Below are 144,179 nucleotides of genomic sequence, written 5' to 3'. Positions count from 1 at the left end.
GGCGCCCTGTGTGCTCCACCCTCTCTCTCTCTTCTTCCCGACAATGCTGCTCGGCCCCGTTGCAAACCACCCGCTCGAGTTCGCGACCGCCGCAGCCCAGGAAGGATCAGTGCACTACCTGCCACCAGCCCGATTAGCTGAAGCACCGTTGACAGGAACCAGGCCCCGCTTCCGACAGTTTCTCCAGCAATCTTCAACTCCGCTAACACAGGGGCGGATGCCCACAGTCGATGCCCATTTCTACTGCCTCTTACTTTCTTTTCTTTCTGGCCTCGACCTCTGCTCACTTCGCTGTAGGAATGGATCCCAGGAGGTGGTGCAGACTGCAGGTAGGTTCGTATCTGCTCGTCGCCAGTATTACGTCCATGAATGATTGAGACACGGACAGCAGGAGTTGAACAAAACAAGTCTTTACTGATGGAAGTCAATAGTGAAACTGAAACAACAGAGGCTCACTAGCGCCTTTTATACAGGGGTGGTCACTGCTGGTACTGCAGTCTGAGACCAGTTATTCTCTTAAAGGTACATACACAACAAAAACCATCTCCTGAAATCTTCTCTCCAGAAGGAACTGAATCTGGCTGGGTGCAACTAGTTAACCTCTACATTTTGGTAGGAAGAACGTAAGAGAGGCAATATAAACTAAAGGGTACAATTCTATAGGAGGTGCCTGAACAGAGAGACCTGGGGGTATTTGTGCACAAATTGTTGAAGGTGGCAGGGCAGGTGGAGAAAGCGGTTAAAAAGCATACAGGATCCTGGGCTTCATAAATAAATGTATAGAATACAAATGCAAGGAAGTTATGATGACCTTTTATTAAACACTGGTCCGACCTCTCTGGAGTTTAGAAGAATGAGAGGTGATCTCTTTGAAACATACAAGATTCTGAAGGGGATTGACAGGGTAGATGCTGAGAGGTTGTTTCCCCTGGCTGGAGTGTCTAGAACTAGGGGGCATAGTCTCGGGATAAGGGGTCGGCCATTTAAGACAGAGATGAGGAGGAAGTTCTTCACTCAGCGGGTTGTGAATCTTTGGAATCCTCTGCCTCAGAGGGCTGTGAATGCTGAGTCTTTGAGTATATTCAAGGCTGAGATAGATAGATTTTTGGACTCTAGGGGAATCAAGGGATATGGAGATCGGGCGGGAAAGTGGAGTTGAGGTTAATGATCAGCCATGATCTTATGGAATGGTGGAGCAGGCTCGAGGGGCCATATGGCCTACTCCTGCTCTTATTTCTTATGTTCTTATGGCCTCAACTGGAGTATTGTGTCCAATTCTGGGCACCACACTTTAGGAATGATGTGAAGGCCTTCGAGATAATGTGGAAAAGATTTGTTGCAGAAAAATGATTCGAGGGAATAGAGAGACTTCAGTTACGTGGATAGACTAGAGAAGCTGGGGTTGTTCTCCTTGGAGCAGAGAAGGTTGAGAGGAGATTTGATAGAGGTGTTCAACATCATGAGGGGTCTGGACAGAGTAGATAGAGAGAAGCTGTTCCCATTGGCGGAAGGGTCGAGAACCAGAGGACACAGATTTAAGGTGATTGGCAGACGAACCAAAGGTGACATGAGGCAAAACTTTTTACGCAGCGAGTGGTTAGGATCTGGAATTCACTGCCTGAAAGGGTGGTGGGGGCAGATTCAACTGTGGCTTTCAAAAGGGAATTGGATAAGTACCTGAAGGTAAAATGTTGGCAGGGCTCCGAGGAACGGGCGGGGGGAGTGGGACTAGCTGAAGTGCTCTTGCAGAGAGCCGGCACGGGCTCGATGGGCCTCCAGCTGTGCTCTAACGAGTCTATGATTCTAGGGCCTCACCATCAGCCGACTCAGTGAGTGTCAGCAGTGACAGCAGTCCAATCCTGCCCTCAATGGACATCCACACACTTCCCAGTTGATGTCACTGGATCTCCATCAAGAGCAGGGGCAGTGGCTGATTCTTACTCTTAGTTAGCCCAGTGGGACTGAGGATAATTATAGCCCCTGAACTGCTGCCCATCAACTAACAGCACAGATCAAGGATTGAACTTGATACCTTCCTAGTCAGTAGTGCAGTGTTTCAAAGTGGAAGGGGGAGGGGGAGAACAGAATATTTAGAAAGAAATATCACTCCATCTTTAAACAAAACCTTTGTTACACTGCAAAATTCTGAAGACTTTCAACATTAAACAAGCAAGTCAAATGGATCATCAAAAATAGTGAGACATTTTAGAAAGGCTCAAGTCACCGAAACAGACAGGTTACAATCACTGCACAGTACAGAAGGGAGCGACTGTTAATGGGAGCTCTGTGAGTGAAGTCCGCCGACACTCCAAGATAAATGGGTCTGTCCCTTTAACTATAAATAGACAGAGGAAGGGGAGTCCCTGTCCCTTTAAATATCTGCCCCATTCCCCCAGGCAGTGGGAGGAGGAACAACGCACGGCCTCTTTATATCCAGGTCCAGCGGGAACTCGCTCTGTGTGGTGGCGGGGCCTGGTGAACCCCCTCTGTGTGGGGGCGGGGCCTGGGGAACCCACTCTATGAATGACTTCTTACACTGAAACACCAAATCCAGGGACCAGTTACACTGAGACACCAAATCCAGGGACCAGTTACACTGAGACACCAAATCCAGGGACAGCTTGTACTGAGACACCAAATCCAAGGACCACTTACACTGAGACAGCAAGTCCAGGGACCACTTACAGTGAGACATCAAATCCAGGGACCACTTATACTGAGACAGCAAGTCCAGGGACCACTTACAGTGAGACACCAAATCCAGGGACCACTTACACTGAGACACCAAATCCAGGGACCACTTACAATGTGACAGCAAGTCCAGGTGCCACTTACAATGTGACACCAAATCCAGGGACCACTTGCTCGGAGACACCAAATACAGGGACCACTTACACTGAGTCTATAAAATGTGAATCAGAAAGCCTCAGTATGGGGAATGGTCATGGAGGTGAAATCAGCTCCAGTGAGGGTGAAAGGCGGGTAATGGATGAAGCTATGATGGTGGAATCAGATGGCGACTGGTGGGGCCTGGTGACAGGTTATTGTCAGAAGCCCTTTTCAGGCAGGCCAATGATTGGATGTAACCAGAACAACACGTGGATCCGCCTGTTCTTGTGCCCAAGTCTAATAACCCTGATGTCTTTTTCTGTGGCAAATGTAGAGATGTGACAGAAGAGAGGGAATTAGGCTCGGGCCAGAAAGAAGGTTCCTTGAATGAACAATTCATGAGGCTGTTTTCTAACTCATCATGCATGAGGTTAAAACACCATGAAATGAAAGAGTACATGTTTAGTGACACTGGCATTGTCAAAAGTGGTTTAGAGTCATAGAGTTATAGAGTTATTCAGCACAGAAATAGGCCTTTCGGCCCATCGTGTCCGTGCCGGCCATTCTAATCCCATTTTCCAGCACTTGGTCCGTAGCCTTGTATGCTATGGCGTTTCAAGTGCTCATCTAAATGCTTCTTGAATGTTGTGATGGTTCCTGCCTCTACCACCCTTTCAGGCAGTGAGTTCCAGATTCCAACCACCCTCTGGGTGAAAAAGTTTTTCCTCAAATCCCCTCTAAACCTCCTGCCCCTTAACTTGAAACTATGCCCCCTGGTTATTGACCCCTCTACTAAGGGGAAAAGTTCCTTTCTATGCCCCTCATAATTTTGTACACCTCAATCAGTTCCTTCTCGGCTCTAAGGAAAGCAACCCCAGCCTGGCCAGTCTCTCTTCATTGCTGAAGCGCTCCAGCCCAGGTAACATCCTGGTGAATCTCCTCTGCACCCTCGCCAATGCAATCACATCCCTCCTATAATGTGGCGACCAGAAATGCACACAGTATTCCAGCTGTGGCTTAACTAGCATTTTGTACAGCCCCATCATAACCTCCCTGCTCTTATATTCTATGCCTCGGCTAATGAAGGCAAGTATCCCATATGCCTTTTTAACCACCTTATCTACCTGTCCTACTGGCTTCAGGGATTTATGTACATGCACACCAAGGTCCCTTTGATCATCTGTCCTTCCTAGGGTCCTACCATTCATTGTGTATTCCCTTGCTTTGTTAGTCCTCCCAAAATGCATCACCTCACACTTTTCAGGGTTAAGTTCCATTTGCCACTGTTCTGCCCATCTGACCAACCCGTCTATATCGTCCTGTAGCCTGAGGCTTCCCTCCTCGCTATTTACCACTCCACCAATTTTCGTGTCATCTGCGAACTTACTGCTCATACCTCCTACATTCATATCTATATCATTAACATACACGACAAACAGCAAAGGACCTAGCAATGATCCCTGCGGTACACCACTGGACACAGGCTTCCAGTCACAAAAACAACCTTCAAACATCACCCTCTGCCTTCCGCCACTAAGCCAATTTTGGATACAATGTGTCAAATTGCCCTGGATCCCATGGGCTCTTACCTTCATGACCAGTCTCCCATGCGGGACTTTGTCAAAAGCCTTACTAAAGTCCATGTAGAGTACATCAACTGCACTATCCTCATCCACACACCTAGTCACCCCCTCGAAAAATTCAATCAAATTGGTTAGACATGATCTCCCCCTGACAAAGCCAGGCTGACTATCCCTGATTAATCCCTGCCTCTCCAAGTGGAGACTAATTCTGTCCCTCAGAATTTTTTACAATAATTTCCCTACCACTGATGTTAGGCTCACTGGCCTGTAATTCCCTGGTTTATCCCTACTACCCTTATTGAACAATAGTACTACATTAGCTGTCCTCCAGTCCTCTGGCACCTCCCCTGTGGCCAGAGAGGTTCTGAAAAGTTGTGTCAGAGCCCCTGCAATCTCTTCCCCTGCCTCACACAGCAGCCTGGGATACATCTCATCTGGGCCTGGGGATTTATCCACTTTTAAGCCCACTAAAACTGCTAGTACCTCCTTCCTCTCAATACTAATTTGTTCAAGTATATCACAATCCCACTGCCTGATTTCTATGCCTACATTGTCCTTCTCCATAGTGAACACAGATGCAAAATATTCATTTAAAACCTCACCCACATCTTCCGGCTCTACACACAGATTGCCACTTTGGTCCCTAATGGGCCCTACTCTTTCCCTGGTTATCCTCTTGCCCTTAATATACTTACAAATCACCTTGGGATTTTCCTTTATTTTGCCTGCCAGTGTTTTTCATGCCCCCTCTTTGCTCTCCTAATTTCTTTTTTTAAGTACCCCGCTGCACTTTCTATACTCCGCCAGGGCTTCCAAAGTTTTTAGTCATTTGTATCTGCCAAAAGCCTCCCTTATTTTCCTAATCCATTCTTGTATATCCCTTGTACATCTGACATGATTCTCTGACTATATAAGCTGTGTCTTTATGCCTTTCTCCACTTCACCTGAAGAAGGAGCAGCGCTCCGAAAGCTTGTGATTTCAAATAAAGCTGTTGGACTATAACCTGGTGTTGTGTGACTTCTTACATTTGTCCACCCCAGTCCAACTCCGGCATCTCCACACCATGTATATCCCTTGACATCCAGGGTTCCCTGGGCTTGTTGGTACCACCCTTGGCCTTTACGGGAACATGTTGGTGTTGTACTCTCTCTACTTCCTTTCTGAAAGATTTCCACTGCTGTGATGTGGATTTTCCTACAAGTAGCTGATCCCAGTCCACTTGGGCCAGATCTTGCCTTATCATATTAAAATCGGCCTGCCCCCAATTTAGAACCTTTATTTCCGGTCCATCTTTGTCCTTTTCCATGACTACCTTAAATTTCACCGAATTATGGTCACTGTCACCAAAATGTTCTCCTACTGATAGTTCTACCACTTGCCCAGCCACATTCCCTAGAATTAGGTCCAGTACCAGCCCTCTCTTGTAGGACTTTCTACATGCTGGCTCAAAAAGCTCTCCTGGATGCACTTTAAGGATTCCGCACCCTCTAAGCCTTTCACACTCTGACTTTCCCAGTTAATATTGGGGAAGTTGAAATCCCCCACTATTATTACCTTTTATTCTACACTTCCCTGAGATTTGCCTACATATCTCTTCCTCTATCTCCCCCTGACTGTTTGGGGGCCTATAGTACACTCCCAGCAAAGTGCTTGCCTCCTTTTTGTTTTTAAGTTCTACCCATATGGCCTCATTAGAGGAACCTGCTAAGATATCATCCCTCCTTACAGCAGTATTTGACTCCTTGATTAATATTGCGATACCCCCTCCTCTTTTACACCCCACTCTGTCTCGTCTGAAGATTCTATACCCCGGAATATTGAGCTGCCAGTCCTGCCCCTCCCTCAACCATGTCTCTGTGATAGCAACAATATCATATTGTTCATCAACACCTTCAATTCATCTGCCTTACTCGCAAGACTCCTTGCATTAAAATAAATGCCATCCAGCCTTGCCATACTCCCTTGTGCCGTTACATATTTGCTCTGCCTTCCAGGCTGACTTGTTTTTTCCTCTATATTTGGCTGTGCATCACCCCCTACTATAGCTCCACTCCGTATCCCATCCCCCTGCCAAGTTAGTTAAACCGCCGCCCCCCCTCCCAACAACACTAGCAAACCTCCCCGCAAGGATGTTGGTTCCGATCCGGTTCAGGTGCAACCCGTCTGACTTGTACAGGTCCCACCTTCCACAGAAGCAGACCCAATGGTCCAGGAAACTAAAGCCCTCCCTCCTGCACCAACTCTTTAGCCACGCATTCATCTGCTCTATCCTCTTATTCCTATAGTCACTAGCACGTGGCACCAGGAGTAATCACTAATCACTATCTCATAAGCCTAACATCCTAACCCAAACCCCAGCCCCTAAACTCTAACCAAGGATTACTAACAGGGATCAATGGAGGAGCTAAAGACCTGATAAAGGAAGTATTTGAAACTATTATCTCGAATAAAGAATTAGTACAAGGTATGTTAATAACAAGAGATTAAATCAAAGAGACCATCAAAATCAGCAATGACAATTACAAAGATCAGAACATTTCAAAGGCGATCCCATGCAATATGTTTGAAAGAGTTTTTACTAAATCGGATCCAAAAGGGGTTAAATGATACAGATAATAACGGATTTCAAATCTTATGCAGGATAGTTCTATAAAGGAGTGGACACTGCAGTTCAGTCTATAACACCCACAAGCCATGTACTCAAATGGAACAAGCTTGGGGTTAGATGTGGTAGAAAGTGAACTAGGTGAGAATCGTTATAATCTAGAGTAAGAAATGCCCCAAAACGGAACAGTCGGTAACAGAACATCAATGTGTCTCCTCTTATCACAGAGAAATCAAATATTCAATACACTGTACAATAGCAAATACTGCAGATGCTGGAAATCTGAAATAACGACAGAAAATGCTGGAAATACTCAGTAGGTCAGGCAGCATCAGTGGAGAGAGAAACAGTGTTAACATTTCAGGTCTCTGACCCTTCGTCAGAACTGGAGAAAGTTAGAGATGTAACAGACTTTAAGCAGGTGCAGAGGCAGGGGAAGGGGGAGGGGAGGAAAGAATAAAAGGGACGGTCTGTGATTGGGTGGAAGGTAGGAGTGATGAAATGTTACAAATGGGGATGGCAGAATCATCAACACCTGCTGCCTGAAAAAATAGGGGCAGAGGTTATAGTCTGAAACTGTTTAACTCAATGTTGAGTCCAGAAGGCTGTAATGTGTCTAAACAAAAGATGAGGTGCTGTTCCTTGAGCTTACGTTGAGCTTCTTTGGAACAATGTAATAGGCCGAGGATGGAGAGGTCAGAGTGGGAGTGGAGCAGAGAGTTACAGTGACAGGCGACCGGACGCTCGGGGCCACACTTATGGACTGAACAGAAATGTTCCGCAAAGTGGTCACCCAATCTGCGTTTGGTCTCCCTAGTGTAGAGGAGATCACATCGTGAGCAGCGAATACAGTACACTAAATTGCAAGAAATACATGTAAATCGCTGTTTCACCTGGAAGGAGTGTTTGGGACCCTGGACAGTGGGAAAGGAGGTAGTAAAAGGTCAGGTGTTGCATCTCCTGCACTTGCATGGGAAGGTACCGTGGGGAGGGGAGGGGCTGTTGGGGGTGATTGAGGAGTGGACCAGGGTGCTGCAGAGGGAGCGGTCCCTTCGGAATGCTGAAAGGGGAGGTGAGGAGAAGACGATTTTGGTGGTGGGATCACGCTGGAGGTGGCGGAAATGGCGGAGGATGATCCGTTGAATGTGGAGGCTGGTGGGGTGAAACTGAGGACAAGGGGAACACTATCATGGTTCTGGGAGGGAGGGGATGGGGTGAGAGCAGAAGTGCTGGAAATGGAACAGACACAGCTGAGGGCCATGTCAACCACGGTAGAGGGGAATCTTCAGTTGAGGAAAAAGGAAGACTTGTCGGAAGCACAAGTATGGAAGGTGGCATCGGCAGAACAAATGCGGCGGAGATGGAGAAACTGTGAGAATGGAATAGAGTCCTTACAGAAAATGGGGTGGGAGGAAGTGTATTCAGTTAGCTGTGGGCTTATAGCAGGTGTTTGTCGCTAGCCTATCCTCAGAAATGGAGACAGTGAAGTCGAGGAATGGAAGGGAAGAGTCGGAGATGGACCATGTGAAAGCAAGGGAAGGGTGGAAATTGGAAGCAAAGTGAATGAAATTTTCTAGTTCAGGGCGAGTTCCAGAAATGGCACCAATACAGTCATCAATGTACCAGAAATAGAGGTGAGGGAGGGGACCTGAGTAGGACTGGAACAAAGAATGTTCCACTTATCCCATGAAAAGGCAGGCATAGCTAGGGCTCATGCGGGTTCCCATAGCAACACCTTTAATTTGGAGGAAGTAAGTGGAGTCAAAGGAGAAGTTGTTCAATGTGAGAACAAGTTCAGCCAGGTGGAGGAGGGTGGTGGTGGATGGGAACTGGTTGGGCCTCTGTTCAAGGAAGAAGCGGAGCGCCCTCGGCCATCCTGGTGGGGGATGGAGGTGTAGAGGGATTGGACATCCATAGTGAAAAGGAGACGGTTGGGGGCCAGGAAAGCAGAAACTGCTAAAGTGGCGGAGGGCCATCGGAAGAGTTGCAAATGTAGGTGGGAAGAGACTGGACAAGGGGAGCAAAAAGAGTCGAGATAGGAAGAAATCAGTTCCATGGGGCAAGAACAGGCTGAAACAATGGGTCTACCAGGGCAGCCCGGTTTGTGGATCTCAGGAAGGAGGTAGAAGCAGGCTGTGCGGGGTTGGGCGACTATGAGGTTTGATGGCCATGGAGGGAAGATTTCCAGAGGAGATGAGATCAGTGACAGTCTTGGAAACAATAGTTTGATCTTTGGTAGTGTGGTCATGGTCCAGGGGGAGGTAGGAGGAGATGCCAGAGTTGGCGTTCAGCCTCCACACAGTAGAGGTCAATTCGCCAAACAACAACAGTGCCACCCTTGTCAGCAGGTTTAATGACAATGTTAGGGTTGGATCAGTGAGAACGGAATGCTGCAAGTTCAGAGGGAGGTAGGTTGGAGTGAGTGAGGGTAGCAGAGAAATTGAGACGGCCGATGTCACGCCAGCAGCTCGCAATGAAAAGATCTAGAGAGGGTAAGAGGCCAGAGGGAGGGGTCCAGGTAGAGCAGGAATTCTGAAAGTGAAAGGGTCTGCTGTGCAGGTGGAAGACTCCTGGCCAAAGAAGTGGGCAGGGAGACAAAGGCAATGGAAAAAGAGCTCAGCGTCATGCCGAGCTCGAAGTTCATTGAGGTGGGGGCGTAAAGGGATGAAGCTCAGGCCTTTGCTGAGGACTTATCGTTCAGCGTCAGAGAGGGGAAGGTCAGAGCAGATAGTGAAAACACGGCAGGGGGTGAGATTGGAAGAAGGGATGGTGTCAGAAGAAAGTGAAGGGGAAGAAGGTTCCGGAGGGGTGTTGGTGTCCAAGAGTTGTTGAAGCTTGCGATCCTTGACAGCTGAAAGGAAGAAAAAAAGTTTTTTATTGAAGCACCAGGTGAGGCAAAGGATGAAATGGAACTGTGGACCAGGACAGCTCTGAGATAGAGCGAACCGGTGCTGCTGAAGAGAGAGGTTGAGAGTGTTCATGTGGCAACGCATGGCGTTGAGCGTGGATCTCAGGATGCGGCGAGAGCAGTGGTTCAACATTGAGTTCAACAGTTTCAGACTATAACCTCGGCCCCTATTTTTTCAGGCAGCAGGTGTTGATGATTCTGCCATCCCCAGTTGCAACATTGAACCACTCCTGCCTTCCACCCAATCACAGACCGTCCCTTTTATTCTCTCCTCCCCTCCCCCTTCCCCTGCCTCTGCACCTGCTTAAAATCTGTTACATCTCTAACTTTCTCCAGTTCTAACGAAGGGTCACAGACCTGAAACGTTCACTCTGTTTCTCTCTCCACGGATGCTGCCTGACCTGCTGAGTATTTCCAGCATTTTCTGTTGTTATTGAATGCACTGTGTTTGAAACAAAGTTGATTTATTCAATATTTATACAGAATATTAATCTCCAGCCCAAGTATAGGGGTCATTAAGATCAGCAGAAACACACTCTAACTACCAGAATGAACATGGTCCAGCATGATCCCACCACCAAACACATCTTCCCCTCACCTCCCCTTTCAGCATTCCGAATGGACCGCCCCCTCTGCGACACCCTGGACCACTCCTCAATCACCCCCAACAGGCCTGCTCCTTCACCTGGCACCTTCCCGTGCAAGCGCAGGAGGTGCAACACATGCCCTTTTACCTCCTCCCTTCCCACTGTCCAGGGCCCCAAACACCCCTTCCAGGTGAAACAGCGATTTACTTGTACTTCTTGCAATTTAATATACTGTATTCGCTGCTCACAATGCGGTCTCATCTACATTGGGGAGACCAAACGCAGATTGGGCGACCGCTTTGTGGAACACCTCCGTTCAGTCCGTACGGGGGACCCTGAGCTTCCGGTCGCCTGTCACTTTAATTCACCGCTTCACTCCCACTCTGATCTCTCTGTCCTCGGGCTATTGCATTGTTCCAATGGAGCTCAATGTAAGCTCGAGGAACAGCACCTCATCTTTCGATTGGGCACTTTGCAGCCTGCTGGACTCAACATTGAGTTCAACAATTTCAGATAATTATCCCTGCCCCCATTATTCATGGTGTGGAGATGCCGGAGTTGGACTGGGGTGGGCAAATGTAAAAAGTCACACAACACCAGGTTATAGTCCAACAGCTTTATTTGAAATCACAAGCTTTCGGAGCGCTGCTCCTTCTTCAGGTGAAGTGGAGAAATGCATAAAGACACAGCTTATATAGTCAGAGAATCATGTCAGATGTTTACAGGTAACCTTTCCAACTGCCATTAATCACACCTCGGCAGAGAGATAATCACAGCAGTCAAAGGTGTGAATGGTGTCCAAACAGGTCAGTCAGGGAAACATTACATCAAAGAACAATGAGGTGGGGTCACAAGGGGTCAAATATTGCAGATGCTGGGGTCTGTATGAAAAACAAAAAAAGACAAAAAACATTTATTTATTTTTTTGGCTGGAAATCACAGCAGGTCCGGCCGCATCATACCCATTATTCATGCAGTATGAATTTTGCCATTCCCATTTGCAACATTTTATCTTTCCTGCCTCTTACAAAAGTACAGGATGTTCTTTCTACTTCTTTCTCCCCTCCTAACCGCCCCCCTGTCTCTGCACCTGCTTAATATCTGTTACATCTCCAGCTTTTTCCAGTTCTGATGAAGAGTCCCAGACCTGAAACGTTAACTCTGTTTCTCTCTCCACGGATGCTGCCTGGCCTGCTGAGTACTTCCAGCATTTTCTGCTGTTATTTCAGATTTCCAGCATCCGCAGTATTTTGTAATTATATGGTTCAGTGCTCAATGCAATCCCAGTTCTATTTACGAATGCGGCCTTTAAATGGCGGGGAATTTACCCAGCATTCCCCGTGGGAGAGAATGTGCCGTACCCAGACTACAGGAGCCCAGTGCGCAGGCGCGGGACCGTCTGGGTTATGAGCATGCGCGGTGCGTCCAATCGCGGAAGTCGGTGGATGCGTAAGAAGGAGGCTGTGGACCAGGTGCTGATAAATTGGTGAGAAGCGGGCGGAGGGCCCGGAGTATTTGACCGGCAACCGGGCGGGGAGGCTTTATTCGTAACTGGCGCAGGCCGCAAGCCCTGAATAATAACCGGATGGTCCCGAGTTTGCAGCTTCGGGGCTTCTCCCTGTCACTGGCCCAGGCTAACGGCCGCCATCTTGATTCAGTGAGTAGCAAAGCGCATGCGCAGACATTTTGGTCGGAACAAAGAGTGGGCGGGGCTTCAGTGTCTGTTCCCAACCGGGTCCTAGTGCCCGGGAGAGTGAATCATTAACTCAGTTATTTGATTCAGACTCTCCACACTTCGGTTTTCTCACCATCTCTCCTGAAGCTGCTGGTAAAAGCAGAACATACAGTTAACATCCCACACAATTGTAACAGAAGAGCCCCAGAGCTGGAATCACCATATAACAACAGAAAATGCTGGAAAAACTCAGCAGGCCAGGCAACATCCGTGGAGAGAAAATAGAGTCAACGTTTCGGGTCTAACCCTTTTTCAAAACTGGAAAGGAAATGAAATAGATTGAAAGGCAGGGCTGAGAGAGAACAAAAGAAGTGAGGAGACATTAAGAGGTAGTCAAAACGAGACGAGATGGTGATAGGACTAGTGGAGACAAAAGACGGCTCTAGCAGAATGAGAGATAGCTGCCATGTGGGAGAGAAAAAAAAGCGGGGGGGGAAAGGGCCAAAACAAAGATGTGGATAAAATATAAGCAAAAATGTAATGGGGGCCGAGGTTATGATCTGAAATTGTTGAACTCGATGTTGAGTCCGGAAGGCTGTAAAGTGCCGAATCGGAAGATGAGGTGCTGTTCCTTGAGTTTACATTGAGCTTCCGTGGAACAATGCAAGAGCCCGAGTACAGTGAGCTCTGAGTGGGAATGGGGCGGTGAATTAAAGTGACAGGTGTCCGGAAGCTCGGGGTCCCCCTTACGGACTGAACGGAGGTGTTCTGCAAAGCGGTCACCCAATCTGTGTTTGGTCTCCCCAATGTAGAGGAGACCACATTATGGAATCCCCATGTACAGTCCCATAGTTAGAATCCCCATGTACAGTCCCAGGCTTAGAATCTCCATGTACAGTCCCAGGCTTAGAATCTCCATGTACAGTCCCAGGGTCGCAATGCCCATGTACAGTCCCAGGGTCGGAATCCCCATGTACAGTCCCAGGGTCGGAATCCCCATGTACAGTCCCAGGGTCGGAATCCCCATGTACAGTCCCAGGGTCGGAATCCCCATGTACAGTCCCAGGGTCGGAATCCCCATGTACATTCCCAGGGTCGGAATCCCCATGTACAGTCCCAGGGTCGGAATCCCCATGTACAGTCCCAGGGTCGGAATCCCCATGTACAGTCCCAGGGTCGGAATCCCCATGTACAGTCCCAGGGTCGGAATCCCCATGTACAGTCCCAGGGTCGGAATCCCCATGTACAGTCCCAGGGTCGGAATCCCCATGTACAGTCCCAGGGTCGGAATCCCCATGTACAGTCCCAGGGTCGGAATCCCCATGTACAGTCCCAGGGTCGGAATCCCCATGTACAGTCCCAGGGTCGGAATCCCCATGTACAGTCCCAGGGTCGGAATCCCCATGTACAGTCCCAGGGTCGGAATCCCCATGTACAGTCCCAGGGTCGGAATCCCCATGTACAGTCCCAGGGTCGGAATCCCCATGTACAGTCCCAGGGTCGGAATCCCCATGTACAGTCCCAGGGTCGGAATCCCCATGTACAGTCCCAGGGTCGGAATCCCCATGTACAGTCCCAGGGTCGGAATCCCCATGTACAGTCCCAGGGTCGGAATCCCCATGTACAGTCCCAGGGTCGGAATCCCCATGTACAGTCCCAGGGTCGGAATCCCCATGTACAGTCCCAGGGTCGGAATCCCCATGTACAGTCCCAGGGTCGGAATCCCCATGTACAGTCCCAGGGTCGGAATCCCCATGTACAGTCCCAGGGTCGGAATCCCCATGTACAGTCCCAGGGTCGGAATCCCCATGTACAGTCCCAGGGTCGGAATCCCCATGTACAGTCCCAGGGTCGGAATCCCCATGTACAGTCCCAGGGTCGGAATCCCCATGTACAGTCCCAGGGTCGGAATCCCCATGTACAGTCCCAGGGTCGGAATCCCCATGTACAGTCCCAGGGTCGGAATCCCCATGTACAGTCCCAGGGTCGGAATCCCCATGTACAGTCCCAGGGTCGGAATCCCCATGTACAGTCCCAGGGTCGGAATCCCATGTACAGTCCCAGGGTTAGAATCCCCATTTATAGTCCCAGGGCTGGAACCCTCAACATCACCGAGTGAACCAGTTGGGTTTTTACGACAATCCGGCAGCTTTCATGGTCACTTTTTTCTATTGCCGGCCCCACAAATTCCCAGATTCATTCAGCTCAATTTCGCAACCTGCCTTTGTGTTTTTCTGGGTTCTCTCTCGCCCTCCCTTTTTCCTGTTTTAAATTCATTTTGCAGGGTGTTCGAAAGGGAGGATTTGCAGACTGGAAACTCAAACCAAACAACACTTCAAGATCTGACAGAGTCACTCGATTCATCAGGACCTTTGAGCATGGAAGCAGAAAGCACCGTTCAGAGCGAGGAGAAACCATACATGTGTTCTGTTTGTGTATGAGGCTTCAGCCGATCCTCTGGCCTGTCGAGACACAAGTGCAGTCACACCGGGGAGAGGCCGTTCACCTGCACTGTGTGTGGGAAGGGATTCACTCAGTCATGCAATCTGCAGCAGCACTGGCGAGTTCACACTGACGAGAGACCTTTTGAATGTCAGGACTGCGGGAAGTGCTATAAAAGTTCAACGGAACTGACACATCAGCAATGTGCTCACACTGACGAGAGACCGTTCAGGTGCTCTTACTGCTGGACTGGGTTCAGGTGATCATCTAACCTCACTGTACACCGGCGCACTCACACTGGGGAGAGGCCGTTCACCTGTTCCAAGTGTGGGAAGGGATTCACGTGTTCATCCTACCTGTTGATACACCAGCAAGTTCACACTGGGGAGAGGCCATTCACCCGCTCTGAGTGTGGGAAGGGATTCACTCAGTCATCGACCCTGCTGAGACACCAGGTGTCAAACTGCGATCTGTTCCTGACTGAAAGTGAAACGGCAGGGTTAAGTTTCCAGTCTAAAAATGACTGGTAATTATTCTATGAAGGTTTAATGTGTTCGTAGAATCAAGGAATGGTTACAGCACAGAATGTGGCCATTCAGCCCATTGATCCCGTGCCGGCTCTCTGCAAGAGCACTTCAGCTAGTCCCACTCCCCCGCCCTTCCCTCGTAGCCCTGCAAACTTTTGTCCTTCAGGTACTCATCCAATTCCCTTTTGAAAGCCACGATTGAATCTGCCTCCACCACCCTTTCAGGCAGTGCATTCCAGATCCTAACCACTCACTGCGTAAAAAGTTTTTCCCCATGTCACCTTTGGTTCATCTGCCAATCACCTTAAATCTGTGTCCTCTGGTTCTCGACCCTTCCGCCAATGGGAACAGTTTCTATCTACTGTGTCCAGACCCCTCATGATTTTGAACACCTCTATCAAATCTACTCTCAATCTTCTCTGCTCCAAGGAGAACAACCCCAGCTTCTCCAGTCTATCCACGTAACTGAAGTCCCTCATCCCTGGAACCATTCTTGTAAATCTTTTCCGCACCTTCTCTAAACCTTCACATCCTTCTTAAAGTGTGGTTCCCAGAATTGGACACAATATTGCAGTTGAGGCCGAACCAGTGTTTTATAAAGGTTCATCATAACTTCCTTGCTTTTGTTCTCTCTGCCTCTACTTATGAAGCCCAGGATCCCGTAAGCTTTTTTAACCACTTTCTCAACCTGCCCTGCCACCATCAACGATTTGTGCACATAAACCCCCAGGTCTCTCTGTTCATGCACCCCCTTTAGGATTCGACCCTTTAGTTTATTTTGCCTCTCCTTGTTCTTCCTACCAAAATGTATCACTTCGCATTTTTCTGCGTTAAATTTCATCTGCCACGTGGCCGCCCATTTCACCAGCCTGTCTCTGTCCTCTTGAAGTCTATGTCTATCCTCCTCACTGTTCATTATACTTCCAAGTTTTGTGTCATCTGCAAATTTTGAAATTGTGCTCTGTACACCCATGTCCAAGTCATTAATATATATCAAGAAAAGCAGTGGTCCTAGAACTGACCCCTGGGGAACACCACTGTATACCTTCCTCCAGTCCGAAAAACAACCGTTCACCACTACTCTCTGTTTCCTGTCACTTAGCCAATTTCGTATCCACGCTGCCACTGTTCCTTTTATTCCATGGGCTTCAACTTTGTTGGCAAGTCTATTATGTGGCACTTTATCAAACGTCTTTTGGAAATCCATGTACACCACATCAACCACATTACCCTCATCAACTGTTTCTGTTACCTCATCAAACAACTCAATCAAGTTAGTTAAACACAATTTGCCTTTGACAAATCTGTGCTGGCTTTCCTTAATTAATCCACACTTGTCCAAGTGACTGTTAATTTTGTCCCAGATTATTATTTCTAAAAGATTCCCCACCATCGAGGTTAAACTGACTGGCCTATAGTTGCTGGGTTTATCCTTAGACCCTTTTTTGAACAATGGTGTAACATTTGCAATTCTCCAGTCTTCTGGCACCACCCCTGTATCCAAGGAGGATTGGAAGATTGTGGCCAGTACCTCTGTAATTTTCACCTTTACCTTCTTCAGCATCCTGGGATGCATCCCATCTGGTCCTGGTGACTGAGCTACTTTAAGTACAGCCAGCCTTTCTAGTACCTGCTCTTTATCAATTTTTCTCCCATCCAGAATCTCAACTACCTCCTCTTTCACTGTGACTTTGGCAGCATCTTCTTCCTTGGTAAAGACAGATGCAAAGTACTCATTTAGTACCTCAGCCATGTCATCTGCCTCCATGCATAGGTCGTCTTCTGGTCCCTAATCGGACCCATCCCTCCTCTTACTACCAGTTTATTATTTATATGCTATAGAAGACTTTTGGATTCCCTTTTATGTTAGCAGCCAGTCCATTCTCATATTCTCTCTCTGCCCCTCTTATTTCCTTTTTCACTTCCCCTCTGAACGTTCTATATTCAGCCTGATTCTTGTATTCTCAACCTGACATCTGACATACTCCCCCTTTTTCTGTTTCATCTTACTCCCTATCTCCTTCACCACCCACGGAGCTCTGGCTTTGATTGCCCTACCTTTCCCCCTCGTGGGAATGTACCTCGACTGTACCCGAACCATCTCTTTAAAGGCAGCCCATTGTTCCAGTACAGTTTTGCCTGCCAATCTTTGATTCCAATTTACCCGGGCCAGATCTGTTCTCAACCCACTGAAATTGGCCCTCCTCCAATTCAGTATTTTTCCTCTAGATTGCTCCTTGTGCTTTTCCATAACTAATCTAAACCTTATGATACTATGATCACTGTTTCCTAAATGCTCCCCTACTGACACTTGCTCCACTTGACCCACCTCATTCTCCAGAACCAGATCCAGCAATGCCTTGTTCCTCATTGGGCCGGAAACGTACTGATCAAGAAAGTTCTCCTGAACACACTTCAGAAATTCTTCCCCCACTCTGCCCTTTACACTATTACTATCCCAGTCTATATTAGGATAGTTGAAGTCCCCCATTATCACTACTCTATAGTTCTTGCACCTCTCTGTAATTTCCCTGCAAATCTGCTCCTCTATATCCTTCCCACTAGTTGGTGGTCTATAGAATACACCTAGTAGTGTAATGGCACCTCTATTGTTTCTTAACTCTAACCAAATAGATTCTGTCCTTGACCCCTCCAGGACATCCTCTCTCTTATATCTTATAGAATCATAGTCATAACGGCAAAGAATGAGGTCATTCGGCCCATCGAGTCCGTGCCGGCTCTCTGTAGAGCAATCCAGTCAGTCCCATTCCCCACTCTATCCCCGTAACCGTGCAAGTTTATTTCCCTCAAGTGCCTATCCAGTCTTCCCTTGAAAACATTGAGTGTCTCCACTTCCACCACTGCCATCGGCAGCGAATTCCAGGTCCTCACCACTCGCTGCGTAAAAAAAAGTTTTTCCTCACATTCCCCGGTATCTCTTGCCCAAAACCTTCAATCTGCGTCCCCTAGTCCTTGTACCATCAACTAGTGGGAACAGCCTTTCCCCATCTAGCCTATCCAAACCCATCATAATCTTGTACACCTCTAACAAGTCACCCCTGAACCTCCTTTTACTCTAATGAAAACAAATCCAGCTTCTCCAACCTGTCCTTGTAACTAAAATCCCCCATCTCCAGAAACATTCTGGTAAATCTCCATTTCACCCTCTCAAGGGCCTTCACATCCTTCCTAAAGTGTGGTGACTAGAACTGGACGCAATACTCCAGTTGTGGCCTAACCAGCGCTTTATAAAGGTTCAGCATAACTTCTCAACTTTTGTACTCAATACCTCTATTTATGAAACCCAAGATCCCATATGCTTTGCTAACCACTCTCTCACTATGTTCTGCCACCTTCAGGGACCTATGCACATTAATTCCCAGGTCCCTCTGTCCCTGCACACTCTTTAAAACTGTGCCATTAAGTATATATTGCCTCTCCCTGTTTGATGTAGAATATTTATTCAACACTCGACACAAGTCTGTCAGGTACAAATCAAAAGCCTTTAATACACCGGTGGGGAGACAATCTTTTACTGGCGCACCAGCAGACTTCTCCGAAATTATACAGTAAGTGTTACATATTTATGCATTCAAAAGTCGTGGTAACCTCGTGCATATTCCGTTACACTGTTTTAATTGGCTTAAAGCCCGCGTGCACAGTTGCTGATTGGCTAATTCCCTATCTCGTGTCACACAATCTTTCGCCTATATTTTATTGTCACATGATCTTCATGATCTCACCTGTTGTTATATTTTGTAACCTTTAGTAAATCCACATGTCTGCATTTCTGTCTTGCTGTGTCCCGTGTGGTTTCACTTCCATAGTTTGTGGTTGGTGCTTCTGAGCTCACTTCATCTAATCTTGCAAAAGCATCAAGACCTTGTGGTCAACACGTCTGAACTGTCTCCGCTGATCTCTGTAAAGTGTGCAAGCTGCATTGTTAACCCCTTCATTCCTGAAGGGCGGCACTGCTCCACTTCACTGTTCCTTCTGCCAAAATTCCATCTGCCACTTGTCTGCCCATTCTGCTAGCCTTTCTATGTCCTGTTGCAGTCGATTGATATCATCACTGTTTGCCACACCCCCCAAGTTTGGTGTCATCGGCAAACTTAGAAATTCTACTCTGTATTCCAATATCCAGGTCATTTTTATATATATATCAAAAAAAGCAGTGGCCCCAGCTCTGAACCTTGGGCAACACCACTGTCTACCATCCTCCAGTCTGAAAAACAGCCATTTACCACAACTTGCTGTTTTCTGTCCTTAAGCCAATTCCTTATCCAAGTTGCCACTGACCCACCTATTCCATGAGCCTCAATTTTGTTAACCAGCCTTCTATGTGGTACTTTGTCAAATGCCTTCCTGAAATCCATGTAGACAACATCCATTGCATTCCCTTCATCAATCCTCCCTGTAACTTCATCAAAAAATTCAATTAGATTAGTCAAACACGATCTGCATTTTACAAATCCGTGTTGGCTCTCAATGAGCTTAAACCTCTCCAAGTGCCCGTTATATCCAGGAATATTTAGTACCTAATTCTGCCCTTTTTTGAGCCAGGTCTCCGTTATCGCCACAACACCATATTTCCATGTGGCTATCTGCGCCTGCAACTCGCCAACCTTATTTACCACGCTTCGTGCATTTACACACATGCACTGTAAACCTATCTTTTTTTTTATTCATTGATGGGATGTGGGCGTTGCTGGCTAGGCCTGCATTTAGTGCCCATCCCTAATTGCCCTTGAGAAGATGGTGGTGAGCTGCCTTCTTGAACCGCTGCAGTCCATATGGTGTAGGTACACCCACAATGCTGTTAGGAAGGGTGTTCCAGGATTTTGGCCCAGTGACAGTGAAGGAACGGCAATACAGGTCCAAGTCAGGATGGTGTGTGGCTTGGAGGGGAACTTGTAGGTGGTGATGTTCCCATGCGTCTGCTGCCCATGTCCTTCTAAGTGGTAGAGGTCGTGGGTTTGGAAGGTGCTGTTGAAGGAGCTTTGGCGAGTTGCTGCAGTACATCTTGTAGATGGTACACACTGCAGCCACAGTGCGCCGGTGGTGGAGGGAGTGAATGTTGAAGGTGGCGGATGGAGTGCCAATCAAGTGGGCTGCTTTATCCTGAATGGTGTCGAGCTTCTTGAGTGTTGTTGGAGCTGCACTCATCCAGGCAAGTGGAGAGTATTCCATCACACTCCTGACTTGTGCCTTGTAGATGGTGGAAAGGCTTTGGGGAGTCAGGAGGTGAGACACTCGCCGCAGAATTCCCAGCTTCTGGCCTGCTCTTGTAGCCACAGTATTTATATGGCTGGTCCAGTTCAGTTTCTGATCAATGGTAACCCCCAGGATGTTGATAGTGGGGGATTCAGCGATGGTAATGCCATTGAATGTCAAGGGGAGATGGTTAGAGTCTCGCTTGTTGGAGATGGTCATTGCCTGGCACTTGTGTGGTGCGAATGTTACTTGCCACTTGTCAGCCCAAGTCTGAATGTTGTCCAGGTCTTGCTGCATATGGACACGGACTGCGTCAGTATATGACGAGTCTTGAATGGTGCTGAACAGTGTGCAATCATCAGCGAACATCCCCACTTCTGACCTTATGATGGAGGGAAGGTCATTGATGAAACAGCTGAAGATGGTTGGGCCTAGGACACTGCCCTGAGGAACTCCTGCAGTGATTGAGATGAATGACCTCCAACAACCACAGCCAACTTCCTTTGTGCTAGGTATGATTCCAACCAATGGAGAGTTTTCCCCTTGATTCCCATTGACTTCAGTTTTGCTAGGGCTCCTTGATGCCACACTCGATCAAATGCTGCCTTGATGTCAAGGGCAGTCACTCTCACCTCACCTCCTTGAGTTCAGCTCTCTTGTCCATGTTTGGATCAAGGCTGTAATGAGGTCTTAGACCTTCTTGTATTCTCTCTTAGTCTGATCCCATCTATTACCTTACTCTGTCTTACTATAATGCTATCTGTCTCTCCCAATCCTTTGTTTCTCCTTTCTGATGCTACATCCTGGTGCCCCTCCCCCTGCCAAATTAATTTAAACCCTCCCCAACAGCACTAACTTCTCGACTCTCCAGCCAAGGGAAAAAAAACACTCAATCCCCCCTCAGAATCTTATGTTTCAATGAGATCACCTCTCATTCTTCTAAATTCCAGAGAGTATAGGCCCAATCCACTCAATCTCTCCTCATAGGACAAGCCTCTCATCCCAGGGATCAATCTAGTGAACCTTCGTTGCACCGCCTCTAAGGCATGTATGTCCTTCCTCAGATAAGGAGACAGAAGCTCCAGGTGTGGTCTCACCAAGGCTCTGTTCCAATGTAGCAAGACTTCCTCACTCTTACACTCCAGCCCCCTTGCAATAAAGGCCAACTTGCCATTTGCATTCCTAATTACTTGCTGTACCTTCATACTATCTTTGTGTTTCCTGTACGAGGACACCTAAATCTCTCTGAACTCCAACATTTAAGTTTCTCACCGTATAAAAAAGATTCTGTTTTTCTATAGTTCCGACCAAAGTGAAGAACCTCACATTTCACCACATTATACTGCATCTGCCAGCTTCTTGCCCACTCACTTAACCTGTGCAGAGAACGCTTTACTCTGTATCTAGCCCGTGCTGTACCTGCCCTGGGAGTGTTTGATGGGACAGTGTAGAGGGAGCTTTACTCTGGATCTAACCTGTGCAGTACCTGCCCTGGGAGTGTTAGTTGGGACAGTGTAGAGGGAAATCTACTCTGTATCTAGCCCGTGCTGTACCTGCCCTGGCTGTGTTTGATGGGACAATGTAAAGGGAAATATACTCTCTATCTAACCCGTGCTGTACCTATCCTGGGAGTGGTGGATGGGACAGTGTAGAGGGTGCTTTACTCTGATCCTAACCCGTGCAGTACCTGCCCTGGCAGTGTTTGATGGGACAGGTTAGAGCGAGCTTTACTATGTATTTAACCCGTGCTGTACCTGCCCTGGGAGTGTTTGATGGGACAGTGTAGAGGGAGCTTTACTATGTATTTAACCCGTGCTGTACCTGCCCTGGGAGTGTTTGATGGGACAGTGTAGAGGGAGCTTTACTATGTATTTAACCCGTGCTGTACCTGCCCTGGGAGTGTTTGATGGGACAGTGTAGAGGGAGTTTACTCTGTATCTAACCCATGCTGTACCTGCCCTGCGAGTGTTTGATTGGACAGTGTAGAAGGAGCTTTACTCTGTATCTAACCTGTGCTGTACCTGCCCTGCGAGTGTTTGATTGGACAGTGTAGAGGGAGCTTTACTCTGTATCTAACCCGTGCTGTACCTGCCCTGGAAGTGTTTGATGGGACAGTGTAGAGGGAGCTTTAGTCTGTATCGAACCCGTGCTGTACCTGCCCTGGGAGTGTTTCATGGGACAGTGTAGAGGGAGATTTACTCTGTATCGAAACCATGATGTACCTGTCCTGGAAGTGTTTGATGGGACAGTGTCGAGGGCGCTTTACTATGTATCTAACCCATGCTGTACCTGCCCTGGGAGTGTTTGATGGGACCGTATAGAGGGTGCTTTACTCTAATCCTAACCAGTGCAGTACCTGACCTGGGACTGTTTGATGGGACAGTGTAGAGGGAGATTTACTCTGTATCAAACCCATGCTGTACCTGTCCTGGGAGTGTTTTTTGGGACAGTGTAGAGGGAGGTTTACTCTGTATCTAACCCGTGCTGTACCTGCCCTGGGAATGTTTGATGGGACAGTGTAGAGGGAGCTTTACTCTGTATCTAACCCGTGCTGTAGCTGCCCTGGGAGTGTTTGATGGGACAGTGTAGATGGTGCTTTACTCTGTATCTAGCCCGTGCTGTACCTGACCTGGAAATGTTTGATGGGACAGTGCAGAGAGATTTACTTGTATCTAACCCGTGCTGTACCTGCCCTGGGAGTGTTTGATGGGACAGTGTCGAGGGCGCGTTACTATGTATCTAACCCATGCTGTACCTGCCCTGGGAGTGTTTGATGGGACCGTATAGAGGGTGCTTTACTCTGTATCTAACCCGTGCTGTACCTGCCGTGGAAGTGTTTGATGGGCCAGTATAGTGGGCTCTTTACTCTGTATCTAACCCGTGCTGAACCTGCCCTAGGAGTGTTTAATGGGACAGTATAGAGGGAGTTTTACTCTGTATCTAACCCGTGCTGTACCTGCCCTGGTAGTGTTTGATGGGACAGTGTCGAGGGCGCGTTACTATGTATCTAACCCATGCTGTACCTGCCCTGGGAGTGTTTGATGGGACCGTATAGAGGGTGCTTTACTCTGTATCTAACCCGTGCTGTACCTGCCGTGGAAGTGTTTGATGGGCCAGTATAGTGGGCTCTTTACTCTGTATCTAACCCGTGCTGAACCTGCCCTAGGAGTGTTTAATGGGACAGTATAGAGGGAGTTTTACTCTGTATCTAACCCGTGCTGTACCTGCCCTGGTAGTGTTTGATGGGACAGTGTAGAGGGCGCTTTACTCTGTATCTAACCCGTGCTGAACCTGCCCTGGGAGTGTTTAATGGGACAGTATAGAGGGAGTTTTACTCTGTATCTAACCCGTGCTGTACCTGCCCTGGGAGTGTTTGATGGGTCAGTGTAGAGGGAAATTTACGCTGTATCGAACCCATGCTGTACCTGCCCTGGGAGTGTTTGATGGGACATTTTAGAGAGAGTTTTACTCTGTATCTAACCCATGCTGTACTTGCCCTGGAAGTGTGTACTTGCCCTGGAAGTGTTTGATGGGACAGGTTAGAGGGATCTTTACTATCTATCTTACCTGTGCTGTACCTGCCCTGGGAGTGTTTGATGGGACAGTGTAGAGGGTGCTTTACTCTGTATCTAACCCGTGCTGTACCTGTCCTGGGAATGTTTGATGGGACAGTTTAGAGAGAGATTTACTCTGTATCTAACCCGTGCTGTACCTGTCCTGGAAGTGTTTGATGGGACAGGTTAGAGCGAGCTTTATTATGTATCTAACCTGTGCGGTACCTGCCCTGGGAGTGTTTAATGGGACAGTGCAGAGGGAAATATACTCTGTATCTAACCCTTGCTGTACATACCCTGGGAGTGTTTGATGGGACAATGTAGACGGCGCTTTACTCTGTATCTAACCCGTGCTGTACCTGCCCTGCGGGTGTTTGATGGGACAGTGTAGAGGGAGCTTTACTCTGGATCTAATGCGTGCTGTATCTGCCCGGGATGTTTTACTAGAACAGTATGTCATGGAGCCAATCAGGGAGCAGCCTATCTTGGATCTGGTACTATGTAATGAGACAGAATTAATAAATGATCTCATAGTAAAGGATCCTCTAGGAAAGAGTGATCATAGCATGGTTGAATTTCAAATTCAGTTGGAGGGTGAGAAAGTTGTATCTCAAACCAGTGTCTTGATCTTAAACAAAGGCAATTATAAAGGCATGAGGGCAGAACTGGCTAAAGTGGACTGGAAAAACAAATTCAAGGGTAAGGAAGTTGAAATGCAGTGGCCGACATTTAAGGAGATATTTCATAACTCTCAACAAAAATATATTCCAGTGAGAAAGAAAGATTTTAAGAGAAGGGAGCACCATCCGTGGCTAACTAAGGAAGTAAAGGATGGTATCAAATTGAAAACAAAGCCATACAATGTTGCCAAGATTGGTGGGAGATCAGAGGATTGGGAAATTTTTAAAAACCAGCAAAGGATGACTAAAAAAATAATAGAGAGAAGATGAATTATGAGAGTCAGCTGGCAAGAAACATTAAAACAGATAGTAAGAGCTTCTACAGGTATATAAAAAGGAAGATGGTAGCTAAAGTAAACATTGGTCCCTTAGAGGATGAGACTGGGAAATTAATAATGGGGAAATGGCAGAGACTCTGAAGAAATATTTTGTATCTGTTTTCACTGTAGAAGACAAAAACAACATCCCAATAACGGATAATCAAGGGGCCACAGGGAGTGGGGAACTAAAGACAATCACTATCACTAAGGAAATAGTACTCGGTAAAATAATGGGACTAAAAGACGACACGTCCCCTAGACCAGATGGCCTGCATCCCAGGGTCTTAAAAGAAGTGGCTGCAGAGATAGTGGATGCATTGGTTGCAATATACCAAAATTCCCTGGACACTGGAGACCAGTTAGCCTAACATCTGTCATTGGAAAAATGCTGGAGTCCTTCATTAAGGAAGCAGTAGCAGGGCATTTAGAAAAACATACTGCAGTCAAACAGAGTCAGCATGGTTTTAGGAAAGGGAAATCATGTTTAACAAATTTGCTGAAGTTCTTTGAGGATGTAACAAGCAGGGTGGACAAGGTTGAGCCAGTGGATGTGGTGTATTTGGATTTCCAGAAGGCATTCGATAAGGTGCCACATAAAAGGTTACTGCATAAGATAAGAGCTCACAGAATTGGGGGTAATATATAAGCATGGATGGATAGAGAATTGGCTAACTAACAGAAAGCAGAGAGTCGGGATAAATGGGTCATTTTCCGGTTGGCAAACGGTAACTAGTGGGATGCCACAAAGATTGGTGCTGGGGCCCCAACTATTTACAATCTACATTAATGACTTGGATGAAGGGATCGAGTGTACTGTAGCCAAGTTTGCAGATGATACAAAGATGGGTGGGAAAGCAAGTTGTGCAGAGGACTCTAAGGATCTGCAAAGGGATATAGACAGGCTAGGTGAGTGGGCAAACATTTGGCAGATGGTGTATAATGTGGATAAATGCGAGGTTATCCACTTTGGTGGCAAAAACAGGAAGGCAGATTATTATCTGAACGGCAATAGATTGGGAGAAGGGGAAGTGCAACAAGACCTGGGTGTCCTTGTGCACCAGTCGCTGAAGGTAAGCATGCAGGCGGTTAAGAAGGCAAATGGTATGTTGGCCTTCGTAGCGAGAGGGTTTGAGTACAGGAACAAGGATGTCTTGCTGCAGTTGCACAGGGCCTTGGTGAGACCACACCTTGAGTATTGTTTGCAGTTTTGGTCACCTTATCTGAGGAAGGATGTTCTTGCCATGGAGGGAGTGCAGCGAAGATTCACCATACTGATACCTGGGATGGCAGGAATGACATATGAGGAGAGATTGGGTCGATTGGGCTTCTACTCGCTGGAGTTTAGAAGAATGTGAGGGGATCTCATTGAAACTTATAAAATTCTAACAGGCTCACCACAGAATACCTAGCCTCTGACCTGCTCTTGTTGTCACTGTATTTATGTGACTGGTCCAGTTAAGTTTCTGGTCAATGGTGACCCCCAGGATGTTGATGGTGGGGATTTGGCGATGGTAATGCCATTGAATGTCAAGGGGAGGTGGTTAGGCTCTCGCTTGTTGGAGATAGTCATTGCCTGGCACTTCTGTGGCACATATGTTACCTGCCACTTATCAGCCCAGGCCTGAACGTCGTCCAAGTCTTGTTGCATGCGGGCATGGACTGCTTCATTATCTGTGGAGTTGCGAATGGCACTGAAAACTGCGCAGTCATCAGTGAACATCCCCACTTCTGACCTTATGATGGAGGGAAGGTCATTGAAGATGGTTGGGCCTAGGACACTGCCCTGAGGAACTCCTGCAGCGACATCCTGGGGCTGTGATGATTGACCTTCAACCAGCACAACCATCTTCCTTTGTGCTAGGTATGACTCCAGCCAGTGGAGCATTTTCCCCCTGATTCCCATTTACTTCAGTTTTACTAGGGCTTGATGCCAGACTCGGTCAAATGCTGCCTTGATGTCAAGGGCAGTCACTTTCACTTCACCTCTGGAATTCAGCTCCTTTGTCCATGTTTGGACCAAGGCTGTAATGAGGTCGGGAGCCGAGTGCTCTTGGCAGAACCCAAACTGGGCATCAGTGAGCAGGTTACTGTTGAATAAGTACCGCTTGATAGCACTGTTGATGACACCTTCCATTCCTTTGCTGATGATTGAGAGTAGACTGATGGGGCGGTAATTGGCTGCGTTGGATTTGTCCTGCTTTTTGTGGACAGGACATACCTGGGCAGTTTTCCACATTGTCGGATAGATGCCAGTGTTGTAGCTGTACTGGAACAGCTTGGCTAGAGGCGCGGCTAGTTCTGGAGTACAAGTCTTCAGCACGATAGCCGGGATGTTGTCAGGGCCCATAGCCTTTGCTGTATCCAGTGCGCTCAGATGTTTCTTGATATCACATGGAGTGAATCGAATTAGCTGAAGAATGGCTTCTGTGATGGTGGGGACCTCGGGAGTAGGCCGATATGGACCATCCACTCGGCACTTCTGGCTGAAGTTGGTTGCAAACGCTTCAGCCTTGTCTTTTGCACTCACATGCTAGGCTTCACCATCATTGAGGATGGGGATATTCTTGGAGCCTCCTCCTCCCGTTAGTTGTTTAATGGTCCACCACCATTCACGACTGGATGTGGCAAGACTGCAGAGCTTTGATCTGATCCGTTCATTGTGGGATCGCTTAGCCCTGTCTATAGCATGCTGCTTCCGCTTTTTAGCATGCATGTAGTCCTGTGTTGCAGCTTCCCCAGGTTGGCACTTCATTTTCAGGTACGCCTGGTGCTGCTCCTGGCATGCTCTTCTACACTCGTTGTTGAACCAGGGTTGGTCCCCTGGCTTGGTGGTAATGGTAGAGTGAGGGATATGCCGGGCCATGAGGTTACAGATTGTGGTGGAATACAATTCTGCTGCTGCTGATGGCCCACAGCGCCTCATGGATGCCCAATTTTGAGCTGCTAGATCTGTTCTGAATCCCATTTAGTACAGTGGTAGTGCCACACACCACGATGGAGGGTGTTCTCAGTGTGAAGACGGGACTTTGTCTCCACAATGATGTGCGGTGGTCACTGCTACCAATGCTGTCATGGACAGATGCATTTGCGACAGGTAGATTGGTGAGGACGAGGTCACGTAGGTTTTTCCCTCTTGTTGGTTCACTCACCACCTGTCGCAGGCCCAGACTGACAGTTATGTCCTTCAGGACTCGGTCAGTAGTGGTGCTACCGAGCCACTCTTGGTGATGGACATTGAAGTCCCCCACCCAGAGTACATTCTGTGCCCTTGCTACTCTCAGTGCTTCTTCCAAGTGGTCTTCAACATGGAGAAGTACTGATTCATCAGCTGAGGGAGGGCGGTAGGTGGTAATCAGCAGGAGGTTTCCTTGTCCATGCTTGAGCTGAAGCCATGAGACTTCATGGGGTCCGGAGTCAATGTTGAGGACTCCCAGGGCCACTCCTTCCCGACTGTATACCACAGTGCCACCACCCCTGGTGGGCCTGTCCTGCCGGTGGGACAGGACATAGCCTGGGATGGTGATGGAGGAGTTTGGGGCATTGGCTGAAAGGTATGATTCTGTGATTATGACTATGTCAGGCTGTTGCCTGACTAGTCTGTAGGACAACTCTCCCAATTTTGGCACAAGTCCCCAGATGGTGGTGAGGAGGACCTTGCAGGGTTAACTGGGCTGGGTGTGCCATTTCCGTGTCCATAGCCAGTGCCGAGGTCAATACCGGGTGGTCCGTCCGGTTTCATTCTTATTATTTTGTTTTGTAGTACAGGTAGACTACCTTTTATCCGAACTTCCGAAAACCGAAACCCTCTAAAAACCGAAGGTTTTTTTGTTCAGCGTAAGTCGTGCGCACGACATGACCAGAGTGGCGCATGACTTACGCTGAGCAGAGGGTCAGCGTAAGTCGTGCGCACGACCCCGACCCCCGCCGACGACTCCCCGTGGGGACCCCCGCCGACCCCGACCCCCCTGCGGGCCGCCGCCGACCCCGACTCCCGCCGACCCCGACTCCCGCCGACCCCGACCCGACCCCCGCCGACCCACCCCCGACAAATTTCCCAGTCTTATAAAATACCTTCCGAAATCCAAAATTTTCTGAAAACCGAAACACGGCTGGTCCCGACGTTTTCGGATAAAGGATAGTCTACCTGTAGTTAATTACAACTGAGTGACTTGCTCGGTCATTTCAGAGGGCAGTTATGAGTCATAGAATCATAGAAGTTACAGCACGGAAGGAGGCCATTTCGGCCAATCGTGTCCGTGCCGGCCAACAAAGAGCTATCCGGCCTAATCCCACTTCCCAGCCCTTGGTCTGTAGCCCTGCAGTTTACAGCATCCCAAGTGCACATCCAAGTACTTTTTAAATGTGGTTAGGGTCCCTGCCTCTTCCACCCTTTCAGGCAGTGAGTTCCAGATCCCCACAACACTCTGGGTGAAGAAATTTCCCCTAAAATCCCCTCTAAACCTTCCACCAATTACATTAAATCTGTGCCCCCTGGTTTTTGACCCCTTTGCAAAGGGAAATAGGTCCTTTCTATCTACTTTATCTCGGCCCCTCATAATTTTATACACCTCAATAATGTCTCCCCTCAGCCTCCTCTGTTCCAAGGCAAACAAACCCAGCCTATCCAGTCTTTCCTCAAAGCTAAGATTCTCTACTCCCAGCAACAACCTTGTAAATCTCCTCTGTCCCCTCTCTAGTGCAATCACAGCTTTCCTGTAATGTGGTGACCAGAACTGCACGCAGTACTCTAGCTGAGGCCTAACTAGTGTTTTATACAGTTGAAGCATAACCCCCCTGCTCTTGTATTCTATGCCATGGCTAATAAAGGCAAGCATTCCGTATGCCTTTTTAACCACCTTATCTACCTGGCCTGCCACCTTCAGAGATCTGTGGACATGCACGCCAAGGTCCCTTTGTTCCTCTACACTACTCAGTGTCCTACCATTTAATGTGTATTCCCTTTCCTTGTTGGCCCTCCCCAAATGCATTACCTCACACTTCTCCGGATTGAATTCCATTTGCCACTGTTCTGCCCACCTGACCAATTTATTGATATCTTCCTGCAGTCTACAGCTTCCTTCTTCAGTATCAACCACACAGCCGATTTTAATATCATCTGCAAACTTCTTAATCATACCCCCTATATTCAAGTCTAGATCATTGATATGTACCACAAAAAGCAAGGGACCCGGTACTGAGCCCTGCGGAACCCCACTGGAAACAGCTTTCCAGTCACAAAAACACCCATCAACCATTACCCTCTGCTTCCTGCCTCCAAGACAGTTTTGAATCCAACTTGACACTTTGCCCTGGATCCCATGGGTTTTAAACTTCATTATCAAAAGCCTTGCTAAAGTCCATATACACTTCATCAAATGCACTACCCTCATCTACCCTCCTTGTTACCTCCTCGAAAAATTCAATCAAGTTTGTCAGACATGACCTTCCCTTAACAAATCCATGCTGACTATCCTTGATTAATCCGTGTCTTTCTAAATGAAGATTTATCCTGTCCTTCAGAATTCTTTCCAATAATTTTCCCACATTAGTCAACCATATTGCTGTGGGTGTGGAGTCACCTATAGGCAAGGAAGGCAGATTTCCTTCCCTAAAGGACATTAGTGAACCAGGTGGGTTTTTATTACAATCCGATAGTTTCATGGTTCCCATTACTGATACTAGCTTTTTATTCCAGATTTATTTAATGAACTGAATTTAAATTCCCCAGTTGTCATGGTGGGATTTGAACTCACATCTCTGGATCATTGGTCTAGGCCTAACTGGATTACTAGCCCAGTGACATCACCACTAGGCTACCGTTCCCATGCACCTGCTGCCCTTGTCCTTCTAGGTGGTGGAAGTCGCGTGTTTGGGAGGTTCTGTCAAAGTTCTAGTCAAGTTGCAGATGTATAAAGTCATTCTCCTTCACTCCTCCCCCTCCCACCTCGCTCTCTCCTCCCATAGAGGCCAGAGTCTTGTGTAGGCCCAGACCGGGTAGTGGGTTCCCTTCCCTGAAGGACATTAGTGAACCAGTTGGGTTTTACGACAATCCGGCAGCTTTCATTGTCACTTTTTTCTAGTGCCGGCCCCACAAATTCCCAGATTCATTCAGCTCAATTTCACAACCTACCTTTGTGTTTTTTTGGGTTCTCTCTCACCCTCCCATTTTCCTGTTTTAAATTCATTTTGCAGGGTGTTAGAAGGGGAGGATTTGCAGATGGGAAGCTCAAACCAAAGATCACTTCAAGATCTCACAGAGTCACTCGATTCATCAGGACCTTTGAGCATGGAAGCTGAAAGCACCATTCAGAGCGGGGAGAAACCGTACACGTGTTCTGTGTGTGGATGAGGCTTCAGCCGATCATCCAACCTGGAGAGACACAAACGCAGTCACAGCGGGGAGAGACCGTTCACCTGCTGTGTGTGGGAAGGGATTCACTAATTCATCCACCCTGCTGACACACCAGCGAGTTCATAAGTGACTGCAGGGGTTGGATTTTACTGTTAATTCTTCTGTTAATCTCATCCCGGACTGAACCCTGTTCACACTGACAGTTGGGGTTTGTTTCTGCTGATGTTAATAACCCCTGTAACTGGGCTGGACTTTAATATTCTGCGTAGATGCCAAATAAATCACTTTGTTTCAAGCAGACAGTGTATTGAGTCCTCAACGTCTCCACGATAAGAGGAGACTAATTGATGTCCTGTTACTGACTGCTCCATTTTTGGGCCTTTTCTCTTTTCTAACTTGAGCCTATTTCAGTTCTCATACCTTCGGTTACTCTCATGGACAAGTCTCAGCTCCCCAAACCTTCCAAACTGCTAATTGGAAATTTCGAACTGATTTTTCTCTTTCAGAGTTTCAAGCTGACCAATTCCTTCTCTCAGAGAATCTCCAAGGAGAGTCTTTGATTTAAACACAGCTCTCCCCTCTTTCATATCCGGGATTAGAGTCACGGGGAATTTGAATACCTGACCACTCAAATGTAAAAGGACCTGTCAGTCATGTACAGACTGAACCAATCACACAGCTGAATGATTCCTCTCTCCAGCCTGTAACCGAGGAATCTTGTAACACTGAGGCTGAAATTCCACTTCCGTGAGCCGGGGGTGGAGGCAGTGCTGGGCACAGAGGGAGCAGCAAACCGGGTTCAGAGTGAGCACGCTGGGATTGTCCTTGACCGGGAATTGGCGATAAAGCCTGTGCTGGGGCCCAGTGGGCTTTCCCTGCTCCGGGGTATTTCCAGGCTTGTCCTCGCTGCTCCTGGAATTCCCAGGGTGTGAGGCCAGCACTCTGTGCCTTTAAACACTGGAGCGAAGCCGAGTCCTGCCGGCACACAGTCACCAGGAGGAGTTTCTAACCGTCCGCACCCACCTTTGGGGAGTTTAGTCCCACTTTGGGCCGGTTGTGGTTTCTCCCCATTGTCCCGTTGCTTGTTCCCTTGGATTGAATCTTCATTTGTTCACTTTGGTTTGGTTTCAGTTTCACTGCTGGAGCCACCATTCAAAGCACTTTGTCTGATCTTCCCCTGGGAATAAGCAGACTCCTCCCTCACCCCCCACACTGCACCATCTCTCCCCGGGGTGTGTCCACACTCTGGGCCTTGGGCCTTGCCCGGGGATTCTCAGTATGAACAGGTGGGATGTGTTTGGAGACAGGGTGTCCCCGCTCTCCTCCTCTTTTCCCCCTTGGTTGTGTTCCACACTCTGGGCCTTGGGCCTTGCCCGGGGATTCTCAGTATGAACAGGTGGGATGTGTTTGGAGACAGGGTGTCCCCGCTCTCCTCCTTTTAAAGGGACAAGGAGACCAGCTGGGCTGAATGGCCCGGCTTTATGACATCACTGCAGTGCCTAGCAACCAACCTCCTTGAGCCCTGCTCATTATGGGCTGGCAGTGTTTGATGGGACAGTGTAGAGGGAGCTTTACTCTGTATCTAACCCGTGCTGTACCTGCCCTGGGAGTGTTTGATGGGACAGTGTAGAGGGAGCTTCACTCTGTATCTAACCCGTGCTGTACCTGCCCTGGGAGTGTTTGTTGGGACAGTATAGAGGGGGCTTTACTCTGTATCTAGCTCGGGCTGTACCTGCCATTTTATACTCTACACCCCTAATTATAAAATCTAAGATCCCATGTGCTTTATAAACACTTGAGCAGCTTGTCCCTCCCACTTTTAAAGGTTTGTGTATCTGAACCGCTTGTTGGTTTTAGTGATATTAACAGAACATGGCTAAAATACATTAACATAAATTGCTGATATAATGTGCATTATGGGAGAGAGAAGTTTAGTCTGAGTTAGAAACTCAAACAGGCGCTTCACTGGAGACAGGTCGCCATGACAACACTGATAAGACATTCCATTCCACTGAATCCACTGGCTGGAATCTCTGATCAGATCAGGGGAAAGAACTGGGTTTGTCTGTCAATAACCACCAATGTAAGCTTAAACCAGAGTTAGTAAAAGAATAGATTAGATTATAACGTGTGATGTTTATACCTAGAATTGTGAATCTACAAGAAACAATATCATTAACAGTAGGCAGGGTAGTTTAGGGATATTGATAAAATTGCTGAAGAAAAGGGAACCAGGGAAAGTGTCCTTGTAAAGCACACCTCTTTACTGTTCTGCTTCTCTACTCCTTTTAAACTTTTTCCATTTAATGTACTTTTCCTACCATTTTCTTCCTCCCAAAATCTATTGCCTCACATTTCTCTGTGTTAAATTTCATCTAACATCTACCTGCCGCATTTACGAACCTGTGTATTCACACTGAAGTCACTTACAGTTATCTTCACAGTTGGCCAGGGTCCCTATTTTGGTCTCATCTGGAGATTTTGATCTTGTGCCCCTCATACCCAAGCCCAGATCATTTTTCTATATTGAGAAGAGCAGTGGTCCCAACACTGACCCTGGGGGACACCACCGTGGTGTGGCGCAAACAACAGAAAGTCCACAAAGCGGCCCCGCGGTAAACTCCGGGAGAGGAAGCGAGTCAAGGAGTGTCTGTAAATGGAGGAGAAATGGAGACTGGTCAGGGAGTGTCTGTAAATGGAGACTGGTCAGGGAGCGTCTGTAAATGGAGGAGAAATGGGAAATGGTCAGGGAGTGTCTGTAAATGGAGAAATGGAGACTAGTCAGGGAGCATCTGTAAATGGAGGAGAAATGGAGACTGGTCAGGGAGCATCTGTAAATGGAGGAGAAATGGAGACTGGTCAGGGAGCATTATTCAATGAAGCAGAAATGGGCACGGGCCAGGGAGCATCTGTAAATGAAGGAGTAATGGTGACTGGTCAGGGAGCATCTGTAAATGGAGGAGAAATGGAGACTGGTCAGGGAGCATCTGTAAATGGAGGAGAAATGGAGACTGGTCAGGGAGCATTATTCAATGAAGCAGAAATGGGCACGGGCCAGGGAGCATCTGTAAATGAAGGAGTAATGGTGACTGGTCAGGGAGCATCTGTAAATGAAGGAGAAATGGTGTGTTGTCAGGGAGTGTTTAAAAATGGAGGAGAAATGGAGACTGGTCAGGGAGCATCTGTAAATGAAGGAGAAATGGGAAATGGTCAGGGAGTGTCTGTAAATGGAGAAATGGAGACTGGTCAGGGAGCGTCTGTAAATGGAGGAGAAATGGAGACTGGTCAGGGAGCATCTGTAAATGGAGGAGAAATGGAGACTGGTCAGGGAACGCCTGTAAATGAAGAAGAAATGGTTTGTGGTCAGGGAGCATCTGTAAATGGAGGAGAAATGGGGAATGGTTGGGGAGTGTCTGTAAATGGAGAAATGGAGACTGGTCAGGGAGTGTCTGTAAATGGATGAGAATTGGGGACTGGCCAGGGAGCATCTGTAAATGAACCGGTAATAGTGACTGGTCAGGGAGCGTCTATAAATGGAAGTGAAATGGTGACTGGTCAGGTTGCGTCTGTAAATGAAGGAGTAATGGTGGCTGGTCAGGTAGCATCTATAAATGGAAGTGAAATGTTGACCACCTTAAATATATTCAATGACCCAGTCTCCACAGCTCTCTGGGGAAGAGAATTCCAAAGATTCATTACCATCTGAGAAGAAATTCCTCCTCATTTCTGATTTAAAAGGGTGCCCCTTATTCTGAAATTATGTCCCCTAGTTCTAGATTCCCCCACGAGGGGAAACATCCTCTCTGCATCTAAAATGTCAAGCCCCTTCAGAATCTTTTATGTTTCAATAAGATCCCCTATCATTCTTCTAAACTCCAATGAGTATAGGTCCAACCTGCTCAACCTTTCTTCATAAAACAACCCCTTCATCTCCGGAATCAACCTCGTGAACCTTCTCTGAACTGCCTCTGATGCAAGTAATATCCTTCCTTAAATAAGGAGACCAAAACTGTACGCAGTACTCCAGGTGTGGTCTCACCAACGCCCTGTACATTTGTAACAGGACTTCCCTACTTTTGTACTCCATTCCCTTTGCAATAAAGGCCAACATTCCATTTCCCTTCCTAATTACTTGCTGTACCTGCATACTAACATTTTGTGATTCATGTATAAGGACCCCCAGATCCCTCTGTACCTCAGCATTTTGTAATCTCCCCATTTAAATAATAATTTGCTTTTTTATTTTTCCTACCAAAGTGGATAACCTCGCATTTTCCCACATTAAACTCCATCTGCCAGATTCCTGCCCACTCACTGAGCCTATCTCTATCCCTTTGGAGATTCTTTGCCTCCTCCACACAAATTGCTTTCCCACCTATCTTTGTATCATCAGCAAATTTGGCTAAATTACACTCAGTCCCTTCATCCAAGTCATTAATATAGATTGTAAATAGTTGAGGCCCCAGCATTGATCCATGGGACGCCCCACTAGTTACAGTTTGCCAACCTGAAAATGACCCGTATATCCCGACTTTCCGTTTTCTGTTATTTAACCAATCCTCTATCAATACTAATATATTACCCCCAACCCCGTGAGCTCTTATCTTGTGTAGTAACCTTTTATGTGGCACCTTATTGAAAGCCTTCTGGAAATCCAAATACACAACATTTACTAGTTCCCCTTTATCCAGCCTGCTCGTTACATCCTTAAAAAACTCCAGCAAATTTGTCAAACATGATTTCCCTTTCATAAAACCATGCTGACTCTGCTTGACTATATTATGATTTTCTAAATGTCCTATCACTTCCTTAATGGTGGACTCCAGCATTTCCCCAATGACAGATGTTAGGCTAACTAATCGATAGTTGCCTGCTTTCTGTCTCCCTCCTTTCTGAAATAGGGGCTTTACATTTGCGGTTTTCCAGTCTGCTGGGACCTCTCCAGAATCCAGGGAATTTTGGTAGATTACAACCAATGCATCCACCTCTTTTAAGACACTGGGATGCAGGCCATCGGGTCCAGGGGACTTGTCCACCTTTAGTTTCATTAGTTTGCCTAGTACTTTCACTCTAGTGATAGTGATTGTTTTAAGTTCCCCCCACCCCCACCCCAATAGCCCCTTGATTATCCATTATTGGGATGCTTTTAGTGTATTTTACCATGAAGACTGATACAAAATATTTATTCAAAGTCTCCGCCAATTCCCTGTTTCCCATTATTACTTCCCCAGACTCATCCTCTTGGGGACCAACGTTTACTTTAGCTACTCTCTGCCTTTTTATATACCTGTAGAAGCTCTTACTGTCTGTTTTTATATTTCTTGCTAGCTTACTCTCATAAGCTATCTTCTCTCTCTTTTTATTATTTTTTTAGTTGTCCTTTGCTGGTTTTTAAAAATGTCCCAATCCTCTGGCCTTTCACTATTCTTCGCAACATTGTATGCTTTTGTTTTCAATTTGATACCATCCTTTACTTCCTTAGTTAGCCACGGATGGTTCAATCCTTCTCTTAGAGTCTTTTTCACTGGAATATACCTTTGCTGAGAGTTATGAAATATCTCCTTAAATGTTTGCCACTGCTTTTTTACAGTCTTACCCTGTAATATATTTTCCCAGTCCACTCTAACCAAGTCTGCCTTCATATCTTTGTAACAACCTTTGTTTAAGTTCAGGACACTAGTTTGAGACCTAGCTTTCTCACCCTTAAACTAAATTTGAAATTCTACCATGCTATGATCACTCTTCCCAAGAGGATCCTTCACTTTGAGAGCATTAATTAATCCAGCCTCATTACACATTACCAGATCTAAAACCCTGGTTGGTTCCACAACATATTGTTCCAAGAAACCATCCCGTATACATTCTAAGAACTCTTCCTCAAGTCTACCTTTGCCAATATGCTTTGTCCAATCAACATGAAGATTAAAATCTCCCATGATTATAACCGTACCTTTCTTACAAGCCTCATTATTTCTTGATTTATTCTCTGTCCAACAGTGTGGCTACTGTTTGGGGCCTGTAGACCACTCCCACCAGTGACTTTTTACCCTTATTATTTCTTATCTCCACCCAAACTGATTCTATGTCTTGATCTTCTAGTCCAATATCATTTCTCATTACTGCACTGATCTCACCCCTTATTGACAGAGCTACACCACCTCCTTTTCCTTTCTGCCTATCCTTACGAAATGGCAAATACCCCTGAATAATCAGTTCCAATCATTGGTCACCTTGCAACCACATCTCTGTAATGGCTATCAGATCATACCCATTTATTTCTATTTGTGCTGTCAAGTCATCTATCTTGTTACGAATGCTACGTGCGTTCAGATATAGAGCTTTTAATGTTGTCTTTTTACCATTTTTCCCTACTCTGACCCCTCTATCTGTAAATGAAGGAGTAATGGTGACTGGTCAGGGAGCGTCTGTAAATGGAGGAGAAATGCTGACTGGTCAGGGAGCATCTATAAATGGAAGAGAAATGGTGATGGGTCAGGGAGCGTCTGTAAATGAAGGAGAACTGGGGAATGGTCAGGCAGCGTCTGTAAATGAAGGAGAAATGGTGACTGGTCAGGGAGCATCTGTAAATGAAGGAGAAATAGTGATGGGTCAGGGAGCATCTGTAAATGAAGGATAAATGGTGATGGGTCAGGGAGCGAGTTCACTTGCTCCACGTATGGGAAGGGATTCACTCAGCAATCCCACTTGGTGAGACACCAGTGTATTAGCATTGATCACAGCCTGTTTGTTTGTTCTCACTGTGTGAAGAGGTTTACAAACTCATCCCACCTGATGAGGCATCTGTGTATTCACACTGGGGAGATGCCGTTCACCTGCTCCATGTGTGGGAAGGGATTTAACCAGTCCTCACACCTGCTGACATAAAGCGAGTTCACACGAGAGAGAAGTCATTTAAATGTTCTGTGTGTGAGAAGGGATTCATCCATTCATCCAACCTGCTGACACACCAGCGAGTTCACGTTTGACTGTTGGGGTTGGATTCTGCTGTTATTGCTACTGTTACTCGCATCCCGGATTGAATCATGTTTATTCTGACAGCTGGGATTTGTTTCTGCTGATGTTAATAACCCCTATAACTGGGCTGGAGTTTAATATTCTGGATATCTGTCAAATAAATAAAAGGGTGAAAGGTCAGAGTCATCCTTGTCACTGAAAGGGGGGTAAAAATACTGCTGATTGTGTTTCCCTCCAATGGAGTTTATTGTTACTTTTGCCAAATAATCTTTAAAGGGATCTCCCAAATACTGACAACTATCTCAAATGGAGCTAAAATCTGTGTAGGTTTTGGGGCAACAATGTTCAGAGACGAACATGTTTTAACAAAGAATGGTTAAAATACTGTTAGAATAAAATTTTGCTGGACAAGATTTTGCTGGAAAAGACACAAACAACAAATCCGCTGACTGGGACTAATTGAATCACTGCACAGTGAGACATGCCACGCTTACGCATGGCTGGAACAAAGTTCGTCTCGTGTCCTGACTGGGACTAATTGGATCACTGAGGACTAACAAGGTTCACTGGTATCCTATCATCGAACTAATCACTTGTATCCTATCATCGAACTAATCACTTGTATCCTATTATCGAACTAATCACATTCCGCCGGGGAACAAGATGGAATGAAGACCTGAAAAGGCAGAATTGGCAACACAAGTGTGTAAACTGCTGACTGGAGGAAAATAACGATATTCGCTAATAAACGAATTGATTGGATGAATGTAAATGATCTAAAACCAACTTCTTGGAATTGTATATAAGCTCGGCACGTACTACAATTGGGGAGAAGGTGCTCTCGCAGACCGCGTGGTTGCAGACGCTTCTCCCAGAGCTCTGTCATTTAATAAAGTTGTCTCTCTTACTCAAAGTCTAGTTTCCGAGGAATCATTTTTCCTACAACAAATTGGCGCTGCGAGCAGGGTGCCACGGAGCTGAACAGTTGTTCGAATCAGTGACCAGGGGGAGTAGTCAGATTTTTGACCGCCCATAAATCAGAGACACTCGACAAGGCGACTGAACGGCGAAGCGGCACCAAAACGAATCTGGGACACAGACTGAGTGGGTAAGAGACACTACTTGATTTGTATGTGTGTATTTGTATTTGTGTAATAGTAACTAAGTAACTAAGAAAAACCTCGGATCAGGAGGACACTTGTCTCAGACACCTAGCCTCAGGCCGGTTGTTAAGAGGGCAAATGCCCCACGCGAAGGCCAGGACCATGAAGTAGGTGCCGAGACTCCAAGGTGTTCTAAAGTCGTGATACTAGTCGAGTACGGTTAACATTTTTCTGCATTATATCATGTTGCTAAGTGAACTAGGAGATTATTAGTGTCGGTGTTGTAGGACCCTGATCAGGTAAACAGACACCGGGGAGGGGTAGAAACCCCGTCCAACAAGCAAGCATTACACGTCCGGGCAGTTTTGAGAGAACGACAAACCCGGACCTCTGAGAACGCTGGCATAGAGTGCGACAAGAAGCTCGGGTATTCTCGGAAGGAAAGAATAGGGGGGCTCTCTAAGGAACAGATCTCCAGACACGAAGGAACAATCGGTGAAGCAGCAGCGATGTCAGGTGAGGAAGTTAAGAGGGGACCTTCGGGCTCCCTCACATATTCTTATATGACAAACCGACAGTCGTTAATTAAGATGATGCAGAAAGACGGGTGGGATGTGTCACAGACTTTAGAACTCCAGAGAAGCTGGTTGACTAAACAGACAAAGGATAAAACCAAGGCGGCAGGAGTGTTATTAGTACACCAACTAGCAGGACTCATTGAACAAGTAAACGTAATAAAGAAAGTTGCACAAGACAAAGTACAGATGGTTACGGAACTAGAGACAAAGGCGAAATGTCAAGCAAAGATTATAAAGGAATTAGAGTGTAAGGTATACGAGGGGGGGGTGAATGGGGACCTGTCCAGTCAGCACCTCCCTTCCCCCATATTACAGTGCAGAACCAACAGCCCCTGCAGGCGAGGGGGACGTTGAAATAGTCGAGATGGCTCCTGTGAGTCGGGGCGGGACATTGGCTAATCCCACCGCCAGTACCCAATAAAGGCGGAGGTCAGGAAGGCAGTCGTGGACATAGTGAAGGGGCTAGTAGAAAGGGGTATCCTGAGGGAAACCACGAGCACTACTAATTCCCCCACATGGCCAGTAGAGAAACCTGATGGGAGCTATAGGTTGACTATAGACTATACGGCCCTCAACAGGGTCACTCCTAAATTACACCCCATTGTTGCCAGCCCCTCAACAATTTTGAATGGGCTATCCCCTGAACAGAAGATATTCACCGTTTTAGACATAGCTAATGGATTCTGGGCACTCCCATTAGATCCAGAATCACAAGAGAAATTTGCATTCACAGTAGGGGATAAACAATATATGTGGACCCGATTGCCACAGGGATTCCATAATAGCCCAGCTATTTTTCACCGCGTCATGAGTGATATCCTAAAACAGATAGAAGTACCTAAAGGAAGCACTATTTTGCAGTACGTCGACGACATACTAATAGCCTCGGAAACGAAGGCAGACCATCTGGCAACCCTATATTTAGTACTAAGGGCCCTAGAGACGGCTGGCGTCAAGGTAAGCCCTAAAAAAAAAAAGCACAGATAGGAAAAACTCAGGTCCTATACCTGGGACATCTAATCTCCCAAGGACTTGAAGAAATGCCACAGGACAGGAAACACGCTGTCCAGGGCATGCCGAGACCCGTAACAGTACGCGGAGTCAGGAAGGTACTGGGGCTCTTTAATTACAGTCGAAATTTTATCCCGGGTTTCGCTAAATTAGCAGAACCTATACAAAGATTAGTGAAAGGGGGTAAACCCGCGTTGGAACCGATAGATTGGGGACCGGAACAAGAGGAAGCTTATACTCAACTAAAGTCTGAGCTAGTATCAGCCCCAGGGCTAGGACTGCCAGATATGAGTAAGGACTTCCACATACATTGCAACAATGAAGAAGGGTTTTACACAGCAGTAGTTACACAGGATCATGGGGATAAAAGAAGGCCCGTCGCCTACTATTCCACAGCGGAGGGACCGGTAGTCACAGGGCTCTCCCAGTGCATAGCTGCATTGGATTGTGCGGCTTGGGCAGTAAAGGTTAGTGAGCCGATAGTAATGACAGGAAACATTATATTGCACACTAAACACACTCTGGTAGAGATGCTGAATACCGGGAAATTAAGATCCGTCTCGAACATGAGACGTGCCAAGTGGGAGGCCGTCCTCCTCCCTCCGAGTAAAGCAGTAACCATTGTTAGAGACACAGGGGAGAACCCGGCAGAAGGAATACTGGGAACTGGGGAGCTCCACAACTGTGGGGACGTAGATATGAACCTGGAAGAAGATAGGATAAAAGACACCCCTTTAACGACAGCGGAAGAGACGTTGTACGTAGATGGTTCACGCAAGTATATAGATGGGCTGCCCCGAACGGGGTGGGCAGTGGTTAATGGCGAATTAAAAACCGTAGAGTCAGGATGGATTGATGGAGGCCTATCGGCCCAAGTAGCAGAGCTAGTGGCTCTCACCAGGGCACTAGAGTTGTCAGAGAATAAAATCGTGAACATTTACACAGATAGTAGGTATGCCTTTGGGGTGGTCCACGATTATATGACTGCATGGGGTAGGAGGGGATTCATTACTATGGGAGGCAATCCCATAAAACACCAGCTGAGGATAGAAGCCCTCCTAGAAGCTAGTGACAAACCCCAACAGGTAGCAGTAATTAAGATTAAGGCACATCAGAGGGAACCAGACCGGACTAGCCCAGACTGGTTAAATCACCAGGGGAACCAGGCTGCGGACCAAGCAGCACAAAGGGCGCTAGAGCAAGAAAGGATCGAAGAAGTACCAATAACCGCTGTGAGCAGCTCCGAGGATGAGATAAGTATTGGCGAACTCCATGAGGACACCCCCGACGTCGAAAAAGGTACATGGGAAGAACAAGGCGCAAAGCGGGGAAGCGATAATGTCTGGCGAAAGGATAACAGGGTAATGGCCCCCAAGTGCATTCAAAATATGCTATTAGAACTCCACCATGGGCTTGTACACTCAGGGAGAGAAGCGATGATGGGAAGCCTCAGCAAAGAATGGTGGTGGAAGGGGATGGGAAGAGATATCGCGAGATACTGCCATCGATGTATCACCTGTGCGCAGTATAACCCCGGGTGACCCATAAAGGTCAAAATGGGACATCAACCAAGGCCACGAGGGCCCTGGGAGCATATACAAATAGACTTCACAGGTCCCCTTCCACCGTCACACGGCAAAACATACTGCCTCGTGGTCATAGACCAATTCACCCGCTGGGTAGAGGCTTTCCCCATGCGAAATTGCACCGCTTTGACGGTTGCCAGAGTCTTAGCTGAAGAAGTAATCCCCAGGTGGGGAATACCAATTCAAATGGACTCTGATCAAGGTACCCACTTTACCGGGAGTGTCATAAAAACGGTATGCCAATTAATGGGAATTAAACAAAAATTCCACATCCCATACCACCCTCAAAGTTCGGGCATGGTGGAACGAATGAACCGAACCCTTAAAAATGCATTGGCAAAGGCAATGCAGACGTCGGGGAAAACCTGGACTGAAGTATTGCCCATTATCCTAATGAAGCTGCGAGCCACTGAAAACCGAACGACAGGCTTGACCCCTTATGAATTGATGACAGGAAGGGCGATGCAATTGCCAGAAGGCATCATAACAGGTGGGGCCGATGTAGGCCCTTTAAAAGATAGACTAAAACGATACGTTCTGGAACTTAGCACTCAATTAAAGGAGATGCGAAAGAATGTCCGCGATAATCAGGAGGACAAGGATCGGGCACAAGAGCTCACAATGACGGCTTATGTTCCCTCAGCGGGTAGTAAAGTCATGGTGAAAACTCTGCCCAGCAAACCAGGGTTCGCCCCAAAATGGAGTGGGCCATATGAAATCATAATCAGTGGGGATACCTGTGCCTGTCTAGACATAAGGGGTAAAGGAGTATGGAAGCATTGGACACAATTGAAAGTATATAAAGACAACTGACTGGCTACTTTCTGAATCTGTTTTACAGGTGATCTGCATACCCTTTGTCATAAAATTCCTGTAAAGACTGGACTGTAGTGATATATTAATCATGTTTAGAGTATTATGGGTAATGGCGTTATTTCATATTGTCACGGGAAGCGCGGTACCCCATTTACGTAAAGAGAGAGGATTGCATGTAAATACCTTTCTGTATATGTCATATGTCTATGCGAAAAAAAATGGGCCAAAGCTCCTGCTGGGTGTGCGCCCATGTGCCCACCCATACGGGGGGAGGAATCCCATTAAGGCCTATCCCCTTTAAGGTAGAGGAGATGGTAGGGTGGTTATTATACTCTAATACCACCTGGAATAAGGAGGATACCATACAAACCCAAAATAGCTTGAATCCAGATCAGCTGGAACATGAGTGGAAACAGGCAGGGTATAACCCCACGAACTTTAAAGGATGGTTTCATCCCCAGTATGATAATCGAAGGTATCCAGAAGAGCTATTAGTCAGCACAGGGGGAAAACTAAACAATGCAGAGGGGGAAGTCTGCTTGGTAAACTATGACGAGACAGGGTTAGTGGTTGGATGGAGTAAGTGCAAGTATAATTGCACTTTAACCAAAACCAGTACTAAACCACCAGGTGCCCTAGAATGGCCCTACGTGGGAACGTTTAATTTATCCGAAGTGCTAAACCGGACTAGCAATCTACCCTGGAGGGGAATACCTGGGATCATGTACCAACTTTGGAACAAATTTGAGGCCTATAATAATACCTATTTCATTTGCGGATATAAGGCGTATCCATGGCTTCCACGAACCTGGACTGGGTCATGCTATATAGGATACGTAGTACCATACATCCATTATTTATCCTCCCTAACCCACCACTACGGGCACCAGTCGTTATGGCAACCAGCCAAGCGTGTTAAGAGAGCTATTACGGAAACCGAAAGATTCTGGGCTATAGCATTCCCCTGGTATGGAACAGGAAAAATAGCAAGGGAATCCATAAACATGGCAGCAGTGCTCGAACAAATAGCCAATGATACGGCTGAGTCCCTGAGAGAAATGAGTGCCGAAATGGTGGCGATCCGGACCACTGCCTTACAGAATAGGATAGCCCTAGATTATCTGTTGGCGGTGCAAGGAGGCACCTGTGCCCTGATCGGGACAGACTGCTGTACATATGTCCCAGATAGCTCCGAGAATATCACGAGCCTAGCAAATCATATCCAAGAAGAAATAAAGAAGCTCCATCAACCCACAAGCACAGGGTGGCTTGATTGGTTGCTAGGGAAAACCAGGTGGGGAGCGTGGATGATGCAAGGGATAATAATAATAGTTGTAATTTGTATGTTGATGTGTTGTGCGCTGAGCCTTATAAAGTTGTGTTGCCAAACTGCTATGAAAACCGTGATGCCGATCGCCTCTATCGAGGAGGAACACACCAACCTGCTACCAAGGGACGAAGAACACCAATATGACACTGTCGAAGGAACAACCGAACCCCCGGACATAAGCCAGTGGCTGTAAGCACCGACGAAAGGGGGACCGAGGATGGTCATCTGGGAGCAAATGAATCGTGCTCCAGGACCAAGAGAAGGGACTGTTAGAATAAAATTTTGCTGGACAAGATTTTGCTGGAAAAGACACAAACAACAAATTCGCTGACTGGGACTAATTGAATCACTGCACAGTGAGACATGCCACGCTTACGCATGGCTGGAACAAAGTTCGTCTCATGTCCTGACTGGGACTAATTGGATCACTGAGGACTAACAAGGTTCACTGGTATCCTATCATCGAACTAATCACTTGTATCCTGTTATCGAACTAATCACATTCCGCCGGGGAACAAGACGGAACGAAGACCTGAAGAGGCAGAATTGGCAACACAAGTGTGTAAACTCCTGACTGGAGGAAAATAACGATATGCGCTAATAAACGAATTGATTGGATGAATGTAAATGATCTAAAACCAACTTCTTGGAATTGTATATAAGCTCGGCACGTACTACAATTGGGGAGAAGGTGCTCTCGCAGACCGCGTGGTTGCAATGCTTCTCCCAAAGCTCTGTCATTTAATAAAGTTGTCTCTCTTACTCAAAGTCTAGTTTCCGAGGAATCATTTTTCCTACAACAATACATTGCCATTAAAAGTCTGATATAATGTGCATTATGGGGAAGAGAAGTTTAGTCTGAGTTAGAAACTCAAACAGGCGCTTCACTGGAGACAGGTCGCCATGGCAACACTGATAAGACATTCCATTCCACAGAATCCACTGGCTGGAAACTCTAATCAGATCAGGGGAAAAAACAGGGTTTGTCTGTTAATGTAAGCTTAAACCACAGTGAGTAATAGAATAGATCAGATTATAACGTGTGATGTTTATACCTATAACTGTGAAACTGTAAAATAACATAATTAACAGTAATTTAGAGATAAAGAGAAAATAACTGAAGAAAAGTAACTGCCGGGAACCAGGGAAAGCGTCCTTGTAAATCACAGATTAGAGAAGTTCCAGCTGTCTTTCCCTCACTTCCTGCCAAAACCCCACAGAGAAGACAAAGAAGAGTCAGGTGCCAGAGATGGATCACTACAGGGTATAAAAGTGAGGGGATCCTGATGTAAGGGGGCAGTCGGGACTGGAGACACCGGAGATCAAGCTCAGGGCGCCCGAGCTTCCATCCAGCGGGATGACCTCGTGTAAGTTACTGTGGACATGCGGGACTTGCAAGTTTACTCTGATTGATGGATCAATGTAAGGTACGGGAGAGGACAGAGAATCTGCTCATCTTCTATTTCTAATAAGGTATTAAAGTTGTTGACACGAGACTCTCGAACCTGCTAATTAATAAGATAAGGCATCAGCTAGAATCTTACACCTCTTTACTGTTCTGCTCCTCTACTCCTTTTAAATGTTTCCATTTAACGTAGATTTCCTACTTTTTCATCCTCCCAAAATGCATCACCTCATAATTCTCTGCATTAAATTTCAGCTGACATCTCCCGGCCCCATTTACTAACCTGTGTATTCACACTGAAGTCACTTACAGTCCTCTTCACAGTTGGCCAGGGTCCCTATTTTGGTCTCATCTGGAGATTTTGATCTTGTGCCCCACATACCCAAGCCCAGATCATTTTTCTGAGACGATTCACTCGGTTAATTCCAGAGTTGAGGGGTTTGATTTATGAGGAAAGGTTGAGCAGGCTGGGCCTATAGTCATTGGAATTTAGAAGAATGAGAGGTGATCTTATCGAAACATATAAGATACTAAGGGGGCTCGACAGGGTAGATGCAGAGAGGATGTTTCCCCTCATGGGGAAATCTGGAACTCGGGGGCACAGTCTCAGAATAAAGGGTCGCCCTTTTAGAACTGAGATGAGGAGGAACTTCTTCTCTTAGAGCGTTGTAAACTTGTGGAATTCTCTGCCCCAGAGAGCTGTGGAGGCTGGGTCATTAAATACATTTAAAGTGGAGATAGACAGATTTTTTGCAAGATAAGGGAGTGAAGGGTTATGGGGAGCGGGCTGGGAAGTAGCTTTGAGCCCAACATCAGCCATGACCTTATTGAATGGCGGCGAAGGCTCGAGGGGCCAAGTGGCTTATTCCTGCTCCAATTTCTTATGTTCTCTAGGCACCTTATCAAACACCTTTTGACAATCCATCTACACAACATCCACTGCATTTCCTTTCTCACTACACTGTGTTATTCCTGAAATAATCCCTGCTGTCTGTCCTGAGTGAATCAATTTCACTGCCAAATGTTGCAATGTTTGCTCCACCCCACAGGGTTCCATCTGTTCAAAGCCACAACAGAAAGGTCCAGTTTTCTCCTGGAGTTTGAGAGAAATCAGCTTCAACAATGAGGCAGAGTTTCAGCCAATGAGGGAGATCCGGGCTCAGCCCCCGCCCACTGGGTGCCGCAAGCCCCGTCCCTCACACACTCCGATTGGTTGGAGGACCAGCCGCCCGTTCGGTCATCCAGCCCCGCCCCACTCTTCCTATTGGTCCGGAGCTCCCGTCAATCACCCGGACAAGGTGAACTGAGCATGCGCGGGAGAGGCTCATTGTTGGGCAGTGGTGGAGACTGAGTGACCCGACAGGAGAAACAACAGGTGGCCTTGACACAACAGAGGGAGCAACTCAGAGCCGGTTAGCATCAGGGTGGGCGGTGGCTGTGGAACTTGGTCCCTGGCCTCCTGTGTAGAGCTTTCTTGTTGCTTCAGTTTGAGCTGGAGTGGAGAGGGGGGAGAAGCTGCTGGGTTTAACCCTCAGTACTTCTGAGCCCAGTGGGACCCAACAATTTCCAATGTGAGACTGTGAAGGGAGGTGGATTCTAGGGGAGATTAAGTTGCTAATCCGGCATTGTCCGTACAGTGTAAAAGAGAAACAAGTATTTCTGTAGAGGCTTTCAATCCATTTTATATTTACAGATTTTTTTCATTCATTCGATGTGGGTGTCACTAGCAAGGCCAGCATATATTGCCAGTCCCCAGTTGCCCATTGAGAAGGTGATGCTGGGCCTTCTTCTTGAACCTCTGTAGTCTGTGTGGTGAAGGTACTCTCAGAATGCTGTTAGGTGAGGAGTTCCAGAATTTTCACCCAGCGACGATGTAGGAACGGTGATATATGCCCAAGTCAGGATTGATAAGCTAAGCAAATCACATATTGCCTTACAAATGACTTGCAAGGCATGATGGACTAGTTGACATGGGTTAAAAGTTTAAATGTAAAAAAAACTGATGCAAGGCTATTGAAATTCAGTAGAAGTAGATAAGAAAGAACAGAAGGAGCAGAATGTTCTACTCCCATCGAAACAAGCTTGACATAAGATAACTGTTGGAGACAGTCTCATGGTTATTATCTGTTGGAAGTTAAATGTGAAACTTAAGCAAAACTCTGTAAAAAATAAAAACAAGTGACTCGTGGAGCGCGTGATTGCCTAGTTTTCTGTTTTCACATGACTTGCAATTTATGAAAATGTATAAATATTGTAGCCCCCGTGAGTCTCAGGGCTCACTCTTTGGGAGGCATACTTGTGTGCAGACACAAGGGGTTTCTCAGAGTGAAGTCCAGGTACCTTAATAAAACTTTACTTATTTTACAGTTTCTGACTTTGTGTATTACTGAGAAAGTGATAGACTGACCGGCATGTTTAGTCTCCTAAAGCAGCGAACCCTGATCCCCAAGTTAGGGGTAGATCCTCCTCACAGAAGCGAGGGGTTAACAATTCTGGCGACGAGGATGGGATTCCAAAGCACTTCGGTCCGAATCACAGCGGTCTAGGCTGACGAGTCGCTTTCGGACGATTGAGCAAATCAGTGGCCACAGGTAAGATTTTTACCTTTTTGCTCTGTCTGTTACGAAGTGACTTAGCGCATTCGCTGTGATCCTGGCCTTGTGCCAACAGAATCCTTTAGGTAAGAATTCGAGTGATCACACTTTCTCAAAGTCAGATATGTTAGGTTAAAGAGGTTATATTCCTTTGGGTGAAAGTCCCATAAAGTGTTAGGTTACAGAGGTTATATTCCTTTGGGTGAAAGTCCCATAAAGTGTTGGGTTAAAGAGGTTATATTCCTTTGGGTGAAAGTCCCATAAAGTGTTGGGTTAAAGAGGTTATATTCCTTTGGGTGAGAGTCCCATAAAGTGAGGAAAGGGTTAAGCGCATTAAACCGGTTAAATCAAGTACGTACAAAAAAATTGGGAAAAAAAATCAAGTACGTGCAAAAATTGGAAAATGGGGGTAGGAAATAGACGGAGATCGGGGGTCCGAAAACTCCGTTGGATATAATAATTGAACAAAATAAGATCGAAGAAAAATTAGTGACTAAATATTGTAAGAAATGGGCTAAAGGGAAGACAGGCTGGCCACAAACAGGTACCTTTAATCCGGAAATAATACAGAAACAACAAGTTGAGCTCAGAAGCCAGGCGCCGAAATCGAATCAAAAAGAATGGGACGTATTGGCAAAATGGTCAAAAGAATCCAATGATCGGGTCCTAAAGTCCCAATTTGCCTCATGGCAGAGTAATGCCCAAGCAAAAGGAATATTATTGCAAGTTGAATTTGGTGTGCAAAAATCCCCAGACAGGCTTAAAGCAGAATGTAAAGCCGACAATTTAAAACTGAAACAAGATCGTGAAAAACACAAATTAGAAAAGGGTATAAAAGATCGAAAGGAAGGAATGTACCCGATGGCTGAGAAATCGGCTAAAGACGCGAAGGCAACTGCGGGTAAAGTAAAGCAGGATATGTTAATTATGAAACAAGCTTTTGAACAACTACCATACGATGAAGCATCAGAGGATGATGAAATTATCACTCAAACGTTGGTAAAATTGGGGGGATTATTGGCTTCAGCTCAGTCTCGGCAACAACAGCAACCCCAACTATCTTCACCAGCACAGTCACTGTCGGAGCAGTCACCTCGGCAACCACTTCCATTTCCCCCATCATACAGTCACCCTCCGCTACCCAACAGATTACCACAAGCTCAATCCACCCCCTACTTAAACTCTCAGAATTTAGGGTCTAACCCTCATGTGACCCCACAGCAGCATGCTCCCCTAGATGTTAGTTCCCCTTTGGTCCCACAATTTTCGCCCTATGTAACTCCTACAGCATTAGCTCCAGGAGTCAATCTTTCCCCTGGATCTCCACAATACGATCCCTCGCGTTATACGGACCCTAATGATTCCACCAATCCTGCTCCTCCCTTTTCTCCATTAACACCTTTGGGAGCCCAGACGGCCTCTACAATGGTCCCCATTAGAGAATATCCCAATGGATTAGGGCGCAAGGTAGAAATGTATAGACCATGGTCACCAGGAGAATTGTGTGCTCTTAGAAAGGACTGCCCAAATTTAGAAACCGAGGGAGCAGAAAGAACATGGGATTGGTTACAACAAACGGTTGTAGCTTATCAGGGAAATGCAAAAGATATGTGGGACTTGATCGCACGTTGCCTAACTAGACCACAATTTAATGCTGTTAAGACGGAATTAGGAGACACCTCATGGACAGACTTTGAAATAAGTCATCCAACAAGTGCGGTTACAGACCGACAGAGAATTGATCATTTGGGAGACGCATTTAAGGATGGATTGAAGACAAAGATTAACGATTCTAAAATAATAAATACTAAACAGAAGAAAGAGGAACTGGTAGAGGACTTTGTTCAGCGATTCTCTCAGGTCTATAGCAAGTACTCGGGAGACGCCGATTTTGATGAGGACGAAAATTCTCCTCAGTATAATGCCTTGATTTTATCTTGCCTTAAACCTGAAATCGCCTCTGCCTATAAATTAACTACTGAAAATTGGGAGGAGAGAACTACAAATGCAACCCATAAACGGCTTGTACAGGTTGAAGAAAGTTTGGGAAAAGAGAAAAAAGAGGAGAAAGATAGTAAGGGAGAGAATAAAGAGACAATGTTTGCCCAGGTTCCTAGGAACCAGGGCCCGCAGACGAATGCGACATGGGTTTCCCCAGCCTACTCTGGATGTTTCACTTGTGGTAGTCCTCATCATCGGCACAGGAATTGCCTGTCCCGACCACAAAATGTATGGTCAGTTCCAGGGGCAAGACCGTTTTTTAATCCAGGCCAGAGAGGCAGGGGCAGGGGAGGTTTTAGAGGACGTGGCGGATATAGGGGAAGAGGAGGTTACATTCAGGATGATCAGGCCTGGCAACATCAACAGGAACCATTGCCACCCCCACCACCACCGGCGGGCCCACATTATGAGGGAGGTGCGTGGTATCCCCATAATAACCAGTTTTGACTACCCACACCCTCGGGAACCTCGAGTGATACTGACACCGCGTCACTAATAGACAAACAATTTCCCCAACTTACGGCGAATGCCAAATTGGAACCATATGTATTTTTACGGATCGAAGGACAAAATTTGCCCTTTTTAGTGGATACCGGAGCCACATACTCATCCATCTCAGGGAAGGATTTGGATATCCCTGGTACAGGAAAAGTTAAAAATCTTTGGGGCTTCTCAGGAACCATGGTTACTAATGAAATCTCAAAAGAAGTAAAGGTGGAAGCAGCAGGCATCGTCACCCCCCACCAATTCCTAAAAACAAAGGATATAGAATTTAATGTCCTCGGCAGGGACCTATTGTGTAAATTGGGAGTAGTGATTAAATGTAATAAGGAAGGATTATCAATCGATCAGGTGGAAAGGAGTCCTGTGCTTTCCCAAACGGAAAGGTTTTCTCCGCAATGGTGGGCTTTAGACTTAGGAGAGGATGAGAAAGAAAAGCTCGTCCTGTCCCTTGGATCACTGTGGTGTAAAACTAATCAGTCACGAGTTTTTACGGAACAAATAAACCCGAGGTCACCTTTACATTGTACGCTAGCATATGATAAAACTGGGAAGGATCAGGTTCTGGAAGATTTTTTCAAGCCTTTCATTGAAACACAGCATATTTTTGAAGTCTGGGGATACTTTGCGGGAAGGGAAGGAACTGACGCCTGGGTTCAGCTAGCATCCGGAGATACGAGTCTTTACCAACAAGGTTGTAATAGGGCCCCCCATATCACTCTGCATGTCAACCTAGGCTTTTCGGCTAAAGATCTCGGGCGGATGGTTCAAAGAGTTCTGTCGAAACTACCAATCGATGCTGAACCAGGATTTCACCGGCTAGATGAGCACACTTTCGCTTGGTTATGCGATTGGCCCCTACTCCTTGCTTCGATCCTCTCTCATTACCCGGATCGATCCACGGTTCCCGTAAAAATGGAAGAGGGGGTTAATGGAAACCTGACAGAGGGAATAGATCCTGCTGTATGGGCAATACATCCTAACCAAGTAGGAGTCGCTAAAAACGCTGAATCATACAGAGTCCATTTAAAACCAGGGACTAGATTGCCAGCCATTCCACAGTACCCGATGAAACTGCAGGCTAGAAACGGCATTAGACCAATGCTGAAGGATTCTGTACAACAAGGAATTTTAGTATCCACCTCCTCCCTGTGCAACACACCCATATTTCTGGTTCCTAAGCAAAATAATGATTGGAGATTAGTACATGATTTAAGGGCCGTAAATGAGATAGTTGTTCCAATGTTTCCATTAGTCCCGGACCCATCCACTATTATGGCTTTTATTCCCCCGAAGGTTGAAAGATATACGGTTATTGATCTAAAAAAATGCTTTTTACGCGATTCCAATCCATGTGGATTCACAGTACTTGTTCGCCTTCTCTTTTGAAGGCCGACAGTATACTTGGACACGTTTACCACAAGGTTTTGTTGATTCTCCGACCGTCTTTTCAAGGGAATTACACAAATGTTTGGCCCCTTTACAACTACCGGGAGGTTCAACTCTTGTACAATACGTGGACGACTTGCTTATTGCATCACCCACAGAGACGGATTGTCAAATGGATAGAAAATTCATTTTGAACCGTTTGTCAAGGGAAGGGTATGTAGTATCAAAAGCAAAGATTCAATTTTGCAAAAAGCGTGTCACGTATTTAGGACACATTCTGACACCAGATGAAAAAGTCCTGCTCTCAGAAAGGACCCAAACAATATCTCAATATCCGGAACCTACCACTAAAAGAGGGATACGAGCATTTTTAGGATTAATAAATTTCTGCAGGCAATGGATACCAGAAATCACTAAATATACAAAGCCCCTAACTATACTAACAGGATCACAGGTTAGAGAACCGTTTGTTCTATCAGAAGCACAAAGAGATGCGTTTAATTATTTAAAACAAGCCTTAAGAGAGGCCCCGCCCTTGGGAAGACCAATGTATGATGGACCATTTAGGTTGTATGTGACTACTACCGATGGATGTTCACATTTAGTCCTAACTCAGGAACATGGAGACAGGCAGAGACCGGTGGCATACTTCTCCACTAACCTAGACCCAGTAGAGAGAGCCCTCCCTAGATGTCTACAGGACATAGCCTCAGCCTACCATGCAGTGACCTCAGCAGAAAATATTACCTTACACTCAAAGGTGGAGATCTATAGCAGTCATGCCTTACAATCATTACTGAACAAATTATCCACACAGCACATGACGTCGGCAAGGATAGGTAGATACGAGATCAAGTTAATACAGAATCCCTTATTGACCTTCAACTTTGCAAAAAACATAAACCCAGCCGAATTCTTACAACTACCCATAGAACATGTAGGTGAACATAACTGTGTAACAAAAATTGAGACTCAAACAATTATCAGATCTGATTTAAAGGACGTGTCTTTTAATGCCCCAGACCATGAGTACTTTGTGGACGGATCGGCCTCCAGATCAGATACAGGTGAAGGACAGATAGGATACGCAATTATAGAATCAACAAATGTGGTAGAATCAGGTAAACTTCCAAATCATTGGTCAGCACAGAAAGCAGAATTACACGCACTAGCAAAAGCATGCGAATTATCGGAAGGGATGAAAGTAAATATTTACACGGACTCGAGATATGCCTTCGGAGTAGCGCATGATTTCGGAATAATATGGAAAAGGAGGGGTTTTCTGACCACATCCGGGACTCCCATATCGAACCAAGTACAGGTAGAAAGATTTACGCAGGCAGTATTACTACCCAGGGAATTAGCCATAGTAAAATGCCAGGCACACACACGGTTAAATACATAGGTTGCCGAGGGGAATAGAATGGCAGACGAAGCAGCAAAATATGCCGCTATGTATAAGGACCAAAAACAAATGCCCCAGTTGGAACAAAAGGAGGGAGGGAAGTATCCCTCTTGTGCCCCATCATTGGAAGATGTACACAATTCTATACTCCCCTGGATAGTGCATACGTGTCACACACTATTCCATGGAGGAAAGTACCCTATGGTAAAACAATTGGAAAATTCTTGGTACAACCCAAATTGGGGAAAAGTGGCACAGCAGACAATTGATCACTGTCTGATATGCCAGCAACACAACCCGGGAAAAGCCATACCAACCATAACAGCAACAACTCCTATCCCAGACGATCCTTTTCAAACACTACAGTTAGATTTTGTACAATTAGAATCAGCTTACGGATATAAATATGTACTAGTTATCATTGATGTATTTAGTAAATGGATAGAAGCCTTTCCAACAAGGAACAATACCGCAAAGACTGTGTGCAAAATAATACTGAAGGATATCGTGCCAAGGTTCGGAGTGCCAATACAATTAAGTTCTGATAACGGACCACACTTTGTTGCAGAAATTAATGATGAACTTTGCAATGTTCTCAATATTAGACAACATTTACATTGCCCGCTCCATCCACAATCAGCAGGACTGGTGGAAAGGGCTAATGGAGCCCTAAAACTAAAATTGGCCAAACTCTGTGTAGAAACCAAATTAAAATGGCCAGAAGTATTACCAATCGCATTATATGCTATGAGGACCAATCCTGCCCGAAAGACAGGATTGTCACCAACAGAAATGATCTTCGGAAGACCTTTAAGAACCCCGTTCTCGGCTCCCATGCAAGACGACAGACAAATAGATATTCATGTAATGGACAATCAGATGATGTCTTATTGTATGTCACTAACCTCTGCTTTAAAGTTGTCTCATCAACAGGTAGCAGCCGTAACTAAACCAACACCAGAGGATGCCTGTCATCGACTCAAACCGGGTGATTATGTCTTCGTAAAGAACTTCTATCGGAAAGGATTAGAACCCAGGTGGAAGGGACCTTATCAAGTACTGTTAACCACGCATACCGCAGTGAAGGTCGAAGGAAAGATAAAATGGATTCACGCTTCACACTGCAAGTTGTCATCACCGCTCTTGTCATAATGGACATAACCTCAACAGCGACAGAGGGACAATGCATCAATCGCTGCCCCAAACAACACGGGTGCACTGAATTTTCTTGCGGATGGGGATGTCGTGACAATTCTAATATTAACCGAGGGAACTGCATGTATGACTCTGCCCACGGGGCGCACATGGTGTACCATAATTGATGAACGGTCAACCATCAGCACAACAACTAGCTTGATAGATAACATCAGGAAAGATAGAAGAAACAGAGGATACCCCAGGCGGGGCAGAATAATCTTCGAATATGTAACGTATATATGGAATAGTTGACACCCTGCCCAGTATGTAGAGAAAAAGGTCGCGGTTATCATGTAATGATAAAAGGAGGGAATGATAAGCTAAGCAAATCACATATTGCCTTACAAATGACTTGCAAGGCATGATGGACTAGTTGACATGGGTTAAAAGTTTAAATGTAAAAAAAACTGATGCAAGGCTATTGAAATTCAGCAGAAGTAGATAAGAAAGAACAGAAGGAGCAGAATGTTCTACTCCCATCGAAACAAGCTTGACATAAGATAACTGGTGGAGACAGTCTCATGGTCATTATCTGTTGAAAGTTAAATGTGAAACTTAAGCAAAACTCTGTTTAAAAAAAAAACAAGTGACTCGTGGAGCACGTGATCGCCTAGTTTTCTGTTTTCACATGACTTGCAATTTATGAAAATGTATAAATATTGTAGCCCCGTGAGTCTCGGGGCTCACTCTTTGGGAGGCATACTTGTGTGTAGACACAAAGGGTTTCTCAGAGTGAAGTCCAGGTACCTTAATAAAACTTTACTTATTTTACAGTTTCTGACTTTGTGTATTACTGAGAAAGTGATAGACTGACCGGCATGTTTAGTCTCCTAAAGCAGCGAACCCTGACCCCCCAAGTTAGGGGTAGATCCTCCTCACAGGATAGTGTGTGACTTGGAGGGGAACTGGGAGGTGATAGTGTTCCCATGCACCCGCTGCCCTTGTCCTTCTAGGTGGTGGAGGTCGTGTGTTTGGGAGGTGCTGTCAAAGTTCTAGTCGAGTTGCAGATGTATAAAGTAACTCCTTCACCCCTCCCCCTCCCACCTCGCTCTCTCTCCTCCCATGGAGGCCAGAGTCTTGTGTAGTCCCAGACCGGGTGACAGGTTCCCTTCCCTGAAGGACATTAGTGAACCAGTTGGGTTTTATGACAATCCAGCAGCTTTCATGGTCACTTTTTTCTGGTGCCAGCCCAACAAATTCCCAGATTCATTCAGCTCAATTTCACAACCTGCCTTTGTGCTTTTGTGGGTTCTCTCTCACCCTCCCTTTTTCCTGTTTGAAATTTATTTTGCAGGGTCTTCGAAGGGGAGCATTTGCAGATGGGAAACTCAAACCAAACATCACTTCAGGATCTGACAGAGTCACTCAATTCACCAGGACCTTTGACCATGGAAGCAGAAAGCACCGTTCAGAGCAGGGAGAAACTGTACACGTGTTCTGTGTGTGGACGAGGTTTCAGCCGATCCTCTGGCCTGTTGAGACACCAACGCAATCACACCGGGAAGAAACCGTGTAAATGTGGGGACTGTGGGAAGCGTTTCAACGACCCATTGGAAACGCATCATCATGTTCACACTGGAGAGAGACTGTTCACATGCTCTGAGTGTGGGAAGGGATTCACTCAGTCATCCCACCTGCTGCCACACCAGTGAATTCACACTGGGGAGAGGCCGTTCACCTGCTCCGTGTGTGGGAAGGGATTCACTCGGTCATCCAACATGCTGAAACACCAGCGACTTCACAAGTGACTGCAGAGGTTGGATTCTGATGTTATTGCTGCTGTTAATCACATCCCGGACTGAATCGTATTCATTCTGACAGTTGGGGTTTGTTTCTGCTGATGTTAATAACCCCTGTAACTGGGCTGGAATTTAATATTCCGGATATATGTCAAATAAATCAGTTTGATTTAAACACATTGTTGTGGATTTTTGTCATTCCCACCTCAGTGTTTAGCATCACCTGGCTGGAGCTCAGAAAGGACAATCTGGGGGGAGGATTGTATGGCGGGAACAAAACTACAGCCTGGACACAGTCCTTCAGGGCCACACTGAGAGTGGCAAATGGCACTTTGGTCTTTCTCATCTCTCTTCACTGAAATCAAAGTCACCGTGCGGGTTAACCTTGAGGCCTGTTAAGTCCAGATGATTTCCACCCAAGCATGTTTAAAGTGATCAGACGGGTGCTCTGTGAGCCCCTCGCCCGTGTCTTCAGCTCAGTAGAGTCAGGGATTGCTCCCTGAGATTGGAAAGTAGCTCACGTAGTTCCCATTTTCCAAATTGGGGACAAATCAGAGTCAGGGAACTAGAGGCCCATCAGTGTGATATCGGCCACAGGGAAGGTGCCTGAAGCGATCCTAAGAGATGCTGTTTTCGATCACGGGGAAAGGGAAGGAGCCATTCGAGATATTCAACATAGCTTCCAGAAAACAAGGCCAACTTGCTTGAGTTTTGTGAAGACATTGCTGGGGTGGTGGATGAGGGGAATCCGGTTGACATTGTCTACCTCAGGGGAGTCAATCTCATTTTCCATGGTGGGCCGAATCCGATATCCTGGCACTTGGCAAGGGCCACATTCAGGAAAAGTTATTAAAATAGGAATAAATGAAGATTAACTATATCGATACTTCGAATCAAATAATGGTTACAGCACAGAAGGAGGCCATTCAGCCCATCTTGTCCATGCCAGCTGATAAAGAGCTGTCCACCCTAATCCCACTTTCCAGCTCTTCGTCCGTAGCCTTGTAGGTTACGGCACTTCAAGTGCATATCCAAGTACTTTTCAAATGTGATGAGGATCTCTGCCTCTAACACCCTTTCAGGCAGTGAGTTCCAGACCCACACCACCCTCTGGGTGAAAAAAATTATCCTCAAATCCCCTCTAAACCTTCGACCAATTACTTTAAATCTATGTCCCCTGGTTATTGACCCTTCTAATAAGAGAAATAGGTCCTTCCTATCCACTCTATCTAGGCCCTTCATAATTTTATGCACCTCAAGTAGGTCTCCTCTCAGCCTCCTCTGTTCCAAAGAAAACAATCCCAGCCTATCCAATCTTCCCTCGTGGCTAAAATTCCCCAGCCCAAGCAACATCATCATAAATCTCCCCTGCACCCCCTCTAGTGCAATCACATCCTTCCTGTAATGTGGTGACCAGAACTGCACACAGTACTCTAGCTGTGGCCTAACTAGTGTTTTATACAGTTCAAGCATAACCTCCCTGCTCTTGTCTTTATTAGCTGAGGCATAGAATATAAGTATCCTGTATGCTGCCTTAAGCACCTTATCTACCTGTCCTGCTACATTCAGGGATCTATGGACATGCACTCCAAGGTCCCTCTGCACTTCTCAGTGTCCTACCATTTATTGTGTATTCCCTTGCCTTGTTAGGCCTCTCCAAATGCATTACTTCACACTTCACCGGATTGAATTCCATTCCACCTGACCAGTCCATTGATATCTTCCTGCAGTTTAGCTTCTCCAGTCTATCCACGTAACTGAAGTCCCTCATCCCTGGAACCATTCTTGTCAATCTTTTCTGCACCCTCCCTCAGGCCTTCACATCCTTCCTAAACCGTGGTGCCCAGAATTGGACACCATACTCCAGTTGAGAGCAATCCAGTGTTTTCTAAAGGTTCATCATAACTTCCTTGGTTTTGTACTCTATGCCTCTATTTATGAAGCCCAGGATCCCGTACTCTTTTTTTTAGCCGCTTTCTCAACCTGCCCTGCTACCTTCAACGATTTGTGCACATAACTCACCAGGTCCCTCTGTTCAGGCACCCCCTTTAGAATTGTACCTTTTAGTTTATATTGCCTTTCCTCGTTCTTCATACCAAAATGTAGAGGTGAGCTAATTGCATCGTTGTCCAGTTGGGTGGGACTGCACTCACCTGGTTCCATTCTTATCTATCTAATCGTAGCCAGAGAATCACCTGCAACGGCTTCCCTTCCCACTCGCGCATCGTTACCTCTGGTGTCCCCCAAGGATCTATCCTTGGCTCCCTCCTATTTCACATCTACATTTTGCCCCTTGGCGACACCATCCGAAAACACAGCATCAGTTTCCACATGAAGGCTGATGACACCCAGCTCTACCTCACTACCTCTTCTCACAACCCCTCCACGGTCTCTAAATTGTCAGACTGCTTGTCTGACATACAGTTCTGGATGAGCAGAAATTTTCTCCAGTTAAATATTGGGAAGACCGAAGCCATTGTTTTCGGTCCCCACCACAAACTCCATTCCCTAGCCACTGACTCCATCCTTCTCTCTGACATCTGTCTGAGGCTGAACCACACTGTTCGTAATCTTGGTGTCATATTTGACCCTGAAATGAGCTTCCAGACACATATCCACAGCATAACAAAGACTGCCTACTTCCACCTGCATAACATCACCCATCTCTGCCCTTGCCTCAGCTCATCCGCTGCTGGAACCCTCATCCATGCCTTTGTTACCTCTAGACTTAACTATTCCAATGCACTCCTGGCTGGCCTCCCACATTCTACCCTACATAAACTGGAGGTGATCCAAAAATCGGCTGCCCATGTCCTAAATCGGACCATGTCCTAACTTGCACCAATTCCCATTCACCCATCACCTCTTTGCTCACTGACCTACATTGGCTCCTTTTAAAGCAGCGCCTCAATTTCAAAATTCTTATCCTTGTTTTCAAATCCCTCATGGCACCTCCCCTCCCTATCTCAGTAATCTCCTCCAGTCCCACAACCCCCCGATTATATCTGCGCTCCTCTAATTTTGCCACCTTGAGCAATCCCTGATTATAATCGCTCAACCATTGATGTCATTGCCTTCTGTTGCCTCAGCCCTAAGCTCTATAATTCCCTGCCTAAACCTCTCCACCTCGCTACCTCTCCTTTAAGACGCCCCTTAAAACTTACCTCTTTGACCAATCTTTATGTCATCTGCCCTAATTTCTCCTTATGTGGCTCGGTGTCAAATTTCTTGTCTTATAATACTCCTGTGTAGCGCCTTGGGACGTTTTACTACATTAAAGGCACTATATAAATACAAGTTGTTGTTCTTGTTATTGCACCCAGCCAGATTCAGCACCTTCTAGAGAGAAGGGGAGAAACAACATCACAGATGGTGTAATGAATGTTGTTTTTAGACTAAGTATAGAAGGAGAGTGTGTAGAATGGAGAATTTACAGCTTAGGAGGGACTGGAGGGAAGAAATTGTCTATAGAGACTAGATTTGTCTGTTCTGAATTTCTATCCTGTTGTAAACACCATTTGCAGGTTATTAGAAGGGTAGGATCTGCAGATGGAAACTCAAACCAAACATTGCATTAAGATCTGACAGATTCACTGGATTCATCAGGACCTGAATATCATTGGCCTTTGGATATAGAAGGAAAAAACACCAATCAGAGCAGGGAGAAACAGGACATGTTATATGTGGGGATCCACCTTTAACAAATCATCTAGCCTGTGAGATTTGTGCACCCACCTGAATCAACAGTGTAAATGTGGGGACTGTGGGAATGCATTCAGTTGCCCATCTGAGATGGAAACTCATGGATCCAGGAACATCGGGGAGAGGCCGTTTACCAGCAGAGTGTGGAAAGAGAGTCATTCACTCATCTCACCTATTACCACACTAACATGTTCGTAATGGGGAGAATCCATTCACTGCTCTGTATGTGGAAAGTGATTCAATCAATCATCCCATTTACTGACGCACCAGCACAATCACACCGGAGAGAGACCATTTAGATGCTTCAAGTGTGGGAAGGGATTCACTCCGTTGTCCCAACTGTTGACACACCAGAGTGTCCACATTGAGAACAGTTGCTTTAAATACTCTGACTGTGAGAAAAGCTTTCAAAGTTCAAAGCAGCTGATGCACGATCAGCGCATTGTTACTGGAGAGGGGCTGTTTCAATATCCTGTGTGTGGGAAGAAATTCATCACACCTGCTGAGACTCCAGTTAGTTCACATGTGACTGCAGGGGTCTGGATTCTGTTACTAATCACATCCAGGACTGAACCAAGGCAGAGTGCCCGTGCACTTGGGTTGCTGTGTGAATTATTGATGAATTTTCTCTCAATGGGATCACAGAAACTCATTCTTCATTCACTAATTGGGGCTTTCAATGGCGGGGCTGTTCCCCAGCATGCCCCGCGGGGCAGAATGTGCCCTAGTCACACTGGAGGAGCCCAGTGCGCAAGCGCAGTGCCCGCCTGTATTTGGAGCATGCGCAGTGTCACTGTGATCAGAGCCGGGCGAGTGCGTGAAGCAGACCGAGGCGGGAGCTGTAGTTTATCGCCGATTACGAATCAACAGAGTGCAGGGAGGTAACGCACCCGGTGGGTGAGTTTCATAAACACCTAGTATAGGCCGTAGGATCCGAATGCAAACCTACAGGTTCCGTGTTTGCAGCTCCGGGGCTTTTTCGGGGTAACAGGCCCAGGTTAATGGCTGCCATCTTTGCAAAGGAAGTTGGAAGGGTCAATGTGCTGCCATCTTGCTCTATGGACTGGTAGCGCGCATGCGTGGCCATATTTGTAAAGGAACAGAGTGGGCGGGGACTCATTGATTTTACTTCTCACTCTGCACACAGGGATTACATCGGGTTACATAGAATGTACAGCACTGTAACAGGCTATTCGGCCCAACCAGTCTATGCCGGCGTTCATGCTCCACTCGAGCCTCCTCCTGTCTTTCCTCATCTAACTCTATCTATAATTCTCTATTCCTTTCTCCCTCATCTGCTTGTCCAACCTCCCCTTAAATGTATCTTTACTACTCGCTTCAACCACTCCCTGTGTCCATTATTTTTCCTACCGCCGATGTTAAGCTGACGGATCTTTAGTTCCCTGGACATGCTCTATCTCCCTTCTTAAATATAGGTATTATTAATGGAGTTCTTTGCAGCCGAGAGCGAGAGTCCCGAAGGTTGTGTTGCCTGCCCGGTGCCAGGGTTAAGGACATCTCCTCTGGGCTGGAGAGAAACTTGGAGTGGGAGGGGGAGGGGGAGGATCCAGTTGTCGTGGTCCATGTTGGTACCAATGACATAGATAGGACAAGGAAGGAGGTTCTGCTGAGGGAGTTTGAGCAGCTAGGGGCCAAATTAAAAAGCAGAACCACAAGTGTAATAATCTCTGGATTACCACCTGAGCCACGTGCAAATTTGGCTAGGGTAAATAAAATTAGAGAGTTAAATGCGTGGCTCAAAGACTGGTGTGGGAGAAATGGGTTTTGCTTCCTGGGACACTGGCATCAGTACTGGGACAGGAGAGAGCTGTTCCGTTGGGACGGACTTCACTTGGCCAGTGCTGGGACTAGAATCCTGGCGAATCGAATAACTAGGGCTGTAGAGAGGGCTTTAAACTAATTAGTGGGGGGAGGTTTTAAGAGAGCGAAAAATAAAAATGACAGCGGAGAAGGCAATAGAGCAAGGTAGCAGTGGGGGAATTAAAAACCAGAGCGTGTCAGGAAGGGAAAGAATGTATAATGATAAAGGTAAAGTAGTAAAAGGGGTAAAAGCAGGAATAAATTGTCAGAAAACATATTTGAAAGTTCTTTATCTGAATGCACGCAGCATTCGTAACAAAATTGACGAGTTGATGGTACAAATAACTACACATGGGTATGATCTGGTGGCCATTACGGAAACATGGCTGCAAGATAATCATGACTGGGAACTAAACATACAAGGGTATTTGACAATTAGGAAGGACAGACAGGAAAGAAAGGGAGGTGGGGTTGCTATGTTAATCAAGGATGGAATCACTGCAATAGTCAGAAATCATATTGGGTCAAAGGATCAGGATAGTGAAACAGTTTGGGTGGAGATAAGGAATAATAAGGGGAAAAAGTCACCAGTGGGCGTAGTCTATAGGCCTCCTAACAGTTGCAACTCTGTTGGCTGGATTATAAATCAGGAAATAGTTGGGGCTTGTAATAAGGGAACAGCTATAATCATGGGGGATTTTAACTTTCATATTGACTGGACTAATCAAATTGGGCATGGCAGCATTGAGGAAGAGTTCATAGAGTGTATTAGGGACGGGATCCTTGAGCAGTATGTAACTGAACCAACCAGGGGGCAGGCAATCTTAAATCTGGTCCTGTGTAATGAGACAGGATTAATAAAAAATGTCCTAGTAAAGGATCCCCTTGGAATGAGTGACCATAATATGGTTGAATTCCAAATTCAGTTTGAGGGTGAGAGAGTTGCATCTCAAACCAGCGTACTAAGCTTAAATAAAGGAGACTATGAAGGTATGAGAGTAGAATTGACTAAAGTGGACTGGGAAAACAGATTAAAATGTAAGACGGTACAAGAGCAGTGGTCTACATTCAAGGAGATATTTCACATCTTTCAAGATAAATATATTCCACTGAGGAAAAAGGGGAGTAAAAGAAAAGACAGCCATCCGTGGCTTAGTAAAGTAATAAAGGATAGTATTCGACTGAAAACAAGGGCATATAAAGTAGCCAAATCTAGTGGGAGGATAGAAGATTGGGAAGCATTTAAAAGCCAGCAAACAATAACTAAAAGATTAATTAAGAAAGGGAAGATAGATTATGAATGTAAACTAGCAAAAAATATAAAAACAGATAGCAAGAGTTTCTACAGCTATATAAAAAGAAAAAGGGTGGCTAAAGTGAACGTTGGTCCCTTAGAGGATGGGACCAGGAAACTAGTGGTGGGGAACATGGAGATGGCAAAGACGCTGAACAAATATTTTGTATCAGTCTTTACAGTAGAGGACACTAAAAATATCCCAATACTGGACAAACAGGGGGGGGGAGGAGCTAAACACGATTAAAATCACTAAGGAGATGGTACTCAGTAAAATAATGGGACTTAAGGCGGATAAATCCCCCGGACCTAATGGCCTACATCCTAGGGTCTTGAGAGAAGTGGCGGTAGGGATTGTGGATGCATTGGTGATCATTTTCCAGAACTCCCTGGACTCAGGAAAGGTCCCGGCAGATTGGAAAACTGCTAATGTAATACCCTTATTTAAGAAGGGAAGTAGACAAAAAGCTGGAAACTATAGACCAGTTAGCCTAACATCTGTGGTTGGCAAAATGTTGGAGTCCATTATTAAGGAAACAGTAACAGAGCATTTGGATAAACATAATTTAATAGGACAGAGTCAGCATGGTTTTACGAAGGGGAAGTCATGTTTGACAAATTTGCTCGAATTCTTTGAGGATGTAACATACAGGGTGGATAAAGGGGAACCAGTGGATGTAGTGTATTTGGACTTCCAAAAGGCATTTGACAAGGTTCCACACAAGATTACTGATCAAGATAAAAAATCACGGGATTGGGGGTAATATACTGGCATGGGTGGAAGATTGGCTATCTAACAGAAAACAAAGAGTTGGGATAAATGGTTCATTCTCGGGCTGGCAATCAGTAACTAGTGGTGTTCCGCAGAGGTCAGTGCTGGGACCCCAACTCTTTACAATCTATATTAACGATTTGGAGGAAGGGACCGAGTGCAACATATCCAAGTTTGCCGACGATACAAAGATGGGAGGGAAAGCAGTGAGTGAGGAGGACATTAAAAACCTGCAAAAGGACATAGACAGGCTAAGTGAGTGGGCAGAGATTTGGCAGATGCAATATAATGCTGGAAAGTGTGAGGTTATGCACTTTGGCAGAAAAAATCAAAGAGCAAGTTATTATCTAAATGGAGAGAAACTGCAAAGTGCTACAGTACAAAGGGATCTGGGGGTCCTGGTGCATGAAACACAAAAAGTTAGTATGCAGGTGCAGCAGGTGATCAGGAAGGCCAATGGAATCTTGGCTTTTATTGCAAGGGGGATGGAGTATAAAAACAGGGAAGTCTTGCTGCAGTTATACAGGGTATTGGTGAGGCCACACCTGGAATACTGCGTGCAGTTTTGGTTTCCATATTTAAGAAAAGATATACTTGCTCTCGAGGCGGTTCAGAGAAGGTTCACTCGGTTGATTCCAGAGATGAGGGGGTTGACGTATGAGGAAAGGTTGAGTAGGTTGAGACTCTACTCATTGGAGTTCAGAAGAATGAGAGGCGATCTTATCGAAACATATAAGATTGTGAGGGGGCTTGATCGGGTGGATGCGGTGAGGATGTTTCCACTGATGCGTGAGACTAGAACTAGGGGGCATAATCTTAGAATAAGGGGCTGCCCTTTCAAAACTGAGATGAGGAGAAACTTCTTCACTCAGAGGGTAGTAAATCTATGGAATTTGCTACCTCAGAGAGCTGTGGAAGCTGCAACATTAAATAAATTTTAAATGGAGATCGACATTTTCCTAGCAGATAAGGGAATTAGGGGTTACGGGGAGAGGGCAGGGAAGTGGACGTGAGTCTAGATTCAGATCAGCCATGATCCTATTGAATGGCGGAGCAGGCCCGAGGGGCCGTATGGCCTACTCCTGATACTATTTCTTATGTTCTTATGTTCTTATTATGTACGTTAGCTATCCCCCAGTCCTCTGGCACTACACCGTTTTCTAATGAATGACTAAATATGTGTAGTAATGCTTCTGCTATTTCTTCCCTAGATTCTTTTAAAATGCGCGGATGTAATCCGTCCGGCCCAGGGGTTTATTCGATTTGAGTTTCATTAGTTTATTTAGTATATCTCCTCGTTTTATTTTAAATGCAGTTAACTCATTACTAATCTCATCATCCCAATGTTATCTAAACTTGTCCTATCTCCCTGGTAAATACTGAAGCAAAGTAATTATTTAATATCTCTGCCATCTCTCTATTGCTGCCTGTGGTGTTATACTATCCATTCCTTAGTGGCCCTATTCCCATTCCGAACTTACTTTTTTAAATTTATGTGCCTATTTTTACTATTTTGTTTTATGTTCCTTGATAATTTAATTTCATGGTTCCTCTTTGCTTTCCTAATTGTTTTTTGACTTCTCTCCTAATCCCTTCATACTCTCCCTTATCATGCTCTCCCCTGCTGTCCATGTATGCCTCCTTCGTTATCCTCAATTTTTCCCTTATGGCTTTATTCATCCACGGTGTCTCATTAGTGTTGAGCTTGTTCTTGTTTTTTAGCAGAATAAATTTTTCCTGGATTCTGTTGAACACCGTTTTAAATGTTTCCCATTGCTGTTCTACGTCATTGTTTCTCAATATTGTTGTCCATTTTATTTTCCCAAGTTCTATTCTGAGCCCCTGAAAATCAGCTTTTCTCCACTCTGGTCTTTGTCATGCTTATTTATGTCTTTCTCAATTATCATCTGAAAGCGTCTTATAATATAGTCGCTATTGCCTATATGTTCCCCTACTTTTACTTCTCTTATTTGCTCTGGTTCATCCTCCATTACTCGATCCAATAGTGAATCCTCCCTTGTTGAGCTTTGTACATATTGGGTTAGAACGGAGTCCTGTACACATTGATGGAACTCCATTCCCTTATCCCCTTTACCTATCTCTTCTCTCCAATTAATATCTGGTAGTTGAAATCCCCCATGGTTATTATTCCAAGTTTTTTACTTATTTCCCTAATTTGTCTGCATATTTCTTCCTCCACCTCCCTTGCACTATTAGGTGGTCTGTCGTCTATCCCTATTAGTGTGATTGATCCGTTATTATCTTTTATCTCTATCCACATGGATTCTATTTCTGAATTGCTGATAGCTGTGTCACTTTTTTCTACTGCCATTATGTTACCCCTAATAAGTACAGCTACTCCACCTCCCCTTTTCCCCTCTCTATCATTTCTAAATATGTTATACCCTGCAATGTTTAATTCCCAGGCCTAATTTTTCCGTAGCCATGTCTCAGTAATCCCTACCATGTCTGGTTCCTGTCAACGCATGATTCCCTCCAGCTCCCCTGTTTTATTACAGACACTGTGTGCATTGCTGCACAGACAGTTTCACTCATTTTTAATAGCAGTTCCTCTCACTTTTTATTTTTAATCATCTTTTTAAACTCCTGTTCTATAACTCTATTTATTCCCTGACGATCAGTGTTCTCCCAAACGTTACTCTTTCCTGTGCTCTCCTTTCCTGTTTTGTTTATATTTAGGCTGGTTTCCTTTCTTGTAGATCCCTCCCCCCATCTTATAGGGGCTTTCTCACCATCTCTCCGGAAGGCGCTGGGAAGTGCCGGGGTTACGGCTTACAGCCCACACATTTGTAACAGACGGGCCCCAGATTTGCTCCTTGTACTCAGAACTGATCCCTGAGACAAATCTTTGTTCAATGTGGAGTGTAGAAGGAGTTCTGATGATAGAAAAGCGACCTGAAACGTTCACTCTGTTTCTCTCTCCACAGATGCTGCCTGAGTATTTTCAGCAGTTTCTGTTTTTACTTCAGTTTTCCAGCAGTCACAGTATTTTACTTTTGTACAAGTGTATAACTGAACCCAGGCAGAGTCAGCACCTACACGGGAGGAGAGGGAGGGGAACCAGTGAGTGTGGAACTGAACCCAGCCAGAGTCAGCACCTTCAGGGGAGGAGAGGGAGGGGAACCAGTGAGTGTGGAACCGAACCCAGCCAGAGTCAGCACCTTCAGGGGAGGAGAGGGTGGGGGGGAACCAGTGAGTGTGGAACTGAACCCAGCCAGTGTCAACACCTTCAGGGGAGGAGAGGGAGTGGAACCAGTGAGGGTAGAACTGAACCCAGCCAGAGTCAGCACCTTCAGGGGAGGAGAGGGAGGGGAACCATTGAGTGTGGAACTGAACCCAGCCAGAGTTGGTGGTGAAAACTGGGAGCAGAGGACCGACTATCTTAAGACGTGCAATGTGTTTGGGATTTCAGCTAAGGGAGGAATGAGAGTATGTGGGACAGGGATTTACAGCTTTGGAGGAACAAGAGAGGAAGGAATGTTCCATAGAAACTAGAATTGCCTGTTCTGAATCTCTGTCCTGCACTTAGTGATGACTTTTGTAAACTCCTTTTACAGGGTATTAGAAGGGGAGGATTTGCAGACGAGAAACTGAAACCAAACATTACGTCAAGACCTGACAGAGTCACTCGATTCATCAGGACCTGAATATCATCAGCCTTTGAATGTGGAAGGAGAAATGTTTGTCTGTTCTGTCTGTGGGAATAGATTTCAAACATCAGTGTGACTGGAAAAGCACCGAGACACACGCACCCGAGTGAGAGTGTTCCAGTGCACTGACTGGAAAGAGCTTTAATCAGTTACACAGCCTGAAAAAACATTGCACCATTCACAGCGGGGAGAAACCGTACACGTGTTGTGTGTGTGACGAGGCTTCAACTGATCGTCCAACCTGCAGAGACACAAGGACACCTGCACCACGGAGAAACCGTGGAAATGTGGGGACTGTGGGAAGGGATTCAGTTACCCGTCCCAGCTGGAAATTCATCGGTACAGTCACACCGCGGAGAGGCCGTTCACCTGCTCTGTGTGTGGGAAGGGATTCACTCAGTCATCCCACCTGCTGACACACCAGCGAGTTCACACTGGGGAGAGTTCGTTCACCTGCTCCGTGTGTTGGAAGGGATTCTCTGATTCATCCAGCCTGCTGAGACACCAGCGAGTTCACACTGGAGAGAGACCATTCACCTGCTCTCAGTGTGGGAAGGGATTCACTCAGTCATCCAACCTGCTTACACACCAGCATGTTCACACTGGAGAGAGACCGTTCACCTGCTCCGTGTGTGGGAAGGGATTCACTCGGTCATCCAACCTGCTGACACACCAGCGTGTTCACACTGGGGAGAGGCCGTTCACCTGCTCTGTGTGTGGGAAGGAATTTGCTCAGTCATCCACCCTGCTGAAACACCAGCGAGTTCACACTGGGGAGAGGCCATTCACCTGCTCAGTGTGTGGGAAGGAATTTGCTCAGTCATCCCACCTGCTGACACACCAGCGTGCTCACACTGGGGAGAGACCGTTCACCTGCTCAGTGTGTGGGAAGGGATTCACTCGGTCATCCAACCTGCTGAAACACCAGCGAGTTCACTTGTGACTTGGGGTTGGATTCTGCTGTTATTGCTGATGTTAATCACATCTGTAGCTTTTAAAAGCTCTGAATTTGTCCGTGATGACGACAAACCACTTCGGGTACAGGTATATTGTGTATCAGTAAAACAGTAGTACTTTACATCCAGGAGAAAGAAGTAATACTTAACAAAATGATAGTCGCAGTCTGTTCCTCGAAACCCCGGCGTGCCCTCTGGGTGAATGTGGTGCGGTCTCTTTAACTCTTGCTGTGTCCTGTTGACTGAAGCTTCTCGTCCTCTGGTGTTGCGCTGCTTTCGGTGTTCAATACCTACTCTTTACAGCCTTTTCTTCCGTTTTGCCTACGTGGCAGTTACTAATTGTAACCCCCTCAATGTCCATCTTATGACCTTGTTAAACATCTTCCCAGTACCAAGCTTATCCTTAGCTGAGAACTTTATTTCACACAATGTCCTTCGGATGTTGTTACTTTAAACATTTCTAGACATCTTCAACTGTTGTGCAGCTTCAGGAGGTATAGAATGGTTCCTGTCTCTGGCCCTTATCTTTCTTCAGAACATTACTTCTTTGCTTCTCAGGCGTTTGCCATTTTATACAGGCTTCAGGTTTCTAACAGACATTGTCACATATTACAGTTATTTAACAATGGTTAACCAATGTTTACTAAATCCTACAGGTACGCTCTATCTTACAAATCTCTACCTTGAGGGCCAGGCATTTTGCCGACGACTCAAACTAAATTATTTGGGTTTTAACTCCCACGTTTATTTAACTCCCAAGATATCATTACAAGTTGGAGAACTACCAGAGCGTGTGAAATAATACGACACTCATGGCATGCTGACGTATTAAGCCCAATATCCCACCAGTGTGAGTTGTCCTCTATGCTGTCAATTTCAATATCTATTCTCGAGTTGTCTTGCTCCAAAACATTAAAATGCTTTAGGGAGCAGTTCAGTCGCATCACGAGCTGACTGAAGCCCTCAGACAGCAGGGGAGTGTCGTATCCGAATTGTGCCACATAATTGTGCAGCTGATACTTAAAAACATGTTGGTTGATGGGACCCGTAAAGCATGGTATTTGTGGTAGTAGTGACACAGGAGGCACCACCAAAACCTCATACTGGATTCGTACTGGTTTTTCCCACGCTCTGTTATTTACAAAACACAATTATTACAGTTACAAGTTATAATTCTGTCTTACAATCATTTCAAGCGACATTACAGTTTAACATCTAATTAACAAATCATGGACTTAAAAGATTCTCCAGATCTCTCTCACTCATAGAAACATAGAAAAATAGGAGCAGGAGTAGGTCATTCGGCCCTTCGAGCCTGCTCCGCCATTCAATATGATCATGGCTGATCCTCTATCTCAACACCATATTCCCGCTCTCTCCCCATACCCCTTGATGCCTTTTGTGTCTAGAAATCTATCTATCTCCTTCTTAAATATATTCAGTGACTTGGCCTCCACAGCCTTCTTTGGTAGAGAATTCCACAGGTGCACCACCCTCTGAGTGAAGAAATTTCTCCTCCTCTCCATCCTAAATGTCCTACCCCGTATCCTGAGACTGTGACCCCTCGTTCTAGACTCCCCAGCCAGGGAAAACATCCTTCCTGCATCCAGTCTGTCTAGCCCTGTCAGAATTTTATACATTTCAATGAGATCCGCTCCCATTCTTCTAAACTCTAGTGAATACAGGCCTAGTTGACCCAATCTCTCCTCATACGACAGTCCTGCCATCCCAGGAATCAGTCTGGTGAACCTTCGCTGCACTCCCTCTATGACAAGTATATCCTTTCTTAGGTAAGGAGACCAAAACTGCACACAGTACTCCAGGTGTGGTCTCACCAAGGCCCTGTATAACTGTAGTAAGACATCCTTGTTCATGTACTCAAATCCACTTGCAATGAAGGCCAACATACCATTTGCCTTCCTAACTGCTTGCTGCACCTGCATGTTTGCTTTCAGTGACTGCTGTACAAGGATACCCAGGTCCCTTTGTACATCAACATTTCCCAATCTATCACCATTTAAATAATACTTTACCTTTCTGTTTTTCCTACCGAAGTGGATAACTTCACATTTATCCATGGTATACTGCATCTGCCATGTATTTGCCCACTCACTCAACTTGCCTAAATCGCCTTGAAGCCTCTTTGCATCCTCCTCACAATTCACAATCCCACCTAGTTTTGTGTCATCAGCAAACTTGGAAATATTACATTTGGTTCCCTCATCCAAATCATTGATATATATTGTGAATAGCTGGGGCCCAAGCACTGATCCCTGCGGTACCCCACTAGTCACCGCCTGCCACCCCAAAAAAGACCCATTTATTCCTACTCTCTGTTTTCTGTCTGTTAACCAATTTTCAATCCATACCAGTATATTACCCCCAATCCCATGTGCTTTAATTTTGCACACTAACCTCTTATGTGGGACTTTATCAAAGGCCTTCTGAAAATCCAAATAAACCACATCCACTGGTTCTCCCTTATCTATTTTACCAGTTACATCCTCAAAAAACTTCAGTAGGTTTGTCAAACACAATTTCCCTTTCATAAATCCATGTTGACTTTGTCTAATCCCGTTGATATTTTCTAAGTGTCCTGTTATCACATCCTTTATAATGGACTCTAGCATTTTCCCTACTACTAATGTTAGGCTAACCGTAGTTCCCTGTTTTCTCTCTCCCTCCTTTTTTAAATAGTGGGGTTACATTTGCCACCCTCCAATCTGCAGGAACTGTTCCATAATCTATTGAATTTTGGAAGATGACAACCAATGCATCCACTAATTCCATGGCTACCTCTTTTAGTACTCTGGGATACAGATTATCAGGCCCTGGGGATTTATCAGCTTTCAGTCCCATTAATTTCTCAAGCACTATTTTTTTACTAATACTAATTTCCTTTAATTCCTCCTTCTCACTGGACCCTTGGTTCCCTAGCATTTCTGGGAAGTTATTTGTGTCCTCTTCCGTGAAGACAGAACCCAAGTATTTGTTTAATTGCTCTGCCATTTCCTTGTTCCCCATTATAAATGCTCCTGTTTCTGACTGTAAGGGATTTGTCTTCACTAATCTTTTTCTTTTTACATACTCGCTTTTATGTTCCTTGTAAGTTTATTCTCATACTCTATTTTTCCCCTCTTAATCAATCTCTTGGTCCTTTATTGCTGAACTCTAAACTGCTCCCAATCCTCAGGCTTGCTACTTTTTCTGGCAACTTTATATGACTCCTCTTTGGATCTAATACTATCCTTAATTTTTCTTTTGTCAGCCATGGTTGGGTCACTTTTCCTTTTGTTTCCATCTTGTGGATAATTCTTGCTAATATGATTTCTCCTTAGCCGCAATTGTCCCAATCCAAATTCTTCAACTTAACTTCAATCCCTCTAATAGGTACCAGTGTGTTTAACTCTATTCTGATTGTTTCATTAGATAGTTTCTCGATGGAGTATGTGTCAATGCTTTAAAAGTTGTCTCACTCTCCTGAACCACATTAACCATTTCATGTCTTGCTGTTGTCAAGTAACTGAGCATGTCTGAGACCCATTCTTCAGTGCAGATTCACCATACATTCCAGGATGGTAATTGCCTCATACGTAACAAATCACATTTGCACACTCATATCGGTATCTCAATATCATGTCACATGTGCCATCCGATACAAGCCATTCTCGGGCTTTCAGATAACTTATCAAAAGATTGTAGTCATCTGGAGATCTTTGCTCATCTTCCTCTGCATGATCCCGATGTCTTGGGTAGTGGGCCGGACTATCAAATTCAATTTTCTTAAAAAGGTTCATTAGAGGCAGGGACAGAAATATCTCCAAGGGAAAGCTATCAATTTACTATACTTAGCTACACTTTCCTGACTTTCGCTAGAAAGTTTTGAAAATTCCCATTCAGTAGTGTAATTCTCCTGTTTCAATCTTACACCTTCAATCATTTCCCTTTAATTACCATTCATATCTCATTCATGAGCCCTGGAGAAACTTTGCTGTCCAGTACAATATTTAAGATTGAAAACATAGATCAAATGTTCTCACTTAGCCCAAGTTAGTACTTTTTATATATCATTATTTTAGAGGATCTTTTATTTTCCCAAAAGTAACCAAATATATAGTGCCTGAGTCTATTTTGTCATTTCAAAATTATCCCAAAATCCAAACAACAGTACTGTTGGACTGACAGGTTTTGTCAATGTTCAATTTCATTTCTATCAATTTATCTTATCAATTCCAATTTCAGAAACCAGTGATTCCCAGGCTAGGTGGTTTACACAGTGTTTTAACATTAGAGACAGAAGTGCTACAATTAGTTTACAAGGTAACTTCCATATAACAAAAGAAAGAAGCGAATCCATTGTGGCTCTGCTTAAGAACCCAAGGGGTTAATTTATCAAATCATAATTTTCCTTCTGTCACTGTGTGGAAATATTAACATAAAATTAAGAAACTTAAATTTAATAATGTCCAATATCTTTAAATTTCATTCAGCAATACTAAAGTTGTTGCTTGGTGAACTTAAACAGCTGTCAGTGGGAAGGGTTAACTCGTTTGCAGGTTTTTAAGAAGGTGGAGCGGAACATTGTCAGGCGCACGCAATTGTGTCACTTCGCGTAAATTAAAAAAAACTTTCCCAATCGAAAAAGACAGTTGTGTTTTCACAATTTAACTAAACACGAACAGAACAGAAGGATGTCCTGCTGCAGTTGTACAGGGCCTTGGTGAGACCACACCTTGAGTACTGTGTGCAGTTTTGGTCACCTTACCTGAGGAAGGATGTTCTTGCCATGGAAGGAGTTCAGCGAAGATTCACAAGGCTGATCCCTGGGATGGCAGGAATGACGTATGAGGAGAGATTGGGTCGATTGGGCTTATACTCGCTGGTGTTTAGAAGAATGAGAGGGGATCTCATCAAAACTTATAAAATTCTGACAGGTCTGGACAAACTGGATGCAGGTAGAATGTTCCCGATGGTCGGAGAGTCCAGAACCAGGGGTCATAGTCTAAGGATAAGGGGTAAGCCATTTAGGACAGAGATGAGGAAGAATTTCTTCACCCAGAGAGTGGTGAACCTGTGGAATTCTCTACCACAGAAGGCGGTTGAGGCCAAGTCTTTAAATATATTCAAGAAGGAGTTAGATATATTTCTTAGAGCTAAAGGTATCAAGGGATATGGGGAGAAGGCAGGTACGGGGTATTGAGTTTGGATGATCAGACATGATCTCATCGAATGGCGGAGCAGGCTTGAGGGGCCGAATGGCCTACTCCTGCTCCTATCTTCTATGTTTCTATGAAGCAAAGCAAAATAGCACATGCTTGTAGAAAACAGTAAATTACATCATATTTCTTATTGTCCTTTCTCCAGATGCCTTTCCAAAATACTGTAAAAACATTGAATACAACTGGAGAAAAATTAGTTTTTCACATTTAAACAAATCAAATCAAACTGCCTTGGAAATTTTCACCATCGCAACCACAACTCCAAGGTTAAATCTTAGACTGAAACTTAATCTTTTATTAAACAAACTTTTTGTTTTTCTCAGTTTTTCCACACGAGCTTAATTTAAATTGTAGTTCAAAGTTTTTTTTCAATTCTGAGTGCACAATCTTAGGCGCACATTCTTAAAACTTCCAAAATCCAAGACAAGACAAAAGTGTTAAGCGCTTTTAACACAGTTCAAAGTTTTTTTTAAAGATTTCTTAACTCAGCAATCTTGTGTTTTATTTGTCTCGGCACAGACGTTAATAACTTCCATGTCGGTAAAACTTTAGGTTTCTCTCTTTTTTTCCCTTATTTTTTTAAATCGGCATCTCAGCAGCTTAGGGGTTACTTGAGTTCTAGTTTGGACACTAACTGGTTTCTCAGTGTATGCGGAACCGCCCAGCGGGGGTTTTTCCATGTCACTGCTGACATAGGCTACGGGGGCTGCTGCTGGTTGTGCTCCTGCTTGTGTCTGGTCACCATCAGCAGCTGGTGGCACGTTAGGAATCACCTGGGTGTGAGTCAGAACATTAACTGCAGCTTTAACGGGTGCAGGCTCGACCGCTGAGGTTTTATGATATTGGCCTCTCAGCCAGGCCGATGGTGGTATACGAAACGAGGGCCTTTTGGGAAGGGTGTAGTAAGGGAGGATATAGTTCTCCGCTGAACTCCTCTCATTGTTTCTCATAACTCGCGGGGGGATCTACTCCCGTGACTGCCGCTGTTAAAGCCCGTTGTTTACCCAGCTGGTTTTCCAACTGTTGTATAGTAATATGACACTGCCTGTGGTCCGACTCCCTTTGGGGTTGCTGAAGAGCGCCTCTCAGGGATCCTCGTGAATCATTTAATTGTCTGGTAAGATGGTCATTGTCTTTTGTTAAGGAGGCTACCTGACACCTAGCAGAAGAACATAAGAAATAGGAGAAGGAATCGGCCACTTGGCCCCTCGAGCCTGCTCCGCTATTCAATAAGATCATGGCTGATCTTGGGCTCAAAGCCACTTCCCAGCCCGCTCCCCATAACCCTTCACTCCATTATCTTGTAAAACTCTGCCTATCTCCACCTTAAATGTATTTAATGACCCAGCCTCCACGGCTCTCTGGGGCAGAGAATTCCACAGATTTACGACCCTCTGAGAGAAGAAATTCCTCCTCATCTCAGTTCTAAAAGGACGACCCTTTATTCTGAGACTGTGCCCCAGAGTTCCAGATTTCCCCATGAGGGGAAACATCCTCTCTGCATCTACCCTGTCGAGCCACCTCAGTATCTTATATGTTTCAATAAGATCACCTCTCATTCTTCTAAATTCCAATGAGTATAGGCCCAGCCTGCTCAACCTTTCCTTATGTCAACCCCCTCATCTCTGGAATTAACCTAGTGAATTGCCTCTGAACTGCCTCCAATGCAAGTATATCCTTAAATAAGGAGACCAAAACTGTACGCAGTACTCAAGGTGTGGTCTCACCAATACCCTGTACAGTTGTAGCAGGACTTCCCTGCTTTTATACTCCAACCCCTTTGAAATAAAGGCCAACATTCCATTTGCCTTTTTGATTACTTGCTGTACCTACATGCTAACTTTTTGTGTTTCATGCACAAGAACCCCCAGGTCCCTCTGAACTGTAGCATTTTGTAATCTCCATTTAAATAATAATTTGCTTTTTTATTTTCCTGCCAAAGTGTATAACCTTGCACTTTCCCACATTATACTCCATCTGCCAAATGTTTGCCCACTCACTTAGCCTGTCTATATCCCTTTGCAGGTTCTTTGAGTCTCTGCACAACTTGCTTTCCCACCCATCTTTGTATCATCTACAAACTTGGCTACATTACACTAGGTCCCTTCATCCAAGTCATTAATGTAGATTGTAAATAGTTGAGGCCCCAGCACCGATCCCTGTGGCACCCCACTAGTTACCGTTTGCCAGCTGGAAAATGACCCATTTATCCCGACTCTCTGCTTTCTGTTAGTTAGCCAATTCTCTATCCATGCTAATATATTACCCCCAATTCCGTGAGCTCTTATCTTATGCAGTAACCTTTTATGTGGCACCTTATCGAATGCCTTCTGGAAATCCAAATACACCACATCCACTGGTTCACCTTTGTCCACCCTGCTCATTACCTCCTCAAAGAACTCCAGCAAGTTTGTTAAACATGATTTCCCTTTCATAAAACCATGCTGACTCTGCTTGACTGCATTATGATTTTCCAAATGCCCTGCTACTGCTTCCTTAGTGAAGGACTCCAGAATTTTCCCAATGACAGATGTTAGGCTAACTGGTCTATAGTTTCCTGCTTTCTGTCTCCCTCTTTTCTTAAATAGGGGTGTTACATTTGCAGTTTTCCAATCCGCTGGGACCTCTCCAGAGTCCAGGGAATTTTGGTATATTGCAACCAATGCATCCACTATCTCTGCAGCCACTTCTTTTAAGACCCTGGGATGCAGGCCATCTGGTCCAGGGGACTTGTCATCTTTTAGTCCCATTATTTTACCAAGTACTATTTCCTTAGTGATAGTGATTGTCTTTAGTTCCCCCCTCCCTGTGGCCCCTTGATTATCCATTATTGGGATGTTGTTAGTGTCTTATACCGTGAAGACAGATACAAAATATTTGTTCAGAGGCTCTGCCATTTCCCCGTTCCCCATTATTAATTCCTCAGTCTCATCCTCCAAGGGACCAACGTTTACTTTTGCTACCCTCTTCCTTTTTATATACCTGTAGAAGCTCTTACTATCTGTTTTAATGTTTCTTGCCCATTTACTCTCATAATTCATCTCTTTTTTTTAGTCATCCTTTGCTGTTTTTTTTAAATTTCCCAATCCTCTGGTCTCCCAACAATCTTGGCAACATTGTATGCCTTCGTTTTCAATTTGATACCATCCTTTACTTCCTTAGTTAGCCACGGATGTGTTAAGTCTGTGTGTTATAGTGAGAATTACTACACAGACCACAAGAGTAAATTTTAACAGGTCTTTACTAGTCGAAGGTCAGGGCTGAACTGCCCAATAAATCATTACACAGCACTTATATACCGGTGTGGTCACCACCGGTATTACAGTATACAGCAGCCAAGATAAAGTAGTGCATCTCTTAAAATAGTTCTCTTAAAGGTGGAACGGTTACATACACCACAATCCTCCCTTTTTAGCTTAACAGTATATATTCCCCATTAAACATAACATAATAACATATATACACAACTTCATGTAAAAACAGTTCACAGATTCAGTCTCTCTGGAGGCTTCCTGACTCGGTACGGATAACGCCTCGGCTAGGTTCTTCATTTTCACTCCACCCAGATGCCCCTCGTGAAGCTCCTTTAGCACTTTATACTGGAGTTTGGGTGGAATCACCACTCTGGATCCACACATCAAGGTTCCTCGGCACACTGACAGCTGTTCTCTTCTTTGCGAGAATGCTGGCAACAGCGGTTCGCCATGTGCTGGCCATCCCTTCACCGTTAAATCGTAAACTCGTGAGAGAGTCGGGTCATTTCTCGTTTCCTTTTCAATGGTAGAATTTGTTACTGGTAGACATTCCACTATGGTTGAGTGGAACATCTCCACTGGGTCCACTGTAGGCGCCTCTTCTACCGTTGGCAATGGTAGGCGCGATAAACCATCAGCATTCCCATGCTGTTTTGATCCTTTGTATTCTATGTCATATTGGTGTGCCCCTAGGAAAAGGGACCACCTCTGTAGCCTTTGCGCTGTCATAATGGGAACGCCCTTTTTAGGGTTGAATATGGATACCAACGGCTGGTGGTCTGTCAGCAGTGTAAACTTCTGGCCCTGCAGGTAATGATTAAACTTCTTTACTCCCCACACAAGGCTGAGAGCCTCCCTATCTATCTGAGCATAGTTGCGCTCAGCGGAGGTCAATGATCTGGATGCAAATGCGACTGGCCTTTCCAAGCCATTTGGCAGCTTGTGTGAGAGTACTGCTCCAATACCATAAGGAGAAGCATCACAAGCTAAACGAATAGGTAGCGTTGGGTTGAAGTGAGCCAACACTTCCTCTGAGGTGATCAATGCCTTGCTTTTGTGAAAGGCCTTCTTACAGTCCTCGCTCCACTTCCATGGTACTTCTTTCTGCAAAAGAGCATTCAGCGGGTGCAGCACCGTGGATAGATTTGGCAGAAACTTATGGTAATAGTTAATCAACCCTAGGAACGACCTCAACTGGGATACATTTTCCGGAGCGGGAGCCTTCACAACAGCTTCGATCTTGTCAGGTGACTTGTGCAGCCCCTCCTGGTCAATGACATGACCACAGTACGAGATCCGTTTCTGAAAGTACTCACATTTCTGGCGATTAACTCGAAGTCCATATTCCTTCAATCTGGTGAGCACCAGTTTCAAATTTGCAAGGTGTTCCTCATCGTCATCTCCTGTAATCAGGATATCGTCCAAGTAACATTGAGTGCTTGGAATTCCCTGTAATACCTGCTCCATGGCCCTCTGCCAAATTGCTGGAGCCGAAGCCACTCCAAAAACCAGTCTATTATATCGATACAAGCCTCTGTGCGTGTTGATTGTGAGATACTGGCGCGACTCTTCCTCAACTTCCATCTGTAAGTACGCTTGCGCCAGGTCTACCTTGGTGAAGTGTTTCCCGCCAGACAATGAAGCAAAGATATCCTCAATCCGCGGAAGCGGATATTGCACCGTGTGAAGCACCGGATTAACTGTGATCTTGAAGTCTCCACAGATGCGGACCTTCCCCGGTTCCCCTGGCTTGTTACTCGATGAACGCTTCATGACGGGAACAATGGGCGTGGCCCACTCACTCCAGTCCACCTTAGACAGTACTCCTGAACGTTCTAGCCCTTCCAGCTCAGCTTCCACAGCAGGTCGTATCGCATAAGGTACCGGTCTGGCTTTGAAAAATTTTGGGTTTGCATGTTCTGCAATCTTGATTTTTGCCTTAATTCCTCTCAGTGTTCCCAGTCCCTGTTGGAACACCTCTTTAGCCTCATCCAATATTCTGGACAATCGTTCAGGTTTGACATCTTTTTTTCCGGAATCTACCGTTATTGCTTTTAGGGAGTGCCAGTCCATATTTATTTTCCTGATCCACTCCCGTCCCAGAAGTGGTGGACCTCCCTCAGGTAGTACATAGAAGTCCATTCCTTGGTGTTCTTTGCCCTTGTGTATCACCTTGACTTTTATCTTTCCGATGGGGTATACTCTTTGCCCCATGTATGTCTGCAATACTATCTCCGTATCCCGTAGGGGAATATGTGTGAATAACCTTTTGTAATCTTGCTTATTCATGACCGTCAACGCCGATCCGGTGTCCAATTCCATCTTCACTTGGACTCCTGCTATCTGCAGTGTGACCCAGATAGTTTGTAGGTCAGCTTCCTTACTCACATTGTGAATTCTCAGACTACCCAGTTCCTTGCTGTTGGAGTCTGAATCCGAATTCTGTTCATCCGAACTCTTCTCAGCCACCTTATGTACCTTTCTGCACTTTTCCTGCGGTGACTTTTTGTTGCTGGTCTTCTTTCCTGACCGGCATACTTTAGCTATGTGACCAAGCTTGCCACATTTTCTACATTCCTGGTTTTTAAACCAGCATTGGTTCTGATCGTGTGTTGTCTTTCCACAACGATAACATTTCACTGTACCCAAAGCCATTTGATCTACGCCGAGTACCGCTGCCTTCAGCTGCATTTCCGCAGTGCCTCTCGCTGCGGCTTCGTGCGATGCTGCAATAGTGACAGCCTTATCAAGTGTAAGATCATTCTCTTCAAGCAGCCGCTTTTGTGTTCCTTCTTTCGACAATCCACACACGAATTTGTCTCTCAGTGCCTCTGTCAGTCTTTCCCCAAACTGACAGTATTTCGCTAGCTTACGCAGTTCAATTAAATACTCCGCGTTGCTTTCCTCTTTCAGTTGCGTTCTCGCATAAAATTTAAATCGTTCCGCTAACATCAGCGGTGTGGGGTTCAAATGATTTCTCAGGACAGCAACAATATTAGCGAAAGCCTGATCCGCCGGTTTAGCTGGTGATAGAAGATGCTTCAATAGCCCGTATGTCTTCGCACCCATTGAGTTTAGTAAGGTTAGTGCTTTATCTTCATCTGATATTTTATTTGCCTTACAATAAATCTCTATGCGTTCTACATAAGTGGCCCAATCTTCAACATCGGGATCGAAATTGTTGATGTTACCACGCTTAGGCATCCTCGCAATCTTCTTGAGAAACAAAAAGAAATTTTTCTTTTATTTTTTTTTTCAAAATGGCGGTTTCCCGCGCTTGTCTTCTTCCCCCGCCTATGAAAATGGCGGCTTCCCGCATTTGCCTTTCTCCCCCGCTGGCTGTAATGGCGATTGCCGTATTGCTGCGTTCGCCCTCCCCAGCGGTTCTCAAATCGTGCCTCCCAGCCCCTCTTGCAGTCCAGTCCTTTCCCCCGGCTGCGGCTGAGTTCTCCGCGGTTTTTTAAATTTTCTCCCGCGCCTTACGCTGTCCCGGTCGCTGCGCCTCGCGGCCTCGGTAGCTGCCCGGCCTTTTTCACCAGTCGCGGTCGAGCTCTCTCTCGACGCTGTTGCGTCTCCCAGCCCGCTTGCAGCCCGGTCTTTTACACCGGCTGCGTTTGCATTCACCGCGGCTCCCGTGCCTTACGCTGCCCCAGTCTCAGCGCCTCTGGCCCCGACTTCTGTCCGGCTCTTTTCCCCGGCCGTGGTCGAGTTCTCCGCCCTTATATCCTCCGTTTTTCCCTCCCCTACTTCACAGCCAACGTGGCCGACTTGCTGCTCGTCGCTGATCGGCTTACCCGCCACCGTGATAGAAGGGATGATCACTGCCTGTTGCTGATGGAAGGCTTCGTGTCAGAATTCTTCCTTTGCTCTTCAGACCCGCGTCTTTTCTCAGCAGGATGATGAGGGCGGATGCCTCCTCTCAACGCCCGTTAAACTGCCTTGGATGTATCTCTGCCGCAGGGTAAGATCGTACTCGTTGCCACTGTTAAGTCTGTGTGTTATAGTGAGAATTACTACACAGACCACAAGAGTAGATTTTAACAGGTCTTTACTAGTCGAAGGTCAGGGCTGAACTGCCCAATAAATCATTACACAGCACTTATATACCGGTGTGGTCACCACCGGTATTACAGTATACAGCAGCCAAGATAAAGTAGTGCATCTCTTAAAATAGTTCTCTTAAAGGTGGAACGGTTACATACACCACAGGATGGTGCTCCCTTCTCTTAAAATCTTTCTTTCTCACTGGAATATATTTTTGTTGAGAGTTATGAAATATCTCCTTAAATGTCCGCCACTGCATTTCAACTGTCTTACCCTTTAATTTATTTTTCCAGTCCACTTTAGCCAGTTCTGCCCTCATGCCACTGTAATTGCCTTTGTTTAAGATCAGGACACTGGTTTGAGATACAACTTTCTCACCCTCCAACTGAATTTGAAATTCAACCATGTTATGATCACTCTTTGCTAGAGGATCCTTTACTATGAGATCATTTATTAATTCTGTCTCATTACACAGTACTAGATCCAAGATAGCCTGCTCCCTGGTTGGTTCCATTACATACTGTTCTAGGAAACCATCCCGGATGCACTCTATGAACTCCTCCTCAAGGCTACCATCGCCAATTTGATATGTCCAATCAATATGGAAATTAAAATCACCCATGATTATTACCGTACCTTTTTTACCTCCTCAAGGTTCTGCATTGCCGTGCCGGTGTGAACTGCATTAATCCTCTGTTGCTGTATTATTGCTGTCGAAGCACCGACCTGGCCCTGAAGAGCTTCATTCTTACTTTTTAACTCTACAGCCTCTTTTTCCCAGTTTGACTTCTTGCCCGTTAACATTAGATTCTCTTCTATCAGCTGTAGATTGTCTTTGTCCAATTTATCTAACTTGGTTTTATTATTTTCCATCTCTAGGAAGGTCTCTTTATCTTGCTCTACACAATACACTGCTGCATAGGCCGTTAGCTGCACTGCCCTATCTGGCTTCCATCTCTTCTCCTTAACTTGTTTCTCAATGAACGCAACAACGTCCTCAAAGATACTCTCTTATTCTTTGTTAGACATTCCACTACTAACGTCTGTAACTGTGCCGCCTCGCACTTCTTCATTAACTTCGTTTTAAAGTCTACAAAACAATTCTCACTGGACATTCTGCTGTATGTTAAAGAGACACTATCTGTTAGATAGCCTAACTTTCCACAAGAACTTTCATAGAAAAATCCAAGCAAAAATCCAAGCGCCTGCCTTGTGCACAATAGACCTGGTTTCAGTTAATAGTCACAGCCTCACATTGGGCGCCAATCTGTAGCTTTTAAAAGCTCTTTAGAATAATTTGTCCGTTACCACACAAACCACTCTGGGTACAGCTATATTGTGTATCAGTAAAACAGTCCGTGACTACACAAACCACTCTGGGTCCAGCTATATTGTGTTTCAGTAAAACAGTCCGTGACTACACAAACCACTCTGGGTACAGCTATATTGTGTATCAGTAAAACAGTCCGTGACTACACAAACCACTCTGGGTACAGCTATATTGTGTATCAGTAAAACAAGTTTATTAAGCATTAAACATCCGGTACAGAGAAAGTAATACTGAACAAGAAGATAGTCGCAGTCTGTTCATTGAAGGGAGGGAAATTATTGGAAAAAATTCTGAGGGTCAAAATTAGTCTCCACTTGGAGAGGCAAGGATTAATCGGGGATAGTCAGCATGGCTTTGTCAAGGGTAAATCATGTCTGACCAATCTGATTGAATTTTTCGATGGGGTGACAAGGTGTGTGGATGAGGGAAATGCTGTGGATGTGGTATACATGGACTTCAGTAAGGCTTTTGACAAAGTCCCGCATAGGAGACTGGTCAAGAAGGTAAGAGCCCATGGGATCCAGGGTGCCTTGGCACGTTGGATCCTAAACTTGCTGAGTGGCAGGAGGCAGAGGGTGATGGTCGAAGGTTGCTTTTGTGACTGGAAGCCTGTGTCCAGTGGGGTACCTCAGGGATTGGTGCTGGGTCCCTTGCTGTTTGTGATCTACATAAATGATTTGGATGAGAATGTAAAAGGTATGATCAGTAAGTTTGCAGATGACATGAAAATTGGTGGGGTGGTAAATTGCGAGGAGGAAAGCCTCAGGCTACAGGACGATATAAACGGGTTGGTCAGATGGGCGGAAAAGTGGCAAATGGAATTTAACCCTGAAAAGTGCGAGGTGATGCATTTTGGACGGACAAATAAGGCAAGGGAATACACAATGAGTGGTAGGGCCCTAGGAAGCACAGAGGGTCAGAGGGACCTTGGTGTACATGTGCATAGATCCCTGAAGGCAGCGGAACAGGTTGATAAGGTGGTTAAAAAGGCATATGGGATACTTGCCTTCATTAGCCGAGGCATAGAATATAAGAGCAGGGAGGTTATGATGGAGCTGTACAAAACGCTGGTAAGGCCACAGCTGGAGTACTGTGTGCAGTTCTGGTCGCCTCACTATAGGAAGGATGTGATTGCTTTGGAGAGGGTGCAGAGAAGATTCACCAGGATGTTACCTGGGATGGAGCGCCTCAGCTATGAAGAAAGACTAAACAGGCTGGGGTTGTTTTCCTTGGAGCAAAGAAGGCTGAGGGGGGACCTGATTGAGGTGTACAAAATGATGAGGGGCATAGATAGGGTAGATAAAGAGGAACTTTTCCCCTTAGTAGGGGGGTCAATAACAAGGGGGCATAGATTCAAGGTAAGGGGCAGGAGGTTTAGAGGGGATTTGAGGAGGAACTTTTTCACCCAGAGGGTGGTTGGAGTCTGGAACTCACTGCCTGAAAGGGTGGTAGAGGCAGGAACCCTCACAACATTCAAGAAGCATTTGGATGAGCACTTGAAATGCCATTGCATACAAGGCTATGGACCAAATGCTGGAAAATGGGATTAGATTGGACAGGGCTTGATGGACGGCGCAGACACGATGGGCCGAAGGGCCTCTTTCTGTGCTGTAGTACTCTATGACTCTATCCCTGGTGATCCTTCCGAGTGACTGTGGCGTGGTCTCTTTAACACTTGCTGTGCTCTGTTGACTGAAGCTTCTCATCCTCTGGTTTCACACTGCTTTCAGTGTTCAATAGCTGTTCCTTTATACCTTTTATTCCCTTCAAAATACATAGCAAATTGCAGCTGCTTGGGCTATCTCACCATTCTGACCTTCACAAGTACGGTCTATGATTCCCTCCCCTATTCTGCTTTGAGGGTGAGAACTTTTACATAGCCAGACTTCCCATGAATTACGACAGAGGTCTTTTGCCTTTCCCATAGCCCATTATCTAGACTGGTTGGAACCTTCAGTGATAAGGGATGTTCGGTATTGAAAACCCTCTATCTTACTTTGAGACTTACTGTTTTGTACTTCACTGGCTTCTTGTTTTTAATATAACAGAAAATCTACACCACCTCAGCACTATTCTCGCAGTTAACATAATGTTGGCTTAATTTTACCATCATGCTTTGCTTCCCAGCTATTCACCATTTTATACAGGCTTTTTAGGTTTTGAATATACAATTTCACATATTATAGTTATTTAATAATGGTTACAAAATCTTAACAATGTTTACTAAATCCTACAGGTACACTCTATCCTACAGTACAGCCAGCCTTTCTAGTACCTCCTCTTTATCAGTTTTTATCCCATCCAGTATCTCCTCTAACTCCTTCTTCACTGTTTTTGGCAGCATCTTCCTCCTTGGTAAAGACAGATGCAAAGTACTCATTTTGCACCTCAGCCATGCCCTCCGCCTCTATACATAGGTCTCCTTTTTGGTCCCTAATTGGCTGCACCCCTCTTCTTACTACCCGTTTACTATTTATATGCCTTTAGAAGACTTTTGGATTACCTTTTATGTTGGTTGCCATTCTATTCTCTCTTTGCCCCTCTTATTTTCTTTTTCACTTTTCCACTGAACTTTCTATATTTAGCCTGATTCTAAGATCTATTCTCGATCTGACATCTGTCATACACGCTCTATTTCTGCTTCATCTTACTCTCCATCTCTTTTGTCATCGAGGGAGCTCTGACTTTATTTGCCCTGTCTTTCCCCCTAGTGGGAATGTACCTCGACTGTACCTGAACTATTTCCTCTTGAAAGGCAGCCTATTGTTCCATTACAGTTTTGCCTGCCAATCTTTGATTCCACTGTACCCGGGCCAGATCCGTTCTCAACCCACTGAAATTGTCTTTCCTCCAATTAAGTATTTTTACTCTAGATTGCTCCCCGTCCTTTTCCATAGCTAATCTAAAGCTTCCTATGATCTCTGTTCCCTAAATGATCCCCGACTGACACTTGCTCTATTTGACCGACCTCATTCTCCAGAACCAGATCCAGCAATGCCTTGTTCCTCATTGGGCCAGAAACGTACTGATCAAGAAAGTTCTCCTGAACACACTTCAGAAATTCTTCCCCCTCTCTGCCCTTAACACTATTACGATCCCAGTCTATATTAGGATAGTTGAAGTCTCCCATTATCGCTACTTTATTGTTCTTGCATCACGCTGCAATTTCACTCATCCATATTTTCCCACTATTTGGTGGTCTATAGAATACACCTAGTAGTGTAATGGCACCTCTATTATTTCTTAACTCTGGCTATATAGATTCTGTCCTTGACCCCTCCAGGACATCCTCCCTCTCCAGCACTGTAACATTCTCCTTAACCAATACTGCCACACCACCTTCTATCTTTCCTTCCCTATCTTTCCTGAACACTTTATATCCAGGAATATTTAATACCCAATCCTGCCCTTTTTTGAGCCAGGTCTCCGTTATTGCCACAACACCATATTCCCATGTGGCTATTTGCACCTGGATCTCACCTCCCTTGTTTACTATGCTTCGTGCGTTCACCTACATTCACTGTAAACCCATCTTACACCAACCTGGAGAAGTCAAATACGTGACACGCTGTGAGTTTGAAACAAAGTTGATTCATTCCACATTTATACAGAATATCAATCTCCAGTCCAAGTATAGGGGTTATTAAGAGCAGCAGAAACACACTCTAACTGCAAGAACGAACATGGTTCAGGGCGCAATGCAATCCCAGTAAATCCTGTTCTATTCACTAATGCGGCCTTTCAATGGCGGGGCTTTACCCAGCATTCCCCGCGGGGGAGAATGTGCCGCACCCAGACTACAGGAGTCCAGTGCGCAGGCGCGGGACCTGCTGGGTTTGGAGCATGCGCGATGCGTGTAAACGCCGAAGAGGGAGGCAGCGACACGAGGTTCGAATAAATAGTGAAGAAGCGGCCGGACAGAGCGGAGTAATGGACCGGCCGGTGGGCGGGAAGGTTTCGTAAACAGCTGGTGTAGGCCGCAAGTACCGAATAATAACCTGAGGGTCCCGCGTTTGCAGCTTCGGGGCTTCTCCCGGTCACAGGACCAGGGTAACGGCCGCCATCTTTGTGAAGGAAGGTTGGGGTTCAGCGGGCCGCCATCTTGGTTCAGTGAGTAGCAAAGCGCATGCGCGGTCATCTTGCTACAGGAGCAAATAGTGTGTTCCCACAAAAAAACAACAAAAACACTGGAAAAACTCAACAGGCCGGGCAGCATCTGTGGAGAGAGCAACAATGTTAACGTTTCAGGTCTGGGACCCTTCATCAGAACTGGAAAAAGCTGGAGATGTAACATATTAAACAGGTGCAGAGGCGGGAGGGGAGGAAAGAATTGAAGGAACGTCCTGTGCTTTTGTAAAAGATAAAATGTTGCAAATGGGGATGGCAAAATCATACAGCATGATAAGTGGGAGCAGGGGTTATAGTTTGAAATTGTTGAACTCAATGTTGAGTCCAGAAGGCTGTAAAGTGCCTAATCAAAAGATGAGGTGCTGTTCCTCGAGCTTACGTTAAGCTTCATTGGAACAATGTAATAGGCCGAGGACAGAGAGATCAGAGTGGGATTGAAAGGTGAATTAAAATGACAGGCGACTGGAAGCTCGGGGTCACCCTTACGGACTGAATGGAGGTGTTCCGCAAAGCGGTCATACAATCTGCGTTTGTTCTCCCCGATGTAGAGGATACCGCATCGTGAGCAGCGAATACAGTATACTAAATTGCAAGAAGTACATGTAAATTGCTGTTTCACCTGGAAGGGGTGTTTGGGGCCCTGGACAGTGGAAAGGGAGGAGGTATAAGGGCATGTGTTGCATCTCCTGCGCTTGCACGGGAAGGTGCCAGGGGAAGAAGGGCTGTTAGGGGTGATTGAGGAGTGGACCAGGGTGTAGTGGAGGGAGCAGTCCCTTCGGAATGCTGAAAGGGGAGGTGAGGGGAAGATGCATTTGGTGGTGCGATCACGTTGGAGGTGGCGGAAATGGCGGAGGATGATCCTTTGAATGTGGAGGCTGGTGGGATGAAAGGTGAGGACAAGGGGAACTCTGTCGTGGTTCTGGGAGGGAGGGGAAGGGGTGAGAGCAGAAGTGCGGGAAATGGAACGGACACGGTCAAGAGCCGTGTCAACCACAGTAGAGGGGAATCCTCGGTTGAGGAAAAAGGAAGACATGTCGGAAGCACTGGTATGGAAGGTGGGATCGTCAGAACAGACGCGGCGGAGATGGAGAAACTGGGAGAATGGAATAGAGTCCTTACAGGAGGCGGGGTGGGAGGAAGTGTAGTCCATGTAGCTGTGGGAGTCGGTGGGCTTGTAGTGGATGTTTGTTGAAAGCCGATCACCAGAAATGGAGATGGAGAAGTCAAGGAAGGGAAGAGAAGAGTCGGAGATGAACCATGTGAAGGTGAGGGAAGGGTGGAAATTGGAAGTAAGGTGAATGAACTTATCTAGTTCAAGGCGAGAGCAGGAAACGGCACTGATACAGTCATCAATGTACTGGAAAAAGAGGTGAGGGAGGGGACCTGAGGAGGACTGGAACAAAGAATGTTCCACATATCCCATGTGTCTGTTCCCAACTGGGTCCTAGTGCCCGGGAGAGTAAATCATTGACTCAGTGATTTGATTCAGACTCTCCACACTTTGGATTTCTCACCATCTCTCCTGAAGGCGCTGGTAAAAGCAGAGCAAACGGTTAACATCTCACACAATTGTAACAGAAGAGCCCCACAACAACAACAACTTGTATTTATATAGCGCCTTTAACGTAGTAAAACGTCCCAAGGTGCTGCACAGGAGTATGTTAAGACAAAAATATTTTTGACACTGATCCACATAAGGATAAATTAGGGCAGGTGACCAAAAGCTTGGTCAAAGAGGTAGGTTTTAAGGAGTGTTTTAAAGGAAGAAAGAGTGGTAGCGAGGCTGAGAGTTTTAGGCGGGGAATTCCAGAGGTTAGGGCTGAGGCAACAGAAGGCACGGCCACCAAACGTTGGGCGATTATAATCAGGGATGCTCAAGAGGGCAGAATTAGAGGAGCGCAGATATCTCGGGGGGGAGGTTGTAGGGTTGAAGGAGATTACAGAGATAGGAAGGGGCGAGGCCATGGAGGGATTTGAAAACAAGGGTGAGAAGTTTTAAATCAAGGTGCTGCTTAACCGGGAGCCAATGTAGGTCAGCGAGCACAGGGGAGGTGGGACTTGGTGTGAGTTAGAACATGGGCAGCTGAGTTTTGGATGACCTCAAGTGGGAGGCCAGCCAGGAGTGCATTGGAATAGTCAAGTCTACAGGTAACAAAGGCATGGACGAGGGTTTCAGCAGCGGATGAGCTGAGGCAAGGGCAGAGACGGGCGATGTTACGGAGCTGGAAGTAGGCGGTCTTTGTTATGCTGCGGATATGTGGTCGGAAGCTATTTTCAGGGTCAAATATGACACCAAGGTTGTGAACAGTGTGGTTCAGATCAGACAGATGTTAGGGAGAGGGATGGAGTTAGTGGCTAGGGAACGGAATTTGTGGCGGGGACCGAAAACAATGGCTTCGGTTTTCCCAATATTTCATTGGAGAAAATGTTTGCTCATCCAGAACTGTATGTCGGACAAGCAGTCTGCCAATTTAGAGACCGCGGAGTGGTCGAGAGAAGAAGTAGTGAGGTAGAGCTGGGCCTCGTCAGTGTACATGTGGAAACTGATGCTGTGTTTTCAGATGATGTCACCAAGGGGCAAGATGTAGATGAGAAATATGAGGGGGCGAAGGATAGATCCTTGGGGGACACCAGAGGTAACGATGCGGGAGCGGGAAGAGAAGCCAATGCAGGTGATTCTCTGGTTACGATTAGATAGATAAGAATGGAACGAGGCGAGTGCAGTCCCACCCAGCTGGACGACGGTGGAGAGGCGTTGGTGAAGGATGGAGTGGTCAACCGTGTCAAAGGCTGCCGACAAGTCAAGAAGGACGAGGAGGGATAGTTTACCTTTGTCACAGTCACAAAGGATGTCATTTGTTACATTGATGAGAGCCATTTTGGTTCTGTGGCAAGGGCGGAAACCTGATTGGAGGGATTCAAACATGGAATTGCAGGAAAGATGGGCACGGATTTGGGAGGCAACAGCACGTTCAAGGACTTTGGAGAGGAAAGGGGGGGTTGGAGATGGGCGATAGTTTGCAAGGACGGAGGGATCAAGGTTTGTTTATTGAGGAGAGGAGTGATGACGGCAGATTTGAGTGAGAGGGGGAAAGTACCCGAGGAGAGAACCGTTAACAATATCAGCTAGCATGGGAGCCAGAAAAGGAAGTTGGGTGGTCAGCAGTTTGGTGGGAATAGGGTCGAGGGAGCAGGAGGTGGGTCTCATAGACAAGATGAGTGCAGAGAGGTCATGAGGGGAGATCGGAGAGACTGGAGAAAGGTGTGAGTTCAGGGCTAGGGCAGGGGGGAACCTTAGAGGAAGTTTGGCCCAGTGGGCTAGGGGATGGAAGGGAAGTGGCAGAGGCAGCTGAACGGATGGTCTCAATCTTAGAGACAAAGAAGTCCATGAGCTCCTCACATTTGTTCTCAGAGGTGAGGGTGAAGGAGACGGGGGACAGGTTTAATAAGAAGGTTAGCAGTAGCGAATAGGAGCCGGGGGTATCTTTGCATTCCAGAATGAATGGGCTGGGCTCCCCTTCTACAATACCAGGGTTGGAATCCCCATGTACAATCCCAGGGTTGGAATCCCCATGTACAGTCCCAGGGTCGGAATCCCCATGTACAGTCCCAGGGTCGGAATCCCCATGTACAGTCCCAGGGTCGGAATCCCCATGTACAGTCCCAGGGTCGGAATCCCCATGTACAGTCCCAGGGTCGGAATCCCCATGTACAGTCCCAGGGTCGGAATCCCCATGTACAGTCCCAGGGTTGGAATCCCCATGTACAGTCCCAGGGTCGGAATCCCCATGTACAGTCCCAGGGTCGGAATCCCCATGTACAGTCCCAGGGTCGGAATCCCCATGTACAGTCCCAGGGTCGGAATCCCCATGTACAGTCCCAGGGTCGGAATCCCCATGTACAGTCCCAGGGTCGGAATCCCCATGTACAGTCCCAGGGTCGGAATCCCCATGTACAGTCCCAGGGTTAGAATCCCCATGCACAGTGCCAGGGTTGGAATCCCCATGTACAGTCCCAGGGTTGGAATCCCTCAGCAACACCAAGTGTGGGTCTCAGGCCCCGAGTCAGAGCCGGTGGACGTGCGGCCAGGACCCCGGCACCATTAACCCCGGGTGCAGCGCCTACCCCTGACAAGAAACACAACAACTTGCATTTATACAGCAGAGGGAGCAATTCAGAGCCGGTTAGCATCAGGGTGGGTGGTGGATGTGGAACTCGGTCCCTGGCCTCCTGTGTAGGGCTTTCTTGTTGCATCAGTTTGAGCTGGAGTGGAGAGGGGGGAGAAGCTGCTGGGTTTAACCCCCAGTACTTCTGAGCCCAGTGGGACCCAACAATTTCCAATGTGGGACTGTGAAGGGAGCTGAATTCTAGGGGAGATTAAGTTGCTGAACAGATACTGTCCATACAGTGTAAAAGATTATCGTTTTAGGAACAAGTATTTCTGTCGCGGCTTTCAATCCATTTTATACATACAGATTTTTTTAATTCATTCAATGTGGGTCACGAGCAAGGCCAGCAGATATTGCCAGTCCCCAGTTGCCCATTGAGAAGGTGATGCTGGGCCTCCTTCTTGAACCTCTGCAGTCCGTGTGGTGAAGGTACTCTCAGAATGCTGTTAGGTGAGGAGTTCCAGGATTTTCACCCAGTGACGATGTAGGAACGGCGATATATGCCCAAGTCAGGATAGTGTGTGACTGGGAGGGGAACTGGGAGGTGATGGTGTTCCCATGCACCTGCTGCACTTGTCCTTCTAGGTGGTGGAGGTCGCGTGTTTGTGAGGTGCTGTCAAAGTTCTAGTCGAGTTGCAGATGTAGAAAGTCACTCTGCTTCACCCCTACCACCTCGCTCTCTCTCCTCCCATAGAGGCCAGAGTCTTGTTAAGGCCCAGACCGGGTGACAGGTTCCCTTCCCTGAAGGACATTAGTTAACCAGTTCGGTTTTTACGACAATCTGGCAGCTTTCATGGTCACTTTTTTCTAGTGCCGACCCCACAAATTCCCAGATTCATTCAGCTCAATTTCACAACGTGCCTTTGTGGGTTCTCACCCTCCCTTTTTCCTGTTTTAAATTCATTTTACAGGGTATTAGAAGGGGAAGATTTGCAGACGGGAAACTCAAACCAAACATCACTTCAAGATCTGACAGACTTACTCAATTCATCAGGACCTTTGAACATGGAAGCAGAAAGCACCGTTCAGAGCGGGGAGAAACCGTACACGTGGTCTGTGTGTGGACGAGGCTTCAGCCAGTCCTCTGGCCTGTCGAGACACAAGCGCAGTCACACTGGGGAGAGGCCTTTCACCTGCTCAGAGTGTGGGAAGGGATTCACTCAGTCATCCCACCTGCTGATACACCAGCGAGTTCACACCGGGGAGAGGCCGTTCACCTGCTCCGAGTGTGGGAAGGGATTCATGTGTTCATCCCACCTGCTGAAACACCAGCGCACTCACACTGGGGAGAGGCCGTTCACCTGCTCCGAGTGTGGGAAGGGATTCACTCAGTCATCCAGCCTGCTGGCACACCTGCGAGTTCACACTGGAGAGAGACCTTTCACCTGCTCCGAGTGTGGGAAGGGATTCACTCAGTCATCCAGCCTTCTGACACACCAGCGAGTTCACACTGGAGAGAGGCCGTTCACCTGCTCTGGGTGTGGGAAGGGATTCACTTGTTTATCCAACCTGCTGCAGCACCAGCGAGTTCACACTGGAGAGAGGCCGTTCACCTGCTCTGAGTGTGGGAAGGAATTCACTCGGTCATCCCACCTGCTGACACACCAGCGAGTTCACACTGGGGAGAGACCGTTCACCTGCTCCGAGTGTGGGAAGGGATTCACTCAGTCATCCCACCTGCTGCAGCACCAGCGAGTTCACACTGGGGAGAGGCCGTTCATCTGCTCCGTGTGTGGGAAGGGATTCACTTGTTCAACCAACCTGCTGAAACACCGGCGAGTTCACAAGTGACTGCAGAGATTGCATTCTGCTGTTATTGCTGCTGTTAATTACATCCAGGACTGAATCGTGTTCATTTTGACAGTTGGAGTTTGTTTCTACTGAGGTTAATAACCCCTGTAACTGGGCTGGAGTTTAATATTTGGATATATGTCAAATAAATCAGTTTTCTTTAGACACATTGTTGTGGATTTTTGTCGTTCCCACCTGAGTGTTTAGCATCACCTGGCTGGAGCTCAGAAAGGACAATCTGGGGTAGGATCGTACAGTGGGAACAGAACTACAGCCTGGACACAGTCCTTCAGGGCCACACTGAGAGGGGCAAACAGCACTTTGGTCTTTCTCGTCTCTCTTCACTGACAGCAATGTCCCCAGGCGGATTAATCTTGAGGCTTGTAAGGTCCAGAGGATTTCCACCCAAGGGTGTTTAAAGAGATCGGACGGGTGCTCTGTGAGCCCCTTGCCCATGTCTTCAGCTCAGTAGAGTCAGGGACTGCTTCCTGAGATTGGAAGGTAGCTGACATAGTTCCCATTTTCCAAACTGGGGACAAATCAGAGCCAGGGAACTAGAGGCCCATCAGTGTGATATCGGTCACAGGGAAGGTTCCTGTATGGATCCTAAGAGATGCTGTTTTCGATCACGGGGAAAGGGAAGGAGCCGTTAGAGATATTCAACATGGTTTCCAGAAAACAAGGCCAACTTGTTTGAGTTTTGTGAAGAAGTTGCTGGGTTGGGGGATGAGGGGAATCCGGTTGACATTGTCTACCTCAGGAGTGTCAATCTCATTTTCCATGGTGGGCCGAATCCGATATCCTGGTACTTGGCGAGGGCCACATTCAGCAAAAGTTATTAAAATAGGAATAAATGAAGATTAACTATATCGATACTTCGAATCAGAGAATGGTTACAGCACAGAATGTGGCCATTCGGCTTGTCGAGCCCGTGCCGGCTCTCTGCAAAAGCACCTCAGCTAGTCCCACTCCCCCACCCTTTCCCAGAGCCCTGACATTTTTCCTTCAGGTACTTATCCAATTGCCTTTTGAAAGCCACGATTGAATCTCCCTCCCCCATCCTTTCAGGCAGTGCATTCCAGATCATAACCACTCGCTGCGTATAAGCTTTTTCTTACCTCACCTTTGTTTCTGTTGCTAATCACCTTAATTCTGCGTCCTCTGGTTCTCGACCCTTCCACCAATGGGAACAATTTCTCTCTCAATCTACTCTGTCTGGACACCTCATGATTTTGAACAGCTCCATCAAACCTCCTCTCAATCTTCTCTGCACTAAAGAGAACAACCCGATCTTCTCCAGTCTATACACGGAACTGAAGTCCCTCGTCCCTGGAAGCATTCTTGTAAATCTTTTCTGCACCCTCTCTAAGGCCTTCACATCCTTCCGAAGGTGTGGTGCCCAGAATTGGACACAATACTCCAGAAATTTTCTCCAATTAAATATTGGGAAGACCGAAGCCATTGTTTTCGGTCCCCGCCACAAACTCTGTTCCCTAGCCACTGACTCCATTCCTCTCCCCAACATCTGTCTGAGGATGAACCAGACTGTTCACAACCTTGGTGTCATATTTGACCCTGAAATGAGCTTCCAACCACATATCCGCAGCATAACAAAGACTGCCCTTTTCCACCTCCGTAACATCGCCCGTTTCTGCCTTTGCCTCAGCTCATCCGCTGCTGAAACCCTCATCTGTGCCTTTGTTACCTCTAGACTTGACTATTCTAATACACTCCTGGCCGGCCTCCCACATTCCACCCTATGTAAACGTGAGGTCATCCAACACTCGGCTGCCCGTGTCCTAACTCGCACCAAGTCCCATTTGCCCATCACCCCTGTGCTCACTGACCTACATTGGCTCCCGGTTAAGCAGCACCTCGATTTCAAAATTCTCATCCTTGTTTTCAAATCCCTCCATGGTCTTGCCCCTTCCTATCTCTGTAATCTCTTCCAGCCCCACAACCCCCACGAGATATCTGCGCTCCTCTAATTCTGCCCTCTTGAGCATCCCTGAGTATAATCGCTCAACCATTGGTGGCCATGTCTTTTGTTGCCTTGACCCTAAGCTCTGGAATTCCTTGCCTAGACCTCTCCACCTCGCTACCTCTCCTTTAAGGTGCACCTTAAAACTTTGACCAATCTTTTGGTCATCTGCCCTAATGTTTATCTTTATGTGGCTCAGTGTAAATTTTTTTGTCTTATAATCCACCTGTGCAGCACCTTGGGATGTTTTACTATATTAAAGGTGCTATATAAATACAAGTTGTTGTTGCACTCAGCCAGATTTAGTTCCTTCTGGAGAGAAGGGGAGAAACAAAAGCACAGATGGTGTCATGAATGTTGTTTTTAGACAGTAAGGATGAAGGGAGAGTTTGTAGAATGGAGAATTTATAGTTCAGGAGGGTCAGGAGTGAAATAAAATGTGTAGAAACTAGATTTGTCTGTTCCGAATTTCTATCTTGTTGTAAACACCATTTGCAGGGTATTAGAAGGGGAGGATCTGCAGATGGAAACTCAAACCAAGCATCGCTTCAAGATCTGACAGATTCACCGGATTCATCAGGAGCTGAATATCATCGGCCTTTGGATATAGAAGGAAAAAAACAACAATCACAGCGGGGAGAAACAGGACAAGTGTTATGTGTGGGTCTGCAGGAATTGCTAGATTCCTAACCAAAGGACTGAGATCAAGTCAGTCTGTCAACTAAACGAAGTTTAATACTGTTTTGCAGAAGTGACAATCAAAACGCAGAACTAACTAACAGGTCTATGCTCAATGCTGGCTCCACGAGGACTGAGGGAAAACACTCCTCAGTCTGACGTCATGACGTCATCACGTTTCCTGCTGTTTGGAACGTCACGTGACCCACGTGGTGACATCATCGCGTTCGGTCTTAATCCTACAGAGACCGCGCTATTTACATGCAGTAAAACGAATACAGGTACAGATTCATTCTGTTACAGATAATTATGTACATTGATATAAGAGTCCCTTGGTGGCTCTGCCACAGGTCCACCTTTAATAAATCGTCTAGCCTGTGAGAATTGTGCACCCACCTGAATCAACAATGTAAATGTGGGACAGTGGGAATGGATTCAGTTGACCGTCTGAGGTGCAAACTCATCGAAACAGTCACACCAGGGAGAGGCTGTTCATCAGGTGAGTGTGGAATGCGTTCACTGCTCTGTATGTGGAAAGGAATTCAGTTGATCATCCCATTTACTGACACAGCACAGTCACACTCGCGGAGAGAGACTGCTTAGATACTTCACGTATGGGAAGGGATTCACTCCGTTGTCTCAACTGTTGATACTCCTGAGTGTCCACATTGAGAACAGTTGCTGCAGATACTCTGATTGTGAGGAAAAACTTTCAAAGTTCAAAGCAGCTGATGCACGATCAGCGCATTGATACTGGAGAGGGGCTGATTCAATATCCTGGGCGTGGGAAGAAATTCACCCCACCTGCTGAGACTCCAGTGAGTTCACATGTGACTGCAGGGATTTGGATTCTGTTATTAATCACATCCAGGACTGAACCATGGCAGAACGCCCGGAATTATTGTTAAATTTCCTCTCAATGGGATCACAGAAACTAATTTTCCATTCACTAATTGGGGCTTTCAATGACAGCGCTGTTCCCCAGCATGCGCGGCGGGCGAGAATGTGCCCTATTCACACTGGAGGAGCCCGGTGCGCAGGCGCATTGGCCGCCTGTATTTGGAGCATGCGCAGTGTCACTATGATCTGCCCCAGGTGAGTGGTGGAAAAGGACAAAGAGCGTGGTGATGTGGTTTTCCCGCCGATTACGAATCAGCGGGGCGCAGGGAGGTAACGAACTCTGTGGGTGGGCTTCATAAACACCTAGTGTAGGCCGCAAGCCCCGAATGAGAACCTACAGTTTCCCCGTTTGCAGCTCCGAGGCTTTTTCCCGTTATTAGGCTCAGGTTAACGGCGGCCATCTTTGTAAAGGAAAGCTGAAGATTTGTTTGTCGCAATTTTGCTTCAGCGAGTGTTAGAGCGCATGCGCGGCCATGTTTGTAAAGTAACCTTTCGTGGGCGAGGCTTCAGGGTCCCAGTGAGTGAACAACCCAGCCAGAGTCAGCACCTTCAGGGAGGAGAGGGAGGGGAACAAGTGAGTGTAGAACTGAAACCAGCCAGAGTCAGCACCTTCAGGGAGGAGAGGGAGGGGACCCAGTGAGTGTAGAACTGAAACCAGCCAGAGTCAGCACATTCAGGGGAGGAGAGAGAGGGGAACAAGTCACTGTGGAACTGAACCCAGCCAGAGCCAGCATCTTCAGGGGAGGAGAGGGAGTGGAACCAGTGAGTGTAGAACTGAACCCAGCCAGAGCCAGCACCTTCAGAGGAGGAGAGGGAGGGGAACCAGTGAGTGTAGAACTGAACCCAGCCAGAGTCAGCACCTTCAGAGGAGGAGAGGGAGGGGAACCAGTGTGTGAAGAACTGAACCCAGCCAGAGTCAGCATTTTCAGGGGAGGAGAGGGAGGGAAACCAGTGAGTGAACTGAACACAGCCAGAGTCAGCACCTTCAGGGGAGGAGAGGGAGGGGAACCAGTGAGTGTAGAACTGAACCCAGCCAGAGTCAGCACTTTCAGGGGAGGAGAGGGAGGGGAGAGAGTGAGCATAGAACTGGACCCAGCCAGAGTCAGCACCTTCAGGGGAGGAGAGAGGGGTGAACCAGTGAGTGAACTGAACCCAGCCAGAGTCAGCATCTTCAGGGGAGGAGAGGGAGTGGAACCAGTGAGTGTAGAACTGAACCCAGCCAGAGTCAGCACCTTCAGAGGAGGAGAGGGAGGGGAACCAGTGAGTGTAGAACTGAACCCAGCCAGAGTCAGCATTTTCAGGGGAGGAGAGGGAGGGAAACCAGTGAGTGAACTGAACACAGCCAGAGTCAGCACCTTCAGGGGAGGAGAGGGAGGGGAACCAGTGAGTGTAGAACTGAACCCAGCCAGAGTCAGCACTTTCAGGGGAGGAGAGGGAGGGGAGAGAGTGAGCATAGAACTGGACCCAGCCAGAGTCAGCACCTTCAGGGGAGGAGTCGTAGAGTCTTAATGACACAGGAGGTCATTCGGCCCATTGAGTCTGTGCTGGCTCTCTGTACAGCAATCCAGTCAGTCTCATTCCCCTGCTCTATCCCTGTAGCCCTGCAAGTTTATTTCCCTCAAATGCCTATCCAGTCTCCCCTTGAAAACATTGAGTGTCTCCGCTTCCACCACTTCCATTGGCAGCGAGTTCCAGGTCCTCACCACTCGCTGTGTAAAAAGGTTTTTCCTCACATCCTCCCCGAATCTCTTGCCCAAAACCTTAAATCTGTGTCCCCTAGTCCTTGTAGCATCAACTAGTGGGAACAGCCTTTCCCTATCTAGCCTATCCAAACCCATCATAATCTTGTACACCCATATCAAATCACCCCTCAACCTACTTTGGTCTAATGAAAACAAATCCAGCTTCTCCAACCTGTCCTTGTAACTAAGATCCTCCAACCCCGGAACCATTCTGATAAATCTCCTCTGCACCCTCTCAAGGGCCTTCACATCCTTCCTAAAGTGTGGTGGCCAGAACTGGATGCAATACTCCAGTTGTGGCCTAATCAGTGCTTTATAAAGGTTCAGCATAACTTCTCTACTTTAGTACTCAAAACCTCTATTTATTAAGCCCAATATCCGATATGCTTTGTTAACCACTCTCTCAATATGTCCTGCCACCTTCAGGGACCTATGCACATTAACTCCCAGGTCCGTCTGTCCCTGCACACTCTTTAAAACTGCCATTAAGTGTATATTGCCGCTCCCTGTTCCTTCTGCCAAAATGCATCACCTCACACTTCTCTGTACTAAATTCCATCGACCACTTGTCTGCCCATTCTGCGAGCCTTTCTATGTCCTGTTGCAGTCGATTGGTATGACCCTCACTTTGCCAGACCCCCCAAGTCAGAACTGGACGAAAGGTCATCGACCTGAAACGTTTACTCTGTTTCTCTCTTCACAGATGCTGCCTGATCTGCTGAGTGTCTCCAGCATTTTCTGTTTTTATTTCAGATTTCCAGCATCTGCAGTATTTTCTTTTTGTATTAGTGTAGAACTGAACCCAACCAGAGTCAGCACCTTCAGGGGAGGAGAGGGAGGGGAACCAGTGAGTCAACTGAACCCAGCCAGAGTCAGCACCTTCAGGGGAGGAGAGCGAGGGGAACCAGTGAGTGTAGAACTGAACCCAGCCAGAGTCAGCACCTTCAGGGGAGGAGAGGGAGGGGAACCAGTGAGTGTGGAACTGAACCCAGCCAGAGTCAGCAGCTTCAGGGGAGGAGAGGGAGGGAAACCAGTGAGTGCCAGAGTTGGGGGAGACAACTGGGAGCAGAAGACAAACTGTCTTCAGATGTGCGATAGAAACATAGAAGATAGGAGCAGGAGTAGGCCATTCGGCCCTTCCAGCCTGCTCCACCATTCAATGAGATCATGGCTGATCATCCAAATTCAGTACCCTGTCCCTGCCTTCTCCCCATATCCCTTGATCCCTTTAGCCTTAAGAAATATATCCAACTCTTAATGAACTGGCCTCCACCGCCCTCTGTGGCAGTGAATTCCACAGGTTCACCACTCTCTGGGTGAAGAAATTCCTCCTCATTTCAGTCCTAAATGGCTTACCCCTTATCCTTAGACTATGACCCCTGGTTCTGGACTCCCCGGCCATCAGAAACATCCTTCCTGCATCTAGTCTGTCCAGGCCTGACAGAATTTTATAGGTTTCGATGAGATCCCCTCTCAATCTTCTAAACTCCAGTGAGTATAAGCCCAATCGACACAATCTCTCCTCATACGTCATTCCTGCCATCCTAGGTATCAGCCTGGTGAATCTTCGCTGCACTCCTTCCATGGCAAGAACGTCCTTCCTCAGGTAAGGTGACCAAAACTGCACACAATATTCAAGGTGCGGTCTCACCAAGGCCCTGTACAACTGTAGCAAGACATCCTTGTTCCTGTACTCGAACCCTCTTTCTACGAAGGCCAACATACCATTTGCCTTCTTAACCGCCTGCGGCACCTGCATGCTTACCTTCAGCGACTGGTGCACAAGAACACCCAGGTCTCTTTGCACTTCCCCTTCTCCCAATCTATTGCCCTTCAAATAATAATCTGCCTTCCTGTTTTTGCCACCAAAGTGGATAACCTCACATTTATCCACATTATAGTGCATTTACCATGTTTCTGCCCAATCACCCAACCTGTCCAAATCGTACTGGAGTTTCACAACATCCTCCTCACAGCTTACCCTCCCACCCAGCTTTGTGTCGTCTGCAAGTTTGGAGATATTACATCCAATTCCCTTGTCCAGATCATTAATATATATTGTGAACAGCTGGGGTCCTAGGACCGATCCTTGCGGTACCCCACTAGTCACTGCCTGCCACTCGGAAAACGATAGTTTTGGATTTTAGCACAGGGAAGAGGGACAATGTGTGGGACGGGGATTCACAGCTTTGGGGGAACAAGAAAGGAAAGAATGTTCCATAGAAACTAGAATTGTCTGTTCTGAATTTCTGTCCTGTATTTACAGTGATGACTTTTGTAAACTCCTTTTACCGGGTATTAGAAGGGGAGGATTTGAAGACGGGAAACTCAAACCAAACATCACATCAAGATCTGTTAGAGTCACTCGATTCATCAGGACCTGAATATCATCGGCCTTTGAATGTGGAAGGAGAAATGTTTGTCTGTTCTGTCTGTGAGAAAAGATTTCAAACATCAGTGTGACTGGAAAAGCACTGAGACACACATACCCGAGTGAGAGTATTCCAGTGCACTGCCTGTGGAAAGAGCTTTAACAAGTTACACAGCCTGAAAAAACATCGCACCATTCACAGCGGGGAGAAACTGTACACGTGTTGTGTGTGTGACGAGGCTTCAACTGATCGTCCAACCTGGAGAGACACAAGGACACCCGCACCACGGAGAAACCGTGGAAATGTGGGGACTGTGGGAAGGGATTCAATTACCCGTCTGAGCTGGAAATTCATCGGCACAGTCCCACTGGGGAGAGCCCGTTCACCTGCTCTGAGTGTGGGAAGGGATTCACTCAGTCATCCTGCCTGCTGACACGCCAGCGAGTTCACACTGGGGAGAAGCCTTTCACCTGCTCCGTGTGTGGGAAGGGATTCAATAATTCATCCCACCGTCTGAGACCCCAGCGAGTTCACACCGGGGAGAGGCTGTTCACCTGCTCCATGTGTGGGAAGGGATTCACTCAGTCATCCCACCTGCTGACACACCAGCGAGTTCACACTGGGGCGAGGTCATTCACCTGCTCCGACTGTGGGAAAGGATTCACTCAATCATCCACCCTGCTGAGATACCAGCAAGTTCACTAGTGACTGCACGGGTTGGATTCTGCTGTTTTTGCTGCTGTTAATCACATCCCGGACTGAATCGTGTTCATTCTGACAGTTGCGGTTTATTTCTGCTGATGTTAATAACCCCTGTAACTGGACCGGAGTTTAATATTTTGATATTTCAAATAACACAGTGTGTCGATATTTGATGTCTCCAAGATAAGAGGAGGCTAATTGATGCCCTGTTACCGACTGCTCCATTTTTGGGCCTTTTCTCCTTTCTAACTCGAGATTATTTCAGTTCTCGTACCTTTGGTTACTCTCATGGACAAGTCTCAGCTCCCCATACCTTCCAGAGTGCCTCTCCTAGCCTTGGTATCCAGGGAAAGTCTCGGTAACACGCCCGGGATCACTAAACACAAAACCCAGTCTGTTAATCACTTTCAGCTACTGGACTTAGCGTGTGTCCCACAGCATCTCTCTCACCTTCGATGTGTGAATAGAGCATCACGCCTGCAAACCTGCTTTCAATTTAAATTTGAATCCACTCAGCAAGTGTATTTAAAACAATACGTACAAGTAAACAGATCACATCAAATAATTGGCAAAGATTCAGAGTCAACAAGATGAACAAGTGAACACATCACGGCCCAATACCCCAGCTCTATATTCACAGGAGAAAGTCTGTTATCTAACTCCTCGAGTGGACAGAGTAGAGAAAGATCCCAACTCTAAGCACATCTAGAATCTGTTGTAAATATCTTTCAAATCCTGACTGGCCCAATCTGTCGGTTTCCTTTCAATTGAAGTGAATGGAAGATGAGAGGGGTGTTGGCATATGGACCTCGGTTAATTCAGCTTCTGGAAGGTGTTCATGTTTAGTTCATTCGATATCGGGGAAAATGTGGTTGGTATCATTAGAGAGAGAGAGAGATTTCACTGAGCAACAGCTGGTGTTTGCAACCAACTGGCCTTGGATATTTTCATCACAGAATGTTTCGATCAGAAATATGATGTTGGGATAAGAAAAGTCTGGAGACTAGTGGTTTGTGCTGCCCCAGGAAGGCCACAGTGTTTTTACTGCTTCTAATGTTGTTGATGTGTGTTGAAGAAAATGCAGACTTGTGTCTCTGGACTGTGCAGTAGCCAGAGACGACCATATTAGGCAATGCCAGCTCCAGTTTGATAAGAGGTTGATGGCAGAGCAAGAGATCCAGCAGTTTTAAGAATTTATCTCCCGTTATCTGCAGACATCGAATGTCGCAGCGTGCTGACAAAATTGGACTTAAGACTTTAACCTATTGGGTTAAATTATTTGGATCGATTGTTATAGAATTGAATTGTTATAGAATGGAAAAGTAGTGAAGTTATGCTAAACTTGTATCGAACCTTGGTTAGACCACACTTGGAGCACTGCGTACTATTCTGGTCACCATATTATAAAAAGGATATAGAGGCACTGGAGAGGGTGCAGAGAAGATTTACAAGGATGATACCAGAAATGAGAGGGTATACCTGTCAGGAAAGGATGGACAGGCTGGGTCTCTTTCCTCTTGGAAAAAGAAGGCTGAGTGGTGACCTAATAGAGGTCTTTAAAATTATGAAAGGTTTTGATAGAGTAGATACAGAGAGAGTGTTTCCACTTGTGGGGAAGAGCATAACTAGAGGCCATCAATATAAGATAGTCACCAAGAAATCCAATAGGGAATTCAGGAGAAACTTCTTTACCCAGAGAGTGGGGAGAATGTGGAACTCACTACCACAGGGAGTGGTTGAAGTGAATAGTATCGATACATTTAAGGGGAGGCTAGACAAGCATATGAGGGAGAAGGGAATAGAGGGTTATGCTGATAGAGTTAGATGGGGAAAGACGGGAGGAGGCTCGAGTGGAGCATAAACGCCGGCATGGACTGGTTGGGCCGAATGGTGTGTTTCTGTGCCGTATATCCTGTGTAATCCTATTTTCCAAGACACATTGCTCGAAGGGGAGGATAAATGACTCGTATCCAAACACAATTGTTACTTTTGTCTTCTTTGTAAAATTGCATAGTCTGAGCATAATTTGTTTGTGAAATTAAAATTGATTATATGGACTAGAAGTAACTGAATCAGGAAATGTATTTTATAATGATGTGCATTTTGAAATTGTACTTGGAACATCTCCTCCTTAAAGATCACCCATTGTTCCATTACAGTTTTTCGTGTCAGTCTTTGGTTCCATTTGACCCTGGCTAGATCCTTACACATCCCTATTCCAGTTTAGAAGTTCCACTCTAGATTGTTCCTTGCTCCTCTCCATTGCTAATCTACATCTTATGATACGATGATCACTCGTACCCAAGTGTCCTCCCACAGACACTTGGTCGACCTGGCCCACCTCATTCCCCAGCACCAGATCCAGTAATGCCTCCTTCCTAGTTGGGCCAAGAAAATACTGTTCAAGGAAATTCTCCTGAACACATTTCAGAAATTCCTCCCCCTCCTTTCCCTTTGCCCTGGCATTATCCCAGTCGATATTTGGGTAAGTAAAGTCCCCCAATATCACCACTCTATAGCTCTTGCATATCTCTGCGATTTCCCTGCAGATTTGCTCCTCTACCGCCCTCTCACTATTTGGAGGCCTGTAGAATACCCCCAATAGTGTGATCATACCCTTTTTGCTCCTCAACTCAAACCAAATGGATTCTGTCCTTGTCCCCTCAAGAACATCCTCCCTTTCCAACACTACAACGTCTTCCTTCATCAGCACTGCCACCCCACCTCCCTTTTTTCCTTCCCTACCCTTTCTGAACACCTTGTACCCTTGAATATTAAGTGCCCAGTACTCACCGTTTTTAAAGCCACGTTTCTGTTATTGCCACATCATATTGCCGCACGGCTAATTGTGCTTGTAGCTCACCAACCTTATTCACCACACTTTGTGCGTTTACGTGCATGCATTCTAAACACATTTTTGAATTTTTCGTGGTCTTTCTTAGTCTGCTCCTATCTAATATGGTACTAGTTCCACCTCTAGTACACAGTCAGAGTGTGTTTTTGCTGATCTTAATAACACCTATACCTGGGCTGGAGATTAATATTCTGTATAAATATTGAATAAAGCAGCTTTGTTTCAAACACAGTGTATTGAATATTTGATTTCTCCATGATAAGAGGAGACTAATTGATGTTCTGTTACCGACTGTTCCATTTTGGGGCTTTTCTTACTCTTGATTATATCACTTCTCACCTAGTTCACCTTCTACCACATCTAACCCCAAGCTGGTTCCGTTTGACTACATGGCTTGTGGGTGTCATAGACTGAACTACAGTGTCTCACTTTATACTCATCTGAAATTCCTTTCAACCAACCCTTGAAAGAACTCTTTTGCTTCAGATTTGAAATCAGTTATTGTGTGCATGGTTTAACACTTCTTGGATGTGGTTAGTACAACTCCTCCACAGGTCCTGCATGTGACAGCCTTTGGAATGTTCTGATCTTTGTCATTGTCTTTGCTGATTGTGATGGTGTCCTTGATTTAATCTCCTGGACCTAACATACCGTGCACTATTTCCTGCATCGAGATCATTGTTTCAAATACTGAGCTTGAGCACAGAGCTTGGAGACAGAGCCGGGAGATTCACAAACACAGTGATTCACAAGCAGAGTGGGCGCAGGAATTGGTGGAGAGGAAGAAGGCGGTGGAGACGTCTGAGTGAAAAGGAGGAGTGGAGCCACAGAACCCAAGTTAATAGGCACGAGAGCGGAGCTGTGGGACAGTGAGAGGAGTGGCCGCAGATAAAGACAGGCCCAAGAGCCCGGAGGGAGCGCCAGTGTCAGGGAGCGAGGTAAGTGACCTCAGCACAAGGGAAGGAGCAGATTGGGGAGGGATTGTTTATAAGTCTCGAGTTTATGTCTGTTAAGTTACTTTAAAGGAAAGTTAGTTAATAGTCTAATAATTAAAGGCACGGCAGAGTAACTCGGTCCAGCGGATGCACATCCTGTGCCTTTCCACCATCTACAAGGCACAAGTCAGGAGTGTGATGGAATACTCTCCACTTGCCTGGATGAGTGCAGCTCCAACAACAATCAAAAAGCTCGACACCATCCAGGACAAAGCAGCCTGCTTGATTGGCACCCCATCCACCACCTTAAACATTCACTCCCTCCAGCACTGGCGTACTGTGCCCGCAGTGTGTACCATCTACAAGATGCACTGCAGCAACTCGCCAAGGCTTCTTCGCAGCACCTCCCAAACCCGCGATCTCTTCCACCTAGAAGGACAAGGGCAGCAGGCACATGGGAACACCACCACCTCCAAGTTCCCCTCCAAGTCACACACCAACCTAACTTAGAAGTATATCGCCGATCCTTCATCGTCGCTGGGTCAAAATCCTGGAACTCCCTTCCTAACAGCACTGTGGGAGTACCTTCACCACACGGACTGCAGTGGTTCAAGAAGACAGCTCACCACCACCTTCTCAAGGGCAACTAGGGATGGGCAATAAATGCTGGCCTTGCCAGTGACACCCACATCCCAAGAATGAATAAAAAATATTGTGGGAAGTCCAGGACGCTTCCTGTGTCTTGGAGAACCATGTGTGCAGGAGGTGTCGTCAGCTGGAGGAGCTCGAGCTCCGGGTTTTGGAGCTTAAGCAGCAGCTGGTGTCACTGCGGTGCATCCGCGAGGCTGAGAGCTACGTGGTCACCCCGCAGCTAATGAGTGCGCAGGCAGAGAGGGAATGGGTGACTGCCAGGCAGAAGAGGAGGACCAGGTAGGTAGTGCAGGGGTCCCCGGAGTGCATCTCGCTCTCCAACCAGTATTCTGTGCTGAGTATTGGTGAGGGTGATAGTTCCTCTGGGCAGTACAGCCAGAGCCAAGTCCATGGCAGCACGGGTGGCTCAGCTGCACGGGGTGGAGGAGGAAGACAGGGAAAGCAATAGTGGGAGGGGATTCAATAGTTAGGGGAGCAGACAAACGTTTCTGCAGCTGCAGACCTGACTCCAGGATGGTGTGTTGCCTCCCTGGTGCCAGGGTTAAGGATGTCACTGAGTGGCTGCAGAATATCCTGAGGGGGGAGTGTGAACAGCCAGAGGTCGTTGTCCATATCGGTACCAACAACGTAGGTAGAAAGAGGGATGAGGTCCTGCAGACAGATTTTAGGGAGCTCGGAAAGAGATTAAAAAGCAGGACCTCAAAGGTAGTAATCTCTGGATTACTTCCGGTGCCACACGCGAATGAGTATTGAAATAGGAGGATACAGCAGATGAATGTGTGGCTGGAGAGATGGTGCAGGAGGGAGGGCTTCAGATTCCTGGGGAATTGAGGCCGGTTCTGGGGGAGGTGGGACCTGTACAGGCCGGATGGGTTGCACCTCAACAGAGCCGGTACCAATATCCTCGCAGGAAGGTTTGCTAGTTGGGGAGGGTTTAAACTAAGTTGGCAGGGGGATGGGCACCAGGATGTAACATTAGAAAGGGGAACTAAAGTACTCAAAGGATTAGGAGAGGCAGAGAGCACTAAAGTAAAAAATAGTAAGGTATTAGGTGGGGTCAAACTAAGAGAGAATACAGGATGGTCTAAGATGGGTTTATGTGAACGCACGAAGCGTAGTAAACAAGGTAAGTGAGCTGCAGGCACAAATAGCCACATGGGAATATGATGTTGTGACAATAACTGAGACCTGTCTCAAAAAAGGGCAGGATTGGGTATTAAATATTCCTGGTTATAAAGTGTTCAGTAAAGATAGGGAAGGAAAGATAGGAGGTGGTGTGGCAGTATTGGTCAAGTAGAATGTTACAGTGCTGGAGAGGGAGGATGTCCTGGAGGGGTCAAGGACAGAATCTATATGGCTAGAGTTAAGAAATAATAGAGGTGCCATTACACTACTAGGTGTATTCTATGGACCACCAAATAGTGGGAAAGATATAGAGGAGCAAATTTGCAGAGAAATTACAGAGAGGTGCAAGAACTATAGAGTAGTGATAATGGGGGACTTCAACTATTCTAATATAGACTGGGATCGTAATAGTGTAACGGGCAGAGAAGGGGAAGAATTTCTGAAGTGTGTTCAGGAGAACTTTCTTGATCAGTACGTTTCTGGCCCAACGAGGGAGGAGGCATTGCTGAATCTGGTTCTGGGGAATGAGGTTTGTCAAGTGGAGCAAGTGTCAGTAGGAGAACATTTAGGGAACAGTGATCATAGTATCGTAAGGTTTAGATTAGCCATGGAAAAGGATGGGGAGCAATCTAGAGTAAAAATGTTTAACTGGGGAACGGCCAATTTCAGTGGGATGAGAACGGATCTGGCCTGGGTAAACTGGAATCAAAGATTAGCAGCAAAACTGTAATGGGACAATGGGTTGCCTTTAAAGAGGAAATAGTTCAGGTACAGTTGAGGTACATTCCCACAAGGGGGAAAGGTCGGGCAACTAAAGTCAGGGCTCCCTGGATGACGAAAGAGATAGAGAATATGATGAAGCAGAGAAAGAGCGCGTATGACAGATGTCAGGTTGCAAATACATCTGAGAATCAGGCTAAATATTGAAAGGTCAGAGGAGAAGTGAAAAAGAAAATAAGAGGGGCAAAGAGAGGGTATGAGAATAGAATGGCAGCCAACATAAAAGTTAATCCAAAAGTCTTCTATAGGCATTTAAATAGTAAACGGGTAGTAAGAGGAGGGGTGGGGCTGATTAGGGACCATAAAAGAGACCTATGCATGGAGGCAGAAGGTATGGCTGAGATACTAAATGAGTACTTTGCATCTGTATTTACCAAGGAAGCGGATGCTGCCATAGACATAGTAAAGGAGGAGGTAGTTGGGGTACTTGATTGGATAAAAATTGATAAAGACCAGGTATTAGAAAGACTGGCTGCACTTAAAGTAGATAAATCACCAGGAGTGCTGAGGGAATTGAGGGAGAAAAATCGCAGAGGTACTGGCCATAATATTCCAATCCTCCTTGGATACAGGGGTGGTGCCAGAGGACTGGAGAATTGCAAATGTTACACCATTGTTTAAAAACTGGTGTAAGGATAACCTAGAAACTACTGGCCAATCAGTTTAACCTCTGAAGTGGGGAAGCTTTTAGAAACAGTAATCAGGGGCAAAATTAATAGTCACTTGGATAGGTGTGGATTAATTAAGGGAAACCAGCACAGATTTGTTAAAGGCAAATCATGCTTAACCATAGAATCATAGAAAGTTACAGCACGGAAGGAGGCCATTTCGGACCATCATGTCCGTGCCGGCCAACAAAGAGCTATCCGGCCTAATCCCACTTCCCAGCTCTTGGTCCGTAGCCCTGCAGGTTACAGCATTCCAAGTACTTTTTAAATTTGGTTATGGTTTCTGCCTCTTCCACCCTTTCAGGCAGTGAGTTCCAGATCCCTAAAACCCTCTGGGTGAAGACATTTCCCCTCAAATCCCCTCTAAATCTTCCACCAATTACTTTAAATCTGTGTCCCCTGGTTTTTGACCCCTCTGCTAAGGGAAATAGGTTCTTTCTATCCACTTTATCTAGGCCTCTCCTAATTTTATACACCTCAATAATGTCTCCCCTCAGCCTCCTCTGTTCCAAGGAAAACAAACCCAGCCTATCCAGTCTTTCCTCATAGCTAAGATTATCTACTCCCGGCAACATCCTTGTAAATCTCCTCTGTATCCTCTCCAGTGCAATCACATCTTTCCTGTAATGTGGTGACCAGAACTGCATGCAGTACTCTAGCTGAGGCCTAACTAATGTTTTATACAGTTGAAGCATAACCCCCCTGCTCTTGTATTCTATGCCACAGCTAATAAAGGCAAGCATTCTGTATGCCTTCTTAACCACCTTATCTACCTGACCTGCTACCTTCAGGGATCTGTGGACATGCACTCCAAGGTCCCTCTGTTCCTCTACACTACTCAGTGTCCTACCATTTAATGGCCCAGAAATTCGGGTCGGAGGCTTCCCGCGGGTGCAGACCTCCGACCTGCACTTACCTTGCGCGCCGGCCATTGAGCTGTGGACCGCCATGGAATTGCGATCCTGGGCCTCCTCTAACTGCCGGCGCGCAGTGCTTGCATATCCCAGAGGCGCAGTTAGTTTGATGCATCCCCTGGGATCACGTGGGCCATGGAGAGCCAATGGTAGCAGGGAATGCTTCACTCATAAGTTTGACAGGAAGAGCTGTCAAACCTATAAATACTATAAACCCCAAAACATCACTAAAACCTCAAATAAATTATTTAAAAATCACACTTTTAAAATAACTAAGTTACATGAAATAACTATTTTAAACAATAATTAAAATTTTTGAAAAAATTAATTACATTTTCTAACGGGGCTAAAAATAAACTTACCTTTCTTTAAAGTATTTAAAAAGAATAAACCTGTGGAAAAAATGTTTTAATTTTAATTAATTCACCACTTACCTTGTTAAAAGCAGGCCTTACGCCTGCTTTTTACATGTCTAACTTCTGGAGACTTACCCTCCCGGAAAAACCTGGAAAAAAAATGTAAGTTCAATGCGCACGCGCTGCCTCTCCCGCGCACGTGTTCGACTTCTGAACTCCTTCTTTCAGGGGAACGGAAGTTCCGGTTTCCCATGCATGCACAGTGCATGCATGAAACCGACACTTCCATTGGGCTTACGAGTGAGTACCCCATGCGTACTCACCCGTGGAGACCCGAAGTTCTGGGCCAATGTGTATTCCCTTTCCTTGTTAGCCCTCCCCAAATGTATTAACTCACACTTCTCCGGATTGAATTCCATTTGCCACTGTTCTGCCCACCTTGATCAAGTTTTTTCATGAGGTAACAGAGAGGGTTGATGTGGTGTACATGGATTTCCAAAAGGTGTTTGATAAGGTGCCACGTAATAGGCTTGCCAGCAAAGTTGAAGCCCATGGAATAAAAGGAACAGTGGCAGCATGGATACAAAATTGGCTAAGTGACAGGAAACAGAGAGTAGTGGTGAACGGTTGTTTTTCAGACTGGAGGAAGGTATAAAGTGGTGTTTCCCAGGGGTCAGTTCTAGGACCACTGCTTTTCTTGATATATATTAATGACTTGGACTTGGGTGTACAGAGCACAACTTCAAAATTTGCTGATGACACAAAACTTGGAAGTATAGTGAACAGTGAGGAAGAGAGTGACAGACTTCAAGAGGACAGAGACAGGCTGGTGAAAAGGGCGGACACGTGGCAGATGAAATTTAACGCAGAAAAGTGTGAAGTGATACATTTTGGTGGAAAGAATGAGGAGAGGACATGTAAACTAAATGGTACAATCCTAAAGTGGGTGCACAAACAGAGAGACCTAGGGGTATGTGTGCACAAATCCTTGAAGGTGGCAGGGCAGGTTGAGAAAGCAGTAAAAAAGGCTTACGGGACCCTGGTCTTAATAAATAGTGGTATAGAGTACAAAAGTGTGGAAATGATGGTGAAACACTGGTTCAGCCCCAACTGGAGTACTGTATCCAATTCTGGGCACCACACTTCAGGAAGGATGTGAAGGCCTTAGAGAAGGTGCAGAAAAGATTTACGAGAATGATTCCAGGAATGAGGGACTTCAGTTACCTTGATAGACTGGAGAAGCTGGGGTCGTTCTCCTTGGAGCAGAGAAGATTGAGAGGAGATTTGATAGAGGTGTTCAAAATCATGTGGGGTCTGGACAGAGTAGATAGAGAAACTGTTCCCATTGGCGGAAGGGTCGAGAACCAGAGGACACAGATTTAAGGTGATTGGCAGAAGAACCAAAGGTGACTGTAATGATCAATAACATGTCATTCTATAGTGGACACTAGGTGGAGCCGTAGAGCTGTGTAGATCTGTATATAGCTGTATGTATAAGACTACACTACCCAGCTGTATGTATATTGAGACTACATTACCCATGAGGCACTAGGCCACCCACAAGGCAACAGTCAAGATGGAAGCCTCTACAGATACTGTACCTAGTCCACATGTGCTCAATAAAAGTAGCTAGCAAAAGCTAGCTGTGTTCATAATAAGAATGTCTATTTATTAATGAACATAAGTGTGACATGGGGAAAAACTTTTTACGCAATGAGCGGTTAGGATCGGGAATGCACTGCCTGAAAGGGTGGTGGAGGCAGATTCAATCGTGGCTTTCAAAAGGGAATTGGATGAGTACCTGAAGGACAAAAATTTGCAGGGCTATGAGGGAAGGGTGGGGGAGTAGGACTAGCTGAAGTGCTCTTGCAGAGAACCGGCACTGGCTCAACGGGCCGAATGGCCACCTTCTGTGCTGTAACCATTCTATGATTCTATGAACACATTAAACCTTCCTAGAATAATAACCAGTCATTTTTAGACTGGAAACTTAACCCTGCCATTTCACTTTCAGTCAGGAACAGATCGCAGTTTGACACCAATCTCTGATTTGACCGCACGTTTCCAGTGGATAAATCCCCAGGCCCCGACGAGATGTATCGCAGGCTGTTGTGCGAGGCAAGGGAGGAGATTGCAGGGGCTCTGACACAAATTTTCAGAACCGCTCTGGCCACAGGGGAGGTGCCAGAGAACTGGAGAACAGCTAACGTAGTACTATTGTTCAAGAAGGGTAGTAGGGATAAACCAGGGAATTACAGGCCAGTGAGCCCAACATCAGTGGTAGGGAAATTATTGGAAAAAATTCTGAGGGACGGAATTAGTCTCCACTTGGAGAGGCAAGGATTAATCAAGGATACTCAGCATAGCTTTGTCAAGGGAAGATCATGTCTAACCAATTTGATTGAAATTTTCGAGGGGGTGACTAGGTGTGTGGATGAGGGTAGTGCAGTTGATGTACTCTACATGGACTTCAGTAAGGCTTTTGACAAAGTCCCGCATGGGAGACTGGTCAAGAAGGTAATAGCCCATGGGATCCAGGGCAATTTGGCACATTGGATCCAAAATTGGCTTAGTGGCAGGAGGCAGAGGGTGATGGTCAAAAGTTGTTTTTGTGACTGGAAGCCTGTGTCCAGTGGTGTACCGCAGGGATCGGTGCTGGGTTCCTTGCTGTTTGTAGCATACATTAATGATTTAGATATGAATGTAGGAGGTATGATCAGTAAGTTCACATATGACACAAAAATTGGTGGAGTGGTAAATAGCGAGGAGGGAAGCCTCAGGCTACAGGACGATATAGGCAGGTTGGTCAGATGGGCAGAACAGTGGCAAATGGAATTTAACTCTGAAAAGTGTGAGATGATGCATTTTTGGAGGGACTAACAAGGCAAGGGAATACACAATGAATGGTAGGACCCTAGGAAGGACAGAGGGTCAGAGGGACCTTGGTGTGCATGTACATAGATCCCTGAAGGCAGCAGGATAAGGTGATAAGGTGGTTAAAAAGGCATATGGGATACTTGCCTTCATTAGCCGAGGCATAGAATATAAGAGCAGGGAGGTTATGATGGAGCTGTCCAAAACGCTAGTTAGGCCACAGCTGGAATACTGTGTGCAGTTCTGGTCGCCACACTATAGGAAGGATGTGATTGCATTGCAGAGGGTGCAGAGGAGGTTCACCAGGATGTTACCTGGGCTGGAGCACTTCAGCTATGAAGAGAGACTGGACAGGCTGGGGTTGTTTTCCTTGGAGCAGAGAGGGCTGAGGGGGGACCTGATTGAGGTGTACAACATTATGAGTGGCATAGATAGGGTAGATAGAAGGGAACTATTCCCCTTAGTAGAGGGGTCAATAACCAGGGGGCATAGTTTCAAGGTAAGGGGCAGGAGGTTTAGAGGAGATTTGAGGAAAAACTTTTTCACCCAGAGGGTGGTTGGAATCTGGAACTCACTGCCTGAAAGGGTTGTAGAGGCAGGAACCCTCACAACATTCAAGGAGCATTTGGATGAGCACTTGAAATGCCATAGCATACAAGGCTATGGACCAAGTGCTGGAAAATGGGATTGGAATAGACAGGGCTTGATGGCCGGCGCAGACACGATGGGTTGAAGGGCCTCTTTCTGTGCTGTATAACGCTATCTAGCTATCCACCGTTGTTCTTCCTGACTCTAAACACAGTTGTAAAGGAGCCTTCTGTTGCTTGCCTAGGAGCTGTGACCCATGCGAGATAGCGGCTGGGACACATTCCTTACAGGCCTCAAGATTAACCTGCACGGGGATATTGCTGTCAGTAAAGAGAGACGAGAAAGCCTAAAGTGCCGTTTGTCCCTCTCAGTGTGGCCCTGAAGGACCATGTCCAGGCTGTAGTTCTGTTCCCGCCGTACGATCCTCCCCCAGATTGTCCTTTCTGAGCTCCAGCCAGGTGATGCTAAACACGCAAGTGGGAACGACAAAAATCCACAACAATGTGTTCAAAGCAAAGCTGATTTATTTGACATATATCCAGAATATTAAACTCCAGCCCAGTTACAGGGGTTATTAACATCAGCAGAAACAAACCCCAACTGTCAGTGTGAACACGATTCAGTCCGGGATGTGATTAGCAGCAGCAATAACATCAGAATCCAACCCCTGCAATCACTTTTGAACTCACTGGTGTGACAGCAGGTGGGAAGGCCGAGTGAATCCCTTCCTACACACGGAGCAGGTGAACGGCCACTCCCCGGTGTGAACTCTCTGTTGTTTCAGCAGGGTGGATGACTGAGTGAATCCCTTCCCACACTCGGAGCAGGTGAACGGCTTCTCCAGTGTGAACACATCGATGAATATTCAGCTCAGACGGGTAGTTGAATCGCTTCCCACAGTCCCCACATGTACACGGTTTCTCCCCGGTGTGACTGCGCTTGTGTCTCAACAGGCCAGAGGATCGGCTGAAGCCTTGTCCACACACAGAACACGTGTACGGTTTCTCCCCGCTCTGAACGGTGCTTTCTGCTTCCATGCTCAAAAGTCCTGATGAATTGAGTGACTCTGTCAGATCTTGAAGTAATGTTTGGTTTGAGTTTCCAGTCTGCAAATCCTCCCCTTCTAACACCCTGCAAAATTAATTTAAAACAGGTAAAAGGGAGGGTGAGAGAGAACCCACAAAAACACAAAGGTAGGTTGTGAAATTGAGCTGAATGAATCTGGGAATTTGTGGGGCCGGCACGAGAAAATATTGACCATGAAAGCTGCCGGATTGTCGTAAAAACCCAACTGGTTCACTAATGTCCTTCAGGGAAGGGAACCCGGCATCGGGTCTGGGCCTACACAAGACTCTGGCCTCTATGGGAGGAAAGAGAGTGAGGTGGGGGGTGGGGAGGGGTGAAGGAGAGCGACTTTATACATCTGCAACTCGACTAGAACTTTGACAGCACCTCCCAAACACGTGACCTCCACCACCTAGAAAGACAAGGGCAGCGGGTGCATGGAAACACCATCACCTCCCAGTTCCCCTCCATGTCACACACTATCCTGACTTGGGCATATATCGCCGGTCCTACATCATCGCTGGGTGAAAATCCTGGAACTCCTCACCTAACAGCATTTTGAGAATACCAAAACTGTCCACAGTACTCCAGGTGTGGTCTCACCAAGGCCCTATATAATCGCAGTAAGAGTTCTTTACTCTTATACCACAATGCATATGTAATAAAGGCTAACTTACCATTTGCTTGCTGTATCTGCATGTTAGCTTTCTGTGATTGGTGTACAAGAACACACAGGTCCCTCTGAAAAACAATATTTCCGAGTCTCTCACCATTTAAAAAATATTCTGCTTTTCTATTTTTCCCACCAAAGTGGATTACTTCACATTTCATTCCATCTGGCACCTTCTTGCCCACTCACTTAACCTGTCTATGTCCCTTTGCAGGCTCTTTGTGTCCTCCTCACAGCTTACTGTCCCACCTAGCTTTGTATCATCAGCAAACTTGGATACATTGCACTCGGTCCCTTCATTGAAGTCATTGATATGGATTGTAAATAGCTGAGGCCCAAGCACTGATCCTTGCTGTACCTGACTAGTTACAGCCTGCCATCCTGAAAGGGACCCATTTCTCCCTACTCTCTGTTTTCTGCCCGTTAACCAATCCTCAATCCATGCCAATATTTTACCCCCAACCCCATGAGCCCTAATTTTGTGTAATAACCGCTTGTGTATCATTCTGTGATTCTATGAAATCTGCGTTCTTCCCACTCAAGCCCCTTGTGTAAACCCACTCCCACGGCTCCACCATTGGCAGCCGTGCCTTCAGTTACCTCGGCCCCAAGATCTTTGACCAGGCCTTTGGTCACCTGTCCGAATCTCTCCTTCTTTGGCTCAGTGTCAGTTTTTGACGGATTTCACTCTTGTGAAGGGCCCTGGAACATTTTACTATGTTAAAGGTGCTATATAATTGCAAGTTGTTGTTGGTATGCTGCCATTGGCCTCAGCTTCACCAGATAGAATCAGCCAGGGACGGTGGCTGTGCTGCTCCCCATGGTCGAAATGCTGGCAGCTCGCTGTATCAGCTCAAAGCTCAGAATCACCACTCAGCAAGGTACTGGAGGGCAAACAGTGACTGGGGCCGAACCCCACCATCACACAGCACCTTCAGTATAGGCTCACAGCTCAGAATTACCATTCGGCAAACAGTGACTGGGACCGAACCCCACCATCACACAGCACCTTCAGTACAGGCTCACAGCTCAGAATTACCATTCGGCAAACAGTGACTGGGACCGAACCCCACCATCACACAGCACCTTCAGTATAGGCTCACAGCTCAGAATTACCATTCGGCAAACAGTGACTGGGACCGAACCCCACCATCACACAGCACCTTCAGTATAGGCTCACAGCTCAGAATTACCACTCGGCAAGGTACTGGAGGGCAAACAGTGACTGGGGCCGAACCCCACCATCACATAGCATCTTCAGTATAGACTCACAGCTCAGAATTACCATTCAGCAAGGTACTGGAGGGCAAACAGTGACTGGGACCGAACCCCACCATCACACAGCACCTTCAGTACAGGCTCACAGCTCAGAATTACCACTCAGCAAGGTACTGGAGGGCAAACAGTAACTGGGGCTGGACCCCACCATCACACAGCACCTTCAGTATAGGCTCACAGCTCAGAATTACCACTCGGCAAGGTACTGGAGGGCAAACAGTGACTGGGACCGAACCCCACCATCACACAGCACCTTCAGTATAGGCTCACAGCTCAGAATTACCACTCGGCAAGGTACTGGAGGGCAAACAGTGACTGGGGCCGAACCCCACCATCACATAGCATCTTCAGTATAGACTCACAGCTCAGAATTACCATTCAGCAAGGTACTGGAGGGCAAACAGTGACTGGGACCGAACCCCACCATCACACAGCACCTTCAGTACAGGCTCACAGCTCAGAATTACCACTCAGCAAGGTACTGGAGGGCAAACAGTGACTGGGACCGAACCCCACTATCACACAGCACCTTCAGGAGAGAAAGGGAGAAAATTCAGAGCCTGCGATGAATCTGGATTTCAAACAGTGAGGATGTGGGGAGGAGGGGGAGTGTGTGGGATGGGGGATTTACAGATTAGGACGGGTGAGAGAGGAAAGAATGTTCCAGAGAAACTAGAACTGTCTGTTCAGAATTTCTATCCTGTACCGACAGTGATGACTTTTGTAAATTATGAAGACAGGTTGCATAGACAAGGCTTCTACTCCCTTGAATATTGAAGATTAAGCGGTGATCTAATTGAAGTGTTTAAGATGATTAAAGGAGTTGATCGGGTGAACAGAGAGAAACTATTTCCTCTGGTGCGGGAGTCCACAGCAAGGGGACATAACCTTAAAATCAGAGCCATGCCGTTCAGAGTTGATGTCAGGAAACACTTCTTCACACAAAGGGTACTGGAAATCTGGAACTCTCTCCCCCAAAAACTGCTGCTGCTGGGGGTCAATAGAAAATCTCAAAACTGAGTGTGCGAGATTTTTGTTAGTCAAGGGTATTGTTAGTCAAGGGTACTAAGGGTTACGGAACCAATTCGAGTAGATGGAGAGCTAAGATAAAGATCAGCCAGGATCTAACTGAATGAGGGAACCAGCTCGATGGGCTGAATGGCCTCCTCCTGTTCCTACTTACACAGAAATCACAGAAACCCCACAGTGCAGATAGAGGTCATTTCGGCCTATCGAGCCTGCACCGATACATATCCCACCCGATCCCTGTAACCCCTACACCAACACATATCCCAGTAACCCCACGTATTTAATCCCCCTAACACTAAGGGTCAATTTATCATAGCCAATCAACCTAACCCGCACATCTTTGGACTGTGGGAGGAAACCGGAGCACCCGGAGAAAACCCACGCAAACACGGGGAGAATGTGCAAACTCCACGCAGACAGTCACCCGAGGCCAGATTCGAACCCGGGTCCCTGGCGCTGTGAGGCAACAGTGCTAACCACTATGCCACCATGCTACTTATAGTGATGACTTTTGTAAACAGCTTTTACAGGGTATTTGGAGGGGAGGATATGCAGACAGGATTAATCCTGGGCCCCTCCTGTTCCTATGACAGACTGAACCAATCACACAGCTCGGTGTCAGTGATGCGCTATCAATTACTCATAAAAGACTGAGAGTTAGAAGAGTAACTAAAGGCTTTTATTAACAACAGAATGGAGGTCTGCCTTGCACGGTCGACCGGTCCAGGATACAAAGGGCTGGGGAGCAGTCACCTTTATACTAGGACCTGTGGGAGGAGTCAGCCGAGGCATGTCCAGGCATGTACACAGTGGAATACAAACAGGACAAACAGGAATACAAACAGTGGTTTACCACAGTCAGATTGAATTATTCCTCTCCAGCCTGTAACCGAGGAAACCTGTAACACTGAGGCTGAAATTCCACTTCCGTGAGCCGGGGGTGGAGGCAGTGCTGGGCACAGAGGGAGCAGCAAACCGGGTTCAGAGTGGGCACGCTGGGATTGCCCTAGACCTGGGTTTTACAGTGAGCATGTGCTGGGGACCAAGCTCATTGGCAAACAGATGGATTCCAACCCCTGTGACCGTACATGGGGATTCCAACCCTGGGACCGTACATGGGGATTCCAACCCTGGGACTTTACATGGGGATTCCATCCCTGGGACTGTACATGGGGATTCCAACCCTGGGATTGTACATGGGGATTCCAACCCTGGGACTGTACATGGGGATTACAACCTTGGGATCGTACATGGGGATTCCAACCCTGGGACTGTACATGGGGATTCCAACCCTGGGACTGTACATGGGGATTCTAACCCTGGGACTGTACACAGGGATTCCAACCTTGGGACTGTACATGGGAATTCTAACCCTGGGACTGTACACAGGGATTCCAACCTTGGGACTGTACATGGGGATTCCAACCCTGGGACTGTACATGGGCATTCCAACCCTGGGACTGTACATGGGGATTCTAACCCTGGGACTGTACATGGGGATTCCAACCCTGGGACTGTACATGGGGATTCTAACCCTGGGACTGTACATGGGGATTCTAACTCTGGGACTGTACATGGGGATTCCAACCCTGGGACTGTATACGGGGATTCCAACCCTAGGACTATACATGGGGATTCCAACCCTGGGACTGTACATGGGGATTCCAACCCTGGGACTGTACATGGGGATTCTAACCCTGGGACTGTACATGGGGATTCTAACCCTGGGACTGTACATGGGGATTACAACCCAGGGAATGTACATGGGGATTCCAACCCTGGGACTGTACATGGGGATTCCAGCCCTGGGAATGTACATGGGGATTCCAACCCTGGGACTGTACAAGGGTATTCCAACCCTGGGGCTGTACAAGGGGATCCCAGCTCTGGGGCCTTCTGTTACAATTGTGTGGGATATTAACCGTGTGCTCTGCTTTTACCAGCGCCTTCAGGGGAGATGGGGAGAAATCTCCCGGGCACTAGGTCCCGGTTGGGAACAGCCACTGAAGCCCCGCCCACTCTTTGTTCCTCACCAAAATGGTTGTGCATGCGCTTTGCTACTCACTTAATCAAGATGTCGGCCGTTAGCCTGGGCCTGTGACTGGGAGAAGCCCCGAAGCTGCAAACACGGGACCTTCAGATTATTATTCGGGGCTTCCGGCCTACACCAGTTGTTTATGAAACCTCCCTGCCCACACGCCAGTCCATTACTCATCTTCCGATTAGGCACTTTACAGCTTTCCGGACTCAATGTCGAGTTCAACAATTTCAGATCATAACCTTGACCCCATTACATTTTTATATTTATATTTTTTATCCACACCTTTGTTTTGTGCCCTTCCCCCTTTTTATCTCTCCCACATGGCAGCTGTCTCTCATTCTGCCAGCGCATTTCACACCTAATCTAGAGCCATCTTTTGTCTCTCCGCTAGTCCTATCACCATCTCGTCTCGTTTTGAATACCTCTTAATGTCTCTTCATCTCTCTTTTGTTCTCTCATCCCCATTTCCCAACCCCCAAACTGACCTTTTAATCTGTTTCATTTTCTGTGCTTTTTCAGCCCTGACGAAGGGTTTCGACCTGAAACGTTTACTCTATTTCTCCTTCCACGGATGTTGCCTGGCCTGCTGAGTTTTTCCAGCATTTTCTGTTGTTATTTCGGATTGCCAGCATCCGCAGTATTTTGCTATCATTACTCCGCTCCGTCGGGCCATTTCTTACCAATTGATCAGGAACTGGTCCATGCACCATCTCTGTATTTATAGGCACCGCGCATGCTCCCATCCCAGGCAGTTCCGCGCCTGCGCACTGGGCTCCTGTAGTCTGGGTGAGGCACATTCTCCCCCACGGTGAATGCTGGGTAAAAACTCTGCCATTGAAAGGCCGCATTAGTGAATAGAACAGGAATTACTGGGATTGCATTGAGCACTGAACCATGTTCATTCTGGCAGTTAGAGTGTGTTTCTGCTGATCTTACTAACACCTTTATCTGGGCTGGAGATTAATATTCTGTATAAATATTGAATAAATCAGCTTTGTATATAACAAATATTATGTTTGACTGTTTGATTTCTCCATGATAAAAGGAGACTAATTGATGTCCTGTTGCCAACTGTTCCATTTTCTGGCCTTTTCTTACTCTAATTGATATCACTTCTCACCTAGTTTGCCTTGTACCACATCAAACCCCAAACCTGTTCCGTTTGAGTACATGGCTTGTGGAGTGTCTCACTCATCTGAACTTCCTTTGAACCACCCCTTTATACCACCCCTTTATAGAACTAACTTGCATAAGATTTGAAATCTGTTATTTTCTATACCATTTAACCCTCTTTGGATCCGATTTAATAAAAACTCCTCCACACCTCCTGCATGTGTAATGTCTTTGAAATGTTCTGATCTTTGTAATTGTCATTGCTGATTTTGGTGGTCTCTTTGTGGTGGTCTCTTTGATTTAATCTCGTTATTAACATACTTTGTACTATTTCTTTATCCGAGATAATTGTTTCAAATATCACCAGGCCCCACCAGTAACCATCTGATTCCACCGTCACATCTTCATGCATTACCCGCCCTCACTAGAGATAGTTTCACCACCATGACCATTCCCCATACTGAGGCTCTCTGATTCCCATTTATAGACTCAGTGTAAATGGTCCTGGAATTGGTGTCTCAGTGTAAGTAGTCCACACATAGAGCGGGTTCCCAAGGCCCCGCCCCCACACAGCGCGGGTCCCCACGTGGCCAACTGGGTTAGGTTATAAAGAGACCACGCACTGTTCCTCCTCCTGCTGCCTGTGGAATGGGGCAGAAATTTAAAGGGACAGGGACTCCCCTTTCTCTGTGCATTTATATTTAAAGGGACAGTCTCATTTATCTTGGAGTGCCAGCAGACTTCACTAAGAGAGTTCCCATTAACAGTTGCTCCCTTCTGTACAGTGATTGTAAAAATGTCTATTTCAGTGACTTGAGCTTTTCTACAATGTCTCACTGTTTATTGACGATCCAGTTGTTAACTTGCTTGGTTAATTTTCAAAGATTTCAGAATTTTGCAGTGTGACAAAGCTTTCCTTTAAAGATGGAATAGCATTTGTTTCAAAATATTCTGTTCTAACCGAACCCCCCTCCCCCCTCACTTCAAAACACTCTGCACTACTGAGTGGGAAGGCAACCAAGTTCTATCCTTAATCTGGTCTGTTAGTTGCTCTCAGCCAAGGCAGCAGTTCAGGGGTTATAATTGGCCTCAGTACCACTGGGCTAAGTGTAAAAATCAGCCAGTGCTCCTGCACTTGCTGCTGATCCAGTGACCTCAACTGGGAAGTGTATGGATGTCAATTGAGGGCAGGATTGGACTCGGCTCTGATGGCTACCACAGTGGAAATCCTGCTGAGAATCACTGTGTCGGCTGATGGTGAGGCACTAGAGGTTAACTAATGTCTGTGGAATTGCACCCAGCCAGATTCAGAAACTTCTGGAGAAAAGGGGAGAAACAAAATCCCAGATTGAGTACTGACTTGATTTTAGACAGTAAGGATGGAGGGAGAGTGTGTAGAATGGGGAATTTGCAGCTTAGGAGGAACAGGAGGAGCCAGAATGTTCTATAGAATCTAGAATTGTCTGAACTAAATTTATATACTGTATTTAAAGTAACAACTTGTGTAACCATCATTTGCAGGGTATTAGAAGGGGAGGATCTGCAGCGGGGAAACTCAAGCCAAACATTGCGTCAAAATCCGACAGAGTCACTCGCTTCATCAGGACCTGAATATCATCAGCCTTTTGATATAGAAGGAAAAAGGACCAATCACAGCGGGGAGAAACAGGACACCTGTTCTGTGGGTGGATCCACCTTAAATAAACCGTCTAGCCTGTGAGACTCGTGCAAACATAGAAACATAAAACATAGGAGCAGGACTGGCCATTCGGCCCCTTGAGCCTGCTCCGCCATTCAATGCGATCATGTCTGATCATCCAAATTCAGTACCCTGTCCCTGCTTTCTCCCCATACCCCTTGATCCCTTTAGCCTTAAGAAATATACCCAACTCTTTCTTGAATATATTTAATGAATTGGCCTCTACTGCCTTCTGTGGTAGAGAATTCCACAGGTTCACCACTCTCTGGGTGAAGAAATTCCTCCTCATTTCAGTCCTAAATGGCTTACCCCTTATCCTTAGACTGTGACCCCTGGTTCTGGACTCCCTGACCATCGGGAACATCCTTCCTGCATCTAGTCTGTCCAGTCCTGTCAGAATTTTATAAGTTTCAATGAAATCCCCTCTCATTCTTCTAAACTCCAGCGAGTATAAGCCCAATCGACACAATCTCTCCTCATACGTCATTCCTGCCATCCCAGGTATCAGCCTGGTGAATCTTCGCTGAACTCCTTCCATGGCAAGAACATCCTTCCTCAGATAAGGCAATGAAAACTGCACACAATACTCAAGATGTGGTCTCACCAAGGCCCTGTCCAACTGCAGCAAGACATCCTTGTTCCTGTACTCAAACCCTCTCGCTACGAAGGCCAACATACCATTTGCCTTCTTAACCGCCTGCTGCACCTGCATGCTTACCTTCAGCAACTGGTGCACAAGGACACCCAGGTCTCATTGCACTTCCCCTTCTCCCAATCTATTGTCATTCAGATAATAATCTGCCTTCCTGTTTTTGCCAGCAAAGTGGATAACCTCACATTTATCCACGTTTGTTGCATCTGCCATGCTTCGGCCCAATCACCCAACCTGTCCAAATCATCCTGGAGTTTCTCGGCATCTTCCTAACAGCACACATGCCCACCCAGCTTTGTGTCATCTGCAAACTTGGAGATATTACATCGAGTTCCCTTGTCTAGATCATCAATATATATTGTGAATAGCTGGGGTCCTAGGACCGATCCCTATGGTACCCCACTAGTCACTGCCTGCCACTCGGAAAAAGACCCGTTTATTCCAACTCTTTGCTTTCTGTCAACTAGTTCTCTATCCAAGTCAATACCTTGCCCCCAATCCCATGTGCCTTAACTTTACACGCTAATCTCTTATGCGGAACCTCATCGAAAGCCTTCTGAAAGTCCAAATACACCACATCCACTGGTTCTCCCTTATCTATTTTACCAGTTACATCCTCAAAAAATTCCAGTAGATTAGTCAAGCACAATTTACCCACCTGAATCAGTGGTGTAAATGTGGGGACTGTAGGAACTGTAGGATCGCATTCGGTTGCCCGTCTGAGGTGGTACATCATGGATACAGTCACACCGGGGAGAAGTCGTTCACCAACTGAGCATGGAAACAGATTCACTCACTCATCTCACCAACTGACAAACTCACTTGTTCGCAATGGGGAGAATCCGTTCACTGCTCTATATGTGGCAAGGGATTTAATCGATCATCCCATTTACTGACACACCATCACAGTCACACTGGAGAGAGACCGTTTAGACACTTCATGTGTGGGAGGGGATTGACTATGTTGTCCCAGCTGTTGACATTCCAGAGTGTCCACATTGAGAACAGTTGCTGTAAATACTCTGACTGTGAGAAAAGCTTTCAAAGTTCAAAGCAGCTGATGCACGATCAGCGCATTGATACTGGAGAGAGGCTGTTTCAATATCCTGTGTGTGGGAAGAAATTCACCCCACCTGCTGAGACTCCAGTGAGTTCACATGTGACTGCAGGGGTCTGGATTCTGTTATTAATCACATCCAGGACTGAACCATGGCAGAGTGCCCGTGCACTTGGGTTTCTGTGTGAATTATTGATGAATTTTCTCCCACTCGGATTAGAGAAACTCATTCTCCATTCACTATTTGGGGCTTTCAATGGCGGGGCTGTTCCCCAGCATGGCGCGCGGGGGAGAATGTGCCCCATTCACACTGGAGGAGCCCAGTGCGCAGGCGCACTGCCCGCCAGTATTTGGAGCATGCGCAGTGTCACTGTGATCGGAGCCATGCGAGAGCAGGGAGCGGGCTGGTTTGGGAGACGCGGTTTTTGATCCGATTACGAATCAGCGGGGCTCAGGAAGGTAACATATTCGGCGGGTGAGCTTCATAAGCACCTGGCGGAGGCTGCAAGCCCGGAATGAGAACCTACAGGTTCCGCGTTTGCAGCTCGGAGGCTTTTAACCAGGAAAAAGGCCTGCGTTAACGGCGGCCATCTTTGTAAAGGAGTTCTGAGATTTTTGCGGCGCCCTCTTGTTTCATCGAGCGGTAGAGGGCGTGTGTGGCCATCTTTGTAAAGGAGCCACTAAAGGTGGCTTCAGGGTTCCAATGAGTGAACTGAACCCAGCCAGAGTCAGCACCTTCAGGGGCGGGGAGAGGGAGGGGAACCAGTGAGTGTAGAACTGAACCCAGCTAGAGCCAGCACCTTCAGGGGAGGAGAGGGAGGGGAACCAGTGAGTGTAGAACTCAACCCAGCCAGAGACAGCACCTTCAGGGGAGGCGAGGGAGGGGAACCAGTGAGTGTAGAACTCAACCCAGCCAGAGTCAGCACCTTCAGGGGAGGCGAGGGAGGGGAACCAGTGAGTGTAGAACTCAACCCAGCCAGAGTCAGCACCTTTATACAGTCATGACAGCACAGAGGAGGCCATTTGGCCCATCGAGTCCGTGCTGGCTCTCTGTAAAGCAATCCATTCACTCTCTTCTTCTTAGGCAGTCCCTTCGAACCGAGGATGACTTGCTTCCGCATTAAAAATGAGTTCGCAGGTGACTGATGAGTCCAATGCGGGACCTACAGTCTCTGTCACAGGTGGGGCAGACGGTGGTTGAAGGGGCAGGTGGGTGGGGTGCTTGGGTTGACGTGCACTCCTTGTGCTGCCTGCACTTGGCTTCCGCTTGCTCCCGGCGAAGAGACTCGAGGTGTTCGGCGCCTTCCTGGATGCTTCTCCTCCACTTTGTGCGGTCTTGGGCCAGGTATTCCCAGGTGTCGATGGGGATGTTACACTTTTTCAAGGAGGCTTTGAGGGTGTCCTTGAAGCGTTTCCTCTGCCCACCTGGGGCTCTTTTGCCGCGCCGGAGCTCCGAGTAGAGCGCTTGTTTTGGGAGTCTCGTATTGGGCATGCGGACATTGTGACGAGTCCATCGGAGCTGATTGATCGTGGTCAAAGTTTCGATGCTGGGGATGTTGGCCTGAGCAAGAACACTGACGTTGGTGTGCCTATCCTGCCAATGGATTTGCAGGATCTTGCGGAGGCAGCGTTGGTGGTACCTCTCCAGTACTTTGAGGTGCCTGCTGTACATGGTCCATGTCTCTGAGGCATACAGCAGGGTGGGTATCACTGCTGCTCTGTAGACCATGAGCTTAGTGCCGGGTTTGAGGTCCTGGTCTTCAAACACTCTCTTCCTCAGGCGACCGAAGGCTGCACTGGCACACTGAAGGTGGTGTTGGACTTCGTCGTCGATATCTGCCCTTGTTGACAGTAGGCTCCCGAGGTATGGAAAGTGGCCACGTTGTCCAAGGCCTTGTCGTGGATTTTGATAATCGGGGGGAAGTACTGTGTGGCGGGGGCAGGTTGGTAGAGGACCTTTGTCTTACGGATGTTTAGTGTAAGACCCATGCTCTCGTACGCTTCGGTGAAGGTGCTGACGATGGTTTGGAGTTCAACCTCCGAGTGAGCGCAGACGCAAGCGTCGTCTGCATACTGTAATTCGACGACAGAGGATGGGATGACCTTGGATCTGGACTGGAGGCGATGGAAGTTGAAGTTTCCTGTTTGTTTTGTAAATTAGCTCCACTCCAGTGGGGAACTTACTGAGGGTGAGATGGAGCATTGCAGCAAGGAAGATCGAGAAGAGCGTTGGTGCGATGACACAGCCTTGTTTGACCCCGGTTCGTATGTGAATTGGGTCTGTGGTGGAACCGTTGTTCAGGATCACAGCTTGCATGTCATCGTGAAGCAGGTGGAGGACGATGACAAACTTTTGATGGCAGCTGAATTTGAGGAGGACACTCCATAATCCCTCACGGTTGACAGTGTCGAAGGCCTTTGTGAGATCACAGGAGGCCATGTACAGCGGTTGGTGCTGTTCCCTGCATTTCCCTTGTAATTGACGTGCGGTGAAGATCATGTCCATTGTGCCCCTTAGTGGGCGGATTCTACATTGCGACTCTGGGAGGAGCTCTTCGGCCACTGGGAGAAAGCGACTGAGGAGGATTCTTGCGATGACTTTCCCTGTGGCAGACAGCAGGGAAACTCCTCTGTAATTACCGCAATCAGACTTTCTTGAAGATGGTCACAATTACGGCGTCTCTGAGATCTCCTGGCATGCTGTCCTCCTTCCAGATAAGAGAAATGAGTTCATGAATTTGCACCAGTAGTGCTTCTCCGCCATGCTTTCGTGCCTCAGCGGGGATTCCATCTGCTCCTGAGGCCTTGTTCTTCAGTTGTCGGATGGCCTTTTCAACCTGGGCTGGGGTTGTGCTGAGATGGTGGCGGGTATCATGCTGTGGGATGGAGTTGAGGACACTCGCGTTGAAGACAGAGTCGTGGTTAAGGAGATCTTCGAAGTGCTCCTTCCAGCAGGCACTGACTGCCTCTCTGTCCTTGATGAGTACAGCAATGCATTCACTCCCATTCCGCTGCTCTATCCCCATAGCCCTGCAAATTTATTTCCCTTAAGTGCCTATCCAGTCTCCCCTTGACAACATTGAGTGTCTCCGCTTCCACCACTTCAGTCGACAACGAGTTCCAGGTCCTCACCACTCGCTGCGTAAAAAAGTTTTTCCTCACATCCCCCTGTATCTCTTGCCCAAAACCTTAAATCTGTGTCCCATAGTCCTTGTACCATCAACTAGTGGGAACAGCCTTTCCCCACCTAGCCTATCCAAACCCATCATAATCTTGTACCTCTATCAAATCACCCCTCAACCTACTTTGCTCTAATGAAAACAAATCCAGCTTCTCCAACCTGTCCTTGTAGCTAAGATCCCCCATCTCATTGAAACTTATAAAATTCTAACAGGACTAGATGCAGGAAGGATGTTCCCGATGGCGGGGGAGTCCAGAACCAGGGGTCACAGTCTAAAGATAAGGGGTAAGCCATTTAGGACTGAGATGAGGAGGAATTTCTTCACCCAGAGAGTGGTGAACCTGTGGAATTCTCTTACCACAGAAGGCAGTTGAGGCCAATTCATTAAATATATTCAAGAAGGAGTTAGATATATTTCTTAAGGCTAAAGGGATCAAGGGATATGGGGAGAAGGCAGGGACAGGGTACAGGAAACTTTGGTTTATCCGGAGGTTAACTGTCCGGAATGCTCGAGCCACCGGCAAAAATCAGGAGCCGTTTCGTTAGGTTTTTTTTCTTTTCGTTGCTTTTTTTTCACTAGTCAGGCTCTGCAAGGTCTCGCTGAAGCTGCTGCTAAGCTACAGAGATGCGTGCAAGGTACGGCCGACTGTTTAGAAGCTGTTGCTAAGCAACGGTTTGTTGCCAGATACGGAGCTCAAAATCTCCGTATGTTTCAACATTAGCGCTGGTTTGTCCGGCAGTTTTGATGGGACGGCAACAGCTCGGTCCCGTCGGTGCCGGATAGCACAAAGTTTCCTGTACTGAGTTTGGATGATCAGTCATGATCTCATTAAATGGCGGAGCAGGCTCGAGGGGCCAAATGGCCTACTCCTGCTCCTATCGTCTATGTTTCTATCCCCGGAACCATTCTGGTAAATCTCCTCTGCACCCTCTCAAGTGCCTTCACATCCTTTCTAAAGTGTGATAGCAAAATACTGCAGATGCTGGAAATCCGAAATAACAACAGAAAATGCTGGAAAAACTCAGCAGGCCAGGCAACATCCGTGGAGAGAAAATAGAGTCAACGTTTCGGGTCACAACCCTTTGTCAAGACTGAAGAAGCACAGGAAATGAAATAGAGTAAAAGGCCAGTGGGGACAGGGAGAGAACAAAAGAGAAGTGAAGAGACATTAAGAGGTATTCAAAACGAGACGAGATGGTGATAGGACTAGCGGAGAGACAAAAGATGGCTCTAGATTAGGTGTGAAATGCGCTGGCAGAATGGGAGACAGCTGCCATGTGGGAGAGAAAAAAGGGGGGGGGGAAAGGCCAAAACAAAGGCGTGGATAAAAAATATAAGTAAAAATGTAATAGGGGCCGAGGTTATGATCTGAAATTGTTGAACTCTATGTTGAGTCCAGAAGGCTGTAAAGTGCCTGATCGGAAGATGAGGTGCTGTTCCTCGAGCTTATGCTGAGCTTCCGTGGAACAATGCAAGAGCCCGAGTACAGTGAGGTCTGAGTGGGAATGGGGCGGTGAATTAAAATTAAAGGCGACCGGAAGCTCGGGGTCATCCTTACGGACTGAACGGAGGTGCTCCGCAAAGCTAAAGTGTGGTGACCAGAACTGGACGCAATACTCCAGTTGTGGCCTAACCAGCGCTTTATAAAGGTTGAGCATAGCTTCTCTACTTTTGTACTCAATACCTCTATTTATAAAGCCCAAGATCCCATATGCTTTGCTAACCACTCCCTCAATATGACCTGCCACCTTCAGGGACCTGTGCACATTAACTCCCAGGTCCCTCTGTCCCTGCACACTCTTTAAAACTGTGCCATTAAGTGTATATTGCCTCTCCCTGTTCCTTCTGCCAAAATGCATCACCTCACACTTCTCTGTATTAAATTCCATCTGCCACTTGTCTGCCCATTCTGCTAGCCTTTCTATGTTCTGTTCCAGTCGATTGATATCATCATCACTGTTTGTCACACCCCTGAGTTTGGTGCCATCAGCAAATTTAGAAATTCTGCTCTGTATTCCAATATCCAGGTCATTTATATTTCTATCAAAAAAAGCAGTGGCCCCAGCACTGACCCTTGGAGAACACCACTGTCTACCATCCTCCAGTCTGAAAAACAGCCATTTATCACAACTCGCTGTTTTCTGTCCTTAAGCCAATTCCTTATCCAATCTGCCACTGACCCACCTATTCCATAAGCGTGAATTTTGTTAACCAGCCTTCTATGTGGGACTTTGTCAAACGCCTTCCGAAAATCCATGTAAACAATATCCACTGCATTCACTTCATCAATCCTCTCTGTTACTTCATCAAAAAATTCAATTAGATTAGTCAAACACGATCTTCCTTTTACAAACCCATGTTGGCTTTCCTTAATTAGCTTCAACCTCTCCAAATGCCCGTTAATTTTTCTCCTTGATTATTGTTTCTAAAACTTTACCTACCACTGATGTTAAAATGACCGGCCTGTAGTTACTTCGATTTTCCTTACACCCTTTCTTGAACAGTGGTATCACATTTGCCACTTTCCAATCCTCAGGCACCTCCCCCACATCTAGGGAAGTTTGGAAAATTATGGCAAGCCCTTCCGCCATCTCCTTCCACAATTCCCTTAGCAACCAGGGATGCAAGCCATCTGGTATTTAATTCAAATTCTCCGCACTTCGGATTTCTCACCATCTCTCTTGAAGGTGCTGGTAAAAGCAGAGCATAAGGTTAACATCCCGCACAATTGTAACAAAAGAGCACCAGAGCTGGGCTCCCCATGTACAGTCCCAGGGTTGGAATCCCCATGTACAGTCGCAGGGTTGGAATCCCCATGTACAGTCCCAGGGTTGGAATCCCCATGTACAGTCCCAGGGTCGGAATCCCCATGTACAATCCCAGGGTTGTAATCCCCATGTACAGTCCCAGGGTTGTAATCCCCATGTACAGTCCCAGGGTTGTAATCCCCATGTACAGTCCCAGGGTTAGAATCCCCATGTACAGTCCCAGGGTTAGAATCCCCATGTACAGTCCCAGGGTTAGAATCCCAATGTACAGTCCCAGGGTTAGAATCCCCATGTACAGTCCCAGAGTTGTAATCCCCATGTACAATCCCAGGGTTGTAATCCCCATGTACAGTCCCAGGGTTGTAATCCCCATGTACAGTCCCAGGGTTAGAATCCCCATGCACAGTCCCAGGGTTAGAATCCCCATGTACAGTCCCAGGGTTAGAATCCCCATGTACAGTCCCAGGGTTGTAATCCCCATGTACAGTCCCAGGGTTAGAATCCCCATGTACAGTCCCAGGGTTAGAATCCACATGTACAGTCCCAGGGTTAGAATCCCCATGTACAGTCCCAGGGTTGGAGTCCCCATGTACAGTCCCAGGGTTAGAATCCCCATGTACAGTCCCAGGGTTAGAATCCACATGTACAGTCCCAGGGTTAGAATCCACATGTACAGTCCCAGGGTTAGAATCCACATGTACAGTCCCAGGGTTAGAATCCCCATGTACAGTCCCAGGGTTGGAGTCCCCATGTACAGTCCCAGGGTTAGAATCCCCATGTACAGTCCCAGGGTTGGAGTCCCCATGTACAGTCCCAGGGTTGGAATCCCTCAGCAACACCGAGTGCGGGTCTCAGGCCCCGAGTCAGAGCCGGCGGACGTGCGGCCAGGACCCCGGCACCATTAACCCCAGGGTACAGCACCTCCCCCAGACAAGAAACACAACAACTTGCATTGACACAGCAGAGGGAGCAATTCAGAGCCGGTTAGCATCAGGGTGGGTGGTGGATGTGGAACTCGGTCCCTGGCCTCCTGTGTAGGGCTTTCTTGTTGCATCAGTTTGAGCTGGAGTGGAGAGGGGGGAGAAGCTGCTGGGTTTAACCCCCAGTACTTCTGAGCCCAGTTGGACCCAACAATTTCCAATGTGGGACTGTGAAGGGAGGTGGATTCTAGGGGAGATTAAGTTGCTAAACAGGCACTGTCCGTACAGTGTAAAAGATTATCGTTTTAGGAACAAGTATTTCTGTAGAGGCTTTCAATCCAGTTTATATATACAGATTTTTTAATTCATTCGATGTGGGTGTCACTAGCAAGGCCAGCAGACATTGCCAGTCCCCAGTTGCCCGTTGATAAGGTGATGTCTGGGCCTTCTTCTTGAACCTCTGCAGACCGTGTGGTGAAGGTACTCTCAGAATGCTGTTAGGTGAGGAGTTCCAGGATTTTCACCCAGCGACGATGTAGGAATGGCGATATATGCCCAAGTCAGGATAGTGTGTGACTTAACTGGGAGGTGATGGTGTTCCCATGCACCTGCTGCCCTTGTCCTTCTAGGTGGTGGAGTCATGTATTTGGGAGGTGGTGTCAAAGTTCTAGTCAAGTTGCAGATGTATAAAGTCGCTCTCCTTCATCCCTCCTCCTCCAACCTCACTCTCTCTCCTCCCATAGAGGTCTTGTGTAGTCCCAGACCGGGTGGCGGGTTCCCTTCCCTGAAGGACATTAGTGAACCAGTTGGGTTTTTACGACAATCCAGCAGCTTTCATGGTCACTTTTTTCTAGTGCTGGCCCCACAAATTCCCAGATTCATTCAGCTCAATTTCGCAACCTGCCTTTGTGTTTTTGTGGGTTCTCTCTCACCCTCCCTTTTTCCTGTTTTAAATTAATTTTACAGAGTATTAGAAGGGGAGGATTTTCAGACGTGAAACTCAAACCAAACATCACTTCAAGATCTGACAGAGTCACTCGATTCATCAGGACCTTTGAACATGGAAGCAGAAAGCACCGTTCAGAGCGGGGAGAAACCGAACACGTGTTCTGTGTGTGGACGAGGCTTCAGCCAATCCTCTGACCTGTCGAGACACAAGCGGAGTCACACTGGGGAGAGGACGTTCACCTGCACTGAGTGTGGGAAGGGATTCACTAATTCATCCAACCTGCTGAGACACCAGCGAGTTCACACTGACGAGAGACCTTTTAAATGCCCGGACTGCGGGATGTGCTTTAAAAGTTCCAGGGAACTGATGCGCCATCAACGTGTTCACACTGACGAGAGACCATTCAGGTGCTCTCACTGCGGGACTGGGTTCAGGCGATCATCTCACCTCACTGTACACCAGCGCACTCACACTGGGGCGAGGCCGTTCACCTGCTTCGAGTGTGGGAAGGGATTCACTCAGTCATCCAACCTGCTGATACACCAGCGAGTTCACACCGGGGAGAGGCCGTTCACCTGCACTGAGTGTGGGAAGGGATTCGCTCAGTCATCTGCCCTGCTGAAACACCAGCGAGTTCACACAGGGGAGGGGTCATTCTCCTGCTCTGAGTGTGGGAAGGGATTCACTCAGTCATCTGCACTGCTGAAACACCAGCGAGTTCACACTGGGGAGAGACCGTTCAACTGCTCTGAGTGTGGGAAGGGATTCACTCAGTCATCCCACCTGCTGACACACCAGCGAGTTCACACTGACGAGAGACCTTTTAAATGCCCGGACTGCGGGAAGTGCTATAAAAGTTCCGGGGAACTGATGCGCCATCAACGTGGTCACACTGACGAGAGACCGTTCAGGTGCTCTCACTGCGGGACTGGGTTCAGGCGACCATCTGAACTCACTGTACACCAGCGAGTTCACACTGGGGAGAGGCCGTTCACCTGCTCCGTGTGTGGGAAGGGATTCACTCAGTCATCCCACCTGCTGACACACCAGCGAGTTCACAAGTGACTCCAGGGGTTGGATTCTGATGTTATTGCTGCTGTTAATCACATCCAGGACTGAATCATGTTCATTCTGACAGTTGGGGTTTGTTTCTGCTGATGTTAATAATCCCTGTAACTGGGCTGGAGTTTAATATTCTGGATATATGTCAAATAATTCAGTTTTGCTTTAAACACATTGTTGTGGATTTTTGTCATTCCCACCTGAGTGTTTAGCATCACCTGGCTGGAACTCAGAAAGGACAATCTGGGGGAGGATCGTACGGCAGGAACCGAACTACAGCCTGGACACAGTCCTTCAGGGCCACACTGAGAGGGGCAAACGGCACTTTGCTGTCATGAAGAGAGACGAGAAAGACCAAAGTCCCCGTGCAGGTTAATCTTGAGGCCTGTAAGAAACGTGTCTCTCTTTCATGGGCTAGAGCTCCTAGGCACGGAACAGAAGGCTCCTTTACAACTCTGTTAAGAGTCAGGAAGAACAGTGAATGCTGGAAACGTGCTGTCAAATCAGAGATTGGTGTCAAACTGCGATCTGTTCCTGACAAAGTGAAACGGCAGGGTTAAATTTCCAGTCTAAAAATGACTGGTAATTACTCTATGAAGGTTTAATGTGTTCGTAGAATCATAGAATGGTTACAGCACAGAAGGTGGCCATTCGGCCCATTGAGTCCGTGCCGGCTCTCTGCAAGAGCACTTCAGATAGTCCCACTCCCCCACCCTTCCCTCGTAGTCCTGCAAATTTTTTCCTTCAGGTACTCATCCAATTCCCTTTTGAAAGCCACGATTGAATCTGCCTCCACCACCCTTTCAGGCAGTGCATTCCCGATCCTAACCACTCACTGCATAAAAAGTTTTCCCCCATGTCACCTTTGGTTCTTCTGCCAATCACCTTAAATCTGTGTCCTCTGGTTCTCGACCCTTCCGCCAATGGTAACAGTTTCTCTCTATCTACTCTGTCCAGACCCCTCATGATTTTGAACACCTCTATCAAATCTCCTCTCAATCTTCTCTGCTCCAAGGAGAACAACCCCAGCTTCTCCAGTCTATCAAGGTAACTGAAGTCCCTCATTCCTGGAATCATTCTCGTAAATCTTTCCTGCGCCTTCTCTAAGGCCTTCACATCCTTCCTGAAGTGTGGTGCCCAGAATTGGACACAGTACTCCAGTTGGGGCCGAACCAGTGTTTCATCATCATTTCCACACTTTTGTACTCTGTACCTCTATTTATTAAGACCAGGGTCCCGTAAGCCTTTTTAACTGCTTTCTCAACCTGCCCTGCCACCTTCAAGGATTTGTGCACACATACTCCTAGGTCTCTCTGTTTGTGCACCCACTTTAGGATTGTACCATTTAGTTTACATGTCCTCTCATTCTTTCCACCAAAATGTATCACTTCACACTTTTCTGCGTTAAATTTCATCTGCCACGTGTCCGTCCATTTCACCAGCCTGTCTCTGTCATCCTGAAGTCTGTCACTCTCTTCCTCACTGTTCACTATACTTCCAAGTTTTGTGTCATCAGCAAATTTGGAAATTGTGCTCTGTACACCCAAGTCCAAGTCATTAATATATATCAAGAAAAGCAGTGGTCCTAGAACCAACCCCTGGGAAACACAACTGTATAACTTCCTCCAATCCGAAAAACAACCGTTCACCACTACTCTCTGTTTCCTGTCACTTAGCCAATTTCGTATCCACGCTGCCACTGTTCATTTTATTCCATGGGCTTCAACTTTGCTGGTTAGCCTATTATGTGGCACTTTATCAAACGCCTTTTGGAAATCCATGTACACTACATCAACCGCATTGCTCTCATCAACCCTCTCTGTTACCTCATCAAAAAACTTGATCAAGTTGGTTAAACACGATTTGCCTTTAACAAATCTGTGCTGGCTTTCCTTAATTAATCCACACCTATCCAAGTTTAATTTTGTCCCTGATTACTGTTTCTAAAAGCTTCCCACAACTGAGGTTAAACTGACTGGCCTGTAGTTGCTGGGTTTATCCTTACACATTTTTTTGAACAATGGTGTTACATTTGCAATTCTCCAGTCCTTTGGCACCACCCCTGCATCTATGGAGGATTGGAATATTATGGTCAGTACCTCCCTCAATTCCCTCAGCATCCTAGGATGCATCCCATCCACTCCTGGTGATTTATCTACTTTAGGTATAGCCAGTCTTTCTAATACCTCCTCTTTATCAATTTTTATCCTATCAAGTATCTCCACTACCTCCTCCTTCACTATGTCTATGGCAGCATCCTCTTCCTTGGTGAAGACAGATGCAAAGTACTCGTTTAGTACCTCAGCCATACCCTCTGCCTGCCTGCCTGCAAAGGTCTCCTTTATGGTCCCTAATCGGCCCCACCCCTCCTCTTACTACCCGTTTACTATTTAAATGCCTATAGAAGACTTTTGGATTACCTTTTATGTTGGCTGCCATTCTATTCTCATTTCCTCTCTTTGCCCCTCTTATTTTCTTTTTCACTTCTCCTCTGACCTTTCTATATTTAGCCTGATTCTCAGATGTATTTGCAACCTGACATGTCATACGCACTCTTTTTCTGCTTCACCATATTCTCTATCTCTTCCGTCATCCAGGGAGCCCAGACTTCAGTTGCCCTGCCTTTCCCCCTTGTGGGAATGTACCTCAACTGTACCTGAACTATTTCCTCTTTAAAGGCAGCCCATTGTGCCATTACAGTTTTGCTGCTAATCTTTGATTCCAGTTTACCCGGGCCAGATCCGTTCTCATCCCACTGAAATTGGCCTTTCCCCAGTTAAACATTTTTACTCTAGATTGCTCCCTGTCCTTTTCCATAGCTAATCTCAACCTTATGATACTATGATCACTGTTCCCTAAATGTTCACCTACTGACACTTGCTCCACTTGACCCACTTCATTCCCCAGAACCAGATCCAGCAATGCCTCCTCCCTCATTGGGCCAGAAACGTACTGATCAAGAAAGTTCTCCCGAACACACTTCAGAAATTCTTCCCCTTCTCTGCCCTTAACACTATTACTATCCCAGTCTATATTAGAATAGTTGAAGTCCCCCATTATCACTACTCTATAGTTCTTGCACCTCTGTGTAATTTCTCTGCAAATTTGCTCCTCTATATCTCTCCCAATATTTGGTGGTCTATAGAATACACCTAGTAGTGTAATGGCACCTCTATTATTTCTTAACTCTAGCCATATAGATTCTGTCCTTGGCCCCTCCGGGACATCCTCCCTCTCCAGCACTGTAACATTCTCCTTGACCAATACTGCCACACCACCTCCTATCTTTCCTTCCCTATCTTTACTGAACACTTTATAACCAGGAATATTTAATACCCAATCCTGCCCTTTTTTGAGCCAGGTCTCAGTTATTGCCACAACAGCATATTCCCATGTGGCTATTTGTGCCTGCAGCTCACTTACCTTGTTTACTACGTTTCGTGCGTTCACATACATACACTGTAAACCCATCTTAGACCATCCTGTATTCTCTCTTAGTTTCACCCCACCTAATACTTTACTATTTCTTACTTGAATACTCTCTGCCTCTCCTAATCCTTTGAGCACTTTATTTCCCCTTTCCAATGTTACATCCTGGTGCCCATCCCCCTGCCAACTTAGTTTAAACCCTCCCCAACTAGCAAACCTCCCCGCGAGGATATTGGTACCGGCTCTGTTGAGGTGCAACCTGTCCGGCCTGTACAGGTCCCACCTCCCCCAGAACTGGCCTCAATTCCCCAGGAATCTGAAGCCCTCCCTCCTGCACCATCTCTCCAGCCACACATTCATCTGCTCTATCCTCCTATTTCTATACTCACTCACGTGTGGCACCGGGAGTAATCCAGAGATTACTACCTTTGAGGTCCTGCTTTTTAATCTCTTTCTGAGCTCCCTAAAATCTGTCTGCAGGACCTCATCCCTCTTTCTACCTATGTTGTTGGTACCGATATGGACAACGACCTCTGGCTGTTCACACTCCCCCCTCAGAGTGTCCTGCAGCCACTCAGTGACATCCTTAACCCTGGCACCAGGGAGGCAACATACCATCCTGGAGTCAGGCCTGCAGCTGCAGAAATGCCTGTCTGCTCCCCTTACTATTGAATCCCCAACCAGTTATTGCTTTCCCTGTCTTCCTCCTCCACCCCGTGCAGCTGAGCCACCTGTGGTGCCATGGACTTGGCTCTGGCTTTACTCCCCAGAGGAACCATCACCCTCACCAGTACTCAGCACAGAATACTGGTTGGAGAGCGAGATGCACTCCGGGGACTCCTGCACTACCTGCCTGGTCCTCTTCTGTCTGGCAGTCACCCATTCCCTCTCTGCCTGCGCACTCATTAGCTGCGGGGTGACCAGCTCCTGAAATGTGCTATCCACGTAGCTCTCAGCCTCGCGGATGCACCGCAGTGATGCCAGCTGCTGCTCAAGCTCCGAAACCCGGAGCTCGAGCTCCTCCAGCTGACGACACCTCCTGCTCACGTGGTTGTCCAGGACTCGGGAGGTGTCCTGGAGATCCCACAATTTTATTTTATTAATTCATGGGATGTGGGTGTCACTGGCAAGGCCAGCATTTATTGCCCATCCCAAATTGCCCTCGAGAAGGTGGTGGTGAGCTGCCTTCTTGAACCACTGCAGTCCGTGTGGTGAAGGTATGCCCACAGTGCTGTTAGGGAGTTCCAGGATTTTGACCCAGGGACGATGAAGGATCGGCGATATACTTCTAAGTCAGGATGATGTGTGACTTGGAGGGGAACTTGGAGCTGGTGGTGTTCCCATGCGCCTGCTGCCCTTGTCCTTCTAGGTGGAAGAGGTCGAGGGTTTGGGAGGTGCTGACGAAGAAGCCTTGGTGAGTTGCTGCAGTGCATCTTGTAGATGGTACACACTGCAGCCACGGTACACCGGTGGTGGAGGGAGTGAATGTTTAAGGTGGTGGATGGGGTGCCAATCAAGCGGGCTGCTTTGTCCTGGATGGTGTCGAGATTCTTGAGTGTTGTTGGAGCTGCACTCATCCAGGCAAGTGGAGAGTATTCCATCACACTCCTGACTTGTGCCTTGTAGATGGTGGAAAGGCACAGGATGTGTATCTGCTGGACCCAGTTGCCCTGCTGTGCCTTTAATTATTCGACTATTAACGAACTTCTTTTTTTAAAGTTAGTTAACAGAAATAAACTCGAGACTTAAAAACAATCCCTCCCCAATCTGCTCCTTCCCTTGTGCTGAGGTCACTTACCTCACTCCCTGACACTGGCGCTCCCTCCGGGCTCTTGGGCCTGTCTTTATCTGCGGCCGCTCCTCTCGCTGTCCCACAGCTCCGCTCTCGTGTCCATTAACTTGGGTTCTGTGGCTCCACTCCTCCTTTTCACTCAGACATCTCCACCACCTTCTTCCTCTCCACCAATTCCTGCGCCCACTCTGCTTGTGAATCACTGTGTTTGTGAATCTCCCGGCTCTGTCTCCAAGCTCTGTGCTCAAGCTCAGTATTTGAAACAATGATCTCGATGCAGGAAATAGTGCACGGTGTGTTAGTTCCATGAGATTAAATCAAGGACACCATCACAATCAGCAAAGACAATGACAAAGATCAGAACATTCCAAAGGCTGTCACATGCAGGACCTGTGGAGGAGTTGTACTAACCACATCCAAGAAGTGTTAAACCATGCACACAATAACTGATTTCAAATCTGAAGCAAGAGAGTTCTTTCAAGGGTTGGTTGGAAGGAATTTCAGATGATTATAAAGTGAGACACTGTAGTTCAGTCTATGACACCCACAAGCCATGTCGTCAAACGGAACCAGCTTGGGGTTAGATGTGGTAGAAGGTGAACTAGGTGAGAAGTGATATAATCAAGAGTAAGAAAAGCCCAAAAATGGAACAGTGGGTAACAGAACATCAATTAGTTTCCTCTGATCATGGAGAAATCAAACATTCAATACACTGTGTTTGAAATAAAGCTGCTTTATTCAATATTGATACAGAATTTTAATCTCCAGCCCAGGTATAGGGGTTATTAAGATCAGCAAAAACACACTCTGACTGTGTACTAGAGGTGGAAGTAGTACCATATTAGATAGGAACAGACTAAGAAAGACTACGAAAAATTCAAAAATGGGTTTAGAATGCATGTATGTAAAGTGTGGTGAATAAGGTTGGTGAGCTACAAGCACAATTAGCCGTGAAGCAATATGATGTGGCAATAACGGAAACGTGGCTTAAAAACGGTGAGGACTTAGCACTTAATATTCAAGGGTACAAGGTGTTCAGAAAACATAGGGAAGGAAAAAAAGGAGGTGGGGTGGCAGTGCTGATTAAGAAGACATTGTAGTATTGGAATGGGAGGATGTTCTTGAGGGGACAAGGACAGAATCCATTTGGTTAGAGTTGAGGAACAAAAAGGGTATGATCACACTATTGGGGGTATTCTACAGGCCTCAAAATAGTGAGAGGGTGGTAGAGGAGCAAATCTGCAGGGAAATCGCAGAGATATGCAAGAGCTATAGAGTGGTGATATTGGGGGCTTTAATTATCCAAATATCGATTGGGATAATGCTAGGGTAAAGGGAAAGAAGGGGGAGGAATTTCTGAAATGTGTTCAGGAGAATTTCCTTGACCAGTATGTTCTTGGCCCAACTAGGAAGGAGGCATTGCTGGATCTGGTGCTGGGGAATGAGGTGGGTCAGGTCAACCGAGTGTCTGTGGGAGAACACTTGGGCACGAGTGATCATCGTATCATAAGATTTAGATTAGCAATGTAGAGGAGCAAGGAACAATCTAGAGTGGAACTTCTAAACTGGAATAGGGCTAACTTCAATGGGATGTGAAAGGATGTAGCCAGAGTAAAATGGAACCAAAGACTGACACGACAAACTGTAACAGAACAATGGGTGATCTTTAAGGAGGAGATGTTCCAAGTACAATTTCAAAATGCACATCATTATAAAATACATTTCCTGATTCAATTACTTCTAGTCCAGATAATCAATTTTAATTTCACAAACAAATTATGCCCAGACTTTGTGATTTTACAAAGAAGACAAAAGTAACAATTGCGTTTGGATGTGAGTCATTTATCCTCCCCTTCAAGCAATGTCTTCCATCGACTTCTGTTTTGAATATACCCAATGACTGAACCTCCACAGCCCTCTGGGGTAGAGAATTCCAAAGATTCACCACCCTCTGTGTGAAGAAATTTCTTCTCATCTCAGTCCTGAATGGCCTACCTTTTCTCCTGAGGCTGTGGCCCCTGGTTCTAGACTCCCCAGCCAAGGGATGCATTCTCCTGCAGGATTCGCAAAATTGGATTTCATATTAATAAGGGTTAAATGGCAGAAGAGGCCGTGATTTTTAAAGACTTTTAAAAGCCCAGAAAAAGGGGCATACAAAATGGCCACCATACCATGTGATCAGCTCATTGGGACACTTTAAAATGGTTCCTGCGCAACCTCAGACAGCTATGTGGATTGAACCCTTAGTAAGTTCTGGAAGCCGTTTCGGAGAGACCGAAACCAGACCCACAGGCATGCATATGGATTAGATGCAGATCCACTCAAGATCGGCTTGGAGACAGGGGCCATCTAAATGTTGACCCAGACGAAAGAGGACAATATGTATTCATGAGGACAACACCAAGGGCTCGGTAACAGGATCAGCACGAAATTCAAAACAATGAAAGCCATTTCCAACCAGAGATGGGCCTATTACCAGCCGCTTAAAATGATTTTAAATATAACTGCCCCGCTGTGCTAAAAGCCCGGCAAAGTTAAAACAAAGACTAACCTGATTTTGGGCGGGAAGTGAGGCCTCGGGAAGAAAGGTATACCTGGAGAGACTTTTTGGCAGTTAAGACACAGCACCAGGGAGCAGGGAGCGCAGCACCCCGGACACGCAGCTTGAGGAGGAAGAAACAGCTTGGAAGAAGACGCTGGAGGAGGCTTGAACCGACAAGCTCGGACAGTCACGAAGAGAGCCGAGAAAAAGGACAGTTTAAAATCGGACAGTCGTTGCAGCCCCAGCAGCCTGTCCAGCTTTTGAGCTGGGCGAAGAGGAGCTGGCTTGGGCAAAGATCAGCGGACTCCTCTCCACCGTCGGAGGAGAAAGATAATTATGACTGTATAAAGAAAGTCGCTCGAAACCAGCGTCCCGCCCCGGGGAAGACTATCGGGAGATCATCGACCATCCCCGGGCCGTAGCTGAAGGTAGAAGGGGCCACACCAGCCCAAAGCTCCACCAGGGTCGAGCCGACGATCTTCGACCCCGCCGACATCCAGGCCTGCCGGTTTCCAGCCGCCCCCGACCCCCACCTCAGGAGAGAGGTGTGGCGCAGCTCGCAGGGGCTCCACGATCCACGTGGAGACGAGACGCCTGAAAGGACCAAACACAGACTCGTTCTCAAAACCTTGCACTTCCTAGTGGGATTGGTGAGCATGTTTCTGGCCCTTCACAATCAGATCTAGATAGGTTTTAATAAGGGGGTGGATTTAAGGGTACAATTAACACGAGTTGTTGTCCCTCGATGTTCCGTGTGTTTCCTTATTTCATGATCATCTTTGTAGAGTATAAGATGCCTGTATTTTGCCTTCGTTAGTATAATGTCGTTATGATTTGTTTGTGTTTGTTTTTCCCTCCCATGTACTCTCTTATCTGTGTTGCATTTGATTTGATATATTTTTCCATTTGCAATAAAATTTCATTTTGATTCATCAAACTTGGTCTACACAAGTTTTCTCTGCATTGTAGTTCCTGTGCCTCAGTCCATAGTATAGAATCTAAGGGGCGAGTGGGTCGAACCGCTCAAGGTTTACTGTGCAAGAGAGAGAGGCCACATGAGAGATAAACCTCAGGGAAACCTCTCGAGGAAGGAAAACCCTTACAGAAAATGGCGACTGCAGCAGGACTCTGGCAGCAGGATTGCAAGGTAGTAGATCCAAGTTTGAATGGTCGAAATGCAATGGATGAGAGGATAGCGGATTATGTCTTTGGCAAGGTAAATCTCACTACACAGTGGATTTCCGATCTCTTGCTGGATGGGCGTCCGGTGGACGCAGCCATCAGGTGGACAGAGAGCAAAGAGCTTAAGAAGTCAGTGGAAAAGGCAGTGTGGCTGATGTGTTACAAGAAGCAGGTCCAGATCTTGGACCGGGTCGTTGCAGCACAGGCAGCCAAGATCACAGCCCAGGCAGCAGAGATAGAGGAAAAGGCCATGGGTGGGGAAAAACTCATCACAGCGCTTCACGCGCTGAATCAGGAACGCCAAGTGGTAGCTGGTCAACATCAGGCCAGGATAGAGTACCTGGAGTGCCAGGTTACTGAGGCAAAGATCAATGAAACGAGGATATGGGAGAAAAAAACCCGCCTCGCACAACAGCTAAGAGCGCAGGAGGAGAGAGTAGTGGAGGTTAAGGCAGCTTACAAGCTGGCTCTCGAGCACGGGTTTGAGAACACAGACCACGGCCCCTGCCAAAAGACCATAGAGGACCTAAGAGCAGCCCTGGTTAAGGCAAGAGGCATGGTGTGTCTCGTCAGCCCGAAAGCCAGCCACATGGACTTTTTGAAGGAATCAAAACAGCCGATTCCAGCTGAGGTAATTGTGGTACCAGCCACCGAGCCCTCGGCACTGCCGAGCTATAGTGAGACTTTGTCGGAAAAGGAGGGGGTAGCGAAAGAGGAGGTAGCCGAGGTGGAGTGTGTGGAAGAACCACTGGTCGCAAAGACGGGACCGGCACCAATGTGTCCCGCTCGGCACCAGAGGTTCGGTCCCAACGCTGCCGATGGCAGTGTCAGACCCCACCAGAACCAGCTCGTGGTGCCCTACGCTGGCCCGCAATTAAGGTCCATGGTGAGCCACCTCACACGACTCACAGTAAAGGGAGATCCCTCGATTCACTTCAGGGAGATAGAGGAAACAGCAGCCATCAACGACTGCGATGAACAGGAACAGGTCAAACTGCTGCTTTTCTCCCTGGATCCCACGATCCTTCAGTGCCTCTCAGAGGGTGGCAAGAGGGGACGGAAAGGGTATATGGATCTCAGGGAGGAAGTTTTAGAGGTAATAGGAGTGGACGACGGTAGTCCGTTCGATCGCGTAGAAGGGACTGTGCAGCTATCTGGAGAACCCCCACGGGTTTTCGCAGAAAGGCTGTGGCCAGTATATCGACGCAGCTGTCCGGGTATGCCTGAATGGGCTCTAATGAGCAACGAAGAGCGGGTTCATTGGCTCCGTTGCTTGGTCACCAACAGCTTGCCAGAGATACGGGCCCTAGCCAGATCATGGTTTGATCCCCAAGGTCCCGGTGTCACGGAAGTGACGGTACTCCGTCAGTTAAATGTAGCGTATAAGAATTGCAGAGGTCAGGAAACACCTCCCCAGAAGGGAAAGGTGCATGAGGCAAAACCCGCAGCCCCAAGCAAGCAGGAGTGACGTCAGGAGGGGAATTGCCCTGTCCAAGCCAAGCTCAATTGCTACGGGTGTGGGAAGGATGGACATTGGCGCAAGGACTGTAGAAATCCGTGGAAGGATAATAAAGGGAGATTTCCCGCAGCCCAAGCCCAAGCCCAGACCGCCGCCCCAGCACCAGCCCAAACCCAAGCCATAGCTCCTGTCCCAGCACAAGGGGCTGGTGCAGTTATGAATCCCGCTGCGATTGAGTCGATCATAGAGACAATGCGGTCTCTGATGACTTCGCAGGGGAAAATAGCTGTCACCACCGGCCTTGTCGCTCCCGAAACCCCGATCGCTGTACCCAATTGACTAGAGCCAGCGCAGCCTGTCGACCTGTGTCCTCTAGAAGGAGATGCACAGGAAGAGACCTCCTGTAAAATGGAGGAATACCTGCGGTGTCAGGTTGCGGAGGCTAAGTTAGTTGAACAGGCTTTAAGGGAGGAGAACGCTAGGTTAACAGCGAGGGCTGGCAGTTTAGAGGGTCAGCTAAGGGCCTGTAAATGGTTTCACATCAATCAGTGCAAACTGTTTAAACCGGGTGCAAAAGCATCAGTAACCGAAGCCAGGTCTGAGGATAAAGATCCTCAGCCTGAGGCGCGCGATGAGTCACAGACCACACAAGCTGGCGTTGTAGCCTGCTTGGAAGAAGAGGAGGTCCCGCCCACCTGGGGGGAGCTTTCTCCGATGGCCTGGGACTCAGACGAGGAGGGACCCGAACAACAAGGTCCCGCCCTCGACACGATTCTGGAAGAGGTGGAGTCGGAGGACGGAGATCCCGCCCTCAACTCGAGCGTGGGGGAGGTAGAAATTGGGGGCAGAGATTCTCCACCTGTAGGGACAGGTGAGGAGGAGCCGTCTGCCATAGGCCCAATTCCCGAAGGGGCGGAGCCTGAGGGGAGGGAGCCGAAGCCTACAGTCGTGGAAGAACCACGGGCTGTGAGAGCTGAAGTCCCACCCAAAGGTCCACTCGCCAAGGGAGCCTGCCCAAATCCCAAAGGGGCGGAGCCCGAGGGAAGGGAGCCGAAGCCTACAGTCGTGGAAGAGCCACAGGCTGTGAGAGCTAAGGTCCCACCCGAAGGTCC

General features: G+C 46.8%; 3 protein-coding genes and 1 long non-coding RNA gene across 4 annotated transcripts; all 4 read left to right on the top strand.

Annotated features, from left to right (window-relative positions):
• The first annotated feature begins 11,918 nt into the window (after positions 1–11,918).
• LOC147119773 (uncharacterized) lies at positions 11,919–18,944 on the top strand. The gene is made up of 2 exons (XR_015078079.1): positions 11,919–12,170; positions 14,473–18,944. It is a non-coding gene; the product is annotated as an uncharacterized LOC147119773 (long non-coding RNA).
• Positions 18,945–48,375: 29,431 nt separating this feature from the next.
• Positions 48,376–57,084, top strand: LOC147119772 (uncharacterized). Its single transcript, XM_085985255.1, has 2 exons — positions 48,376–55,401; positions 56,463–57,084. The coding sequence occupies exons 1-2, from the start codon at positions 55,253–55,255 to the stop codon at positions 56,818–56,820; spliced, it is 507 nt and encodes a 168-aa protein (XP_085841381.1). The 5' UTR covers positions 48,376–55,252; the 3' UTR covers positions 56,821–57,084.
• Positions 57,085–60,699: 3,615 nt separating this feature from the next.
• Positions 60,700–101,963, top strand: LOC147119771 (uncharacterized). The gene is made up of 4 exons (XM_085984146.1): positions 60,700–60,750; positions 68,415–69,106; positions 92,299–93,054; positions 101,094–101,963. The coding sequence occupies exons 1-4, from the start codon at positions 60,700–60,702 to the stop codon at positions 101,434–101,436; spliced, it is 1,842 nt and encodes a 613-aa protein (XP_085840272.1). The 3' UTR covers positions 101,437–101,963.
• A 29,662-nt stretch (positions 101,964–131,625) lies between these two features.
• Positions 131,626–137,809, top strand: LOC147119770 (uncharacterized). Its single transcript, XM_085985248.1, has one exon. The coding sequence runs from the start codon at positions 131,713–131,715 to the stop codon at positions 132,664–132,666; it is 954 nt and encodes a 317-aa protein (XP_085841374.1). The 5' UTR covers positions 131,626–131,712; the 3' UTR covers positions 132,667–137,809.
• The last annotated feature ends 6,370 nt before the right edge of the window (positions 137,810–144,179 follow it).

Source organism: Somniosus microcephalus, chromosome 4 (assembly GCF_052327205.1).
Source record: "Somniosus microcephalus isolate GS21.2 chromosome 4, FLI_Smic_1.0, whole genome shotgun sequence".
In the NCBI taxonomy this organism is placed as follows: domain Eukaryota; kingdom Metazoa; phylum Chordata; class Chondrichthyes; order Squaliformes; family Somniosidae; genus Somniosus; species Somniosus microcephalus.
This window is presented reverse-complemented; position numbering and strand designations above follow the sequence as displayed.

What these genes read in the sequence shown, in the direction of transcription:
- LOC147119772 (XM_085985255.1), top strand. Translation starts at nt 55,253, where the DNA reads ATGACTCTGCCCACGGGGCGCACATGGTGTACCATAATTGATGAACGG. An exon ending in ATAATCTTCGAATATGTAAC is followed by an intron (nt 55,402 to 56,462) that starts GTATATATGGAA and finishes TTTATTTTGCAG; the next exon opens with GGTCTTCGAAGGGGAGCATT.
- LOC147119771 (XM_085984146.1), top strand. Translation starts at nt 60,700, where the DNA reads ATGGAAACTCATGGATCCAGGAACATCGGGGAGAGGCCGTTTACCAGC. An exon ending in AAACACCAGCGAGTTCACTT is followed by an intron (nt 69,107 to 92,298) that starts GTGACTTGGGGT and finishes CACCGTTCAGAG; the next exon opens with CGGGGAGAAACCGTACACGT. An exon ending in AAACACCGGCGAGTTCACAA is followed by an intron (nt 93,055 to 101,093) that starts GTGACTGCAGAG and finishes TCATCGGCACAG; the next exon opens with TCCCACTGGGGAGAGCCCGT.
- LOC147119770 (XM_085985248.1), top strand. Translation starts at nt 131,713, where the DNA reads ATGGAAGCAGAAAGCACCGTTCAGAGCGGGGAGAAACCGAACACGTGT.